Source organism: Corvus hawaiiensis, chromosome 26 (genome assembly GCF_020740725.1).
Source record: "Corvus hawaiiensis isolate bCorHaw1 chromosome 26, bCorHaw1.pri.cur, whole genome shotgun sequence".
Classification (NCBI taxonomy): Eukaryota; Metazoa; Chordata; class Aves; order Passeriformes; family Corvidae; genus Corvus; species Corvus hawaiiensis.
The window spans coordinates 4,573,149-4,695,675 of NC_063238.1; the positions used below are offsets into that span (position 1 = coordinate 4,573,149).

General features: G+C 41.5%; 2 protein-coding genes across 6 annotated transcripts; one reads left to right on the forward strand and one right to left on the reverse strand.

Annotated features, from left to right (window-relative positions):
- Nucleotides 1-15,035: 15,035 nt before the first annotated feature.
- Nucleotides 15,036-73,808, reverse strand: ATP6V1H (ATPase H+ transporting V1 subunit H). 2 transcript variants are annotated; one of them, XM_048286414.1, is made up of 14 exons: nucleotides 73,663-73,808; nucleotides 72,178-72,286; nucleotides 63,688-63,790; nucleotides 62,182-62,271; nucleotides 56,963-57,076; nucleotides 54,113-54,217; nucleotides 53,001-53,054; nucleotides 50,761-50,858; nucleotides 49,127-49,319; nucleotides 45,911-46,089; nucleotides 45,009-45,134; nucleotides 42,755-42,856; nucleotides 36,608-36,721; nucleotides 15,036-17,258 (listed from the first exon to the last, which is right to left on the reverse strand). In XM_048286414.1, the coding sequence occupies exons 1-14, from the start codon at nucleotides 73,787-73,789 to the stop codon at nucleotides 17,198-17,200; spliced, it is 1,575 nt and encodes a 524-aa protein (XP_048142371.1). In that variant the 5' UTR covers nucleotides 73,790-73,808; the 3' UTR covers nucleotides 15,036-17,197. The 2 variants fall into 2 exon arrangements, with proteins under 2 accessions (XP_048142371.1, XP_048142372.1); XM_048286415.1 differs by having other exon boundaries at nucleotides 72,178-72,304; nucleotides 73,663-73,799.
- Nucleotides 73,809-80,901: 7,093 nt separating this feature from the next.
- RGS20 (regulator of G protein signaling 20) lies at nucleotides 80,902-119,000 on the forward strand. 4 transcript variants are annotated; one of them, XM_048329096.1, is made up of 5 exons: nucleotides 80,902-81,241; nucleotides 111,049-111,197; nucleotides 115,218-115,304; nucleotides 116,156-116,390; nucleotides 117,629-119,000. In XM_048329096.1, the coding sequence occupies exons 1-5, from the start codon at nucleotides 81,119-81,121 to the stop codon at nucleotides 117,815-117,817; spliced, it is 783 nt and encodes a 260-aa protein (XP_048185053.1). In that variant the 5' UTR covers nucleotides 80,902-81,118; the 3' UTR covers nucleotides 117,818-119,000. The 4 variants fall into 4 exon arrangements, with proteins under 4 accessions (XP_048185053.1, XP_048185055.1, XP_048185056.1 ...); XM_048329098.1 differs by lacking the exon at nucleotides 80,902-81,241 and adding an exon at nucleotides 101,030-101,122; XM_048329099.1 differs by lacking the exon at nucleotides 80,902-81,241 and adding an exon at nucleotides 101,447-101,601.
- The last annotated feature ends 3,527 nt before the right edge of the window (nucleotides 119,001-122,527 follow it).

Sequence of the window (122,527 nt, forward strand, 5' to 3'; positions counted from 1 at the left end):
AAGCAAAAGAATCGTGATCCTGTTACTGTTGTCACCTTACAAAGCCCAACCAACCATTATTGAACAGAGAAACCCAAAATCTCTTTAAATCTCAATTCCCCTGTTGTCTTTTTTTCAAGTTTCAATTTTATTAATATGCCTACTTTTCATCTTTTAAATAATTGGCAGTTGCTCAATTGCAAACACACCTTCCATCATTTAAAAAGCCCACAAATCTCATTATGCCCTCTCCTCCTGCATCCATGGAGAGCAGCCCAGTAGGCATTTGTTAAACCTCTCCTTTGAAGTACTATTGTTCAGATGTCATGGATGTTTCTTCCAACCTGAGCTTATGAAAGAGACAATACGTTTTCGTGCTCTCATTTCCACACAATTTAGAGACCATGTAAAGCAAGGAAATGAGAAATGATGCCTCTGTAAATTTGAAAAAAAACATGAATCTGGATTGTCATCCTATCTGTGATACCAGTTTCTGCTGCTTCTGCTTCTCACAGTGCTCTGGGAACCCTGGAGTTCAGACTCCAGGCAGAGAAGAGCCGAGGGAACCTGTTTTTATCCCCTCAGAGACACTGACCCGCAGCAAGAGACAGGCACAGGCAGCACAGAGCTGTAACCCTCTTGTGCTGCTGCCTAGCACCCGGCATCTGCTCTGCTGCAGCTGGAAGCAAACACTCACCTTCCAGCACTCTTTTGCCACAGCCTCCCTCCAAGCACACAGGCAACAAGCACAGCACTCACAGGCTTCAGTGCAGAAGCCAAAAAAGACATGAACAGCTGATGTGGCATGAAAGGATACGATGCAAACTCAGCACATTATGTGTCTAACACCAGCCCTGTGCACACACAGCTGTGTCAGGTGCATCTCCTGGAGAGGAACCACACCCTCCTGTTCTACTGGGAAGGGCTGTTCCACAAGCAGGTGGGGATGTGCTCTGCAAATGCTTTTGGCACCTTCATCAGTTCAGTCACCAAGCCCACCCCCACACGTCCCCAGCAGGCTCCCCTTGGCCATGGCTCAAGGGTTAAAGCCCTGCCACGCCACCAGCCACCACTTCCTACGCTTGCACAGGAAGAGCTCAGTTTGGAAACAGAGCATCTCCCAGGCATTACTGCCACCACTATATAAAATAGTTGCAGCTTCCTACAGCATCTTGTCTCTACCCTTTTGGAGTTCTCCTGTGACACTGTACCGTGCCATAAATCAAGTCTCTCCTGATGGGAGAGAATTTGCTGAAAGTCCTTGCAAGGAGTTTCAAAGATAAACCGAGACTTTTCCTTGAGTTTCAGTGCTTCCAGACAGTTGTTTATTAAGTCTTATCAGAGGAACAGAGCCACTAGCATGACCCAGGTACAGCACAGAAGGAAGAAAAGTAGGAATGAGACGAATTATCAAGATTTACACAGCCTTTTAAAGATATTTTAACCAATAGTTACTAAAAACGTACATTATTTTCACTTTCCTACCAATTATTCAGTAACACGGCCAGGAACTGCGGAATATTCTATCCAATCATTCCAAACTACTTTTACTGCAGAATATGGAGTAGTAGAAGAAGGAGAAGAAGGTTTAGAGAACAACGACAATCCTCCATTTTGATATTTTTTACTCTTATCTATTTACTACAAAGAGAAGCCCAAAACCTCTAAATTTTTCACCCTGTGACAATCTTACATAGTAGTCTATCACCTAATTCACACCACTGTATTTTCTAGTTCTTGTCTCATCGTTGGTAATTTTTTCCAAGGTTTGAGGCTAAAACAGTGTTGTTCAGGGGGGTAAGAACCCTTAAAAACAGGCAGAGAAATATTCTCAGCACTCTGGGTTCCTACATCCTGTATTCCTGGATTTTTGCTATGCCTTCGTTGTTACAGCCTTTATGTTAATGTCTCATTTGTTTGGTTTTATACCAACAAAATTCTTTTGTTTACTTCAGTCCAATTCAGTCTCTGTGGTCTTTTGTGTAGTGCCATATTACATCTGAATATATATATTTATATACACAAACGTATAAATGTGTATATATCAAGAACACATGAGCCTTTCATACAGAGCAGTGCTAGCTAGAAACTGAAGAATATCTTCTCTCAGGTATTTGGAGCAGATAAACTGTTAGGAGAACATTAGAGACCTGTTTTGGGTAACTGCATTTTGAAGAGGAGTTTGAAGACAGAAATTAAGACATAGCAGAGAAGTGGTGACCCTTGCTCTAGTGTTAAATAAGATATAAACCATGCTGGAAAAGTATGGCATAAAACAGAGAAAATAATATTTTTATTTTCCAAATAATGATCAAACATAACAAGATTCTTTAGCTTGAAGTTCATGGTGGTCTTCACATGCTTGCTTACTTCACTCTGAAATTTAGATCATAAATTATCTTTCAAAATGCATATAGTGAGCATATCTTTAAATTTCCCATTAAATAGTTCTTTCAGGTTTTTTCTCTCCCTTTTTTCTACCATTTAACAGGAAACAAACAAAAAAAAAAAACCAAACTAACTTCTTTGCATAAACCTAGTATTCTAAATTTTCAGGTGGTTCATTAATCACTGTTCTGCATTTTCAGCAGAATTTAACTAAGAAAAAATAAATTACTTGTTATTCTTATTCTCTCATTGAACTAAACACAATATTTGAGACCTGACCAGGTAAAATTCATGTGCCAGCATGTTTTTCCTCTGTACTTCAAAACAAGTAACAAAGTGGTAGTGTTTCAGCAAACTTCTGCCAGCTAGCATTTCCAGAGCACTTCCAGCTTTCAGAGAACAAAGTTCAAGCTTTAGAGTGTTCATTTGTAATAGAAAATGATAAAAAACCACAAAACATAAATCACTGGTTTCAAAAGCACTGGAAACACAGCAAAATAAACATTATTCTGTAACACTGGACTTCCCATCATACAGAGCATAAAAAATGTAATTCTGTGAAGAGTTATAGGGAACTTTGTAATTCTGAATTTTTTTTATTATAAACATCTCATTTTAATAAGCAAATGAATAAACTGAAGAACCAGAACTTTCTAAAACAGAAAACCAGGGATGACTTTTGGAGACTAAATAAGAATTATATTGCTCAGACTCCATGGAAAGTCATTGATTTTACCTTTGCTATTAGTGATTTTCTACATGTCAAGAGACATTCAGACAGAATATGGCTTCAGCCTTAAAAAGAAAATGTTAAAAATTACCCAAACCAAAACCATCCCCCAGTACATAGCAGATTATCCAGCTCATTGTACAGACACAAATGAAGCCACCACTAAAGAGCTGTTCAGAGGATTCAGTTCTCCTTTTGACCTTAGCTCTTGCATGCAATTACCTGCCTTGTTTTAAATAGTTGTTCCTCAGCCAGTGAAAAACAGCTGCTGTTTCCATAGATGTTAGTCTCTCTGCAGCCAAACCAGAGCTCTGCTGCAACAGCCCTTTCAGAGAACATGAGGATTTAGGATGCTGCAGACACCCATTTTCTTGGGCAGCCAGAGCTTTCTCCCTTTACAAACCATACATTATATCATATCATGCCAATATGCCCCCAGAAAGATGGGATAAGCAAGACATGGAAAAGACACTGCAGACCCCTGGCAAAACCCTTATTCCCCTATTTGTACATTTCAGGCCACTAAATACCACAGAAATTCTGAAATCAAAAATGCCAAAGGCTCCAGGGAGACTTTATTGACACCTTGTAAATAGTTGTGGACATTTTACAGACATTTTAAGGGGGTTTTCCATATAGTAAGGGAATTATATCTGTGTCCTGTAGCAAGGATGGGAAGGAGTGGGGTGGTTAATGCAGATGTATTGGTTAGTGGGGCACCTGAGTGGGATGTTTCCCAGAGAAGCTGTGGATGCTCCATACCTGGAAGTTTTCACAGAGTTTTCAGTAACCTGATCTAGTGGAAAATGTCCCTGCCAGCCATAGCAGGGAGCTTGAACCAGATGATCTTTAGAAGTCCCTTCCAACCCAAGTCATTCTGTGATTCGCTCTGTTGGCTTTGCTCAGTTCATGAACTCTCACAAAAAAACTCAGGAGCTGAGCATCCAAGTCCATCTGTTAGGACTCAATCACAGTAAAGTACCACAAAATAAAGGAGAAGCTGCTGTTTTGCAATCTAAAAGGTGAAACACCTTGCAAATTTGCAAGAAAGTATAGTAAGGATTTCTGCTTATGGATTACTGTAACCTCATGGCCACAAATGCAGACCTGATGCCTTTTCCACAAAGAGCCAGACAGCTACTCACACGGAAAAGTGTGCAGTAACCAAAAATTATCTGAATGGGTCTTCTTCTCTTCTTATGCTGAGATTTGTCCCCCACCAAACTAATTTGACAAATTAACACCTGTCACTGTCCATGACTGCTGGTAATTCATCCTCTGCAGTATTCTACACACCCAAAGAAAGAGGCTGAGTAGTAAACAACTGTCTTGAATGAGACCACAATTTTTTTTGTGGCTAAACAGCCCACTGCACATGCTCAAGTTCTAATTATAAATAATAGTGCTCAACTTCTAAACACCAAGGCTCTGCAGCTAATGCAGCACATGAGGGATGAGGGGCCCTCTTCCAGGCAGACACAGGAGATGCTGTCAGTGTGCTCAATGCCAAGCAAAAAGGGCAACAGCCCCATCAGGGGAGGCAGAAACTGCTGCAATATAAGTCATTTTCAAAAGAAGATTTCATTTCACACCTGAACTCAGAACAGATATAGAAATAGGTTATTGTGTCTGGGATTGGCATTTTAGATACCACTTAGGTCAAGAAAAATTTCCTGATCCTGTTCATTTACTGTTGCTTCCCAAGCATCAAATTCTTCTCCCTATCCCATGGCCTCCACTTTTTGTCTTAATAAAAAAGCTGTTTTCCTCCAGTCAAGATACATCAAGTGATAGGTTTTGACTTACGTAATTACAGCTGCTTACCTAGATCAAACTGATTGCATCAGTTAATCACATAACTGCTGGAAACAATAACAAAATCCAGTTCTAAACAGAAAATTATGTCAAATAAATTAAAGAACAAATCACCCTGATGGAATCACAACCTGCTCATAAGGCATTTTATGAGCAAACTTCATCTCAATAAATCCAACAAATTCTGCAGTTGCCCACTCAACACTGCTTTTATCCAAGTGGATTATATTTTACATTGAATTTTAGAGAGAAACAATAAACTGCTACATTAAAAATCAAGACAATATTGTATCATCTCCTCTGTGTGCATGAAAGCCATCTCCAATCCAGGTGTTAAGTGGATTAATTTATATTGGCATATAAGAAGAAATCAAGTTTGTCTGGCTTGATTTAATTTCCATTCTATTTAGGGAGACTTCCCATTAAGTCTGCAAAGCATTTAAGCTTTTTATGAAGTCTAAATGAAAAAATCTCCAGGCCTCAAAGTAGTGGTTTGACTACTCGTTCTGGTTGCAAATACCCACAAATACCTCATCTACCTAATTTGAGCTATCAGTTTGAAACCAGGTAGCTCTCCCCAGCTGGGTGTTGTGACCACTAGCACAGAGTTCTTGGGAAGTATCTCCATTTGCTCTGCTGGAGTAGATCCATCCTGTGTAGCTAATTCGCTGGATCAGGTTTGACCTGTTTTCTGTGTCTGTAACAAGTGCTCAGACTATTTTGTCCCATTCTCTGCCTCAGTATTTAATTTCCAATGTAAGACAATGTCATGCATCAAGAGACAGTTGTTTCCAGCATCAGCTCCACTGTCCACTTGGAGCTGGATACAAACTACAACCACCCAAAGATACTGATTTAGAAATGGGGACCCTCCAACCCCAAATTCAGAGCCTTGCATTTGCATCATTAATTCAACAGATAATAATTATCTCTTTTTAAGGCAAATGTGCAGGAGAGATTATAACATGCTCAGAGTAGTTACCAATACCATTATTAAACAATTTATTTAAGGAAAACAAATCACTAACAGCTCATCACCTAAACAAATATTTTAAAAGTACAAAAATAAGGAAAAATCCCACTGCAGTAACAATCACCATGTTAAACTTTGGAAACACCTCAAAGCAAATCAGCTCAGGAAGAAGACTGCAAATCCTCTTAAGTAGAGCTAGCTATGTAGCTACACACATGCAAAAACAGTCCTGCATTTCAGGAAAAGATATTAGAAGACTTCTAAGTCTTGCAAGCAAAACCAGAAGTTATCCTCTCCTTAGCTCCAGAACTAGAGAAAGCGGGAAAGCTTCATCCTCTCTGCTAACAAAATCAGGAAAACATACCTACACAGATACTTTTTTTAAAAAGAACATTACCCTTACATACAAAGATTTTCCAAAGCCTTAAAAGCTTTTATAGAATCATACTAGTTATATTCCTCAGGAATGCAGATGGGGTCACTCACAGCAGCCAAGATTTAGATTATGTTGGCCCATATTTTGAGTTATCAGCCAGTGAAGGACAAAGAGAATGAATGATAGAAATGGGGCAGGACAGGTAGAACCCAAATACTGATGTGAAATGGGTCAGCACAGGAAAGGCAGTGACTCTTTCCTCAAGGACCATCAGATTAATAGGATAGCACAAAGTTATGTCTGATTGAACACCTACTTAATGCTACAGATCTTCCCTTCATATCTTCATCTTGCTATGCACGACATACATTATGGGGTCACTGCGATGGCACCGATGAAAGAAGAATACCTGTGTGATGTGAACAGAACATCCTTGCACTTAGATCAAAAAGAAACTACTCAAAGAGGGAAAACAGCTTTGTGGGAATGGAATTTGAACAACAGAAGTGGCTTCCCCTATTATCTTCTGAAGAACATTGCCATGGGAATGGACTAAAGAATAGTAAATAATACCTGAATGACTCAGGATGGTTAAGAGGGAAGTGAAGATTGACATATTTGACCACTGAGTTCTGCAGATGCAAGAAAAAAACCAAATTCAGATAATAGTACTCAAGTGTATTGTTGTATCACAGGATGGTTCTTTCTGTGTGAAATAAAGACAAGCCAGCAGATTCAGTCACAAGATAATGATGAAACACCACATTAACAAAAGCTGTTTTGCTCTCCTACAGAAGCAAACAAAAAATAGTTGTGTGAGTAAACAATTAAGGCATTTTTAAATGTAGATCTAATATTGCAACCTTTCCCAGCCAGCCAGGGGTCTGACCTGGCAAAGGCAATAAACACTTAGCATATCTGTGTGGTAATAGAGGCGGCAGCTTCACACCACCTCATGACTCCTGCCTTCATGCTTAAGAATTTTCTTTCTGGGAGGAGGCATCAGCTCCATTATAAATAACAGACATAGAGTCATGTCTCATAAACCAGTTCTTTCTAACATGGATGTGAGGTTCATGTCAGGACGTTCTGACACCTCTAACACACCAAGTCGGGGGCTCTTAATTTTTGCATTCTGACTCAAGGAGGAAAGCAGAGTTTGCAATATTGTCAGAATCTATTAGAAACAGAGAGAACAGTGTTTCTAAGCAATTTCTCTGTAAATTACTACAGGAGGTGTCTGGGAGGGAGTTGCTGTCACCAAAGTTTCAGCAGCTGTAGGAAAATACCAGCACAATAATAAGTTATAATACCCAGGATGAGGACACAAACTGAAATGCAGGAAGTTTCATCTGAATATGAGGAAAAGCTTCCTTATTTGGAGTAAGACAGCACTGGAACAAGCTGCCCAGAGAAGTTGTGGAGATTCCTCTGGTGATATTCAAAACCCACTTGGATGTGTTCCTGTGTAACCTGCTCTAAATGAACCTGCTTTAGCAGGGGACTTGGACTTGGTCTTCAGATGTCACTTCAAACCCCAGCTGTCCTGTGATTCTGTGATCCTTACCATAGCTTCAGTGGATCTGGAAGCAGGAAGGTTTAAAGCCACCAGAGGAGTGGGTTTCTGGCCCAGTCTCTCAACAGGAAGAACAGGAGAAAGAATTGACACTAAGACAAAGGCAGATGATATTTCATTCTCGGAGAATGGGCACCCAGAAGCAACAAGCCAGGCCTTTGCTGATCTTTCATGAACCTCTCTTACCTTCACAAGACAATGCTCTGCTTCCACAAATTCCAGCATTCACAGTCCTTCAGGGTTACTGGTTAAGCCCTAGGAAAAATGAATGGAGAAAGGGGGGAGTAGCTTTGCTACAGAGCCCTCCCATCCTCCATTCCTTGCTGCACCATCACCTCGTGCACAGACACTTGCACTGGGATCCTCCAGTTCAGGAGAGGCCTCTGCAAGGATCTGCCCAGGGAAACCAGATTACTGCAGTAGTCTTTCAAAGGGATGAAATCAGGAATCACTTTTATGGTAGAGCAATGCAGCAGAGCAGCTAAACACAGCAGATCCCTCTCTGGCGCGCTGCTCAAGCTGCCATAGCAGTCTGGGGAGCACGGGGTGACCAAGAGATGCCCTGCACTGCTTATGGTGTCTGCTAAATGAGCTGGGCTCTTCTCATGAAAACCTTCTTGTTCAGGATAAACCAGTTACCTCCTGATGCCATCCCTTGGGAGGGAGGCTGCACAGCAAGTTAGCTGTGGAGCCTGCTCATTTCCCCTGCCGTAAACCCAGCTGTTTCCATGACAAATTGTATCAGAACACAGATTGCTTTTGTTTAACCTCCTTGGCTTATTACACATCCCGGGCTAAAACAGTGATGATTAAACAGCATTCCCAAGCACTGCTTTAATTAAGCAGCATCACTAAGTTATTTTTGCTATGCAGGAGCTCCTGATAATGTTGCAATCTTTAGTTTTAACTCCTTTACTGCAAAGTTGTGCTGAGAAAAAGCACTCTCCTCTACTTTGGTCACCATTTACTACTCACCAGACACTCATTTTCTAAAACGCTAGGCGAAGGGCATGCATTTCAGCTAAAGTAATGTTTATTAGAAGCAAATTCCCAAACATTTAGAGAAGCTTTATGCAGACCCCATTGTAAGGGCCTTTCATGACAATTGTCGTATTTAAAATACAACAGCTAAAAGGTACTTTCAATGGACAGATGAGGTACTACCTGACCTGGCAGCAAAGGTTCTTACAGCTCAGAAAAGTCAACAAAACCGTTAAAGGTTTTAGCCTTTGGTCATCCATGAGGAGGCCCTCTGAAAGCAAAACAAAAATGACTACATACTTCAGGTATATAAGGCATCACTTTAATTTGTCAAAGACCAATGCCAGGAACAAAACCAGAATGATGGGGCTTAGGAAAGCTGAACTTACCAAAACAGGAATCCAGATAGAAGCTAGAGGCAGCTGCCCATTTCCCCCTAGTACCCCCTCACACTGCCCAAACCTCTCCATCACCTGGACCTGGGTTATTACCAAGGATCCTCCAGGCCGTGTCTCCCTGCTGCAGTTCCCCAGCCAGGCTACAGGAACAGAGCAGAATCCTTTAGCTGCACAGATTTTTTGCTGCCAAGTATTTTTAGCTGCACAACCCACCCAGCTCTTCCTGCCCCACTTTGGTGAATGATGCCCTCTAGGGCACGGCACACATGTCAGCCTAAAGGTAGAATGCCACAAGACCATTACTGGCCCTTTGAGTAAGTCTCAGAAGTATCATTTGATCAGGTCTGACTATTTACCTCACTTCACAGGCACTTCAGTTGGTAATAGCTTACCTACCACTTCACAAAATGACAAGTGTTATCTGCAATTTCTAACAGCTTCACATAATAGAAAAAAATATAATCAAGACTGAAAAATAGTAGCTTTGAAGGAAGCACAAATAATATTCTCACCCCTGGAAAAGCTGCATGGAGCTTTTTAGCCATAATTGCACGAGCAGAAAATACTACCTCCCTTGGCTTGCTTGGTGTTTATGCCTCAGGGGGACTAGGTTTTCCTGCAGACATGGTGAAAGAGAGAAAAATGAAGCTGCAGGTCTGCTTAGAGAAGGGAGCAATTGGCAGCAATGAAATACATTCAGCACAAGCCATGAGACTCCTTTTGGTGCTTTGCCAGGCATCCAGAGAGCCAGAAGGTTAAGTGCTTCCTCCCTGTCCTTGGAGCTGGCACTTGTATCCAGACACTGCACTGAACCAGCCAGTTAACCCAGCCATGTTCAGGGGGACAGTGAAACAGCAACGTGTGCGCTGCACAGAAGCCTCAGCACATGTCCTCGAGGGGCTGGGTTTGTTCGATTGTTTTCCTAAGGCAAGCCAGGTGGTAGCTATCTGTCCACAGAGAGAGGGAAAAGTCAACAGCATTAATTATTGTACACCTCTTACAAGGCCATACCAGCTTTTGACAGCTGAAGGACAGCTTGAGATCCTCCACTTGCCGAGCTCTTTTGACACCCCTTTACCTGACGAGCATCCTCAGCTGGAGACAAGGGAAAAGCAAACAGGTAGAGATGTTGCATCACAGATATTTCAAATTAAATATGGCTTGAGACACTTACCAGTGGGAGAGTTAGATGACACAGAGCAGTCTACTTTGACAAAGACTAACATTTAACTTCCTTTTGTGTAAGTCATTAGCATACCTAAACAAGCTGCAGTGGAGTTCCTTCAGTGTTTCTCAAAAAGTGTTTTACACTTCACTGTCACTAATTTATGGTAAATAGGAAACTGATGAGAAAAAAGTTACCTTTTTATTATTTTTGTTGCTATTTATTTCAGAATTTTATTTTAAATTGATAATAATTATCTAACTCTGTCAGGCTACTGAATTCAGGGCATACAGATTAAATTTCAAGTATCATGCTGCTGATACTGCAGAGCCTGGATCTTGTGAGATGTGACCAGAGTGAAAGCAAAATACATCTATTACAAGCAGTGCATGAAAAAGGTCTTTATGAACTGGCTTTTTTAACCTTTTCTAAAACTGTGACTAGACATATCTACCTACAACAAAAGTTTAGGCTGTAGTCTCACAGCCAGCAACAGATATGTGTTTGCATCCCCATTGTTCCAGAAAAAAAACATCTCTGTCTCCTCAAAATACAAACTCAGAAACCCAAATGTTCATAAAACACGCCAGAGATTATGTAACAGAAAGGAAGGCCAGAGTAGACCAGAGGTCATCCCAGTACGGGAGATGAAAGTCCTCAGTTGTATACAGTTGTTTTGCATGCAATGAACCAGCTAATGGGAAATTCAGACTGCGTTGAGAGCAGCGACACAGGAGGGAGAACAGAAGATGAAAAAATATGTCAGTGGTTTGATGGAATGATCCACCACTTGTCCCCCATGCTGACTTGCAACATCACAAGAGTTCATGAAAGTTATCAATTACTACAGCAGATTAGAAAATGAAGACCATAAAAGGAAGACTCCAGAAATCAACAGAATTCCTTTCATATGCAGAAAGGGCACAGAGGCATGACAGGATAAACAGACTAACACAAAGAAATTACAGTGCCTAGTCCCTGTAGGACAGTCAAAGTCATGATGCTTGCCCCAGGTTAGAGGCTATTTGGATAAGAAAGCTGGAACTTCCATAGACACAAAATCTAGGAAGCTTAATGCATTCTCTTTAAGGAAAGACTTCATCCCATTCCAGATTTCTTAGAAGAAAAGAAATCAGCACAGTGCATATGAAGCAGGGGTGATAAAATTCAGGACATTTAATGTATCTAAGTGGGGGGGGGGGGAAGGGGGAAAGAAAAAGAAAACAGATAAAGAGCAATAGGATAAAAATCTCGACTCTTTCTTTAGAAACAGTATTTGACAGAATTTGAACTGGAATGTATAAGAAAAACAGGTAAAATACAACAAGATAGAAGAGGCATAAATAGCCCTTTCTTAACAAAGGAAAGTAACTATTTTTTTTCTAAAACATTTCCCTTATTCTCGGTATCATCCATCATCTGCTTGACATAGCAACAAAATATTTTTAAATTGTGAAATTCTACCAATTCTAAGAGAATTTAGGATATAATATAGAAAGAACTAGATGACACCTAAGGACTGAAATTTTGAGGTGTGACATTCAGACACACAACAGAAGGTACAATTTATGCACTTCCCGTAAAAGGACTTCACCAAAGACATCCCAGATGATTTTAGTATTTCACCAGTGGTCTCCTGCCCAGACACTTGCATAGGAAAGGACCAGCTCCTTTCAAGTGCACCAGCTGGGGAAGCCAGATAAAGTGATTCTTTGTAAATGCATTGTAATCTTTGCAAATCTCAAAAGATTAAGATAGCCTGTGATATTCTAGCAGGAAAAAAAAAAGCTGTTGCCATGATCCCCACATTGACACACTCATAATCCAAAGCTGCATTTTAGCCACCTACACCTGAAAGAATAGGCTTGTTTTGCACCTTTCCTTACCACATGAAAATTGCCTAGAGAATGATGACCTTTAAGTCCACAATTTGTTACGTTTTCTTCCTATAAAATAGTCTGATATTGTAGCAGTTCTGTGATTTCCAGATCGATAGGTTTTAACCGAAATCAGTTGTCCAATTTCTTTGCCCTTTCCTGGCAGAGCTGGATACATGCAGCCTTTTAAAAATAGTTAATGAATGACACTGAGTTATTTTCAACTTGACAGTTTGTCTCTGCACAGAATGCAGATGTGGCAAACTGAAGAGCCTTGAAAAAATTATATTATGAATATGCCCAGAAGGGCACCAAAGCTGACTCCCGAAAAATTTAACTTTTCCCTTTTGCAGATTTAGTTTTCACACGGAGGGGGAAAATGTGCACTTCTGGGAAAATCTGTGATATTATCAAGTCTATATATATATATAAATATATATATATATGTATATAGCCTTTCTGTCCACTTTTATATGAAGACAGATTTTTTCTTTTCTTTTCCCAGTCTTGCCTCAAATTAAAATTACTTTCCCGTAGTAGAGAAATTATCTTGGATATAACCAAGAAACAGAAACAAAACACTGCAAAACAATCAGTCATTATTCCTTCTATTTTTTTTTTTTTATTTATTAGGCTCCTTCCTACACAGTAATTTAGGTTAAAAGCATCAGTAAGGCCATGGGGCAGGTCATGAAAAACATTCTGAAACAAAGGATACTGGCACATTGTTTTTAGCACAATTTGTGTTTAGCAGTGTCTCATGCATCTCAGAACCAGCTGCCAATGAAATACACACACGTCAAGGCAAAGACTTCTGAAGTAACTCCCTAAATGCAGTACCTAATATTTGCAAGACAGGTTGCTGCTGCTTTCTGTGCTATTTGAATGATGATACCCTTGGCCATTTGAAAATCTTAACAGCAGTTCAGATTTTTTAATAATAATTTTGGAGTCTATGAGAAAACAAATACAATTAATAACATACCTGGTCATAATGAGAGCACGAGCTCTCCTCTCAGCTCTGACAACATGTGGTTCAAAGACAACTCCCAACTATTCTGCAGAAGCTGACAAAGGGAAAACCAAAAGCTTTTGTACAGAGATGGGTCAACCAATTTCCTTCTGAGTCCTTGTCACTTACTGGACTAAAACCAGCATGTCATATTCTTGAGAAAATATTGACCCAGCAGTAAGTATTAGAAATTACTGATCATCTTCATTTGTTCATGCAGGTGCCCAAAGGTATTTTTGAAGCTCAGATGAGATAATGAAGAGAGGTGTGAGGCAGTGTGGTACACCCAGGGCCTGGGCAGCCCATCTCCTGCTCAGCCCCAGTTTGTTTCCAGCGGAGTATCTCACACTGGCCAAGAGCAAAATCTGGCCTCCTCTTCATCTGACTGCAGGCCTTAAGATCTCAAACAGCTTATGGGAATAATAAACATCCAGTAAGCACATGATTAAAGGCATTTTCCTGCCTTCTAAGTGTCAGTACTTCATCATGCATCCCTCCTACACAGAATTGTTACAGGTTTAAATTCTTTTCACAGTTGCTGTATCTTAAAAACGTACTCAAATTCATTTCCCCTTCAGATTTCAGACCAAAGTTCAAAGAAAATAATTTAACCGGGAAAGTGAAAGGAATCTCAAAGGCAAAACTTAAAATTGTCAGTTTATATAAAGATTTCAAAGGCTCTGTTACCTTAATTACAGGAAAATTAAACTCCATTTATTGTTGGGTGAAACTTAAGAGTGAAATCAAAAGTTAGGGAAATGGTGAATTTCATAAAGAGAAGACTGATTACCCTAATTTGGAAGATGGTGGCTGTATCTCCTCACTTTAGGAGCAAGTTAGTCATTTGGTCCATGGCAGGTCATCTCCAGCCATCTCTAAATCTTCATGTCACCAGAGGGAACAAAGGAAGCTGCTGGCACACACTTCTCTTCCTAACACTGAGCTCTGCCCACACTGTCATCACACAGCCTTGAAGCACCCAATCTGCCACCATGGCATCTGCCTGCCTGTACCATGCTAGATTTTGGGAGAATGAGGCTGAGTGAGTAAAGCGAGCAATGCGAACAGGGGAATAGTAAAAACAACGCCCGGTAGCAAAAGCTAACGCTAAGCTAAACTTGTGAGACAAAAAACCAGATGTAGTAGAAAGTTCTGTGCATTAGTTAAAATTCAACAAAAACTTTTGGTTGATTTTCCTGATTCCAAAGGTTAAGAGCTCAACAGCTCTGTCCTCTTTTCTCTGCTGGGACTGTGGATTAAGGCCTTTCACTACCAACAAGTATAGGCCAGCCACGGGGTGGGAGATGAAGAACCTACATCTGGAAACTGCTCTGCAGCTCCCTGCTATGCCAAGATTCCCCAGCACCTCTAGGACACCATGAGCACTCCAACCCCTGCAGAAATCTCAGCTCTGGCAACTTCAGTCCAAATTACTGGCTGCACAGCAATGTTCACCGTAACACCCGCCCCTGCAGGTTTCCAGGCTTCTTTAGATACAATTGTTGGCAGGAACTCACTCAGATCCAACCTGTGAGCCACCCGAATGTTACCATTGGCAGCTGGAAAGCTCAGGGCTTTCAGGCTTTCAGGTATCAAGGGCACCAGGGCATCAACAACATACAGGGATATAAGTAAAAAATCAGGACCATTCCTTTAATTAGAAAGCTGTTGGACAGAAGGAGGTAACTAAATGTCAGAGAATGCCAGGTATCACACAGCTTAGAAACAGACCACATGATGAAGAATTAAATTATGCATAGGCTAATACTAGCAAAGCAGGAGAGGAGAATTTATTTGTATAATCCATGGAAATAATACTCAGATGTTTCAGGACAACACCTGTAAGCAATTTTGTTTCACAATACAAACTGTGGTTATTTCTAGCTCCTCCAGAAATTGAAGCAGTTGCCAGTGGTAGCATTCATTGTGTTTACTCCTACACTTCAACCCCAGATCTCCTTACCAAGGAGTACTTTAGTGTTCCCATTGGAAAAGGAAACAACACACTTGGTTTTGAAGCTGGGATCCTTCCCCATTAATGCCACATCACAGTTCTTGGACCCAACAATACAGCTGTAACCAAAGGACCAATCATTTACAGCAGTCTTAGGCCCTGCTTACATCGACAAGTGTGACATGAAAAGCTGACTTGTAGAGCAAGACACTTGGTGCTAAGAATCCAGCTTGCACTCTGCATGCATTTCTAAAGGCCATACTTCAAAGAAAATCTTAAATGGTCCAGTAGATGGAACACTTGCCACGTAGCCTAGACACGCAGGATGTACATCCTGAGCTTTAGCTTTGTTGGAGAAGAACCCCATGCATGCATGGACACCACCATGCAATGTAAATTGAAGTGTAAAATGCAGTGAGGACTCAGATGCATTTCAAGAACTTTCAACTGACCCAAGATAAGAAGGGCAATGTAGGTGCACCCTTGTTCTTCCAGCTGCTTCCCACACCACCAGTATCCTCCATCACTGTGGGAATATGCAGCGCTGAGTTAAGATCTACTCAGATAAACTGACTTTAGTTGGAGTGAGGGTTAATTCTTTTCAGGCTTCAGCATCTCTCCTCGTGATACTGACTGCAGTATCAAAGCCTTTGCCTTCTATATGCAAAAGTAAGCAAAAGTCATTAAGCTACACAATCCAATTTTAATTAAGCAGACCAAGAAATCATCAACCTGTAGTCGTCTAACTCTCTTCTCTCTCCATTGCAACAGTGGTCAAATTTTAATTACATATGATGAAAATTCAGGCTGGATAAGGAAAGTTTTCCCAATTTGTCTTTTCACTTGATGACAAAGTACTCTAAGTTTCCTCAGAGACTTGCACCTCAAATGACTGCTGACAAGATTAAGGATTGAGTTATGTTCACTCTTTTTTTTTTTTTTAATTCTAATAATGAATCACAAGAATATTAACTGCTTGGTGTTGTAAGTGCCTGGAGCCAGGCTTCTATCTATGCAACAAAACTGCTTTCATATGCTGAACCAAGATCATCTTAGATTTATTGATGATTACATATCTTATACTGTCAGAAGCTACAAAACACAGAAAATATTGATAGCCAAATTATCTGGCTTAATGTAAAAGAAATACAATCGATTTTAGAATGAAACCAGAACCCTAACATTTACAAGTATTTTCAATAACCAAAACCTCCATGAAATTCCAAGTTCAGCAGTTAGTGCACATTTAAAAAAAAAAACCTGCACTCAACTTGATCTCTGATCTACAGCCTTAACACTGGTGTTATACAGCTGGACTAATAATCTTGAGTGTATGTTTTCACTGATGGAGGAGCGTTCATTTTCTTTTCCTCTTCTCATTTCCAGATCTTTTTAATGTAGTTTCTAACAAGACAATTACCCTACCCCTGCAAAAACCCACCCATACATTTGTTTTTATATACAATTTTAACACTATTTTGAGACTTGGTATATATTTTACTGCTGATAATCAGTATTTCTTAGGCTATTGCACTTCTTATGAAACACTAAGTCAAAGCTTTATTAATTTGTCTGAGACATAAGGGGACTACTTGCTTTCCTTGGAAAGTGACAACACCGATAACCCACTAAAAGAAGAGAACAATTTTTCTAGGCTAATTATAATATCCATTATGGAAGGGATATCCTTTAATAATATTCTTTATTATGAGAATAAATACATAAAACAAATGCAATATATTAGCCACATTTCTTCATATACATTCAGAACAGAACAAGAAGCTAATAGGCATAATCAGCAGAACTAGTTCAACAAACAAATTTTTAGTAAGCCAACAACACTAGAGGAAAGTTGAAATGTTCATGCACTCATAGCAGACAAAGAACAAGTGATTTCAGGATTTCCTCTGTATTAATTTTAAGACAAACATACTGTAGTTGTAAGCATGAACTGCATGAACGGACAGAAGTGTTTAGCTCCGTGCGGTGGCCGTTTGAGGTTGTTCTGACTGCAACTGCTTCCCAAGGTATTCCCTGGAACACAACAAAAAATTAGATTGAGAAATGTTCTGGAGAGTGGGGAACAGGATAATGGTGGGAATTACCAAGTTGACAAAGAAGAGGAAAGCTTTAAGTTCAGAATTAATCCTTCAAATAATGTCTACAGTCAATAGTCAACTGGAGTGACAATGACAGTAGCTGAGCTTTAGATATCCATCATCTGCCCTATGAAAATAAAGTACAAATCAAACATCAACAAAGCTGTCTAGAAAAAGGGAAGAGCCCAATGGGAACATTTAGGTGCCCTCACAATGGATACAGAACAGCCATGAAGCACACAGATTTTGCTTGTTGAATACATATTTTAGAAGCTGCGGCAAAACATTTAAAAGCATCCCTTCCCATAACCCAGCTGCAGGAGCACAAGTAACACGTATGACATACTGGCAATACAACCCATAGGCAAGCAAAACCAACGCTGACTAAATAACTACATACTCAAGTTGAGAAAATGAAGAGATAATCAATCCAGGCTCACTGTACACCAATATTTTCTTTAGTGTTTTCCTCACCTGCACTTTGAAGTGCACTTAGTTTCTCTGTCTCCTCTCAACACTGGAACACTCCCCAGATTACTAGCACTTGCCCTGAGCAACGGTAACATAAATTCCATGGAAAAATACAGCATGGTTCCTCTGCATGTTTCAATCCTTCAGTCTCTCTTGTGAAAGAAGATCAACACTTCACAGAACCACAAAAAAAAGCTGAAAGAGGTCTTTAATAATAGTACCTGGGTTGCTGCTTGTCACAGAAAATACAGTAATTGTACCACTGTATCAAGTGAAAGAGGTTTCAGGACTCATGAAATGTAGGCCTTTTTTTTCTACTGCTGATCATACACTTAGTACTGTGCTTTTTCACTACATAGATATTTCAACCTACATAGGTTAAGCAATAGAAGCATCTCAGAGGGATGATGTGCACAAAGAAGTCTCAAAAAACCCCCACCTAACTCAAGACTATGTGCTTTTGCTTTATTAAAAAAATAAATTTAAAAGATCAGGTTTTTTGCACATTTCAAAACCTAGTTTTCAGCTTCGTGTCCTGTTGAACAGTTATTCCTTACACATTGCAATTCCTATTGCACAATGAAGTTTAGCACCACCCAACACCACTTTTCTCAGTTTTAACATTAAGCATCCAGAAAAGCTAAAATTCCTATAAAACATTAATTTCAAACACCACTAGCAAAGAAAATAACACATAATTTGTATACTGAACTATATGTTATGATTTAGCACCTTCATTTACAGCTTCATCAGGTGTTGCTGTAAAATCACAGTATTTTAATGCTTGGGCTCCACTTAATAGATACAACTCTTGCTCATAACAGGCAGTTTACCACTCAAAGCAGAGACTCCTGATGGCAAAGAAGGAAATGAGCTGCTCTCTTGTGGTTTGGCAGGACTCAAAACTGTACCACCAAAACAAAATTTGACAGTCATCCAAAAACACAGCCAGCAATTACGGAAGAGCTTCCATGCTCACCAAGCCTCTTTCTGCTCCCTCAATGTTTTTGGCTGTCTTTTTTTTTCATTTGTTTCATGCCTATGTGCATGTACTGACTCTAGTATTTCTTCTCTGACATCCAGCCTTGAAAGTAATTGACACTTGTTGCATTAATGGCTCTGCTCATCGTATCACAAACCCACAACATCATCTATTCTTAAAGCACAGATGAACCATACTGAATATGAAATTCCCACACCACTACTTTGAAGAAGGAAAATCAATCAAGCTCATAACCCATAACACTACAACTATTGCAAAGCTTACACTGTTTCAGATGCATAACCAAGGCTTTCTAAAAATCCCACCAGAGTGTAGTGTAGTCAGCAAAAATCTCCAAGAAGGCAGAGCAGTACCACATTTTGTAGGTACTTAGTGCCTTCATAGACATATTCAACTTCTACAGTAGGTAGAACAGTATCTTCCCTACAAAACCTTTTGTATGTGTGAGGTTTAAGTCCGTGGTCAAGGAAAAGTTCTTATCCCATTTCCCTATATTGAATGAGTACCTGCAGTTACATCTCTACATTCTCATGCTGCAAACCCAAGTGAAAATCCCATAGTGTTCCTACCCCATCACCTCTTTAGCCACCACCAAGGAACACTGAAATGCAAAAACCTTGCATTACAAGCTGTTAGAAGGATCAGTTACTTTTCTGTTTGCTTATCACTTCCATTTGAATGTCACTGGTTAACCCAGGACAAGTTCTTGCACGGTCCAGATCAGATGAACATGGAGTCATAGAATGGTTTGGGTTGGAAGGGACCTTAGAAATCATCTGGTTCCGAACCCTCTGCCATGGGCAGGGACACCTTCAGCTAGACCAGGTTGCTCAGAGCCCCATCCAACCTGGCCTTGAACACTCCCAAGGATGGGGCATCCACAGCTTGTCCAGGAAACCTCTTCCAGCATCTCACCACCCTCACAGGAAATAATTTCTTTCTGGTATCTAATATAAACCAGCCCTGTTTTATTTTACAGACATCATCCCCTGGCCTTGTGAGAAGTCCCTCTCCAGCTTTCCTGTAGGTCTCCTTTAGGTACTGTAAGGTGCTCTAACACCTCCCCAGAGCCTTCTCTTGTCCAGGCTTAACAACTCCAACTCAGATCTTTTCCTCACAGAATAGATGTTCCATCCCTCTAAGTCATCTTCATAGTTCTCCTCTGGACCTGCTTCAAAATGTTAAGTAGGACCCTGTTCTCCCTCTGCTAAAACACATACTAAAAGAATGACAAGATTCAAATATATTTTATAAATATTGGTATTTCATCACATTAGGAGGTTAAGAAGCACTGTAAGCTCCAAACTTCACTCCTAAGTTGGACATAAGTGTCCATCCCCATGCTGTTACAAATTAAGGGTCTAAGACTTTTCATTTATGCTGACTGGTACTTAGTTAAATCTGAAGTGAAAACTGGGATTTTAAAATTACTATTTACCTCACAAAATTAAAGTCACCTGTAAGAATGCAAGCATTCAACACATTGCACTATATGAGCATGTAAGATGAAAGGATGGTTCTCATCACCAAGATAATAAATAATTTAATAAAATATTCAAAATAGCATCTGAGAGGTTTGTGATGCACGCTACAATGGAAAGTAATGAGGTATTAGACTTACTTTTTTTTAACTGCAAGCTATAAGCCCATGAATTGGACAACTACAAGATATTTTAAACCATTTTCCTCACACTGTTAACAGAAAGGCCTTTATAAAAAGGTCAGGTTTAGCCATCCTCTCACTTCCTTCAACATAAAACCATCCTTATTAAAAGCAGATGAAGCTAGCGCAAACAATTTTGCATTTACAGATAACAGCATTCGAACATGAAACAATTGATACAGTATAAATCTACAAGAGCAAAAAAAATTACCTCTGCACTACAGAAAAGCTTCAAACATGCAACTGCAGTACATCACTTTTGAGACTAACTGTAAAATCTTCCATTTCTCAATTAAAGCTCAGATCAACAAGACTTGAAACACCACACATTTTCACCTTCCTGGTCACTCCAAAGTCTGATGGTGAAGCATAAGTAATTTCCATTTGTAAATTAATCTTTTCATTCTTATTGAAATAACCAAGTGAGATTCCTTTCACACTAGAAATTTCCCCTTTTTTTGGGTCTCTTTTTAAACACACATTTTCTGCTGTTTCCAAAGCACTTTTTCCAAGAAGAAAAGAAAGCTTAGAGGTGAATACATGAATTCATTTGTTCTCAAATTCTTATTCCAATTTGTTTCTTCATTTTGTTTAATTTAATTGGTTCTCTTTCTCACGAGAGACACTGACACCTTGAAGCCGCGATACACTTAAATGTCATAATTGCAGTAAATGCTTAAAGTTTATTTAGGAAAAGGCACACAGAACTGATCCAACACGGAAGCCCCTAAACTCAGCGAGCATGGAATAAGGAGATAATTGCAAACTGGCACAAGACACTATCTACAAATTTTATACTAATATATACCATATATTAAAAGATCATTGTCAACAAGTCTGTGATAGAAGGGAAGGTTATCAGATACATACAACAGATCCCCAGAGGCCATGTGTTAAAAGAAACAAGCTTTGAAGCTTAAATGGTACTACTTCCAGTGTTATACTCCCAATTCCAGTGCAGTCAGATTTGCCTGTCCTTTAAAGAACACTGAAAATTACTTTTTTAACAGGCAAAGGAAGAAAAGTAGATGAAGCATAGAAGAAAGGAAGTGAAAATTTTTCATATTTTTTTTCTTTTCTAACATTTAACTCTTGTATCCTATTTCTTGAAGAACCAAGTTATCAAAAAATATTTTATAGTCTTGAATATCTGCAATTTCTAGCTTGTTTCAGCAGACTGAGGTACCCAAGAGACAGAATGCTTTTCTTTGGCAAAAACCAAAATAAAAACATTGATTTTATTTTCTCTATCTAAACATAAGCCAAGAGTCCCATTCCTTTGAAAATGAAATTGAAAAGTCAGTTCTAAAGAAATCCTTCCCATTATGAAAGAAGTATAATAAAGGTATGGCAAAAAGTCTGCCACTTACTTCAACACACTCAAAAGACATTGCCAACATACACTGTTTACAGAAAAATCATAAAGATATGATAAATAGTTAAACAAGTTCACAGGACAGGCAGCAGAGAGAATAGTTTGAACAAGTTGATCAGTTTTGCCAGCTTTATGTTGAATTTCTGCAAGAGGTCTAGTAACCTGCCGAGAAGTTATTAGACTGTAGAGAGAGAGAGGGACCCATTTTAGTAATTTATTGTGGCTTTACAAATGGTATTTGAATTACACAACTGATGTATTCCCAATTCTAAGCAGGCTAAACTAACCCTTGAAAACATTGTCTCATAAGTGTAACACGCCACAGATTAACCATCCCTGGAACCTTTGTGCTGTACACATGAAGTGGCAACACCAAGACTTGGTTGCAACCATCTGTGTAGTCTCCATCTAATCCAGTGGGAGAGACAAAGCTGGGACACCCACCCTTTAGCCCATTCCAGCTGTGTATGCCTGCCTTTCTCATGAGGCACTCAAGGTATTCTGGTGAGACAGTACTTTTTGTTCATTTAACTCTCAAGTAAATTGCAGTGCATTGCTTTCTACAAATAAGCTCCCTTGAACATGGTTATTTCAGTGTCACATTAACATCAGTGGTGGCTGTGAGAAAGGCAGGTGGAGCTCTACAGGGGCCACCACAGCTGCATTTGCCTCACCACAGAGCCACAGTCACAGAAGCCAGGAAAGAAAATAAGCCAGGCTCAAATCAAACCCACAGTGGTGTTAAAATTTGGTTCCTGAAATGTAATATTAGCATGTCTTACTGCTGTATCCAAAGTTATACCACTGCATATTTTATATAACTTTTATATATATAATATATATTAAAATATATACATACACATTACATGCTCCTCATTATCATGTTCTTCACAGAAATAAGCAGAAATAGAACAGTTATGAAAGTAGTAAAGTAAAAAACAAAGAGACATCTTCCTAGAGAGCTGGGCTGGGAAGACTGCCAAAGCTGGAGTGCTACCACTAGAGAACTGCTGCTCTCTTTTGTCATTAGTTTCCTGAACACAATTTTCTTCTTTGACTCAGTGGATTAATGCACTATTAAGTATTTCAACTAAAAAAAAAGGTATTAGAGATTATAAAATATGTGTCTATTATACCAATGCCTACCATAAGTAGTTTTGAAGGTAAGTCATCACAAACCACCAACAAAAACAAAGAAACAAATGTACACAGCAGAATCAAAGCCACTTCAACCAAACAGTTTGGGTCTCTAATGCATCAAAATGAAGATTTTAATTGTGGTGGCTGGTGAACATACATTACAAGGGTGTCTCGGTTTTGAAAGACAGGTGTCTGCTAAGGAAGGCAGAAGCCCCCCCTTGAAGTGGCAGATATAACCCCTTTTCCCTCTAAGTTATTATATTTTGAAATCAAGGGCCTTTAGGCGAAGATGTGGGAAATAGGAATAACAGTTCTTTACTATATATATATATATATATAACCAGTCAAACAAAACAACAACAACTATGGCAGTAACAGCAATCACAAACCCAGTCCCAGCCTTCTCGGCTGTCAGGCCCTTTCCCCTCGGGTGCAGTTCCGCTCGCAGCCGGCAGGGGCGCTGGCGGCTCCCGGTGAGCAGGGCAGGTGCGATGGTTCCCCCGCGGCTGCAGGGGGCGCTCCGGAGCGAGCTCGGGGAGCACGCGGCTCTGGTGCCCTGGGATCCCGGGGAAGGATGGAACAAAGGCTTCACAAACCGCTGGGCAGCCGATCCCAGACTCTCAGGAACAGCAGGCTGGAACGGCAGGGACGAACGCAAATCCCGGGTGGCAGGCGAGATGTATCCAGATGGGAGAACCCCACGGAGGCCCAGGCAGGCAGGGCGAGCAGGGCTACAGCGTAGCGAAAGCTCGAAGCAGCAGCGGGGCAGGGCAGCCACAGCTCGGCCTCCAGCAGGGCAGAGAAAGCGGCTTTTGCAGTCCCGGCGTTGTTTCCAGCAGGAAGAAAGAACAGCCAAAAAGAAAGAAGCAGCAGCTCCTTTCTCTGCAGCTTCTCTCTCCAGACGCTCAGAGCGAACTGACTCCACACCCAGGTGTAGACAAAGGAGTAGCCAGGCCCGCCCCACCCCCCTTTTTGTCTTTCTTAAGTACAGCTATTTGTCCCCTAGCAACATGCATATGGGAGAAAATTCCTTTAACAGAAAAAAAACTAAGACTAAACTGAAACCCCAACATTATCCACCCCAAATTTTTTCCCATACTAACATGTTACATGAAACTTAATTTTTTTTATCCATATAAATCTATGCATCACCCAGATTATATACAAATATACATGCTGATACTGATACAAGTACAGAGCCATGGGTAGTTCACCCTAAAACAAGGTCCCCTTGAGGTATGCATCGGGTCTCTCTATCCTTTTGCATCACTCACCAGGTGCAACCTGGTCCCTGAGCAAAAACAACCCCACGGATGGGTTTGTCTTTGCTCAAGGCAGACTTTACCCAAACAGTTTTTCCAAGCATACCTCTTATGTGCCCCACTGGAACCTTATCTCCATCTGTTGTTTGTAGGGGTTCGGATTGGGCAGGGCCTGCTCGGCTGGTGGAGCCTCGAGTGTTAACTAACCAGGTGGCTCTTGCTAAATGCATCTCCCAGTTTTTGAAAGTCCCCCCACCCAGTGTCTTCAAGGTGGTTTTAAGCAGTCCATTACACCGCTCAACCTTCCCAGCTGCTGGTGCATGGTAAGGGATGTGGTACACCCACTCAATGCCATGTTCTCTAGCCCAGGTGTTTATAAGGCTGTTCTTGAAATGAGTCCCATTGTCAGACTCGATTCTCTCAGGGGTGCCATGCCTCCAAAGGACTTGCTTTTCCAGGCCCAGGATGGTGTTCCGGGCAGTAGCATGAGGCACAGGGTAGGTCTCCAGCCACCCAGTGGTGGCTTCTACCATTGTGAGCACATAGCGCTTGCCTTGGCGGGTTTGAGGCAGTGTGATGTAATCAATCTGCCAGGCCTCCCCATACTTGTATTTGGACCATCGCCCACCATACCACAGAGGCTTCACCCGCTTGGCCTGCTTGATCGCAGCGCATGTCTCACAGTCATGGATAACCTGGGAGATACTGTCCATGGTTAGATCCACCCCTCGGTCTCGTGCCCACTTATAGGTGGCATCTCTGCCCTGATGGCCTGAGGCATCATGGGCCCATCGAGCTAGGAACAGTTCTCCTTTATGTTGCCAATCCAAGTCTATCTGGGACACCTCTATTTTCGCAGCCTGATCTACCTGTTTGTTGTTACGATGTTCTTCATTAGCCCGGCTCTTGGGGATGTGAGCATCTACATGACGGACCTTCACGGATAGCTTCTCTACCCGAGTGGCAATGTCTTTCCACTCTTCAGCAGCCCAGATTGCTTTTCCTCTGCGCTGCCAGTTTGCCTTATTCCACCTTTCCAGCCAACCCCACAGAGCATTGGCTACCATCCATGAATCAGTGTAGAGGTAGAGCTTTGGCCACTTCTCTCTTTCAGCTATGTCCAGAGCTAATTGGACAGCTTTGAGCTCAGCAAATTGGCTCGATCCACCTTCTCCTTCAGTGGCCTGTGCAACTTGTCGTGTGGGGCTCCATACAGCGGCTTTCCATTTCCGGCTAGCGCCTACAATTCGGCAGGAACCATCAGTGAAGAGGGCGTATTGTCTTTCACTCTCTGGTAGCTCGTTATATGGTGGGGCTTCTTCGGCACGTGTCACCTGCTCCTCTTCTTCTTCAGAAGATAACCCAAAAGTCTCACCTTCCGGCCAGTTCGTAATTATTTCCAAGATCCCAGGGCGACTTGGGTTTCCAATTCGGGCGCGCTGCGTGATGAGGGCAATCCATTTGCTCCAAGTAGCGTCGGTGGCGTGATGCGTGGAGGGAACCTTTCCTTTGAACATCCACCCCAGCACCGGTAGTCGGGGTGCCAGGAGGAGTTGTGCCTCTGTGCCGATTACTTCTGAGGCAGCCTGGACTCCTTCATAAGCTGCCAGGATTTCCTTCTCTGTGGGAGTGTAGTTGGCTTCAGATCCTCTGTAGCTTCGGCTCCAGAATCCCAGTGGTCGGCCACGAGTCTCACCAGGCACCTTCTGCCAGAGGCTCCAGGACAGACCATTGTTCCCGGCTGCAGAGTAGAGCACGTTCTTCACCTCTGGTCCTGGCCTGACTGGGCCAAGGGCTACGGCGTGAGCAATTTCCTGTTTGATCTGGGCGAAGGCTTGCTGCTGTTCAGGGCCCCAGTGGAAATCATTCTTCTTGCGGGTAACCAGGTAGAGAGGACTCACGATCTGGCTGTACTCGGGAATGTGCATCCTCCAGAAACCTATAGCACCTAGGAAAGCTTGTGTTTCCTTCTTGTTGGTCGGCGGAGACATTGCTGTGATCTTATTGATGACCTCAATGGGAATCTGACGTCGTCCATCTTGCCACTTTACTCCCAGGAACTGGATCTCTTGGGCAGGTCCCTTGACCTTGCTCTTCTTGATGGCAAAACCAGCTTGCAGGAGAATTTGAATTATTCTCTCTCCTTTCTCAAACACTTCGGTTGCGGTGTTCCCCCACACAATGATGTCATCAATGTACTGCAGATGTTCTGGAGCCTCACTCTTTTCTAGTGCAGTCTGGATCAGTCCATGACAGATGGTGGGACTGTGCTTCCACCCCTGGGGCAGTCGGTTCCAGGTGTACTGCACGCCCCTCCAGGTGAAGGCAAACTGAGGCCTGCACTCTGCTGCCAGAGGAATGGAGAAGAATGCATTAGCAATGTCAATAGTGGCGTACCACTTTGCTGCTTTGGACTCCAGCTCGTACTGGAGCTCTAACATGTCTGGCATGGCAGCGCTCAACGGTGGAGTCACTTCATTCAGGGCACAGTAGTCCACAGTCAATCTCCACTCCCCGTCAGACTTGCGCACGGGCCAGATGGGGCTGTTGAAGGGTGAGTGGGTCTTGCTGACCACCCCTTGACTCTCCAGCTCGCGGATCATCTTGTGGATGGGGATCACAGCATCTCGATTTGTCCGATACTGCCGGCGGTGCACTGTCGAGGTGGCAATTGGCACTCGTTGCTCTTCCACTTTCAGGAGCCCAACTGCAGAAGGATTCTCTGATAGTCCAGGCAGGGTGTTCAATTGCCTAATGCCCTCTGCCTCCACAGCAGCAATCCCAAATGCCCACCTGAGTCCTTTTGGGTCTCTGTAATAGCCATTCCGGAGGAAGTCTATGCCCAGAATACACGGGGCCTCTGGGCTGGTCACAATCGGATGCTTTTGCCACTCCTTCCCAGTCAGGCTCACCTCAGCTTCCAACAGGGTCAACTGCTGTGATCCCCTGGTCACCCCAGCGATGGATACAGGTTCTGCCCCCACATGTCCCGATGGCATTAAAGTACACTGTGCCCCAGTATCAACCAATGCATCATATTTTTGTGGCTCTGATGTGCCAGGCCATCGGATCCACACCGTCCAGAAAACTCGGTTCTCTCGTGCCTCTTCCTGGCTAGAGGCAGGGCCCCTCTAGCCCTGGTTATCATTCTTTCCCTGGGCGTACATGCTCGAGGTACCTTCAAGGGGATCTGACATATCATCCTCCCTTCTGTAATACCTGGCAGCTCGGTCACGGGAGGCTGAGGCTAACTTCACCTTAGCGGAACCCCCTCGGTTAGTGCCTCCCTCCTTGAGTTCACGCACCCGCGCTGCCAGGGCAGAAGTGGGTTTCCCATCCCACCTTCTCATGTCTTCCCCATGCTCACACAGGAAAAACCACAGCTCAGCTTGTGGGGTGTCCCCTCTCTCTCTAGCAGGGGGACGACGGGCTCTGACTTGGGGGCCTGTGACTCGCACTGGTGCCACACTGACCCTCCTCATCTCCTCCCTCATCTCCTCCCTCATCTCCTCCCTCATCTCCTCCCTCATCTCCTTCATCTCCTCTTTGAGGTCCTGGACCACAGCAGAGACATGAGCTTTCAGCGGGCCATTGATCATGCTGTCATAATGCCTGAGCCTGTTGGCAACAGAGCCCACTGTTTCTCGGGTATTGTCAGCATCAATCGTTGCAATGAAGGTGGTGTATTGCGATGGCCCTAGCCTTGCCAGGTTCCACATCATCTGTCCTGTGCACCTGACCTTATCGGGGTCATTATCATGCTGTCCATCCTTCCCAAAGAGTACCTCTAATATTGCCACCTCTCTTAGCTGTTGGATCCCTTGCTCGAGTGTCTTCTACTGCATTCTATGATGATACTCCTGCATTCTTTCTTTGTGAATGAACCTTTCTCTCACGCTCGTTAAGAGCCGCTCCCAGAGAGAGAGAGGCCCTGGCTCCCTCACAAATATCTGGTCCACACCTGGGTCCTGGGTCAACGATCCCAGATACCTTGCCTCACCACTATCCAGTTGCACGTTTGTGCCCATAAGGTCCCAAACTCGAAGCAGCCAGGTGGTATAAGGCTCACGCCCCCTTCGCACAATGTCGTTTCGCATAGCACGGAGACTGTCGTGCGACAGGGACTCAGTGATGATTTCTGGCTCTGGCTCTCCTGCTGGTTGTGAGGGCCCTGGTTGCCCATCATCATTAACTGGTCGTACTGATTTGGTCTTACACTTCCTCCTTCGCACAGGGGCGACTGCTGCTGGCTGTGGTTGTCCTTGTGGTTCAGCTGAAGCCTGGACGGTTGTAACATCCGTGGGTTCCACTGCTGCACCATCGGACTCACCCTCTTTGGGGCAGGGAGAGGGTTTTTCACTAGCTGAGGAGGTGTATTCCCTTAGCAATTGGCATATCTCCTGGCGCACCTGGCCCATCTCCTGGCACATCTCTTTGCGCACCTGGCCCATCTCCTGGCATATCTCCTGGCGCACCTGACCCATCTCCTGGCATATCCCCTGGCGCACCTGACCCATCTCTTGGCACATCTCCTGCATCCCTTTTGCCAGTACCCCCACCCAGTTTGGGTAGTCCATTTCTGAGGTGGACTGTTGGGCAGTATCAGTCTGTGGGGCGGGATCTCTAGTGTCTGGGGCTGTGGCGGGCTCTGGCTCTGGGGTAGGATCTCTAGTGTCTGGGGCCGTGTCAGGCTCTGGGGCAGGATCAGGCTCTGGGGTAGGAACTCTACTCTCTGGGGCCATGTCAGGTTCTGGGGCAGGATCTTTAGTCTCTGGGGCTGGTGTCCGGGTAGATATCCAAGCCAATCTCAACTTATCCTTGAGTGCTAAATAGAGTAGGCCTATCAGCAGCAGATGGTTAGTATTCAGAGGGAATTTAAACCCTTCGAAAATTGATGGGGTGGGCCCAAAGAACTGGTTGAGGGGTTGGGGGAAAACTTCCCCTGGTGTCATTTCCTCACAGAAGGTACCATTGTTAACATAACCCCAAAAACATGTGCTCAGTGTGTGATAGCCGTTTATCCATGTGCCCACATTCCGGAGGAAGTTAAAAACCCATGAATTCCTCACCTTCTCAACCCATAACGCAAGCTGGATAACAGCAATGGTAGCCTTAGTCAGAGGACCCATATTCAAGTAAGGAGCTGCAAAGGGGAAGAATATAGCCACGGCCACATGCCACCCGAACCAGGGTAAACTAGACCACATAGTGCTGCCTAACAAGGTTCCAATATCCAGCACACAAAATAAAGTTATCCAGGAACTGTTATTCCTTTTTCACCTCTCTCTCTAAATGCCCTCAGGCCCCACGTTGGGCGCCAAGATCTGTCTCGGTTTTGAAAGACAGGTGTCTGCTAAGGAAGGCAGAAGCCCCCCCTTGAAGTGGCAGATATAACCCCTTTTCCCTCTAAGTTATTATATTCTGAAATCAAGGGCCTTTAGGCGAAGATGTGGGAAATAGGAATAACAGTTCTTTACTATATATATATATATATATATATGTATATAACCAGTCAAACAAAACAACAACAACTATGGCAGTAACAGCAATCACAAACCCAGTGCCAGCCTTCTCGGCTGTCAGGCCCTTTCCCCTCGGGTGCAGTTCCGCTCGCAGCCGGCAGGGGCGCTGGCGGCTCCCGGTGAGCAGGGCAGGTGCGATGGTTCCCCCGCGGCTGCAGGGGGCGCTCCGGAGCGAGCTCGGGAAACACGCGGCACCAGTGCCCTGGGATCCCGGGGAAGGATGGAACAAAGGCTTCACAAACCGCTGGGCAGCCGATCCCGGACTCTCAGGAACAGCAGGCTGGAGCGGCAGGCTGGAGCGGCAGGGACGAACGCAAATCCCGGGTGGCAGGCAAGATGTATCCAGATGGGAGAACCCCACAGAGGCCCAGGCAGGCAGGGCGAGCAGGGCTACAGAGTAGCGAAAGCTCGAAGCAGCAGCGGGGCAGGGCAGCCACAGCTCAGCCTCCAGCAGGGCAGGGAAAGCGGCTTTTGCAGTCCCGGCGTTGTTTCCAGCAGGAAGAAAGAACAGCCAAAAAGAAAGAAGCAGCAGCTCCTTTCTCTGCAGCTTCTCTCTCCAGACGCTCAGAGGGAACTGACCCCACACCCAGGTGTAGACAAAGGAGTAGCCAGGCCCACCCCACCCCCCTTTTTGTCTTTCTTAAGTACAGCTATTTGTCCCCTAGCAACATGCATATGGGAGAAAATTCCTTTAACAGAAAAAAAACTAAGACTAAACTGAAACTCCAACAAAGGGACAGAGAGTTCTCAGTAAGACAAGTCCCTAGTACCACAAGAACCACTTTATATTAGGGTGACCAAAAAGGCTTCTCCCAGGATGCTTGTTCTGTTATGTGAATCTATCCCAGTTTGGATTCCCTGGCTGGCTGTCAGCCTCTACCCCCTCGTCCCTCCCCCAGAGTTCCTCATTGGCCCCCGTTCCCTAGTCCCGCCTTTTCCCCACCCCCAGATAAAACTCTGAGCTTCGGGGTCATGTTCCTATTTGCCTCTGCACCCTTTGACGGTGTAGCCGCAATGAATGCTCCTGCTGGAACGCAGGCAAAGGCCCTTCTCGACTCCCTGCTACCGACTGTAACACTGAACCCACCCGTGCGTCTGTGGGGGCATGCGGGACCCCACAGAGCTGGGCAGGGACAGTACTATTTTTGTAAATTATCTTTTTCAGTGGAACAATGGTGATTTTCACCATGTATCTCCTTGACCTATAAACGTGTCTGTGAATCTCAAGACAGAAGAGATACTGCAAAGATCTCTGCAATTCTCAATATTTAGTTTAACAGATTCCACTTCATACAAACAAATAGAATGAAAGCCAACTGTTAAGAGAAACAAAATCTAGGACATTGTTTCCACTTAATTATTCACAGTAAAGAGATGCTCAGCATTCTGATGTGCACATTAAAACTAAACAGTCTGAATGGTTGTACAGAAGGATTATGAACATTACATGAAAAGTGCTTTGTGTTTCCAAAGGGAGTCTTGTCTTCAGCTGAATGCAATAATATTAATAGACAATCTACAGATTATCTCCTGATTACTGAAAGCATTACTCATAGCATGGTTTAAAGCCCTCCTTATGACATGAAATGCAGCATTTACATGAGTCTTCAAACTGAGACACTGCAAGAACCTCCTTTCCCCTCAGCAGTTTCCCCGGTTTTGTTCAATTTCTTTTGAAAGGGTTATTCTAGACTCCCAGTTCACAACTTCACATACAAGCTATGAAGAAACAGCAGATCAATGAGCTCTTATAACACAGCTGTTACTTAAGCATTTGATTTTAAAAGAAAATAGACTGTGAAATCCAATTCAATATGTGCCTTTCTATTAGGGAGACAAAGCACAAGCCATTTTTCCACATATAAGATGCACTATGAGCTAACATTTACGCAGAGCCATTCCTTGAATTTAAAAAACCCATTTGACTAAACCATGCAATGTGGTTTGAAAATGGTTTTATATTTAATCAGAAGATTTAGTTACCACAAAGAATTTTGTTGCTTACAACACTTAAGAATTTTATATGTAAGAATGACCAATATAAATAGTGTCAAACTGAATTTTCCTATCAGGAAATCAAATTTTTAAAGAACACTAATCAGAAGTAAATCATCAAATAGTTACTTCTTTGGTGACATGTTTTTCAGCATAGTTCATGAAAATGAGCAATTTCTTTGAGAAAAGAAAATGCAAACTGAGCAGAATGTCTGATATTTTCCATGCTAATACAAGCTCTAGAAATATTTTGCAAAGAGTACAGATCTCATGACAGAAAACATGAGCACAGTGTGAATCCCAGAGAGCACATGCCCAATAAAAACCACAGCCCCTACACCTATATGGAATGAAGCTTTTCAAGAATACATATTTATGTGCAAATAAAAAGATGGAACACTCCACTAGGTATAAACTATGCCTGCAACTAATTGGATTTTTGCCTAACTTGTCTCATTCTAGCTAGGAAGTGTTCTCTTAAAAAATATTGACTTTTATCAGAGACAGTATCTTCTGAAACTTTTCACTTTGTTAATTTCTGTTAACTACTGCAATGGAATTGTATCGATGATGAAGGCTAAGAACCAGGATAAATAAGTATAATGGAGGTCACTGTCCTGTAGGTATTGTTCCCTAGATTTAAGCCTACTACTCTATTAAGCACACACTTCAGTGTTGGGATGGGGGAAAAAATAAGGGGTGGGAGTGGGTGCAAACTTCGTGGCTGCCAAGTAACTATCACTACACCTTTCACTTCTCAGTCCCAAATGCAGGCATTGTACAGAAGCTACAGAATAACAGTTTCTAAATATAGCATATTGCATATCGTGGGCAGTTTCAGATTTTTTACTCTCTCTCTGCAGAACTCCTCATTTTAAAAGATGGAAAGCAAGTAATTTTGTCTGGGATGTGCATTTAGAAAATCATGTATGAACCTGTTGCATATTCAAAGCTTGTCCCATTTGTTGCTTCATTCAGTATGCTGTTTATGAATTCCACTTCCATACTACACTTGATCATGCTTAAGTGATACATCCTAACTCCCACTGTTTAGCACCTGCCAACACACTCATACTCTTCCTGTTGGTATCAAGGAGGAGGTCAGGAGCCCCATGCCTGAGCAGGTGCATGTCTGAGAAGAGGTTGTGACCCCACGGGAAGCCTGTGCTGGAGCTGGGTCCTGACAGGGACCTGCAGACCCATGGAGAGAGGAACCCACACCGTTGCAGGTTTCCTGGCAGGACTTGTGACTCTGTGGAGGGACCCACGCTGGAGCAGCCTGTCCTTGAAGGACTGCACCCCTCAGAAGAGCGACTCACACTGCAGTAGTTTCAGGAGAGCTGTTGCCTGTGGGATGGACTCACGTTGGAGAAGTTAATGGAGAACTATCTCCCATGGTAGGGACCCCATCATGGAGCAGGGGAAGGACTCCTCTCCCTAACCAGTGGGAGAAAACAATGTCTGATGAACTGGCCATAACCCCCATTCTGTCTCCCTGTGCCCCTGGGGGAGGAGGTAGAGCTGGGAAGGAGGGAGAGGTGGAGAGAAGGTGTTTTTAAGCTCTTAATTACTTCTCATTATCCTGCCCTGGTTTTGTTAGTAATAAGTTCAGTTAATATCTCTAACTGGAGCCTGTTTTGCCTGTGACAGTATTTGGTGAGTGGTATCTCCTGGTCCTTATCTCAGCTCAGGAATCCTTCGTTGGGTTTTCTCTCCCCTGTCCAGCCATGGAGGGGAGCAATAGAGCTGCTTTGGTGGGTGTGTCGACCCAGGGTCAACCCACTACACAAGTTCTTACTATCAGCAGGGGATGCCATGACTAACACAGTTAAAGTCAGATTGAAACTCAGGATTAATTCCCATGTATAGGCAGTAAGTGATGCTAAAAAGATAATTTTGCTCCTCGCTTCATCAAGTGCATGATCATTTAACATGCAAATGTATCTGGAATATTTCATTTGAACTTATCTCATCTGAAAAGCTGACAGCAGTTACTGCTTTTGCCAACACAGCTTCACCATTTACGAGAATGCCTGTCAATCTGATTTCCCCCCATTTACCCCTGACTTTAAAACCCCTAAGGGAAAGCCAGTTGAGCAGCCTGTAATGAACTGCTCAAATTACTTAGGAGTTCATTGTCTCTAAGTTGAGTTAACAGTCGAATGATACAGCTGTGTTTTAGGCAGAATGCCACTTCAGCTGCCTCATGGCACTCCCTCAACTCAAGGACCACAAGTTTTGCTTACTGTGCTGGCTCCAGGCACAGCACTTGCACCAAGCCTCAGTGTGGCAGAGCAAAGCTTTATTTTCTAATCCCTCTCTCAGTCGGCCTTCAGGGAAAGCCTGACTACCTGTCACACGTGTCACAGACAGTAATGCTGAGCTGTTCTGTGCCAATTAAATTCAAGGAAAAAAACACAATTGCTTTGAGTGAAGTAACTCTAATACCAGAATAAGTGGAAGCAAGAGGAAAAACGTTTATTGTTTCCCCAGCTTTGAAGAGCAAGGTAAGCAAAACCTCCAAGTTGCACCTTATAACAAAGCAAAGCTTAGTAAGTGGGCACTTAAACCACAGTGTGCAGCCATCAGGGGACTCAACTTGTGTGATGAGAAGAGACAGCAATGAAACAGAAGAGCTCCTGACACTCATCAAAAGCCAGATCTACACAAAGACAGATCTAGCATCCCACATACAGTGTGTCATTTCCTTAGCTTAAGCTGTAAGTCCATGCCAGGGGGAACACTACTTTGGCAAATAGAAGCCAAGGACAACATGGTCCAGAAGCTTGTTCCACTATGAATTAAACAAGAAAACACTCCCTACAGAGATGATAGTATGAATTTGGAAGTGGCATTAACTTACACAGATCCTTTTTACTGACACCTCTGAAGAGCTGAAACTAGGCACTTTTGCCATCTCCCTCTCAGGCTCAAGCCTAAAGGTTCACAAACTGTGAAAAGCAGGCACAGAAACGTTCATACCATTAAAAAACCAAAGCAAACCTAGAAGACCAGATGTTTTTGCAAGTAGGATTCTCACACTGAAAGTGAGAAAAAGCCAGGTTTGGCATTCAGGAAAACTTTTAGTACCAGTGAGGTTTGTGCTGGAGAAAGACCAAAGGTCTTACTAGCAGATTTTGAAGACATCAGAACACACATGAAATAAAACCTGTCCCTACTGCAGAAGGCACTATCAGTAACTAAACTTTCCATGCTGTAATCTCTATTTAGTTACAGCTGGTTTGTGATACTCAATGTTTCAAATATATCAGAACAGCATAGTGAGAAAAGAAATGTATTAAACTGAGAAGCAGGGTAGAGCATAATATACAATAATGACCAAAAATTAGATTGCACATGACCGTGCATTTAGTCTCCACACACTCAGAAATTCCATGTTATTTATCAAAGTGCTCCTTACAGGTTGAGAGTATTAGCTGGATTTTTCATAGTAAGGTATTTAAACATGTGTTTCTCTGTTATAGAAGGTTCCCACAGTATGTGAGAGGGAGAGAGTATGATAAAATTAATGTAACATGCATGAGAGTTAAAACCTTAAAACCCATATTCTTCAGAAGGAAAGGGAGAAAATTAGCTTTGTGTTACCTAAGACACACTGCAGAGAGAGACAGTGGGAGCTTTTTGTCAACTCAACCAGCCTGTTGAGTTGACAAGCAAGGAGGTGACTTAACCTTTCAGAAGGTGCTTGGTAGACCTTGTTCCCCTACCACTTGCACACTGCTGGCATCATCCGTACTCAGCCTTTCAAAAAGATCACATTCTGTCATAGGAGAGAAAACTGACAGAAGTTATAGATATGTCCAAGCACTAAGCTTGTCAGAAATAAAAGGTTGTTTAAATTCAAAATTAAATTAGTTTTTTGTATCCCAACACTTACGTTCCAATATTCTCAGATGTATTGCTGTATTTTATCTTCCTTTAAGGCAATGCCAAAATGAAAATATGAGCTCTGGTGCACTCATAATTAATAATCAGATTAAAAGCTCCTAATTAGTTTTCTTAACTCTCCATGCTTCATGCTTAGCATTCCTAATTAGTTTGGCAACTTATACAACGTGGCTCCATGAAAGCTGAAGTTTATCAGAGCTTCAGCCCTTCAATGCTTCCCTATAGGGTTGTGTGTTCTGTTGGAAAGGCAGCATCACCCACCAGCAAGTTCTGTGGCAGAACTTGCCAAGACTTCAGGGTTATTACAGAACTACTCAACAAACAATGAAAGAAACACCTCAATTCAAATCCTATTCTCAGTGATTGATGAAAGAGGTACCAGCATGTGACTCGCAACTTCATCTAACCAATTGGCACATGGACTTCTGCTATTCCACAAGCAGTTCCAATAAATTCATAGAATCATTATAGAATATCCTGAGTTGGATAAGGAGCCACAAGAATCATTGAGTCCAGCTCCTGGCCCTGCACAGGGCAAGCCCAAGAGCCACACCATTTGTCTGAGAGCATCGTCCAAACACTTCTTGAACTCTGTCAGGCTGGTGCTGTGACCACTCTCCTGGGGAGCCTGTTCCAGTGCTCAACCACCCTCTGGGTGAAAAACCTTTTCCTAATACCCATCCTAAGCTAAAATACATTGTTCAAGTGAATTACTTGTAAAACATTCAACCATGTAAGGTAAAGCTACTCAATTCAACTGCTTCCAAAATACACAGAACTACTAAGTTCTTACCATCAGCATAATACTGATCTGTTGTTTAAAAACTGCTGTCTTACCACATAAAAATGTTATTTTTCCCCTAAAAGAAATCTACGGTCTTGAATCCTCTCTCCACACCAAAGATTTCACACTGTTAGCAGCAAGTTAAATAATCTTCACATACCAATTGTGAACCATCAGCTTCTGCACAGCCAGTAGTGCATTATAACGAACTTGCTGGTCTTCGTGATGCATGTGGTTCATGACCAGCTGCTTACCACCAAGTTGTTCAATCACTCTGAAAAACAGGAGAGGAGCAAGTTTTTTAACGTTTTGGACTACTTTAAATTCTGGGTAGCTATCCTATCCAACCTCTTCACAGTCAAGGCAAGTTTAAATTATATTCATATTTATTTTATTAAAGTATTTATTTCCCAAGATACACATCTCATCTGACATAATCTATATTTGTAACATCTCCTATTAACTACTGATTTTTTAAAAAAATTTTTTTTTAAGAATTAGCAACATCAGAAAGTGTTTCTACTGGACTCCTGTTTGCGACTTTGAAATAAATAATCAAGAAAAGAACCCTTTTCAGAGAGGATTGTTTACTTTATCCATCTCTCTAAGAGGGTTGGCAGGGTATAGCATTAACAATTATTAGGTAGGAGAGGTAGTGCCCTCCCCCCCATAAATGGATCATAACCAGGTCACTCCATTCTTTGCAAGAATAAAACCCCAATCTCTTCTGGCACTGTCTAATAAAGAAAAATGCTTGTAATCACACCAACACCTATTAAATCACCCACCTCATACATATAGTGTTTTTTGACATTCAAACTGTACTAGAGCTATAGCTATTCCTGCACAAGATGCAGAACTGGCTGTTAAGGTACAATTCCCAGAACAGTATATGCTTCAGCTGCATCCTTCACTACAAACTTCACCACCAGAGTCAGCCATAGCTTTTTAACAGCTATACCAAATCCCCTATGAAATACTGATGAAACCCTGTATTGCATGTCATGAATATATTATTTCTTAATAAAAACAGTGGAAGGCAACACACTTAAAACCTGAAAAAATACCACCATCCAGATGACTTCACACGCAGCATTTCAGCCTATCATAACAGTAAGTTTGGAGAGAATTTGCAAGGAATATATAAGCTGATTTACTCACTGACTTACATGTTTGTTTCATATCAGTTCTCTCACAGGTCACTTAGTAGTTAAACATAGAATTCTGTGAAGACACTATCACTTGCTTTAGGCTTAACTTAATGTTGTCCTGCCATTCTAAGCTTGCATGAGCTATCTGCATGTAGTACTGCTCTTTTCATAGCCAGATTAATGCATTGCTGCTGCACAACATAATGGATTTTTGCAGAACAGGTATAAAGACAGCATGGAGATGAAAAAAAGAATTTTCAATTTCACTTTATAACTCAGTTAAAACCATCCTTAAGACCACAGGGAATATTATTTCCCAATAATATTAAAACATTTGTTTCATAAAGCAGGAATGGATTCAGAAAAATGCAATTGTTTCAAGCTGGAAAATCCTTGCCAAGAATTCAAGACGTTATTAGTAATGTAACAGATTCAAAAAACCTTTATGCCTGCCTTATACTGCCTCACATTTTTAATGAGTTAAATATAAAACCACTGCACACAAAGGCAAGAGTATGAAATACTGTATTTTTGTCTTTATTATAGGACTGACTTAAAACAATGGATTTTCAGGAATTGAAAGGATGTGAAAAAGGCATTAAACTCAAAAGTTTCCTTATGCTGGAAGAATGCAAGAACCAAAATGAAAAGCTAAAAGCCTATAATCACAAATGGTAATAGGCTCTTTTAGATGACAATACATCACTGAAATTATGGCTGAGAACATGAAGAGTCAAAGAACAGCATTATCATTCTTGCATAATGCTGCCTACAGGTACAAATCACTTCCCAGCCATGGGTTTTCAACCCAAAGGTCTAAACAGTGAAGAAGGTTCGCAGTGAATCCTATTCCTGCAAGTTCCAAATTTGTCCAAAACACTACATTTAGTTTCCCCTCTCCTCAACTGCTGCTTACTTTACAGCAGTAATAGAGCCCAGTGGAACAGTTATGTGTGCACATCATCTGCAGTGACTGTTCCCCATTACACCACTGCACTAAGCCAGGAGAGTGGCATTTCAAAAAAGTTTCTGGATGCTTAAGATCCACGTTTTAACACGACCCATTTAAAGGGAGAAAGAAGACACAAGATAAAGGAGTACAATTTAGACTGTCATAGCAGAAAACAAATATAAAATCCACACTACATATCTGAAAGCAGGCCAGGGTGAAAAAGGGAATGCAAGTTTTTTTTCTAAATCATAAGCTAGGGAAGAGAATGGCTCTAGGTCTCCATCTTTTCTACATGTCAAACACAAAGCCCACGTTCCTAGCATTCAAGAAATTCAAAGTGTTGGTAGTACATAGAAATAAGCCTTGGGCCACATGGAAGGTGTGCTGGAGGCCTGCCTTTATTTTCAGTGACAGGAAGCACCAGCACTGATGCCTTAGGTTTTAACTTATATTTTTCATATTCTGTACTGCTTGGTGTGTAACTCTGAAGTTTCTTGTAGCCTGTTAATTTCTGCTCTCTTGTGCTAGGTAAACATAACAAAGCCTCTCTGGGCCTGCTCTTCAAGGACACCCAGACTGTCCTAGGCTCAAAAAGTATAAACCAAAAGCCTTTGAGAGGGGGGATAAGCTGATGGGAATTACATCATTAAACTGAAGCTTTAATTGGAGAATTAACCCTGATATGCAAATGAACCAAACTTATAAAAGTGTGAAGAACTCGTGACCTGTCATCCATCTTGGGGTTCATCTTGGCAAAAGCCTCTGGCTCCCCAGGGTGTACCTTTGAAGGCCCTTCAAGTACATACCTACTTTTATTCCCTTACTCCTGTCTAGTCTCTGTTTCTAGGAGGCCTCTTCAGGCATCAGTTCTTTGGCACCCCAGATAGGACAACGAGGCTTCTGAAAATCCTCTGGGACTCAGAAAGATCCAGCTCAGCTCCCCCTCCTTGCCAGCACCGGGGGGGCAGTTGCAGCAGTCCAGGAGGCAGAGAAGCCCCAAGAGTCCAGAAGACTCTCCAGATCCAGCACAGAGGCACGTGAGTAAATGAATAAAGGTGGTATTCTGTTGGCACCTGGGTTGGGTGTTAAGAGATCTCTTACAGTTTGTTTAGGGACTCGGAAGAGTCCGGGGGGGGAGGGGGGATTTCATTTGGTGTTTCCCCTTTTTGTTAGCTTGGCAGCTCGTGAGAGCTTGTCAGGGAACTTGTGTGAGAGTTCCAAGGAATTTAATTTTCCCTCTGTTGGTTTGTTGCTAGCTTGTATCCAGCCAACACCCTTTGGCACACAGGCAGGTGGCACTGCGGCTGGGAGGCTTGAAACCTATTTCCAGCCACAGTTTATAAACCCTGGGGTCTTGAGATCGAATCCTATCTTCTCTAGTTTTCTCTCTTTGCTTAATAGTGTTTTTAGATCGCTTTGCTTTATTTTTGTGAATTTTCTGTTTATAAGCATAAAACCATGGGCTGTAATATTTCTCGTATGGGGAATGAAATACCACAGAACTTGCCTTTAAGTTTAAGTATTAGAAAACTGGGAAAAATTGACTAGCAAAGATAAAACCCTTACAAAAGCGGAATTAATTCGGCTTTCCACAGTGATCTGGCTAGCCATACTTTATTTCTGCAGTTACACTTTCAGAAAATGCATCTTGGTGAGCCTCACGAGAAGCTCACAGTGCTATTGTCTTGACAATTTGGTCCACAATGTGTAATAAAAGCAACTTATAATTACTTAAGCGTTAGAGAACAGCCATGCAAAAACGCAGTCGTAGTTTAACAAACATTTTCTTTTGTCAGACAGAGGGAAAGATTAGCCAGAGGTGTAACTCTAGGTCTCTGCTGTGTGCAGCAAGTAAAGTCAAGTAGTTTTAGGTTCCACTTCATCTCCACAACCTTCAAAGGCTAAACGATGATCCAGTTAAGAGTTGACAATAAATGCTTAATGGAAACAAAAGTATTCTTTTGACACCTGAATTCTTCTACTCTTCTAAACCAAGAAACAGTATCCATTCTTAAAGTGAGTCATACAATGAGAGTGTGAAATACCAACCACGCATGGGAGAAGTACACGACTCTGTATCAAAAAACATAAGAAATGGACTATTATGCTGGAACTGACACATAATCCATAGGTATTTTAAGGTTTTAGTTAGTTCCAAAATTGCTGAAGTCATATTTGGTAAGAATACACTGGATTACAAAAGAAATTCTTTAGAAGAAAGAGATTGAGGCATTTCAGTTTGTTCATTGGAACAGAAAGCTAAATAAGCCAAGTCTGCAAGCAGCAGCTAAAGTGTAAGAATTTGAGGTAAGAATTTGAGGTAAGAACGTGGGTTAGAACAGTATCGAGGACACTTCTTATTTGCTGATGACCACTCCTTTTGAAGTCTGGCACATTGCTGAATGGGCTTAACAGCCTGGGAGCTGAGTGGAGCTGTGGTCCTAAGAGCTATACATTTTCCAGCTACAGGTCCTGTTTTCCACCAATAGCTTTGGTCCAGCAACTGCATGGCCATACTAGCCTAAACATTCAGGTAGATGCATGCAAGCTGTTTAAAGATTAAAGCAAACACATAATAAAATGATTCCATACAAAGAGCAGCTTAAAGCAAGAACAACCAGTATTAGTCAGTCCTCCAGCTTTGCCATTTGCAGGCAGCACTATTAGTTTCCACCTTACTGAAGGATATCTTGCCTCTCTTCCAAATACCATTTCAGTTCAAGCAGCTGACAAGACTATAAGGGCTGTGAGTATTTCTGGAATCAACAAGTCTTCCTAGCATATGTACAGCCTGAAGTTTCAGTGTGTTGTCCATGATTCTACTGCTGTCAAGACAGCAGTCTACACAAGAAGTGTTCATGAAATTCCCAGCAAGGCTAGAAGGCCATTCTCATCTATTGAGCTGGTTTTAGCTGAGGTAGTTAATTTTCCTCTTTGTACTAAAACCACTGTTGATTTCATCATTGCTGAGCAGCATTTGCACTGCATCATGGCCTTTTCTGCTCCTCACCCCACCAGCAAGGGGACTGGGGCTGCACGAAGACTTGGGACAGGACACAGCCATTGCAGCTCACCCCAGTTGACCAAAGGGATATTCTATACCACATGGCATCATGCTCAGCATATAAAACTGGAAGAAGAAGAAGGAAGGGGGGATCATTGAAAGCCATGGTGTTTATCTTTCCAAGTACCCATTATGCATGATGGAGCCCTGCTTTCCCTGGGATGGCTGAACACCTGCCTGCTCGTGGGAAGCAGTGAATTAATTCCCTGTTTTGCTTTACCTATTAAATTGTCTTTATCTCAAACCACAAATTTTCTCACTTTTCTTCTATTTCTCCCCCATTCTGCTGTGGGGAGAGAGCAAGTGGCTGTATGGACCTGAATTGCCAGCTGGGGTTAAACCATGACATCCATTAAACCCTGACCAGAAACCAGGAACAGACCTCTTCTTTGCTACAAAAATTAAGTCACATGTCCCCCAGTGTGAGTGATGAGCCAGATTCCTGCAAAAACCAAAGGCTTCTTTCTGCTTCAGTGGTCTCTGCCTCAGAGGTGCAATTATTCAGTAAACATCTTTGCTAGCAGGTTTTAAAAGCAGGAAAATATAGCAACGTCTGTGTGGATTTCAACAGGATTTGGGTTTATAATGAACATGAACACTTTCACCAAAATGTGTATCTGTGTAGCTAAAACATGCTTAAATGGCAGAGTGACAACCGAATCTGTGCATCACTGAAATGACAATAGCAACTGTTTGTGGAAAAAACTTCTCTGTAGTCTTAAGTCACGAAAGAGTCTTTATCATCGTTGGAATAGTCCATGTCTACCCTAAGTCCAATAATTACAGTCCAGTTAGTCACAACAGAGAGGCAAAATTGTATGTTGATTAAACTCTTGGTAGTTCTTTCAATTTCTTCTGGTGCCTGGCTTCTGCTTTAGTCTAAACATTGTATTCAATACTTGCTCTAAACACTGGTTCCCTTCAAAGTTAAGAGACACTGAAATACATTAAGTCAAAGATCCAGTTTGCATTTTCTCATCTGATCTAGTTTGTGCTTTCTCACCTTCCCAGTGAATAAAATTTAAGCATAACCTGCAGTCCCTTTGTAGCATGTTTTAATATAAATAAGCAAAAAAAGCCACAGGCATAGTACATACTCCAGGTACTCTCTAGAATAACAACATACTGGCATTTTCCTACCGTTTTCCACGGGGATAGTGCCGTACATATTCTCCCACGTCATGAGCAGCTACAGCCAGCACCTGTGGATCATCAGAAACCTCCAGAAGTTTTGTCAGGATTCTAGGAAAGAATTTGAAACAATCAAGTCCCAGGTTTTGGGTTGGTTTTTATTTTTTTGTTTTTGTTTTCTGATCTATGAGGGGGTTTTAATCAGTAATAACTTAAAATAACAAAGCCCATAAGCATAAAAATGCTTTACAAGTCACCCAAAAAGTAAAGCTAGAACTTTTTCCAAACATGCAGTTGTACTTAATGAAACCAACAACCTGCCCTAATTAACAGAATTATTTAAAGTATTCACTAGAGTCAGTTTAGCAAGGTACGTGCACAAATACCTATAACCAAGGATTACAAAATCTCTCCTTTTTTATACTTTGGCTTCAAGACCAACAGTTCTGAGTTCTAGATAAGCTGCATTAAAAAGCAGTTCTGTCTGAACTCAAAGACAAAGAAGATGAAAACTATACTGATTGTAAATTACCTCAGTGCCACATGTTATTTTCTTAGCATGCACAGAAACACAGAGCTGTAAGAAGTAGAAAACCGCTTCTCAACTGTCTGCATTTTAATTAAGTAGTTAAACCACCTTTAGTGGAAAACAGCTGCAAGTAACACTGTTCTCTAGCCAGTAGTGAGACGGGGGGGAAATGACACAGATTATGAAGGTTAGGCACAGTTGAAAAGGTTAAACATACAGATCACTGGAAAATTAGATTCTTCTATACCTAGTGAGATGAAAAATGTGTTCTAATCAGAGAAAGTCAGAAACAAGCTGAAAAATTCAACTGGAATTAAAAAAAGGACATCCTGGTAAAATTAAATTACCACAGCCACTGCCTCCCTAGAAGCCAGAAAGTGACAGAAAAAGCACTTCTCAAATGAAAAGAACCTTTCAACACAAAGAGGAAGCAGGAACTTGAACCATAACACTAATCAGATGACACCAAAGATCTATACAATATTGTTAAACAAAATACAAGTCCACCATCAAAGTAGGCAATAGTAGCAGAAGGCACAAAAACAATTCTGTTTAACAGCAGTGTAAGAGTATTAGATTTAGAAAACTAATAAACAGGCAGATAAGGAAAATAAATTTATATGGCTTAAAGCAAGTGTTGTCTGTCAAATGCCTTACAATGCAAAAAACGAAGTTCTGAGATGCAAGAATCTCCACATCATGTTGTGGCAGAGGGTGGGTGGTTTTTTTGTAGGTTGGTTTGTTTGGTTTGGTGTTGTGGTGTTGAGTTTTTGGGGGGTTTTTTTGAGAGTTCGGGGTGTGTTAAAAGAACTATTGAAGATCACTGTCTCTGGAGCAGCACAAGCACAATAAATTAAGTCCCAGAACAAGAAGAAATAAATACAGCAAAACATTGTAATCCCTACAGGAAATACTAAGCTTCAACATGAACTTCATGCTGCAGTTTCAGCATCTAAAATAGTTAAGTATAATCCTACATATTCAGCAATATGCCCTCAGGGAAGAATTTATCAGACTTTTGGTGAGGTGTCATGGCAGTCGACATGCACATAAAGCTCAGGATCACCTTGCTCTTGCCATTCCTTCTAACATCTCACATGCTCCACTCAACCTCCTGATTTCTGTTAGATCTGGCACTTAGAAGCAAGCACTGAACTGAAAGAACACCATGTATTTATTATCAGTTAATGACAATGAACATGAGACTACTAAGAGCCAGGCATCATTTCAGAACAGTTTCATATGCCACTCCTTGACTGCAAAAGAAAATATGAGCTTCAGATTCACTTCATCTAACAATCTATGTACTCCAAACCTAGTCCCAACACAAAAGAGACAGATTGCAACATAACGCACTGAGTCAAATTTTCAGTGGAATAGTACCACAACTTTCAACTCCCAAATATCCAAGACAGGAGTTCATTACTCAAATCAACACCACCACACAATACCAAACTAAGATTAAGATATAGTAAAAACACTTCTAATCAAATCAAACCTGCATGCAAGTTAACCTGGAGATATTCCCTCTATCATCAATACATTCTGACCAGCAAATAAACAATTCTGCTTTTGAACAGAAAAAACTAGGCATTCTAAAATAAGCAGGATGTTTTGACTTGCTTTCATTCTTGACACTACGTTGTGTTAAAATGTAAAACCTACAATAGATTCAGCTTCATGTAAACACAGAAAGTATTAAAAAATCATGTGATTCAAGACTTGAAGACTCACTTCAGTAGTTCATAATTCTTCTCATTTAGTCTTACAGCATTCTCCCGCCAAAACTTCTCAGACTTGTGCACAGGACTCCACTCCAGTCTTCCTGACTTGAGCTCAGAACTGTATTCATCAAAGGAGCTGCAACATAAGACCTAAATGAGATATTGGCCAAGCTTCTATGAACACATTGAACCATATGCCCAAGCCTGTCCCTAATAAAGATGGAGCTCAAATTGCTATGATATATTTGGAAGTCAGTGCTCTGCAGAGTATGAGAATTGTTTCCTGTCTCAACATTTTATAAGTAAGAAAATGCATGCGAGGGAAGAAGAAAAAATTGTTTCCAGCCATACCCCTCTATCCAGCCCAAAACACTATTCCCAGAAAAAAAAAAAAAAAAGGAAAAACCTAAGCCACACAAATGCAACATTTTGGAATTTAATTTGCTTTTTTGCTGGGTTTTTATGTTTTGCCTTCCTCAACCATGAATTCCAGTCTTTACCTTCCATCCACTTAAACCTTTGACACTACCTACAATATGCACTTTAATTTAGGCACAAGAGCAAGAACTAGGTAAACACTAGCAAAAACTTGAGTTAATCTGGACAGTAGAACTTATTCTGATCAGGTAGTCTTCAGTTTTGACTGGAAATCCTTTAAGTCAAAGCCTTTACAAGTCCTTTAACAAATTATCAGTTACAAAGATCACATACATAAGTGAAGATTTATTTTCTATTTAGCCTCTAAATACTGACAGACAATAGGAAACTAACAACCAGGACATCTCGGTATGCTTTATCTTACTAAATAGCATTTACATATCACAATTCTGTAAGTATTTTAGCCTTAAAAAATAAAAAAGTTCTACCAACATTCATATAACTGCATTTTTAAGTGCAGACTGCAAAGCATACCTAAGGTCCTGCACACTCTCACCAAGCTTGTCCAGTAGAAATTTGATATCTTCACTGATGTCTTCATCATCATATTTCTGCTGATCCAAATTCTCTAGCTGCTTTAAAACTTTACACTGAATCATGGCAAGAGCATATTCTTGGCGAGTTTCTCTCTCAGTAGATTTCTCTAACAAATTCTAGGGAAGTAAAGATGTATGTATTTTGTTTAAGAACAGACTACTTAGAAACAAAGCAGTATTTTTAAGAAATTCTTACTGGAACTTTTAAATTTAGTACATGGCAAAATTGACCATTTCCTGAAATAATCTCTCTCTTCAATACTACAAAGTACTAATCCACCTGTTTAGAATATTTTCCACATGAAATTGAGGTGACTACAAAGACTATTCAAAGAAAAAGGGCAGGTTTATATCCCAAATACCAGAATCTCCACCATAAACAACTACTTTTATCTTGGATTATCATGTTAGCCTTCTGTGCAGCAATAGCATAAAGCAAAGAGCCTTAACAAAAAATAACCTGAAATCTTATTTCCAATTCAAAGTTACCATCTGGATTAGATCAGCTCTTTTCAAGTTTGGGAATATTCCAACTAGACATTTTTATTCAAACAGAAGCTTGTTGGTAAGATTGGAATTACAAGCACAGAATGCAATAGTCAAGTTCCAATGTCATTTATTCATTACATTTCTACCCAATTTAATCAGCTTTCTATTATGTTTTTCAATCAGAGCTGGCCGCCTGCACTTTTTGATAAAGCTGGAAACATGAATCTCATATAAAAAACAAAGTCCTTAACAAACAGAACATGTGTTCATGTAAATAAGACTTAACATCTACCAGAAATAAGCAGTGAAACTATACAGAAGGAATTTGACTGCATCACTCTTGTCACACAGCTATTACACTTAAGGTTTCTTAGATATCAGACATCCTATTAGTTACTGAGGCAGAATACTGCAAATCAATTTTAAAACTTGCAAACTAAAAATAAGTCATATTACTGGTTTTAATGCCCATATACAATTAGCTTTAACATGCAAAAAAAAGCCACCCCCAGTTCCTATTTCAGTAAGAGAACTAAAAGGTAATTCACAGAAAGTAATGCTAATTTACTTAGAGTTAAAACAGCTAATGACAGTAAATGAACAAATAATGAATCTTAAATAAGAAAATTCAACAGGTTCAAGGAGCAGGTAGATAAAGCTTCCGAAGAACTCCTAGTTAAGATCATTGCAAGCAGATGTGGAAGTTACTCCAAATATTATTATCTATCTCATACAGCAGTGAGATACTCAAGCTTTTCATAGTAAATTTGAAAGGATATGTTAACAAAGTAAAAACACAAACACATGACTATACAGAATGGATCAGTAAACTGTTCAGTAATAAAAACTGAAGTCTTAAGGTATAAAACTAGTTCTAGGTAGGAAACAGACGTAGAAGGCAATAAAAGCGTGAAAATGAGGGGATAAAATATTAGGTAGAGAAAGTAGTAGATTCAAAGAGACAGGAGTGCCCAATACTTGTTGCTTGATAGAAAAAATTATTTTGCAGTTATATACCTCAGGCAATTAAATTGACAAAAAGGTGAAATACGTAAAATTAGGAGAGATCAAGTAGTAGAGAAGACATCCAAGTTGCCAAGACTCACGGAGCACCTTCAGTAATGCACAGACAGATTTGGGGAATCATCAAGCCTAGTCTTTCATGCAATTCCCTCCCCCCCCATAAACTGACACTGTGGCATCACACACAAGAAAAGGACTATTTTGCCTCTGCTACCTATTTTAATTTTGCTTCAGAACTCACAACTCTGATGTCTAATTTCTAATCTGTTATGTTCCTGGCTGCCAGTTAACAACTCATCTTCATGCCAACATAAGTCCTTAACGTTGGAGAAAGGAAACAGCTAAGTTACACTCCCCATAGCCTGTAACAGAAACACCTTATTCTTTCTTAGCCTTTATTTAAAAATCTTAGCTTCATTTTTGCTTCCTCTTTTGCCTACTGCAAAACACAGTAAATCTAAGAACTAGCAATTATTTCTCCTACTTTTTATGACCTCAGAATAGAAAGAAATTGGATATAGACTGCTGAGCTTCTCAGCTTTTTCTCTTTTTAATTTTTTTTTCCAGTCTGTCTTGCTGTATGTCCCTGCTTAATCCTAACATTAAGATCTTTAAGAACACAACATCTACAGAGTAAGAGTAGTAAGAATATATTGTAAGAATAGCTCCTACTGAACATCTCATACCACTGTACTCCTTCAACAAGACAAACAGCAGATTCTTATGATCTGCCTTATCCAGAAATCTTTCAGTGGCAGATGTTTTCAGATAGAGACACAGAGTAAGCACCTTCACACAGCTTATCATTGCTAATCAGTAAGTCAGTAAGCAACAATTTCCCTCTCCCCATTCTGATTTGCTTGAAACATTTACTATTGGAGCACAGTCCACATCCAGGAAAACCAACAGCTTCCAAGACCTACATTTCCTTCTCAGGATACCAAATGTTGCTTTAAAACAGGACTACAAGTCGTTATAGCATGCTGTATTATTCACAAGACTTGACAAGCAAGCACATAAAACTAGTAGCATCCATGAACACAAAATGGTACTGTCACAGTGAAAACATCAAGCCTAGGTACTCCGTTATTCCTAATTATCTTAAATAGGACCAGTGATTTGCAGGTAATGCAGACACAGTAAGTCAGTTAATCACTCCTATATGGGTATTCTCATCTGTGTTTACAGATCCACCAAGAAAAGATTTTTGGACTTGTAGATAAAAATAATTTCTCAGTGGGACAAACATATGTATTCAAAATAATATTTTGTTAATTAAAGCTTCATAAGGTAAGATTTATCAGCTCTCAGTAGCTCCAGGGTTTTACAGTAGTACCAGTAGGAAAAAGAATCTTGAATTAAGAAAGAGAAACCATTAGTGCCTGTGTTAACATTGTTTTTTTTAGGCAACCTTATTTTAAGAAGGCATTGAATAACAGATATCTATTACTAGTAATAGCACGTCTATTACCTGTAGCAAAACTCAAGTTTACAAAAAGAAAAACCAAAAAAACCCCAGAGAATTAAGCTTCCAATCAGCTTATTGATATGGTCCACCAGAAACAGCTGTGCATCAGCAACATTTTGAGACCTAGGAATATGTGAGAGAAGCACAGCATGACTGCAGTCAACAGATACATACCCGAAATGCTGCAAGGATGATTCTGGTTACTTTCTCTTTGACAGATTCCTGAAGAATATCTGACAGCACGGGAACAATATTGTACCGACGAAGATATTCACACATTTGAGGGCTAAATGCCAGCAGCCACACAGAGAAAATCATCTGATACTGGAGCTGAAAACCGCATTTGTTGCTCAAGACGCCCATGATGCTAAGAAAATTGACATAGCGCACATTTAATTTTTAAATAATGATTATACTGGTTGCATTGCTCCAATCTGAAACACTAAAAGAAATGGTAACAGGAACTCATTGGAAAGAGCTGCTGAGGATGAGCATACACAACACACACTTCACAGTAATCTGCATGACTATTTATCACTGTACAAGCAGCTTGTTCAGAAAGCCATCTTTTAAAGATATGGTTTTTTTCTCCTTAGCCTTAGAGCCATAAGGCAGCTTTTCCCATGTGAACTGATGTGGTACAGTATCCATCTTCTGGTGCACCAAGACAGTTTTTCTACTGGCGTGTTTAAAGCATTATTTGTCCTTCTAGAAGAAACAGAGAAACACACAGCTGCTCCTTCAGAGTTAAGAAGGAATAAACGGAACAAATCTACACAAATTGAACTTCTTTCCTTAATTGTACTTGTCCAAGGAGTGTCTGAAATGAGCTGAAGTATTCATTATTTAACAGTGAGTACTCAGAAAATCATCACAGATACGAATATACAAAGTACTGTAGAAAAAAAATAGCATCACAAGATCTCCAAGAAGACATCATGCAGAAGGTTTGCTAAGCTGAAGTTTTGAAAATTTAGTAAGCAATTTACAGGTCCATTCTGAAATAGCTAGCTCAATTTAAAATTTTAAACAGAATCTACATTCAAAAATCATTCTTACCAAGTTTAAGACCAGTTCAAACATGGTGAAACACAGGCTTATTGTAATGCTTTAATACTTGATTTAAAAGCTTCCTTGGTTTCAGTAGTATCATCTTGACACATATGAACATCACTTGAAATTTTACTTCACTAGTAATTCTGACTTTTCTCCATTTCAGTGTAAAGGGGTATCTGCCATTAAAGTGCAAATCATGTACCAACCATCCCCAATAGAGGCATGGATGGCAGAAATATTATTTATAGGCAAGCATTTTTTAAATAAGATTAGTGCCAAGATCTTAGCCTAACGCAAATGTATTTATTAGGAGAATTGGATAAAAGAATGACCTACTTGAAGCCAGACGTGGGAAAAAATTGGTCTTAGCTCTAGAAAATGTTTCTCCTTTCACTAATGTTTTCAGACAGAGAAATTCCAAACTCAAAAGACTAGGATGATTAGCAGAAACTCATTTCATTAGTCTTTTTCTATTAAATAATAAACAGAACATCTTCAGCTGAACACAAATTGTTATATAACTGTTCAGATACATACTTAAACAGTTCTTCTTGAACAGGAAAGTTGCATTAAAGCCTCAACAGTGCAAGTTTCATTTGTCTATTTGACTGTGTTAATGTTTGAAAACAAATCTCTTTTGTACTCACAGAACACCTCCCTACCACAAGAGAGTTCCATTCAAAAAAATGGTCACTGGGGTATGCACTACTGTAAGTGCAAGTATATCCATATAAATGGAAATAGATGCTCACCAATTGACTCCATCTGCTTCTACCCATGCAAAGCGGTATTCATTGACCCGGAGCATCAGCTGCAGACATCCAGCAACACACTGCACATACTGGGAACTCTGGGTGAAAAGAACAACACATCACTTCTTGCAAGAAGAGTCAGGTAGTAAGTGCTGAAGTACAGTTTTCCAAATTAGGCTTTACTGGCATAAAAGGAGAAGAGTTCTGAATATTAAAGAAGTGTTATGCAAGTGATACCACTTTACATCAGAACATTTGAACATGCCTTCCTTCAGTATCTATGAATGAAAGCTGTCTTCTGTTTGAATATATTTGCCAGAACCTGTTTTTCTCTCTTCTTAGTCAATTGTCAGCATTACCTTCACTAATACTAATCATACATTAATCAGATGTGCTGCTGATAAAATGCTGTTTGCTTTCTTCCTCCCTATAAGCCTTTTCCTTGAAAGTCTCATGGTAGCTCTCTCACATAATACAAGATCAACCTTTCAAACATTTAATGAAGTAAAGAAGTTAGGCAATCCCATATGAAAAGAGAGGAGGCAATAAACAGAACTGAAAATAAAGAGTAACTCATTCTTTGTTTCTCATGAGAGATTTAAGTCCTTTATGTAAAAACTATGTCTGTGCATCTGGGCTCAAATCATCTAGAACATCAATTTCCCTGAGAAAGTATTCATTTGCACACCCCGTGCAAATAAAACAGCTATAAACACACAGACAGCTCTCCCACCCCAAATAATGCATTCATTTATCTGCATCAGCAATCCATGTACTATTGAACTTGGAGTTTTCTTTTTAAAGAGTCTGTCATAAAAGCATTGTCTTCCAACACTATTATAATTGAAATTTCGTAATAGATTCCAGCTCTCATTTCCTGTATAAAATGCTACAACTGCATCTCTAATTTATTCTGAAATTAGCCAGGGCCTGCTTGAAAATCCTGCATAAGCTAGATCTGAAATCTGAACACTAATGAAGTTAAGACAATACTTACCCAGTTTAATTATCCTAGAACATATCTGCACTCTCAGTTCTGCTGCTCTGGGACCCTGCCGTGGCACAGCACATTTGTGCAATGCCACAGTGCAATGAATACAGATTTCTGAGCAAGCCAGAGGAGCTCACAGCTCCACAGTAAGTGGTGGTGTGTACTGTACAACTATTTACTCTTTTATGGCTGTAAGAGGGCTGCCAGTCTAACAAAACCTAACACAGTGGCACACAGATCTGCACATGAAATACTGAAATACTTCAACTTCCATGCTCAGCCCATTGTTTTACACCCACAGTTGTGCACAAGAGTCTTGCCTCTTTTCTACTTTAATCCCCAGACAGGGTAATTTAAGAGGCTCTCCTCTAAAGGAAGCTAACACTTTGAAGCCATGACTACATTTACAAGAACAACAAATCCCAAGTTAAGTCTTCTGAGAAACTGTGACCACTTTCAGGCTGCAAAAGGAACAAAACACCAAACTGAATTCCACTCCAGATTCAAGAACTATGATAAACTTCCTCATCATGCCACACCACCACAGAAAATCCAGTTAGGATGATCATTTGCATTTCTTATACTGCCACAGTTCATCTCGAAGCTCGGCAGCTATTATAGCTACATGAAATTCAATACTAAAAAAAAATATTGATGCAAAAAGGACACTATTTTCCTGTGAATTCAAGCTATTCAAATATGAAAAGCTTACAGCTTTGAAAGCACTCTTGCGATTTCATGCTACAGTGGTTTAGGGGCAACATCAGCTTTAGTATCTGATGTGCCCTTTTCTAAGTCCTGCACAGCACAACAGCCAAAAGCTTCTCAGTTTCAGGTTTCTTCTACAAGTCCAACACCTCAGTGGTAAACAGACAGTACTGAATCATAAAATCATTTGGGCTGGAAAAGACTTCTAAGATCACCAAGTCAGGGGCTCAGAACTGTTGAATATTAAATTAATTTTGTATGATTTGTTCAAGTGTCAACAAAGAGAATCTTAGTTGATATCTACAGCTTCAACAAGACAAACTACCTTGTAAAATATACACTTCCACTGCCAACGTTCTATGTGAAATCAGTGTTTAAAAATACTTTTGTTTCTTGGCGCCATCACCTGGCACTCTGTTGTACAGTTCTGATTCCAAGTACTTCTTATCACCGGCACCAGAAGAGATCTGCACCTTAATCCGAGGAGTGGATATCACCTGCCCAAAAATAGCAGATTGACAGATTTCAAAGATAAACTCACATCACTTGTGGAGACTGCTCCTGTATCCACAGAACCTCCTGTACCACGTAGTTTCTAGGAAAAGATAAAATAAAAGTTTAAAATCAGAGTTGTTTTTCACCCTTAAGGAACAGTTGTTACCAAGTTTCTTTCAGTTCTCCAACCCTTCTAATCATAAGAAAAAAAAATTTAGAATCCATTAGATATTTTTCCTGCTTAATATATTATTGCAATATATTGTATTTATTTCACACACACACTTCTTGTCTAGAACAAGATGCTTGGAGCTGATTCTGGTATATCAACACTTAATTTTTAATTATTTAAGTGTGGATTAACTCAAGGTATTTATTTATCTTAGCATCTGCAACCTGTACTCTTGCATCTTTCTGAAGGAAATTCCAACTTTAAGATTCTCCTTCCAAAGGGAAAAAATAAAACTCCTTTTTAATAAGCCCAGTTTAGAAAACTATGAAAAATATACCATTACTAAACGTACTGAATGTTTCTCGGCTCTCCAGAATCCACTTCTACTACAACACTAAGAGAATGAGTGACAAATCACTGTGTTTTGAAGGAAAAATGTCCAAAAATGAATACAAGGGAGAATGATTCATCTTCGAAGGACAAGCCAGAAGTGGTTCATACTGAGCTAATGCCATAAAAACATTGTCCAAATAAGTCAGAATTTATTCAGTTTCAAGAGACAGGACTAAAAGCAAAAGCTTTGTACTACAGTAAACTGGGAAAAGGTTTTGAAATTCAATTTCTGCTGCCATGTGATTTTTCTTGCAGCAAAAAGCTCTGATAACCAAAACAATAGAAGCAAGACAAGAAAAACCTTATCTCGTTATTTTCTCAGTGTCCAAAAGAAAAAAAACTGTTAACTAACAGAAAAAGCAAAAAGCTTTATCATTAATTTACATTTCAAGGACTAGAGTAAAACATTAAACTACCAAGTTAAAAACTAAGTGTTTGAATAAAGAACACTTAGCTTTAAAAATGACAAAATAAAATTTCCTTTTAAAAAAACAAAACCAAAAATATACCTCTTGTTTGCACATTTATACATTCATATTCTTGAAAAAAGTTTCCAAAGTTACTGTAAAGTTTAAACAAAAGCAGCTTTTTACCTGTGAACTAAGCTGAGTTTTAATCCAGTTGAAATAGTAATTCAAGTCACTGCCTTCCATAAGCTCCCTCCCCCAAGCAGCCAGTTTGGCAATAATTCTTGCTGCCTGAAAGAGAATACAATAAACAGATGTTTTTAAACACAGCAATTTCAGAACTCAGTGAGAAGTCCTGTAAACTTTGGAAACCAAGTTTAGATGAAAGACAGTCCCTTGCAGAAATCTACCTGTTTTCTATGTAGGGGACTCTTCATGCCCAGTAATGTTTTTTCTGTTCAGCTTTCTGCTGCTTCTACTTCCAGTAACTCATTTATTTTCATGATGTTATCAGTTACCTGTAGCTGTTGAAGCTCACAAGGCACCAGTAAAGAACTCAGAAGGAGTTGGAGGGAAGCCGTCGATGGGCTACTGCTGTATGACACCGCTACAGTCAGAAATCAATCAAAAGCAAGACACTTGATGGCCTAACACATGCAGGCTTGATTTAAGCAATTGTGCCAATACAAATGATAACAGAGTATTGAAGGTTTTTTGTACTTAAACTGAAGGAAGTCATCTACAAGAAGGGAGAAGCTTCAAGCCCAGAAAAAGAAGAGCAGGAAAACAAAATGGAAGGTAGAATTTAAGAATGAAGTTGGGGAATAAAAACGTGGTCAGGTTAAGAGTTTTCATGATGCCTATGACCCAAGAATACTTAAAACAAGTTTATTTCTACGTCAGTCTTTCCAAATTATAATTGAAGTAAATTTATGTTGCAGCCTGAAGCTTATATCCAAAAGCATTTGAGTCAGCTTATATACAAAGAGGCAGTGTAACCAAGATTTTACTGAAGCAGGGATTCACTTGCGTGCACACAGTTCCATGATGCAGTGAGGACACTATTCCAGCCACCCTTCCACCTTACTGCATTCACATGTGCAGCACCACCACCACTGATTTCTTGAGGGATTACTAGTGTGAGCCTGGAACAACAATCTCTACACAAAAATGTGTCCAATCCCCTTCTGAATTAAACAAGCCCATAAAATCCCTCAAGCTTTAAAACACGAGATACTAGCTCTCTAGTCAACCGTGCTTCTGAGTTAAAACTGCTACCTGGCCCCTGAATGAGAGACCATTTATGATCAGCAGAATTTGAGCCTACACAGAGGATGAGTACTTGTATCTGCTTAAGCAGATGTAATGATGGGGTACCAAAAGCCTTCCAGTGTGCATAGTAAAGAGGAAAATAAAATAAACCCAACAAAAATAAGACAATCCTAAAACTTGGTTTTGAAAACATTCAAGTGCTTTTAAAAAACATGCACAGTACTAAAAGGTGTAATAAGGCAGCAAACCTAGTGGATCCACTCAAGGTGGATTCACTTCACATGAGATTCTCCGTGACTTGTTAAATTATTTGTATATTTTTGCAGTACGTAAATAAAACAATATCTGAATAACACAAATCTGAGTAGAGAAATGCTGACCATCAAAATTTCTATACCATACATTTAAAAGCCACCATTCCACAGAGATTAAATAGTTTGTACTGCAAGGGTCTAAAAGTTATGCTTTACCTGCATATTTGGGCAGTCACAATATTTGACTGCTCAAACTGCAGTTTTGCAGGATGGGTCTTCAGTAGTATTACCACCAAAAAAACCACAAAATAAACCACACTGACCAAAAAAAACCCCTAGCCACCTCCTCCCTCAGCTACACCAAGAAACAGGATTCACATCCATGCAGTCAACCAATTAGATTAAAAAATTAATTAATTAAATAAATAAATAAATCAAGCCTGACATTTTTCTTGAGAACATGTCAGCACACTGTTCAAATTGCAGTACAGCCCCAAACACAGTTGCACTGGCCACATCCCAGGGCAAACAGCATGGCTTGCTCAGTGTCCTGGAATCCTTGCACCCCTTCTGCCACTGCAGCCTAATGCAGGCCAGGTGTGTGGGTTTGTAGTTTGAGCCTCTGATTTGGCTCTACCGTATCATGCCAGCACAAACATATGCAGTGAAGAATAATCCATAGCGGCGTGGTTTTCTCTTCCTCAAGCCATAATGTAACTTTCATTGTTGGAAACTGTGGTCTCCACTAGGAATTTACAGTAATAAAATCACATTTTTGCCCCACAAGAAAAAAAACCTGCTGAGATGAAATGGCCAGTTCTCACCACTGATGACAGAAGAATATTAGGATTCCAGAAAAGTTACTCCATATACAGGAGCAGCAAACACTAGTAAAGCATAGCAGAAACCGCAAACTGCACATGGGTGTATTGGGTTTGGCTGGAATGGACTTAGTTTTCTTCAGAGCATTCCATATGATGCTGTGGTTTAGACTGGTGTCCAAAACAGTGCTAGTAACATACCAATGTTCTAGCTGCTGCTGAGCAGCACCTGCACAACATCAAGCACTTCTCTGTTTCTCACTCTACACTTTCAGTGAGTCAGCTGGTAATCTGAGCACATGAGAAAATAAGGTTCATCGAGGCAGACATTTCCATTGCACAAGATGAGAACTTAAATTCTAGTATTTGTACAGCGTTGACTGGCAGCTGTGATAAACGTTTTTCCAGTATGTTTTACTGTACTTATTAATTCTAAAATCCCTGCTTTTCTGAATTTTTTAAATCTGCCCTAATCTCCCAGAAATAAACCAATGTCAATAAACAATGTAACTTTGCTTTTTAAAATGTGGTTAGGCAAAGCTTGTATTAAGAATGACCCGTCTAACCTATAAGAGGAAAACTTTCCAGTCCAGGCAGAAGTTTAGCTTCAAATTCCAAAATCTCCTGAAGAAAAATAGAACCAGCATTTTTCTCTACCATCTTCAGGGACAGGTTCATTCAGAACTTACCATATGCACAGTGAAGAGATCTTGTCGATTCAACATCGGCAGAAAATAGGACCATGCAGTGTTTTTACCACGTTTTGCATAATCAAAGAAGATGCAAACACGCTGATGATTTTCCTGTAAAAATTGAGAGAGAGGAAGAGATGACAGACTTCTAAAAGCATTCAACATAGAGCAGTTATTTGCTCCTTGTTATGTTGGCATAAATTATCAGAGTGTATCCTAGCTTGTGAGAGCCCATGGAAATTTTTCAGTTAGACAATTACTTGTGGATACAGTTCATTTCAGCACTCCAATATTAAGGTTGGAGATTTGGGGTGGAGGAAACAAACCTTGAATCCTCAGTTGTATCTCAGTACTCCAATACCTGCTTGAGCAAAAAGAAATATATTCTTTTGAACATGCAAGTGGAGTAAGGCAAATGAGAAACAAGCTAAATACTGTCATTTTTTAAGAGGAACACTACTTTTCATCCAATCAATTATGCTTGATTGAAGTCCATACAAAGTTTTCAACATATTTCTACTTTCATGCAAGAGCCTGTTGTTCAACTTCTGCTACAAGTGAAATCTTGGGGGTGTAAATTAGCCTTTCCATTCCTCTCATCTTCTCTCCCAGATGAGGCTGCAACTGATTCAGCAGTTATCTCAGGCAACCTGCATATCTAAAAGAGCACACACTCACCAGAGGTCTGTTCTCCAGGGCTCCTACCCTGAGCCACAAGAGACCACAACTACCTGAGCCTTTTTAAGTACTTCCCCTAATAATCACTATATAAAGCAGCTATTACAGTTCTCCTTATAGCAGGCCAGAGAATAGGCCATACAATCATAAAGGCAAAAGAAAAGCTCTGCTGTTTCCTAATAGGCTAGAATATAGACGGACAGTCTCCCAGAAAAATCTAGCATTTGAATTCTTGCTTTTCCTCAAGGATTTCCATATGCTTTCCAATCTGGTGGATTGGAAGCTTTCCTTCTGAAGAGATCTCCCCATTGAGGTTAAACTACTGCGACCAAGTACACAACTCGTTTCAAGGAAGGCAAATGAGAAACAAAAGGGTAGTATCTCAGTCTCCACTATCCAGACATTTTAATTTTCAAACTCCCCTAGACAGAAAGGCTTTTCTCCATCAGTTCTGCACCCTATTATTAACTCTAGGGACCAAGAACCAGCTAGGCAAGCCTCCTTGTTGGAATATGATCCATTAAGCACAAGATGACCTGAATGCATCCATGATCCAAACAGTGGCATCTTACTAAACCTTAGAACTTCAACCAACCCTTCCTTGAAAGTAACGGTCTTTACCTCAAAACACAAGTTTTCTCACTTTTACTCTTCCAATTCTCTTCCGCATCCCACTGCTGGATGAGTGAGTGAGTGGCTGTGCAGTGCTTAGCCGCCAGCTGGGGTTAAACCACAACAGTACTGTACCACATGGGATGCAAACTGCTGCCCTGATCACTGACTGGGGAAGCTCAGACGTCACCAGTAATCTGCCAGTTATAACCCTTACAGTGACCCATTCTCTACATGGCATGTATAAAAAAGCACCCAGAAATGTTTTCAAAGTTTGTTGTTCAAACTATGAAATAAATAAAAAAGTAAGATCTCAGGAACACATAGCCTTTGGTGGAAAGCTTTTACTCTGTGAGGGCCTGTTTGATGAGAAACGGCAGTTCGATCAAATAAATCAGTTAGCATCTGCTTGTGCTAAACAGTCTCGCTAAAATAGATCAAAACTTAGCAGATCTATGAGTTCAATTTACAACATAACTAAGGAGACAGACATGTCTGGAAGCAGAAATGCTGAAATAACTTTAGCATGCTGTCAGTCAGAAGACTCATCTGGTTTGCTGTTAAGGTACAGGATCAAGACAGACGAGAAGGAGTGGAAAACTCCCCACAGCCCTGGAATATGTAGTGTTGCACCTTCCTAGGAAGCTACTGACTACACTGACAAAAAGAAAATTCTGAAGCTCTCTCACATCAACAGTTGAATAATTTAGCAGCTGTCATTTCTGAAGAAGCATAATGAAGGTCACTCGGGTGGTACTGCTACCTGCACCAGCTACAGTGTAGATTCTTAAAGATTTCATAAGTAACAGACTGTGCAGTGTGACAAGGTCACTAATCCCAAGAAATTGTTCCAAGAATTTATCAGATGAAGAGAATAAGAAATGTTTCCTCAAGGATGCTAACACTCTCCACCTTCAGAAGTAAGCAGAATGGCAATAATCTTAGACGGTAAACACCACGCTAATTTCACATTTGCCAGCATTCAAAAGAAATCTCTTAGAAAGGTCATAAAACCAGTAAGTACAACTGCTGGAACAATCCTACACACCCAAGTGGGCTTTTGGTGAGCTCAAAACACAGTTGACATAATTTTTACCACCTCACAAGAGAAGCACAGAAAGATGATAGAATAACCACAGTCAGTCATAATCAGACAAAAGCTGGATACTGCTACCTGTGATAGTTTCTCGAAGTTTCAGCTATCAAACTCAGCTATTCTTTCTCTCATGAAACTGCAGCAAACATACTTTCTCAAGGCAAATTTTACACAGAGTCAATGGCACTATGACAGGCCATGTCCTTGAATAATTTCTCGCTTAAAATCTTTGCACGTACTGAATTAAGATGAGTCAAAGACTGGAGACTTCATATTCACTACAGGAAAAATGGGGCAAGACTATTTACATGAGCATGTATTGACAGGACAAGGGGGAATGGCTTCAAACTGGGAATAGGTTTGGATATTAGGAAAAGATTGTGAGGCACTGGAACAGGTTGCACAGGGAAGTTGGGGATGCCCCATCCCTGGAGCTCTTCAAGAACAGGTTGGATGGGGCTTTGAGCAACCTGATCTAGCCGAAGGTGTCCCTGCCCACAGCAGGGGGGCTGGAACCAGATGACCTTCAAGGTCCCCTTCCAACTCAAACCATTCTACAATTCTATGATACTGTTCTTGTGCCCAGGCAGTCTGCAGAGACCCTGCCCTAAACTCACAGTCTCACCTTTATTGACCACTGTGCTGCTCTCTGACAAAAATCTTACACCTTAAAAACGTGCAGCCAGGGTTCATAAGGTACCACTGGCAGTATGTTCCATGCCCAGATCATGACCAAAACAAAACAGAAGTCCCGTTTCAGCCTTGTTGAGTAGAGATGTCACAGGTTAGGAAACTGAGATAATGCCATGTGGATGCCTGCACACAAGCCCTCTATGCCAGCAGCAAGACATCCCTGAATCATGCACACACACAGAGCATTGCAAAAGTCAGTGCAGCCTTTTGGATACTGAAGCAGAATTTCTAAAGTGAAACATGCATTCAACTTCAAACAAAAGCAAATATATAGTGTCCACCAACATCTCTATTCTCCTGTGTCACTATAAAGCCTGAATAATTTAAAGCCATTATGTTTAACATTAAGAATTCCATACATGCCACTTCTGGGGCAGGGTAAGGCCCAAAATACAGCCATGTCATAAAGTCAAGAAAACACATACATCTAACCACTTATGACAGAAACAACACAGCAAAAGAGAGGTTTCTGTGACTACCAAGAACTATTCCATCTGTTCAAGAGTGGGCCAGTGAAAGCATTACCTGTGGGGTACTAATTCCACAGCACAGGAGATTATATCAGCTGTCATACTGTAACTGCAGACTATGTGCTAATCCCAAAGCACATTAGCAAAACAAGACCTACGAACACTCACAAGAAGTCCTGAAAAAGGGGAAGTGAAATGATGACTTTGCTGGCCGCTGATGCACAGAAAGCAAGACCCATTCCTCACAAAAGTAGCTGTAATAAACAGAGTTCTCACACACTGAGCCAAAGTTTGTCATCCAATGTGTCAACCAATACAAGGTATTCCCAACTGAGTGTCCTAATCAAGGAATGACTCTGAGGCTCATTTTCATCTTCTCTGCTTCTTGATGTTTGTGTCACACTTGAAAAAAAGTAAAGCTAGAAGAGAAAAAGTGACCAAGCTACAGATGAATGAATTGGTGCCGCCACCACTAGCTATTATCCTGTTATCCTACATGTCAGGGCACTCACTTAAGGCTCCTAATGCGCAGACAGGCACCTTAAAGAACACCATGGTCCCCATGTTATACAAACATATATATATGTTTGCATGGAGAGGTTCAGAGTTTTCAACTTGCCTGTTGAAATACTGAATAGTCAGAGCTGGAATTAGAACTCACATTGTTCACCTCCTATGGCAATATCCTAAACCAATAGCACTAGACACATTTCAGTGTAACCTTGCACCAATATAACATAAAATAGGAGAAGAGAAACTATCAAACACAGATAGTTTATGTGAACACTAAGAAAAAGCCTCACACAACTCAACCCATCTTGTTACATCACTCCAAATGCCTTCTCTCAGCCTACTTCAGAGCAAGGAAACATAAAAGTGGGATTATCTGATTCAGTAAAGCCTCCTCTTGAATTGTCCCAGTCAGCTCAGCAGTCCTGAGACCAAGTTTAATAGCCTACTCTTATAAGCCACTGTTGTCCACAGCTACAAAGAGCTCTATGTTACATTGAATAAGAAGTTCCTGGTTTATAATTAAACCATGCAGAATTTCAGAACATGTTGTCCTAAACAACCTAACCTATGATGGAAACCTAAAGCTGCAGAAACGACACCTTCTTGCTGAGGGTGGCCAAATTAACACCTTCATAAGAAAAGCTTCAACAACCTCAAGTGTGAAGTCATATCCTCCCTACACCACAGGAAAAGGCTGAGGTCACAAGTCACAGAATCTTAGAATCATTTAGATTGGGAAAGACCTTTAAGATCACCAAACCCAACCATTAATCTAGCACTGACAAGTCTACCACAACATAAGCCAATATATCAAATATAAAAAGTATTTAGAAAAAAATTCTGCAAATTAAGATCACATAAAATGAAACCACTATGCAACACTAGCCTTAACATCCAAGTTTTGCATTAAACATGGTTGAGAACCAACAGACAAGCATACAATTTCGTTTTATTACCAGAATTTGAACATACTACAAGACGAAGTTACCCTTACAACTTTAGGTCTAACATTTAATCTCTGAAGACAAGATCTGAAAATTTAATAGAATATTTTTAACACAGTATGACAAACACCTGAAGATACGTGAATTACACTAAGGAAACATTCAAGCATGCATTTAAAGACTTAAAAATAATACAGATTATTGACCTACTTGCAGCATATCATCAACCATAGTCAGAATGTACTGAACAGTCTGTTCCTTGGAGATGTGAGTCATCAAGTTTATAAATGTTTTAGCACACTAGAAAAATAAGAGAGACATTAAAATGAATATTAGCAATTGTCTTAATTCCTTCTGATAATATAAAACAGGACCTTATTAATTCACAGTTGTCTTACATAAGCATTGAGCATCCCAACATCTTATTCATTTACAGTAAGAGATGAATAAATTTGACATTATCTTACAAAGATAATTTTCTGTCACACTGGTTGTTACCCTTTACAAATTCTTTTATGGCTTTCAAATTAAATACGTACTTGCTAGGGAAAGCCACCAACCTGCTTTGTTGAAAGTCAGATTAGAAAAGTCTCCCTCAGCATCATTTTTTTTTTATGGTAGTGACAAGATCAAGTAAATTGACAGAACAGCAACTAAGTCAGACATAGTACAAAAAAAGTTTCAGCAACTTGAATGGGAGGGAGGAAGACAGGTTACTCCTCTGTTCACTTACTATATACCTTGTAGAGAAATCTTTGTTCATCTTTGAAGAATATCACCATTTCAGCAACAGGCTGAAATAGTTACATTACTTTTTACACTTCCTCCTTCTCCTTCACCACATTCAACTAAAACTGAGAGAAAATGGAACTCTGAACTGCTACATCGTAATTATATAGTGACATGTAAGGCATACCACATATGTTTCTGTTACTATGGAAACTCTGAACCGGTACATAACAGTAACACAGTACAATTTGGAGAGAAAAGAAATACAAAACCAAAACAGAGAACAGCCTAAAATTGAAGTAGAAAAAACTGATAGAAATTTTTGTGTGTTGAATGCATCTACTCGTCCCCTTCCTCCCTGCCTCCCCCCAATCCTCTGGATGTCTGATACTCTGTGCTAGAACCTCAGGGTGAGATTCTACTGACTCAAATATCATTAAAGTGTCTTTGGGCATCCTGCCTGTACTCCTTTAAGGGCAAAAGCCTGATTCAGTCCTGAATCAGCTCTGTCCAATGCAGAGGTCTCATATCTTACCATGCCTAAAATGACACAAGACACCCATGTCTAACTGAATCCACCTTAGCAGACAGTGGATTCAATGCTGTAACTAAATTAGAATTGCTTAGCTAATAAGCAGCAATCTTACTGGTAGCAGCTGTCATCAATAAACTATAAAGAAAAAAGCTCAAAAAAAAAAAGTGACTCAAGTACAAGTGTGCATGATTAAGCAAACTGGGATGAGGAAAGACTTGAGCTAGCTTGTCTCACAACAGAGTCGAAGTCAGATGACATTTAACAATTATTTAGTAGGTTTTAAAAATAACAAAATAACTTCCAACCTATATCTAAGGAAAAATAAAAGAATCACAATAGAAAGCTTTATACTTATTTCACAACACCTTAACTGTATACAGCCAACAATAAAGTAAGAGTTGGTACGAAAATTTCCATCCTCCCCAAAAGAAACTTCATTAAAAGAAAGTTACTTGGTTGCCTTCTGTTTGCAACAACTCCTGTTTTTCTTCTGGATTTCTTTTCTGTTCAAATCTTTGAATAAATTCACAGTCTTCACCTGAAATCATCTGACCTCTGAAAAACAAAACATGAAACCGTAAGTAACTTGAACAGTAAATTGGAAATAACTGTACTGAGTTTACATGGCAAGGCTTTGTTAGAAGGGGACTGCTTGGGTGGCTCCTATGAGAAGACCCCAGAAGTGGCCCCCATGCCAGACAGAGCCAGTTCCAGCCAGCTCCAGGACAGACCCACTGCTGGCCAAACCTGAGCCACTCAGTAATGACAGCAGCACCTCTGTGATAACATATTTAAGGAATAAGAACTGCCGTGCAACAGCAGCCATGAGAGAGGACTGAGAATATGTGGAAGAAACAATTCTGCAGACTGCCAGACCAGCGCACAAGGAGGGAGATGAGGTTATTCACGTGCTAGAGCAAAGATTTCCCTGCAGCCTGTGGTGAAGACCACGGTGAGGCAGCTGTCCCCCTGCAGCCCATGGAGGTCCTAGGCGGAGCAGAGATCCACCCACAGTACACAGAAGACCTCCATGCCAGAGCAGGAAGATGTGCCTTACAGGAAACCTGCATGGACTGCAGTTTTCTTGCAGGACCTGTGACCTCAAGGGTGATGTATGCTGGAGCAGGCCATCCCTGAAAGACTGGAATCTGCAGAAAGGATCCATGCTGCATGAGTTTGTGAATGAGCATAACTCATGGATTAGACACCTCAGGATGAAGCAGGGGAAGAGAGGAACAGCAGAGACTGTTATGAACTGACCACAGCCTCCACACCTCATTCCCCTACACCAACTCAAAACAAGGAGGCAGAGAAGTTGGAATGAAGTTGAGCCTGGGAAGAAGGGAGAGGGTGAGGGGTGGTTTTTAGATTTTTTCCTATTTTTCATTAACCTACTCAATTTATCAGCAATAAATTAATTTCATTTCACCAAGTAGAGCGAGCCTGTTTTGCCCATGATGGTAAGCAGTCAGTGATCTCCCTATCCTTACACCTCAGCCCCAGAGCTTCTTCTCATGTATTTTCCCCTGTTCTTTTGATGGAACAAGTGTGTCCTGTCCTGATGGGCACCTGGTGACCAGTGAATGTCAACCCACCATACAAACCTTGTTTTCTTCATCTTGAGCTATCATAGAATCATAAAATGGTTTGGTTTGGAAGCAACCTTGAAGGTCATCTGACTCCAACCCCTCAGCCATGGGCAGGGATGTCACTTACAAGATCAGATTGCTCAGGGCCCAATCCAACGTGGCCTTGAACACCTCAAAGGATAAAGCAGCCACAACTCTCTGGGCAACCTGTTCCACTGCGTCACCAACCTTACAATGCAGAATTTCTTCTTAACATCTAATCTAAACCTGTTGTTTCAGTTTAAAACCACTGCCCTTCGTTCTGTCACTATATGCTCGTACAAAAAGTCTCTCTCCCTCCTTTTCGTAAGTGCTGTTAAAGTGTTGGAAGGTCTCCCCAAAGCCTTCGCTTCTCCAGGCTGAACAGCCCCAGCTCTCTCAGCCTGTTTTTGCAAGAGAGGTGCTCCAGTCCTCTGACCATGTTTGTGGCCCTCCTCTGGACCTGCTCCAACAGTTTCATGTCTTTCTTGTGCTGAGGACCCCAGAGCTGAATGCAACATTTCAGGTGGGGTCTTGCAAGGGCAGAGTAGAGGGGATACAGTATCAACCATATCACTTTACCAATGCTGTATCCCACAACAAATGTAAAGGGCTCCTTTCCACAAAGGGTCTCATGTAAAAGAATTTAAAACTAATGGTGGAATAATCTCTCAAAAGTCTTCCCTATGCATCGCCTCTGAACAACATTCTCTAAACAGTTTTTAAACTTCCAGGGGCTGAATGCAATGTCAATGGTAAGAACTGAAATACGTACAGCTATCATGTTATGCCAAAATTGTAATACATAACATGAGTAACAGTCTAATCCAACCAAGAAATAAGTGCTGAAAACCAAAATTAATTGTTACTTTAAGTTTGCCATAAGCACTGAAGAAAATTGTAGGGAGAACAGAGATCATGGTTCCTAATTTATTTTTAGCTTTCACTAATTACATTTTGAGTTTTTCCTGGCAGTTTAAAAACTGATATGCATGCAAGTTCATCCAAACACATAGCAAGGGGGCTTGATATAGTGAACTGCTGTGGACATCTATAAGCCACCATATGTCTACTCAATGTTCTCTTCAACTTAATATTCAAGTAGTTACTGCCATCATCAGTGCTATTTCAGAAAGCTGTTGATGCAGCTGAAGAGTCAGACTTGCAGAAAACTTGCAGAAAACTACTGGGGTTTTTTTATAATACAAAACTTCACATCACAAGAAATAAAAAACTTGTCCAAATAGTATAGTCAGGTACTCTTCAGGTAAGAAAAGTAATTTTAAATCAAGTAGTCCTAAACATATCCAAGATTTTAATAGGTGACTAGCTTTACTAGGTAATACCAGGAGGGCTTCATCTATACAAAAGTCACAGGGGATGAAAGCACTAGATATTCCTGCTTCAGTTACTTCCAAGATTAATCTCCTCTTAACATTTCCACGGAATGAAATGCCTCTTCCACTTTGCAAAGCTATGTAGCATGGACTCTTCACCCACCTCCTCCACATTCAAGGTCAGTTTTCAGATGTTCCATGACTAGAGATTACATTAAAATCATTGTAAATTTTACAGGAAGTGTTCACTTATTTTTTTAACTGGATCACCTGGATTCTTGAAATAGAGAAATAAGACCTACAGTGTGCTCTTTTCTTTCCTCTTATTTAAATGATTATGTCTTGAGTTTGGCCTCATCACAGAGCCATCTTTTACCTATTTACTATGCAAGCAAAGAACAGAAGTAGTCCAGTGCCAGGTGTGCTATTCCAGTATTCCCACTGCTTAGTTAGAGATATCTTCATATGCACTGAGGAAAGGCAATCAAGATTTATTAGATTCAAGATTCATAAAGCCAGTGGTAGGGTAGTCTTTGCCCAACTTCTGCTAAAACTTAACTAATTATAAATGAATGATATGTGATTAGCCAATGATGACCATGCTGCTACCATGCCTTTTAGACTGACCTAGGTTCTTTCTTGCCTATTAAGGATGAATTTGAATAGTTATAGAAAGATGTGGACAATTCATCTGCCACAAATACCACATTTAAAGACTCAAAACGGGAGGTCTCTTTTGTTTCAAATAATGCTGACCAAGCCAGGGACTAATGGGTCATACTGATGCCATGAAGATTTTTGCCTTTTCTTTTTTTACCCCTGTTATACCTTTTTACAGCTTCTGTATTCCTAGTGCTTTTTGCCTACATTCTTGGACTTGTTTGTTAAGCTAAGAGACTAAACATTTTAGAAGCTTCGTAGCTGGGGATCAGTGTGCCCCAGACCCCAAGGTCCTCTCCAGAACATATTCTGTAAACCAAGATAGAACCATCCAGGGGAAGGTTCCTTGGGGAGGGGGGGCTCACTTGAGCCTCTCATTGGAGAATCTTTGATAGATATGCTAATTAGCAAAGCCTATAATGTTATACCCAATGTTGGGAGGACAAGGAGAGGAGGCGAGACACAGAGACACAGGGAAAGACTCGGCGGAGTGCATCTCGATGCATATGACCTGGACGTGTACACCTAAGGATCCTTAAAAATAAATACCAAGGTAAAATCCCTTCTCCACTTCTAACCGTGTATGCCTCTTGATTTTAAGACCAGGAAAAGGCATCAATACTGATACAAAAGTAACCAGATAAGCTGCTTGTTTATAAGAATATTGCCATTTATGAAACACTTCAAAGATGACATAAGATGAACCCTTAATTTTCAGCTTTAATGTTGGAGAAAGCCTCAGCCCATGAAGACAGATGCTTCTTTACAGTCAAGCTATTAGAAGAGGTCTGCCAGCTGAAAAGGCAAAAAGCTTTCAAGCTTTCGCTTTCATCCTACATTAGGCCACAGGAAAAAAAGAAAAAAAGATGTGGGGATTGATATTGCTATGAGAAAAAAAAGACATTAAGATTTACTCTTTATTGCTTTGTTATCACCATTCAAAAAGACATCTTCCAACCCATACAAAACATTACAAGGGATCTGACAGCTTTTTCAACAAGCTTTTAATATTTTATGAAGGAACTCATACATCTGATTAATAGTTTTTAGTAATTTCAAATGCATCTATTTCCATTCACCTCATTTTAAAATTGAAATAACTGATTATACAGTAAACCTTAACCAGTGGCACAGAGAGAAGAAAAACCAACCAAAAAACATGAGAAAGTGCAGAGCAGCCTCAGACAGTTGATACTGTGTCCCATGATGCTATTACACATTTTCCTCATCCCCTGTTGAAAGCAACAGAAATTTCCCTGCACTCTCTAGCAAACAAGTAACCAAAGCCTCCCTCCATCCCTCTTCCTAGCAGCCATTTAATTTGTTATTTTCCAGGATGTGTCTACAGTCTTTTGCCAAGACAGAAGTCACTTTGAGCTTCAGCTGTGTCTTGGTTTCAGCTGGGATGGTTAATATTCTTCCCAATAGCTGGTACAATTCTGTGTTCTAGATCTAGTATGAATTCTTTATTCTTTTTTTCCCCTTCCTTTTCTGTCCTATTAAAGTATCTTTATCTCAACATATGAATTTCCCCTTTTTTTTTTTTGTCCTGTCTGAGCATATCAGGTTTAGGCCAAGAACCCTGTAAGTGCCTTTCAAAGCTCTATGCCTGAGATACCAGGACCTGCCTTTGAGAGCACTCGCTAGAGGAGACAAAACTGAAACTCAAAGATTTAGAAAGCATGAATTTGCAAGACCACAATTTTTAAATCCTCCTGACCTCTCAATATGATTCAGAAGCTTGTGATTCCTTCTTTAATTATGCATTTCCTCCAGCAATTCCTGTTCCTTTTTTGTTTGTTTTTTTGAATGATTTAACAAAAGACACTCTGGAGGTTAGGGTATTTTTGTTTGGTTTTTACCTTGTTTTGGGTTTTTAATATAAAAAAATGACTACATCTGCAGCAAATACGAAGCTCATATGAAGCCATCATGTCAAGGCATAATTTCTTTTATCCAGATATCTACGGTACTTTGCATGTACCTAGAGACACTAAATTTATCTAACTGCTCAACAGTTTTAGCACTACAAAATTAAAACAGTAAAACGGACTGAACGTACTCTACAAAACTCAACCAGATTAAAAAAAAAAACAAACAAACAACAAAAAACCCAGAAAACCACCCCCCCACATGCTACAAATTAAGAAACTTCTAAATTTCCTCTAAGACAAGACTGACTTTTAAAGTCTGAGATATTTAACCTGCTTTAGAAGGTTTTTCCACCCCAGGAAAATAGAATGTATATTTTAGCATCAGAATTCACAACATGCATGTGAAGTATTTGAAAACACACAGGAAACTGTGTACAAATCATCCACCAGATATCTCACCTGATTAAATAAAAAGTATTGTCAAATGCTGTGTATCTAGAAAACCTACAGTGCAGTAAGATGCAAGTTAAACTCTGAAACTAGTTCATTTTTTCATAGAACTCATTTATTACCCTAAGAAAGACAACCCAAACAAAATCTGCTTCAAGCAAGCCAACACACCTGGCATTCCAACACCCTGAGGCAAATGCTGAAAGTAATCACACAGTGTACAACAGCAACTGCATTTTCAACTCACAGAGGGCATCAGCACCTCTAAACTGCTGCAAGTCTCAAGATCCAAAGGCAGCGAAGTCCATACAGAACTAATGACCTCAACTACATTTAGTTTCCAGAACACAGGCAGACCTACACGTCACCTTCCACTGTTGCAAGCTTTGTTACTTTCTTCTCCCTCAGACACAGACCCTAGCTGGAATCCAATACAAAGAAAGGATAAATTTTAGCACCAGAAAACAAATTATCTTTTTCTACAGCCGAGTTTTGTAAGGAGCAGTGAACACACTGGCAAGCTGATAATATATACAATTGTCATATCTAAGTATTTCCCTTTTACACCAACAGTATACAGAAAAAACATCAGAAGTCAGCAGTTGTGTGTTAGTGTAGTTTGATATTTAGTTTACAGTGACAACCTTCAGAGGTGGAATAAACACTATGTCAGTTAATCTTCAGCTTGAATTGCCTCTACAAGAAAAGTCAGGCTAGTGAAGTCTGACCAACTACTAGTAAGCCATTTTGCTTTTTCACTGAAGGACAGAGAAAGCAGGAAAAAACTTCAGAATGCCCTTCTGTGTGACCCGAACTCCAATGCCATAGCAAGTGATGCAATCTTTAAAGCACCATTATACACATGCAACTGCCACAGCCAGAGGGGAAAGAAATTTCATCAGAATTTCTTGTGAAGTTCTTTAACTTCAACTACATAGGTACTATCTATAGTTTCTTCAACTATATAAATACTATCTCTAGTTGAAGGAGCATAAATTATGTCACACCTGAGTTGCTGTGTTAACTTAGGGAAAACAAAAATATTTCCTCTAATTTAAAAACATCTGATGACTTGAAGTAATGCCTTCATATATTTATATGCAAATTTACCACAATAAGTGCACAGACTGCCAGAATAAGGAGCTCAAAAGAGAACTGTCCTTCCAAGCACTTGATTTTCTTTCTGCTCTACAAACCAGACCAAACCAAACCACTCTGAGGCTGAGCTTTAAGGGATTTCTTGGAAAGTCGGTCAGTGCAGCTATATTGATTCATTTCTGGAATGAAACACATTATTAAATGAGTAGAATCTACTTTCTTTGATGCACCTGTTAGAGGCAGGTCAAAGACACCATCACATCCAAACCTGTCCATTGTAAAAAGGACATGTCCTAAACAAGGTATGAGTTTACTTCCTTTGGAAGCACCAAAAGTTCTGTTGATGTTTTCCAATCATTAATTATAAGGAACCTCATCAGCCAAAGAACTAGTTATCTTCAAGATGTTTCACAATCCCTCTGGAACCATTTAAGTCAATCCTTGAAACCAACTTAGCCAGACAGCCAGGCTGTTACCAGTAAATACAAGACAAAAAGATGACATTTATTTCAGAGCAGTAAAGAGAGCACACTGTTATTGACATACAAAGGGCACCAAGCATCAAAAAGTCTCACTCCTCCTCTCACAGGATCACAAGCAACAAGCCAGGTGCACTACAGTAGCCTCCAAATCCTAGCTAATTCAAGGAGAGGAAATATTCCGCTTTCATAGATTCCAGAACAAAACAAAGTCAAATTCTACAGGTAAAATCTGAAAAAGAACCCTGCCTTCTGGTCAAAAGAAGTTATATAAAAAATTTGCTGCCAGATTTACAAACAAAACTCCCTGTTTCTTATATTCCACCAGAGAAAGATAATCCCAAGAATGAATGACATTTTTTAACAGCAGACCACATAGTCAAACAAATAATACTACATAAATGCAACTCCTTTTCAAATAGAACCATCCCCTATATTAACAAAAGCAACAGATTTTTCTCACCAGCCCTACAGAACCACTAGAGAAGCAGTGAAAGACTCTCATATTCGCTTCCATGAACAGTGAACAACTGTACTCCCACTTTCATCCTGAGTAAGTGCAAACAAGCTGTTCACTGTCACTAGGACAGCACAGGAACAGCTGTTCAGGTACCCTTGGGACACACTTCCTATCAGATAAGAGGGCACAAAGTAACAGCAAAAGCCCCTTATATTGTTTGAAAAGTGCTTGGGAGCTGCCACTGTCAGGTTACCACCCCAGCCTTTCTCTTTTGCTTGCAAAGCCACTGAGAACCACACTATACACTGACTAGTGAAAGTCTGCTTCTTGTTCCCTTTACCTACCTCGCCCATAAACCTTTTCCTTAGCTTGTCCCTATGTCCTCTTAGGACAATATTTCTCTTGCTTCTCCTAGTGCCATCATATCCATGCCAAAGGAAACTCTAAACTTGCCTGGAACAGCAGCACAGCTTTCCCCAGACTGAAGTATTTGTTTCAGCCTGCTCCCCAATTTACTTGTTTCAGCTGTCCTCCAGAATTATTTTTCCTTTACTTAACATACAGCTTATTTTCCTGGACTACTACTCCAGTTTTGCTAGCACAATTTGTATTCCCACAAAAAGCACTTCAGCAATAGACATATCATACCTACACTTAAGACAACGATTACTTTAAACGCTTCTTAATTCAGCAGTCCTCTAATAAGGCTAAAACTGAGACTGGTGTTTGAATTATGAGGAAAAAACCCAGACAGTTTTACCACACATTTGTGCAAACCTATACTATTTGCTATTACAGCATTCAGTTGACAAAAGTAGAGTTCCCCTTCTGGTAAAAAGACTGCAGAAAATTTTCCACATTTAACATAGACATTTCCCAACTACTTCCACACAGACAGAACATCCTCCACTGCAACGTAATGCTCCACTCTGTCTAACATTTAAGAGGGGAAAAGAATGTGGAAAGTTTTTACTTACTGGAGATACGACTGCCAGTTTACTTTGTTTGCCCGAACTTCAGCAGCTTTGGCAGCAATGATGTTTGTTGGGACAGCAGCATCTACAGCACCTCGGATATCCATCTTGACTGATAATTAAAATGTACCTAGAAATGCAAGTCAGACTTGAGACCTCTTATTAAACAGCAGAGTATTTGTTCAACAGTTTAAAGAAATAAAAAGAAAAATCTGTTTCCAGGTGTCCCATTTATTAACACTGTACTAGGCAGTTTCTGAAAAATCAAAGTTTTATAAAGCATTTAAAATGTGGCTTATTGGAAACAAACAAAAATAAGCCATACCTACACACTCAACTGTAACCAATCACAAGTTCACTAAAATAAAAGACATAAACCGTTACTAAATAATTCCCAGTCTTGTGAATCCTTAAACAATGAAATTAAGTTATTTGAATTCAAGTGGCTCTTCTGCAACATCCAAGTAGCCGTACAGATAAGAGAAGCTGTCTTCTTTCCAAATCATGTTTCCAGGGTTAAAATTCAGGGCATATCCTCCCTACCCCCCCCCCCCCCCCCCATTAGGACTGATTTACTTCAGGAATTTGTCTAAGAATATTAGAAACATGCGAACTACAACTTCAGGAGAAAAACCCAGATGTATATAAATTAAAACCATGCTACACAGACTAACAAGAAAACCAAGATCATTAGTGTACAGAAAGCAAACTGAAAAATAAATATGAACAGCTGCTCTTCATCAGGATATATCACACAACCAGTCAGTGACCTTCACCACTTCTTTCCCCTTCCTTTACGGTTTTAATCTCCACCCGACTTTGATGCCAAAACAAGAAGTGTGTTTGCAGAGACTTCAGACCCAGCTAGAGCTGGAGTTCCTTACAACCTAAACTGCACCCAGCCTCTCCATGCAGCCTATTTCTGGACTGTTCTGGCCCTCCTTACAGAGAAAGCAAGAGCAAACTGGCACATTCAGGCCCATGCCTGGCAAGCACACCTCGCCTGTATGACTAAAGGAAAACACAGCTCTAACAAAAGGAAGAAAAAAAATGAGGAACTATCCTGGGCAAACAGAGCAGGAAAAATGTCCTCACTTTGAAACCACTTCTATGAGCAGACACGCACACAGACGGCATCACTATGTCTTTCAATGACCACTGAAGGTTTCCAGGCTCTTACTGACCCACCCAGAGCCCTTTAAACACTGCCCGAGGGCAGAGTAGGTAACAGCGGTTTCAGGAGCTGCAGTTACGCCGAAGGCGACAGGCGCCTGGGACAGGGGTAGACCAGGCACGGTCCTGCCGCTCCCTGCACAGGCTCACCGGCACGGCCGCCTCCCGAGGGGCCCGGCAGAGCCCAGACCCTCGGGGAAGCAGCGGAGCCGTCTGCACCCCCCGGGCCCGCCAAAGCCCCCGTGAGACCCCGTGCGGCAGCACATCCCGACCCCAGGACCCACCCCGCCAGGGCCCGGGGCAGCTCCCACTCACCGCAGGGGCGCGCAGGCGGTGGGGGCCGCGCAGAGAGGGAGTGAGAGGAGGAAAAAGAGCGAGAGGAGGCCGCGGGCACCCCCGGACAGCACCGCGCACCCGACGGCCCCGGCGCTGCCGCTGTCATGTGACGCCGTTCACGTGAGCGCGACGGCGGCCTGCGCGGGACAGCCCGCCCCGCCCGCGCCTGCCCGCCTCCCGCCGTGGGACTGCGGGGCTGTGCCGGCGTAGCCGTATACGCGTATTTAGAGCGCATAAATATACACGTTTATATACCTATACATATCATAGAGCTGTAGGATAGGTTGGGTTGGAAGAGACCTTTAAGAGCGTTTGATTCCAGCCCCCCGTAGGTGCAGCCCAGGACAGGGTTGGCTTTCTGGGCTGTGAGTGCACACTGCTGGGTCATGTTGATCTTCTTGTCAACCAACACCCCCAAGTCCTTCGCCTCAGAGCTGCCCTCAACCCATTCTCTGCCCAGCCTATATTTGTTCTTGGGGTTGCCCTGATCCACATGGAAGACCCGTGTATAAGTATATGATTTTATACAGGGGATCTAATCCCGCCCTGGGAAGACAGGCTAAAGCATGTGCCCACAGGTGCCCACCTGTGCTATTGGCTACAAGAAGTGGCACAGCGTTTCCAAAGAGACGGCGCGAGTCTGGCTGGGAAGGGCTGAGAGGGTCCCCTCGGCGCTGCCCCCCAGGACGAGCTCCTCCTGGTTCCCGGGAAGATCCCTGGGCCTCTGCCCTGCACCCCACACGGGTGAGGGGCCGCCGAGCTCGGGGGGGAGCCATGGGAGGTCAAAGGGCTGGGGAGATAGCGGGCAGTGGGCCTGGCGCTGAAATGCCTCCTTGAGCTCTGCATTGTTTTTCCCGGACCCAGCATTTTCTTGCTTTCTGCCTCCCATGCTGCAGTGGAAATGCAGAGGTTGCTCTTTCCTGCAACTGTGAAGCAGGCAGGCGTTCCTGGGCCCCTGTGCCTGGCTGCCTGTGGTGGCTGTGCTGTGCTGTGCCAGCCCTCAGTCTGCTGTGTCACAGCTCCAGGGTGGGCATCAGGGTCACACCATTTACTTCCTCCCTAGTCGTATCTCAATGGAAAATACACCCTGCACAACTCCTTTGTTTTTTAGAAAGTATCTTATATACGTTGCGCTTTGCCTCTGCAGGCAAAAGGTGCAGGAAGCTTTAGACTAAAAGCCCAAGTGTTTCAGAACCTACGGGCTTAAACTTCCATGTTTCTGATAAAAAAATACCTCATTGCATTCAGTTGCTGAGTGAGGTTTTCCAGTCATGCTGTGCTGAAGTGCCAGAAATGATCCTGATAAGTCATTCTGCTAACATATAAGAAGAAAACAAAAATAATCAGGGTTTTGTGTGAGCAGATCAAGACAGCCAATGTAGAGCTGGCTTAGAGCTGGTCTACTGCTAACTTAATTTTTCTAGACTCTGTATTTTCCATTTAGAGGGTACACTGTTCTTTAAATTATGCCTAGCCAGTATCTCAATGGGAGGAGGTTTTTTAAATCACGGACAGTTGTCGTTACTGTGCCACCGATTTATATTTCCTCCATGGAATTTTTCTCTTAAAATGGGTCTTCCTTCATACCACAAAAAAACTGTTGATTTCTTCGTAACACAAGCAAAAATCCCAGGTACAGTTCAAGTAACAGCATTTGCATTTCTTTATGCTTCATCAGAAGAAAGCTCCCTAAGCCTTGTGCACACTCTGTGTCATCTAGTCTGTAATAAATACATCCATTAATGTGATTCTGTGGATTACCAAACATGTGAGATTTGAAGATTTAATCTAACAAATGTTTGTTCTTGCACATTGCTTACTTACAGTGATAAGAAATGCTGGCACAACTCCTGATCTCTAGCATAGAAATCTCCACACAATTTTGAATAAAAATCTGTTACTTTGAAAGTTTATTTGAATATGATTTTTGCTTCATAGCTGAGAGTTAGAATTTGGCCTTATGTTAACCAGTTCCTCTTTTAAAAAAGTGTTTGTAATTTCTGTCCTCTGGCATTCAGTATTTCCTGCTTCTGCTCTGCCTGTCTATGGCATGCCTCACTTGCCACTCCCTTTGAATCCAGCATCAGGCATCTGGAATAAACATATTCACCTTTTCCACAGTCGTTTCAAATCACATTACTGATGATGATACATATGGCTCTACCCATTTTATAAAGAAACCAAAGCCAAAGATCTTGCAAGATGAACAGAACAAGGTTTGAAGCTTTTAAAATGCAATTTGCATAATGAAGGTATGTGCTGGTTTTGGCTGGGATTTAATTAGTTTTCTTTAAGGTGGCTAATGTGAGTTTTGATATGTTTTGATTTGTGCTGGAAACAGGGATGTTTTCATTACGGCTGAGCAGGACTTGCACAGTGCCAAGGCCTCTTCTGCTTCTCACTCCACTCCACCAGTGAGCAGGCTGAGGGTGCACAAGGAGTTTGGGCAAGACACAGCCAGGACAGGTGACCCCAACTGACCAAGGGGATATCCCACACCATATGGCATCATGCTCAGCATATAGAGCCGGAGGAAGAAGAAAGAAAGGGAGATACTTGGAGTGATAGTGTTTGTTTTCCCAAGTACCTGTTGTGCATGATGGAGCCCGACTTTCCTGGGGATGGCTGAACACCTTCATGCCAAAGGGAAGTGGTGACTTAATTCCTTGTTTTGCTTTGCTTGCATGAGCAGCTTTTGCTTTCCCTATGAAACTGTCTTTACCTCAAACCATGAGTTTTCTCACTTTTACTCTTCCATTTCTGTCTATTCCATGGGGGGAAGTGAGCAAGCAGCAGCTTGGTGCTTAGTTGCCAGCTGGGGTTAAGTCACAAGAAGGCTTCAAAGGCCTGTACAGTGATCCTACAAGCTACCATTCAGCCCTCGTCTAGCTAGAGGCACATCAGGCTTTGCTTCCGTGAAACTTCCTCAGTTGTCCCCAGTGGTACTTCTGCTCCAACCTCAAACTGTCCCAGCACTGAAAACACTTATGACTTCGTGTGTTCTCTTACCTAGGCCAGGTATGGTATTCTTCCATCTTCACCCTTCCAAGCTCAGTTCAATAGTTTAGGTAAACCCTTGGAAATTGGATCAGCACCTCTTAATGTGCATTTCCAGCTGCCAGTTTTAAGACACAGAGTTGCTCCCTACCATGTGCTCCTATGTCTAGCAGGGTAATGTCCTGAATTCTTTCTTAGGCATGCAAAGCCATTTCTTCTGCCACAAAACACCTATTTCATGGAAATCATCCAAAAAGCTGTAGTCTACTTTGCCCAGCATATTTCTCCCAGCCCTTTAGCACACTTCTGGCTTAACTGAAGAGTACCACAGTACTCTGTCTGAACCTGAGCACAGGTATGCACAGGACTGTGGTTCTCTCACTTGTAGCTCCTGCTTCCAATATTATTTCAGTGCCTTGCTGTAAGCAGGGAATAATAAGTTCATGGGTTCAATTTGGTGCCCAATGTGATCTCTTGTTTGGAATATGCATTAGGTTGTCAGTGGTCTTTTTTTTTATAGCAGACTTTTTTTGCCTAATTCCACTACCTGCAAGAGTCTAGCACCATCCATTCAGCCTGGAGTTTGGCTAAAAGAAGATGGATTGCTATTTGCAGTCAAAATTTTGATACTACAGCGGGATAGTCATTTGTCTATAGAAAAGAAATTTTGAAAGGTATGATTTGGCACGTTGAGTTCATCATAAATTGCAGACTCTGGCTTTACTATTCATTTCCCAGACTACAGTAAAAAATATTTCCCTATAACTTTATGTAACCTTGGAGTGAGGCACAATCGTTGAAAGTATGCAACTACTGAATTAGCAGAAAGGCAAAGAGGGGAGAAATAATTGTAATAGGAATTACTTTTTGTTGTTTTTTTTTTTTTAACATGAATTCCAGGGGGTATTTAAGGAACTATGAAAGCACAACATCTGTGCCAAGCAAGGTAATAGAACCTCTAGCAGAGGAATCAAATTAGTAAACCCAATGTACCATGTTAAAGATTGCAAATAAGACATTGTTCCTGAATATACCTATATAAAGATCTATTTTATTTACATACTCTTCTATGCCATGAAATGGAATAAATGCAAAACATTAACAAAGAGTCCCTATAGCTCAGTAAGGGACAGTCATGTCTCACCTCTGCAGGGTTCTTCATGTGTATACACAAGGTGTGTAAGGTGTGGTGAACAACTTTCCTGGGCTTTAAAAGGGAGACCTGTGCACTGATTCACAGCTCATGAATGAGATACATACAGCAGAGGGTAGAAAGAAATTAGCAGCTTTCACAGTACAGAAGAGTCTTCAACAGAGTGCAAAAAGCGTCTGGTTGGAGTCTGTTCTGTTCAGCACACTCAGAAATGTTTGAGAAAGGAGGTAAATGGTGTAGTGAAAACTTTACTGGTGACAGTGTTACTCCTTTGACAAGTGCACAGTGGAATTGTGAACCACCTTGTCAGAGGATGGTGGGTAAGCTACCAAGACTCACATGTGCTCTTGTCCCCCATCTTCAAACACTTGGGCACAGCTGAAAATTTGCACCAGTGCGAGTGCCATGAGGCACTCTCTGTGTGAAGGAACTTCATTGCATTGCAAGGGAAAGCTTTGAGAAAGGAAAACATTGTATAGTCATTACAGGAGCCTGTCTTGTGTGCCACCACAACAGCAAGAGGCAATTCTCAGCAACTAATTACAAACTAAATACAAACCCATCCTGTGTCATCAGTTTGGAGCATCCCATGGTGCCTTATTCATGCTGGTTGGTTCTCTGGATCTAGCTAAAGGTAATGACTGTAAAAGTGCTGTGTGCCTATTTTTTGGAAAGCATCTATCCTTTAGGAGTCAGGTGCGCTAAGCTGTTCTTATTTAGCTATTTTTGGTCATCGGTGCGCATCAGTGCTTGCCCATTAACTTCTGGCAATGCAACTTCACTTGAAGTTGCTATGTTTAGATGACTTTATTGATGTGTGAAACAGAGTGAAAAGTGAAAAGCACATCAGCATGCAGGAATAAAAGTCATCAGTTTCCTGGATCACAAAGAATAAGAATGCTCAATAGTTTAATACTAGAAAATTAATGCAGATGAGTCACCCTCACACTAAAACTACAGACAGCTGGATCGTGAGAGTGTTTTTCTGTTCTCCTTTCTTTTTTGTAATAAGAACAATGTATCATTGTCTATCACATATTCTCCAAATTACAGAAGTGTTTTGCACACCTGCTATTTAACCTTTCAGCATTCTGTACATCACCTAGCTCCTGCCTGTCTGCACAAGTATTTAACATGTGTAGAAGAAAATGCTTTGAAAGTTTATCCAAGCAAAACATGCTTAGAAGGTTAGGAAAATGAACACACTTCTCTAATTCAAAAAATGTTAAAGAGTAAATTTTTTTTCTCTCCTGTTTAATTGTGGAGGGTTATGGAAGATGCCTTCTTGCATGGAAACAGAAGTGATTTTTCAATATGAGGAGATGTGGAGCACTTCACTAGATGTTTTTCCTGAGTAATTATAGCAAGATTGGCCCATTGTGAACTGGATTTTTACTGCTTCATCTGTCTTTGTTTTCTCCTCTTATTTTATCTTTGTTTTATTGTGTGTGTCATGATGGGAGAACATTATTTTGTGAGTGTCTTTTTTAACAAGTAACTCCTGCTTCCTGCAGCCAGTATGGACTTACGTGACTTCTAGGTCATTGAACTTGGATCATTTTTTCTTTTAAATTAATCATATTCTGGCCCAAAGGATCTGGCAAAGCTAATATGCCATAGTTGTGCATATGTTATAACAGGCAACCTTCTGATTGCTCCACCACCTCTTTGAAATTAGGTTTTACATGCTCAGGGAAGGAACAACACACAACTTATCTGCAATAGGAGTGGTCTTTTTGAAAGAAAAATAAACTAACATTTTATTGTAATAAATACATATTCTATTTTTTCCCCTAGTATAATAGAAAAATGCTGTAATGCCAGAAAATTGGAAGTCAAGGACTGAGCAAAAAGAGAAACAGAAAGGCCAGTGCAATACTGTTTGTAGCCTTGATAAATAATGCATCTGGGGTTAAAATAGTAGAGTGTATTACTTTAGGGAGGAGGGACAAGTGTCTCATGAACATGCACTTCTGTATTGAAAGCTGAAGAGTCTCCGAGTCTCCAGCCACTCTTTGAGCCTACAGCATCTCCTTCTCTCACCATCAGTCTCTTTTGCTTTGTGCCAACAGCTTTTATCTGTACAAGGGAGTCCACGTGCAGAAGGAAATGTAGAAGGAGTGCTCTTCTCTCAGAAATCACAACAGTACCAGGTGAAGAAAAGCTCATCTCTGGGTTAAAATAAAAAATGTTTAAAAAAAATAAGAAATAAAAAAAAAAGGAAATGCTGAGCTGCCCAGTGCTGCTGATGGTAAGCAACTCTGCCAAAGTCAACTTATTGCTGGAGCTTATGCTACAGCTTTCTGTGCCGGAGCTTACTGTACAATGACTTCTAGTGCAATCCACCTCATCAAGCCTCATTGTTCATAGTTTTTCTCCTCAGCATTTACTGGATTTCTCTGAAAAAAGGACAGAAATGTGACCAACACAGCTCTTCTCACAAGAGGTACTGTGTGGGCAGATGTGTTAGATCTACCTTGTATCTACAATGCTGAGTTGTCAAAACTTTGGACTCTTGGTAGAAAAAAAATTGTTGGGTTAGACGTATTTTTCAACTTGAAAAAAGATGTAAACATTAGCAAGTGAATGTTGGCAAAAACCTGGCAGCCCTCTATATAGCTAGGAGAAATAATCTATTAATAATCTACCTGGAGCCTTAGTCTTTATAGTTCATGTGTCTCTATCCTGAGGCATGGCTGCGGCTTGTCTGCTGTTTTCACTGGCACTGCAAGGATTACCAGCAGGCCATCTGTTCAGCCAGTGAGGAAAAGCATGTGATTGACAGGTACCACTGACCTAAGACAGACATCTCCATTTGCTGCTGCCTGCAGAGTATAACTGCATGCTGAGTTCCTTCTTCTTTCAAGTTGTAAATGAAATACATTCACTCTGAGATGATAACAAGTATCTCAATGGTTGCTACAGCTTGTTTCTCTGACATGTTCAACCACTATGTGCTTGTCTTTCTCCCTTGCAATTTACTAAAACCTACAAAGTTGTAAATCTAATCTCTAAGCTGGCACATGCTGAGGGGATGAGACACTGCAGTTATCTGAGGGCAGATAATCTTGTTTGTCTCCAGAACTGTGGAGGCTGCAGGAAGAACTGGCAAGCTGCAAGAGGCCCGGACATTTGTCCATTGGTGTAAGGACAAGCAATCTTTATGTTGTTATCATTCAGCCCAATGTCTGGGATTTGGTTTAGTTTCATCATTAAGTATAAGTGGTGCTTTTCCAAGAAAGTTCATCGTAAAATTTGATTCAGGAACAGCCTTTTTATTTCTCAATGTGGAGGCAAGTTGTGCTCTACTTCAGGACTCACAGCTACCATGCAGACAACTGTCAAGCAAAGGAGAACCTCCAGAATGAAGATGAAGCAGATATTAAAGCTGCACAGTGGATTTTCAAGGTAAGAAAAAAAATGCAGGATTGGTTATTCAAATGTCCTGTAGGAGGGGGTGAAAGGGTGTATATGGAAAGGAGGAGAAACAAAACATTAATGTCATGAATAATATCCATAAGTTTATCACCAAGATATCACTATTCACTTAGTTTTCATTTATTTCTGAGCCTCATCCCCTGCCCTCTGTTCCTCAGTGTGCTGCAACCACAGTGACAAAGGAGGTGGTGATCTGCCTTCCCACTGTCTTTTGCTTTCAAAGAACGTATTAAACACATCCATCTAACTCACAAAAATTATTCATGTTTTGTGAAGCTAATCCATTACTAAAAGGGTGAGGGAAAATATGTTGCTTCATGGTGTTTAGACACTGAAGAAGTCTGCAGTTTTTACTGATACTATGTCAGATGGTTTTTATTGATAGTTGACAAAAGAAGATATGCCAAAGAAATCAAACACAGCATAATACTGAAGTTCATTAGGAAGTTACAGTAAATCTGCTTTAGTGAACCTGTAGGGTATTCCTCAATTAAAAACAACAGCCTTGTATCTTGTAGATTTTTTCGAAAGCCTGAAAACTGCCTGAGGGGTGAACTGATATTATTTATGGGGAGAAGCACACTCCTATGCAGCACAGCAAGAGAGACAAATGCAAGAAACTGTATCTTATTAAAGCTTTGGGGCAAAAGTGGTGCACCCTGGTGCATGATAGGGAAAACAATGTCATAGCAAAGTCCTGCACTCTTGGAACCACAAAAGTTGTCTTTTTTCAACTTAGAACCAGTGTAGAGAGGGGCTGCAGGCATGCAGTTGAGTTCATTGGCAGGGTTGGTGAAAGCCAAGACAGGGGAAGAAGCCATTCCCAATTCCACATCTGCCTTACAAAGATTCAAGTTAAAGCTAGAATTGACCTCTCAATTTCCTTAGCCAAAGCATATCCATTTCCAAGAGGGCATTTCATCTGAATTATAGGAATACACTCATCAGAAATCCTAAATGACTTTCATTGGTTTTGCTGAGAGGAAATGCTCAGCCTGCTTTGATACTATCAGAAAACTGTTTCTGATAATGAACAAAGTACACTCTATTCAGAATTTCGTGTCGTTCTGTCTTGTTATCTAGCTTGTTATGGCACATGAGCCTGGGGACTTTCTGACCCTCTTGAAGGCAAAAGGGTTTTTTTCACAGGCCCAGTGGCTCCTGAAGTTAACCATTGACAGTCATAGTTTCTGAAACCCAGATACTGAATTCTTCATAACTCATGTCCCCAGTTATTTCTCATTTAGCCATCCTTTAATTCACTCCAGGTGAATTGTTCCCTTCAGCTTGCTAATTGCTCTTGCAGTCATCACCTAAATTTGTAGTTTGTTGCTGAGTCTCTGAGAACATGGTGCACAGGACTGAGTCAGCAACCTCACAGAGGACAGCTTCTCTCTCTATACTGCAAAGGTTTTATCTACAGAGGGACATAAATGCTACTGGAAGGTTCAGAGCCAGCTACTGCCACAGTTCCTTTAACAGCAACTTCCCTTCTCCTGCTTGCTATCTGTCCCATGTACTTTGTTTAGTGTGGGAGCTTGGGTGGCTTGGACGGTCGGGACGGACGGAGACGAGAGATCTCTGAAGTCAGATCTTGGAACATGCGGTTTATTGCAAAGGGCGTGGGTACAGGGGCACTGCTTAGAGCTGCCAGACTCAGCTCGGAGCAGGCCCAGGAGAGCAAGAGAGTAAGCGGGTAAGTAAAGAGAGAGAGAGAGAGAGAGGAATGAGAGTGAAGAAGAAGTAGAAGTGATGAAGTCCTGGTTACAATACAATAAATCATCTTCTGTACTGAATATTCTAATTGTCACTAACCAATCTAATACAAGATACAAATCCTATAGCATTTACATACAGCCTATAAGAGTTCTTATATTACCATAGAGTGTTACATCTTAACTTCTAAAAACTACTCTTTGGACCCCTTCTGCTGAGCTAGTAGGGTCTGCTCTGACCCTTGGACCTGCCTGCAAGCAGAGGGTATTGTTCCATCAAGAGGGGATTACTTCAGTTGGCCATACCATTGTTTTCCAGTTGTTCAGTAACTAAGACTTGGTATTTCAAAAGCGGCTTTCATTTCGATGTTGCCTGTAGTTTTCATATTCCCAAAATCTTTTGTCAGGCAATCATATTTATAAGGCTTTCCTGTTTCATCTTCCCCAACAGTTTAGTGCTTTTATTTCTAAATGCTGCAGCTCTGCTGGTGTGGCTCTCATCTCTGGTACCAGAGACAGCCTGCAGGGACTGCCCAGGAGATGCTCTGTAGCCACTTCCGGAGCTCAGCTGAGCTGAAATTGCTGTGATATGGAAGCTCAGGTATGAGGCTGCATTCTCTGGGGGAACATGTCTCCAAAACTTCCTAAACCGTATCAGCAAATGATCCTTTCATATATGTAATGTAAGCAATGTTACTGTAGTTAATGAGTCTACAAGGATTGTGTTAGTGATAGAAAGTTAGAAAACTTACCCACCTAGAAGTGTCTACAGCCCTAAGGCTGGGGAACCAAAATAAATTGCAGCCTTTACTTTACATGGGAGGGAAATGCCTTTCCCTTTTATTGATAGGGAACCATGGCACAGAGGGTTTACATGATTTCCTAGTAGTATTTAGGAAAATAACTTGGAGTTCACAAGGTTCAAGACCAGGTTATCACTTACATGTCCAGAATGGAGGAGATCACATTAAAACTTTTTTTTTTTTTTTAAATAATTCCTGGTGGCACTGAAGTGTACAGAAAGTTCATGTTCTTTTGGTAAAACATTTCTATATGTGGCACTGGTTGCTATAGGGAGATTATGTTCTTAGACCTGTAATTTGTGTGACTGACAGGGTCCTTGATCAGACTGATTCCGCAGTTCTCATTAATTCCCATGTTCCCTTCCACTTTAGATGAGATTTTGAATTTGGTATTTCACAATGTGATCAGTGGCTGCTTCTGAGAGCAAGTTGACATCTAATTCAACATGCCAAAGAGTAAAAAAGCCAAAATATCAAATAAATTTTTCAATAAAAAAACCCAACCAACCAAAACCAAAAAACAAAAACAAAACAAACAAACAAAAAAAACCCCAACAAAACAAAACACCTAAATATTTTAACAAATGAATATTTAGGCTTATTTTTTCTTGAATGTTCTTTCAAAGAGAAACCGAATTACAGGAGAAATGTTTTTGAAAAGTGGTAGGCAGAGCTTAAGGGCCTCTTAAATTCTCTTCATGACATTTAAATTAACTCAACAAGTTGTTTGTTTCCAATATCCATTTACATTGCTTAAAAAGCTTTTCCCTCTGGCATATATGCATCTTGATTTATAAAAGTGTTAAAAAGCAAAAGTGAATAAACTGCTTTTTACCAGTATCAACACAAAGATACAAGGACTTTCTTAACCCAGAGCTAACACAGACACACTCATGTGTGCTTCCAAGGAGCTTTTTGCAAGTAAACAAAATAAAATACCCCAGAAACATTACACTACATAGGGAGATAGTGCAAGGTTTCAAATATATCACAGTTTTTTTCCTATGGACAAAATTTAGCCAAAAGTCCTGTTCCACAGAGTTCATTGCTATCCCTTCCTCAGAAGAGGGTGAGAATGTTCTCCGCAGAGCTGCCATATTTAATTCATGTCCAGATTACACCTGGATAGAACCTGTTTCACTTCTATAACATAATTATGATTCCTAAGCATATAGTTCGCAGATTTGGGTTTACATGAATAATATGCCTACAGACAGTGACTGGGGAAGTGCAGATAGGAGAGCAGTGTTAGGGCTCTGAGGGCACTAATAAGTCTTGGTGGCCCTAACCAGCCTCAGCTGGGGCCTCCACCCTCACCCATGGACCCAGCAGCCCTATTTAAGTTTATCCCCAAGGGCCTGCTCTCTTGACCTGAGCCTGAAGGAGTGATGGTCTCCAGTCAAGTGACAGACATGTGGTGGAGCCTCCCACCCTGGGCTGACTTCCTGGCTTGACCTTGGCTGTTCCCTGTCAGTGTGGGCTTGCAGGGTGGTTGTGGGAGCTGATCTTAAATCTGATCTGAGGAGCTGACCTCCACCTTGCTGTGATTCTGTTTTATGATCTGGATCTTTCTTGAATTTGTCTCTATGTTCAGCTTGCCTTGCTCAAGTAGTGGGGGTGGGATGGGGGATCCCTTTGCTTCCAGCTCACCTTCTCTGAGGGAGCAGAAGGTTGTTGAATCCCTGTTGTTCCTAGGATTCAAGCAGAATCCTTTACAGCTTCTGCTGACCTTTGCCTCACCTGTAAGAGCTTTCTTTCTACCACAGGGCATGGAGCAGAGAGGCAAAGAAAAGCATAGTGTTAAATGAGAAGGTATGTGCCAAGGAGAGGCAGAGAGCAAGTATTAATACTCCTTTAACAATAACCTGTAGGCTAAGGCACTGTGATACGCTGGTTATACCAGCATGGATTTTCTGCTTGCCAAGTCCTATCCATTTGAATTCTCTGTAGGGGACCAGGCAAAAATGGAAATGGCCTCAAGCATACTGTCTGAAGGAGCAGCCCCAGGGAAGTGTGGCATCCTTTATCCTTCATCTAGCTGATCTCAGCTCTGCCTGGAGATGTCCAACATTATTCTGTGAACTGCTTGTAATGTGAAAGTCACTCATGACCATGCATAGCTCACCTAAATTATTTGGCAACTGCTTTGAATCATAATTTCTTTGATAAAATAGGAATCCATTCACAAACAACTCCAGAAAGGTCAAAAATCATAAAAGTTGTGATTTGCAAAGACATGCCAGTTAAATAATTGCACTGCTTTTATCCAAGTACTCCAGTGTCTTCAGCTGATGAGTGCTGTCAGTCATTAATTGCTATTACTCTTAACAGTCCCTCTGAAGTCAGATGTTGTCTTCATCTTTCATAAGAGTAGGAAAAGTCCTGATATTAGTAAACATACTCACTCTTTTCAGTCGATATAATCCCTACCAAGCACATTTTCACGTCAAGAGTGTTTATTTGGTGCAGTATGTTTTTCATACTTAGTCATGGTAGCATTTGTATGTCTGAAAGCTTGTGACTGTCAGAGGGTGTTGAGAACAAACCAAGCAGTAGCTTATACCAAGAGCACACTCCTTCTGTTCTTCTGAACAGGTGTGCGTAGTTAAACAGGCTGAAACATAATTTTACAGTCACATTTTATCTAACTCTTAGGTTTGAGATGGGCAGAGGATGCAAACTGTATGGCTGTGGGTTGAACCACTTTCAGATGGAGCCAGCATTCTTTGTCTATGCCAAAATAGTTATTCTTACATGACAGATGTAAAATTTGAGACATGTTTCATGCTCTGTTTTATTCAGGAGCAAAGGGAGACAGAATTCTGGGAGAGATACAGGAGTGTTATGGGGCATTTAGGACCACTGAATTATGAGCAACTAGTCATAGTGACAACACTTTGATGATACAGTATACTGTTTGATAGGGAAAAGAGTGGGTTTTTTGCCAAATAGTTATAGATTAAGATAATAGGTAAAATCATATGCACTTAGTTTTAAACATAAGGAAAATTATTTCTAGGACAAGCTGGAGAACATTATCTCTCTGTGATGTTCTCTCGTGGTTAATTTTGTTTTCTGGACATGTATCCTTTATAACAGTAGTATATCCTGTCCCTGAAGTGCTTTCACTAGTTAAGAAAGGGCTACTCCTGTACATTTTTACAGACTGTATCAGACCTTATGAGACCTGCACTGTTGTCTTGGTTTTGGCTGTAATAAACTTAATTTTCTTCCTAGTAGCTGGTACAGAGCTGTGTTTTGGATTCAATACGAGACTAACATTACTAACAAACTGAAGTTTTAGATGTTGCTAAGCGCTGTTTGCCCTAAGTCAAGGACTTTTCCATTTGCCATGTTCTGTCTGTGAGCAGGTGCACAAAAAGCTGGGAGGGAGCAGGGCCAGGAGAACTGACCCAAACTGGCCAAAGGGACATTCCATACCATAGGGTGTCATGCCCTGTTGGGGTCCCTCCCCCGCCGTGTAGCCCTGGGAGAGGGGCCCTGAGGGCACAGACACGGGGCTTCCCTGTCCCTGCTCAGCCTCGTTCCCATTGGTTGGTTTGTGTTCCCTGCGCGGGCAGAAGGACCCTTGGTCCCGTGACTGGGACAGTTCCTCGGCAGAGCTCCGGCCATGCGGCTGGAGAAATAAACATCTCTGAAACAGCTAGCAAGAATCTGTCTGTCCGTATATATTTCCTTTCCACGGGACTCCTGGTTTGATATATGCGTGTTGCAGGATCCCCACTGCAACAAATGGTGGAGATTTGTGAGCAGAACGATCCCCGATCCCTAAGCGACTGATTTGTGTGAGTAAACCCTGGAAACTTTGGATTCCTCTTCTTGGTTTTGCTTTGCTATTCCATATCTAAACTATGGAGGAACCGTGGGAAGACTCTTGGCTCTCAGAGCCGCATATGGACATTTATCTTAAACTTAAAATGATTCTTGAACAACGATTTGTGAATTTTAGCTTGATTCAAGCTCAAAAAGAACTGAAACACTTCCTGGCATGGTTGTTTAAGAACTTTTTCTATGTTTCTTGGGATTTAATTCTTACCAAGGGCTTTTGGAAAACCGTTTGGACACAGTTAATACTGGAGTCAAAATATATGCCGATGGAAGAATATTTTCGTGAATATTATTTAGTTACCGAGACTGTTGAGCAATGTCGGCTGTGTCCTGGTGAAGGGAAGCGTGGCGCAGGGACCGTGCGGCCCAGGCCACGTGCACCGAGCGCTCTGAGAGCAGCAGCGAGGCAGTTCCCGCGCGCGGGCGGAGCCACGCGAGCCGCAGTGTCGGTGGCGGAGCGAGGAGCGGCGGGACCCGGCGGTGCCCGCCCGGTCCTGTGCAGCGCGTGGTGGAGCGAGCCCCGTGAACGCCCGACCGAGAGGGGCGGCACGCGGGCGGCGGCTGGCGGCGATGGCGGTGGAACGGAGCCGCGCCCGGCCGAGACGCGCGCTGGAGCGGGGCGCGGGGGAGTCGTCGCTCGGGGGCCCGGCCGAGACGTGTGTGCAGCGCCCGGCAGCGGCAGCGAAGCTGCGACCAGAGGAGGCAACGCACGGAGAACTGAGCGGCGTGGCCCGGCCCGGCCCGCGCAGCCCCGAACGCGACCCCGGGAAGAGCGCGCAGGCACGAGCAGCTCCGACAATTCCAACACGGGAGCGACCGAAGGAGAGAGCAAAGACGCAGCGAGACAGAAAACAGCAGCCACTCGGAAAAAGGAAAAGATCATAGTAACTAAGATCTTAGGGATAGTAAAATGGTATAATGTTAAGCAAAATTATGGTTTTATAACAAGGTATGACAACCAGCAAGACATATTTGTGCATAGAACTGCTATTAAAAAGAATAACCCTGAAAAATGGATCCCAAGCTTGGGAGATGGAGAAGTGGTGGAATTTAATATTGTACTAGGGAGAAAAGGGTTACAAGCATCGCAGGTCACTGGGCCTGATGGTGTTCCTGTAAAAGGCAGTATATATGCAAAAAATCGTAGTCATGTTAGACAGTATCTCCATTGTAAGCCCCCCCTACAGTTTCCCTTTCCTAATCCCACCTTTCCCTTTTACCCTATGTCCTATTACCCCCAGTGTATTCCCAATCCGTTTTTTCATCCATGGTTTCCCTCACAAAACCATGCTTTTGCCAATTGTTTCCCCAAAAATCCCTTTCCAATGCCGAGTGGGGGATGAAAAGGGGGAGGGAAGAAGTTAAACCCTCTCCTGCCTCAGTTTCCCCACAAAGCATGCTCAGAGTTCTGTCTCCCTTCTGTCAGCCCTAAGATGTTCCACAGAATCTGTTTGGACATTTAAAGACTCAGGAGGGTGGCTTGTTTTGTTTTGAATCTGTTCTTGTTATGTTTATCCAGTTGTTTTCATTCTCCTTTTATTAAAATAAAACGGGTGAGGTGTTGGGGTCCCTCCCCCGCCGTGTAGCCCTGGGAGAGGGGCCCTGAGGGCACAGACACGGGGCTTCCCTGTCCCTGCTCAGCCTCGTTCCCATTGGTTGGTTTGTGTTCCCTGCGCGGGCAGAAGGACCCTTGGTCCCGTGACTGGGACAGTTCCTCGGCAGAGCTCCGGCCATGCGGCTGGAGAAATAAACATCTCTGAAACAGCTATCAAGAATCTGTCTGTCCGTATATATTTCCTTTCCACGGGACTCCTGGTTTGATATATGCGTGTTGCAGGATCCCCACTGCAACAATGCCCAGTATATAAACTGGGAACAGGTGGCCAGGAGAGGCCGATTCAGCTCTGTGGGTCCTGCTGGGAGCAGTGGAGGAGCACAGTGTGCTGTGATGGGGCACCCTTCAGCAGACCTAGCCTTGAAAGACATGCAGTGAGCCACTGGCTTGGCTTTTGTCAGTGGATGGGACTCATTTTCACCACTTGCTGGCTACGCCTGGGCAGCCTTGCAGAGACCTTTCATGTTGGGTTTGGGGTTTTCTTCCCATATTTCCTCCAGATGTCCACAGTAAACTAGTCTGCTCCGAGCAGCTCAAACTATTAAATATAACTCCTTTTAAAACATTATCTTTTAATCCTTAGTATTATGCGTGAAAGTAAGAACAGATGAATGTGGCTTAAGCAAGAACTATTCTATCAGACAGAAAAAGTTGTGGGTTTTTACTGTGGGGGTGGTGGGACAGGTTGCCTAGAGAGATTTTGAAGTGTCCATCCTCAGAGGAATCCAAATCCTGCTCAGCACAGATCTAGGAAGCCTGAGGAGCAGGAGGCAGAACTAGACAATATGCAGAGGACCCCTTCCAATCTCAACTCTTCTTTGAAACAAAGAGCTCTTCAAAGAGTCTTTCTTTTTAAACCGTTGTGTACTTATATGGCATAATAATATTTTTAATTCATAAATTCTTTTTTTTTTTTTTGCATCCAGAAACACTTTTCAGAGAATAGTTGGCTGTATTGCTCAGCATTGTCTATGAGCCATTAATAGCTGCATAGACAGTAATCAGAGGGCATTCTTTTGTAAAAGTGGTGAAAATAATAATGCACTACACATTAATGGGTGCGCTACTTGCATATTAATAGTGTGCAAATTTTCTAGTCCTCATAGATAATTTTTACTAATTTGCAATAATGTTTTTCTAATTTAGTGATTTACGTGTTTTACTATCGAAATAGTCCTAAAGCTTTCTTTTCACCTGTGCACCTTTGAAACGGGAAAAATGCAGATTCCTGGGATGATTAAGATATTACTGTCAGAAAGAATTTAATGAATATGAAAACCAAAAGGCAAAGTGCTTTTACACTAGTTCTGGAAATTTTTCGGCAAAACAATCCTAGACTGACCTGAATTACAGGGATTGTTTTTATTAATATACAATAACCTTCTTTAAGTGGAACAAAATGTCATGCTGATTGATAAATAACCTACTCAGCCTAAATCTAAATCAACTCATTTAAGATATGGGTAACTGCAGATTTACAAATAAATTAATTTACTATATCCTTTCACCAGTAAGAATTAACAATTTGGATAAAGGACATTGGGAAAAGCAACATTTCTCTGAAAGACCTTTTTAAAAGATCATCTAGTTTGGGTGTCTGGGAGTCAGAAGGAATTTACCTTAACTCCATGATATATCTCTCACTCCATGATATAACTCGCACACCTAAACTGATGAAAGTAAATTACCTCCAGTAAAAGACAAAATAAAACTCACATACCTTTCTGCATCACCAGCCCAGCATAATGCAATTGGCGTTGCTCTGCCTTACAGTTCAGCCTAGGTGCCATGGTGTGTTAGAGATCACCTGAGCACAGCATTCCCATAGTACTCTGATTTATTTCCAATACACCTCATGTCTAATTTAAAGAGGAATTGGTGTATGGGGTTTTTTCAGCTCATATTTCTCAGGGATTTCTGAGAGCTAGAGGATTCCTGAAGTACCAGATTAGCAAATCTTTCCAGTGACCAGGAGAATGATTTGGGGTGCAGTATCATGGTAATCAGAGGGCTGGAATAGCTCTCCTATAAAGACAGGCTAAGAGATTTGGGGTTGTTCTGCCTGGAGAAAAAAGGTTCCAGGGAGATCTTAGTGCTGACTTCCAGTACCTAAAAGGGGCCCACAAAAAGTCTGGAGAGGGACTTTTTACAAGGGCATGGAGTGACGGGACAAGGGGAAATGGCCTGAAACTGAAAGAGAGTAGGGTTTAGACCAGATACAAAGATGTGAGGGTGGTGAAGCACTGGAACAGGTTGCCTGGAGAGGCTGTGGATGCCCCATCCCTGGAAGCGTTCAAGGCCAGGCTGGATGGAGCTCTAAGAAACTTGGTCTAGTGGCAGGTGTCCCTGTTCATAGGGTGTGGGGGGTTGGAAATAGATGATTTTTAAGGTCTCTTCCAACCCAAATCATTCTATGATCTAAGATTATCAAAGGTGGTTCTGGGTGGGATTTTGAAAGTGTCATCTGACATCTGCTGCAAGGATCAGCCTAAATATCCCTGCCTGCTCTTTAAGTTCATTACTCCTTGCTGTATGTACTGTGAGCATGAAGAGTAATTTACTCCTTCTCCTTGCCCGTTTGTATGCAGTGCATCCTACCCGAGATGCATTTCCCATGAGTGGTGCAAAGACACAAAACTCATGATTTCCACACATGCTTTTCCATGGGAATTTCTTTCCACAAAAATTTCTAAGACTCTACAGGAAAATAAATATTTATTTCAAGCCTTTTAATACTTACTCAGTCCTACATTTGCTGGCCCCTTCTGTGCAATAACAGGACAGTTTTCTACTCCCATCTATTTGCTTATTTTCATAAAGCAGCTTCAACCAGTCAAGACAGAATGCAAAAAGAGATCAGAATCCTATCACAAATATCTTAATTTCAAAGCCCAGCTCCATGTTGCTAGCTGACAGCTAGGTGCATCCTTCTGAGAGGAGATCAAAGCCAAAGCCCTTGCAAGCCAGGAAATGCAAGGGAGAGACCATCACTCTTCTCCCAGAGATCACATGGGGGATGAAAACACCTTGTTTATGTACAATATAAGTAATTGTATGTTTCTTCACAAGCATTAAAATTTAAAATTGAGACAGGCAGAACATTATTTTTCTATCAGACTCATCCAAAACATGGGCTGAGGGGTAACACTTGGGAAATGGCAAGGATCTGTGAGCAGGTGAACTGGTGAAGCCTGGCTTGCAGCAGGTCTATGCCTGCTTACTGGCAGTTCTGGATGTCTCAGAAGGCTTGGCCTTTCCCAAAGCCCCTCCCTGTCCTAATGCTGATTCCAAAACTTTCCGGAAATTAGATGTTGAGATCTTTAACCTAACAGATATTTATTCTACCACCTTACATGGTTAGAAACAGCTCAGGAGTCTTATTGCCTTCAATATTATACTTTTAGTGTCATTCTCAAAATAAAGCTGATCTAAAATACCATATCAACTGTTAAAGGTAAGAACAGGCTACAGTAAATCAGGATACCTGCCGAGCAGCAGCTGATTGTTTCACAAAATGTCACATCATTTTTTCTGGATCACTGTAGCAAGCCCTTAATTACTCTCACAAGAAGGAAGAAATTATTTTCAGGAGCCTAGAGATGTCAGGTCTATGCTGAGGAACTCATACAAAAAAAGGGGAAAGGCTCAACTTTGTTTTCTTATGCATTTGGTTCCAGTTGTGAACACAGCTTAATTTCAGGAAGTAGCTGTGACATTTTGCGCAATTTACTTTAGGACTAAATAAAGAAGAAAACCGTTCTTACTGTTCTATTGACTTCACTGATTCCTTTGAGAGTAATCAAGTTAAGAGCAAAAACAGTGGGTCAGGCTTAAACCGAAATAGGATGAATTATTTGTTCTTGAATTTTGTAACAATTTATTATTAGAGACAGGCAGATTATAATATTTTAAAGTATTAATTTTCTTGCATTGCAGTGCTTCATTTCGTAAAATCCATGCTCTTTTTATTACCAAATTAATTTGTTCAAACACAAGGATTCTTAAGAGAGAGATGTCTTTGGGGAAGAAAATCTCCTTTTAGGGATTCCTTGCTAATCCTATAGTTTAATATCCCAGGTAAGCTTTGGCACTCACACCCTTTGTGCCTTTTGGTACCTGGAACTTGTGCTCAGATTTGCAGAGGTGCTCAGACTGTGCTGGAGAAGCTGCTCAGTTACTCCTCTCTGACCTTTTGTGCTGTTTTTTCATTTGCAAATTCTTGCTCCATTTGCTGATTTACATTACCCAGAATTCTGCATAGTAATACGTGGGTGATCTATAACATTTATCTTGAATATGGGCTCTAAATAAGAGGGTTAAAGGCTGTTTCTCAGTTTACATCCAGATCTTCTGAATGGTTTGTCATGGAATAGTTTTCCAGTCATAAGAATGACAAAGTGAGTCACAGCCCTTAAAAGCCAAGGACGTTTCTTCCAACTAGCATAACCTAGTGTTCACTGAAATGTTTGATTCTGAAAGGTGGTAGCTATTTTGATGACAGACTAGTCTTCCTCACTTCACTGCATTTATTCTGTTTATACAGACTCTGTGCAGATAAATGCATGTGCTTCATTTCAGTACAAGAATGGCATCTTCTTGAATGATTTTCCTGGAAAACAGTAGCATGCTCTGGTTATAATATTGTTTCAGACTGATAAAAAAGCTATGCTCTCTTTTATCCCACTGGGTTCTAAGGAGGCACACTTTAAACAGGTTCTTACCAGTCTTTCCAAATTATCAGGAGTAGTAAGTTAGAAGTGTTACAGATCAGAGGAAGAGGTTAGGCACAGAACCATTTCCATCCCACTTTGTCTTTTCTGTATTTAGTCAGGAGATATGTTTGAAATGAACTGCAGAAAGGAGGTTGGAAGGGACATTTTTTTGTGCCTAGGGGGAGAACATGGTCTTTCAAGCAGTAGTGTAACAGAGGGAAACAAGCCTCAAGTATGGCCTTGTCAGTGAGTTGATTTGAACAATGATGGAATACGAAAATAGGTATGTCCAAAATTCTTTGCATCTGGAGTGCTGTTCTCCCTCTCTCAGGACAGTTCTAGGATCCACAGTGAAGTGCAGTGGAAACATGATAGACAGCCCTGGAGCGGCCAGAGGAAAAGCCCAGCCTGCAGAATGGAGTGTCAGTCTGTCTGTACATCAAACAGGAGAAACGTGGTTTCACGGGAACACATCAAGTGCCTCCCACAGAAGCTCAGTAACTCTGAGTTGGTTTTTTGTTGGGGTTTTTTTTGTTGTTGTTTTTATTGACTTGTTTGGTTGGTTGTTGTTTGTTTGGGGGTTTTTTGTTTGTTTCTTTATTTCTTTGTCTACTTCAGATCCTCTGTCTTTAACTTGTAACTTGGTATCTGTGGTGTCAAGGGAGACCTGGGAACTGATACCATTTGTAATGCTGCTTCTAAGCCTAAAGCAAGCAGGACATTCAGCCAGTGACTTGGGCTGTCTGTAATTAGTGTTTCTAATCTAGGCAGATACTTCTACAGGGGCAAAATCACATAAGGCACCTCTGAAATAAAAGTTCGTAACAGATTCTTCAAGGAGACTCCAGGCCTTTCTACTCACTTCCACAGGGGTACTCACTTCTACATAACAGAGATAACCTGACCTCTTTAAAAGAGTATTTGTTTGGTACCACTGATAAATCAGTACATTGAGAGATATAACACCTGAAGCTTTCCCTTTTGCAAAGTATGTTCACACCTTCTCCTCACTGTCATTCTTATCAAATCAGCTCCTTTTCCTCTCATCATCATTCATATGTCTTTTTAAGGGTGCTGGATAAATATTCCTGGTCACCAGTGCAATCTAGTTTGCAATGGGACAAATACAGAGTTTTCTCTTCATGGCAGCACCAGCCTGCAACATTCTCATTGATACTGCCCTTTAACCTCATACTCTTCAGCAGTCTCTCATTGCCTGCTCTTTATTCTTTTGTTCTTCTTTTTCAAAGGAATTATAATGCATTTCTCCTTTCATGTTCTCCACCACATCCTATAAATGAGTTGTATTTTCTCCCATCAGGCTTTTAACATGGCTGCATAATTTTCCAATTGATCCATAATTTATAAGGTCCAAAACCTGATGAAAATTAATGGCAGAAATCACAGTGTCTTCCTCAGGAGTCTTGTCAAGCTGGAATGTTACTGTGCAGCCACGTTGTGCAACCAGGCTTTCAGACTCACTTTGAACTACTCAACTGCTCTGAAAGCTCAATCTGCTCAGGAACATTGGTTCCAAATTGCCCTGTTAATCTTCCTGTCTGAATCAGCTCTGGAATGTAACTACAAACTGCTCTATAAGACCTAAAAATTGCAGTCACGGCAGTTTTGATTCCTTCTTTAATTTAACTGTATTTATTACCTAGCAAGCACGTGTGGTAAGGATCCTGTGTAATAATTAGATTATGTGTGACCCAGAATATCAGGAATACTTCTGCAGGTCATGGTTGGACAGGTACCTCTTGAGTGACAGTGATACTATGAAGATATTTTTACTTTTCCTATCATGAAAAAAGATAAATCTTTTTCTCCAGTCGATCATTTAATTTCCATATGGGCAGAGAAGAGGAGGCCTAATAGCGCAAGGAAGACTAGTGCTTTGGCACTTACCTTTAGATGTTGAGGTTCACAATTCAAATTGTAGGTGCACAGTGACACCTTCTGGAAGCTTGTAATGAGCGTTCCTGAGCTGCTTCCTCCATCGTCGGGAAACTCACGATTTTTGTATGTAGAAGCGAATCTTTTTCTGGTCAGCCTTTTGACCAGACATTTGCTATAGGGTCTGTCATGTTGCTGGCACATACACTAACAGAACATGGTCGTGATGGAAGAGATTTTTCTTTTTAAGTCAAGCCTGACCTGTAAGGATTTTTAATGATTCCAAATAATTCAAAGGTTTATGGGAAAAAAAAAAAAAAAACCAACCAGGATAGAATTAGAGATGGATGCTAGCCTCATGGTTTAAAACAAAATGTAGCTGGCATTATATTTTTAATTATTTAATGTCATACATCAGGTGAGAGGGTTAGAGAATATAGTGAAGATTCAATATGCCAAACATGACAAATTAAATGAATGACAGTTTCTTAGTGCATTTGCACTTCAGCAAAGATTTCATTTTTTGTATGTGTCACATTGCAGACCTTCTCTGCACAAGCCACCAGCTTTTCTGGGTAGTCTGCCAATCTGCCAGAAACTCTGTATCATCAAGGATTTGAAGCACATGAGTTGGGCCACAGAGCACTGTCTGAGGGCTCACAAACTCCACAGAACCTGCACCCATCAGCTGGACTGGGCCAGAATGGGGAGTAGAACCATCACTGAGCTGACTCTGATGCTCTGAAACCCAGCATTCAGTGCTATTACTGGAGAACATATCTTTATTTCTAATATTGAATTCCATCTCAAATGTTACTTCCCCAAGTTTCCTCTGCCTTAGAAGTAACAAAGATGTGATATGTAGGAGTGGAAAAGAAACAGAGTTGTGAGTGGAGACAGCAGAGGCTTCCTGCAGCTTTGGAGCAGACACTAACTGATATAAATACTGAAGCTAAGGGTTTTGTCAAAACATACATATGGAACTGGACAACCCTGAGAAAATACATCACCCTAGAAAATGACCTTACAGTGGTGAAATAATTATCAAAGCACTATGCAGAGCCACCAACTGCAAAAAATTGTGCCTTCACTGAGATCTAAATCATCTAAGTCTAACCATTCTGATAACGTTTCAAGCCCTGATGTAATGCAATCACAGATTTTAGCATCAGATCCTGAGGAAACCAAATCCTCCAGCAGAAAGCTGAGAGACACCCTGTGACTGCATGAATGACATGACAGTGGGACTTTCACACTTTGGCCTGCACAAAATAATTTCTACTGGTTAATTAACGCACCACTGCCAGTGTTGATGATGACTCCATTTTATTCTTCCTCCCATCAACATTGAACCTATATTTCCTATTTGAAACCAACTACTAATAGATCCATGAAGAAAAGTGACTTATGCCTGTAAGGAATTGATGTTGAGAAAATACAAATATATTTAAAAGCTCAGCAAAGCTCTTTCCCATAATATCACTGGTATTATGTTCACTTCAGAACATGGGTATTTAAATGCATTTTTTATTTTGTTTTTCTTTTTACATTTTTAGTTTTTATTAAGGGATAAGAGAAAGCAAATACTAGAATGCTGCTAGAATACTGACATATAAAGAAAATTGAAGTTCAGCTGAAGTCCCTGGAAACTCATTCTCCTTCTGAAAATATCTCCTTTCCCAGAAAAGTCTATCAGTCTTCAAAATGATTTGTAACAAGTGCACTTTAATGTCAACGAAAAAGGTAAAATGTGGCTTCTTACTCTCTGTTTGAATTGCTCCCTAATTTGCTATGAATCAGCTCCATTCAATGGTCTAGAAACTCTCTTTGTAACAATTTAAGGGAGCAGGAAACACTGAAATAGACTAGCACACAAAAGCTGCCATACAAATGTGTATGACCTCTCCTTGGGCAGGGAGCAGAAGTTCAGGTATGAGACCAGCATTCAGCCTTCACACCTTAAAGCCAAACAGGCCCCAAAAGAGCTGATAATGTGCATTATGTCACTCACTGACATGTGACTGCAGGAATGATGGAATACAATGTTATTGTAATGCAGATACATGTTCTGTATTATCTTTCTTATCACCTGTTCTGAACAGTGAGAACAAATTTAAAAGAAAAAAAAAAGGTGCCATACAAGTTTTCACTAAAAAATAAAATAAATAAAAACAATAACCGATTTCTTCATTTCCACAAAGGCAAAATTAGGAAAACATGTTAACTGGACAAGTTTGCAGAAAGGAGAGTGGAGTCTAAGAAACATATAAAGGGCCAATATTAAGTAGCAACCCTCATATAAAGCCATCCCGTTCTGATCTAGAATAAAAGAAAACTACTGCATGCTGGATAGAATTTCCTTCTAAAAGTTTATCAAGAGCTTATGTAGTCGAATGACAAATCTTCAGGAAAGTCCAGTAAAGGGTGGAGGTTGGTTTTCTACTGCCTGATATACTGGTAGATAATATCAATATGGAAACCGGGTCCTGATTTATTATTTACCTTGTATGTTACAAAAAAAAAGGTGTCACTATATGGGATAATTATATTAAATACACAGTTCATGTGTAAGCTCTCAATTTTCCATAATGTATTTTTTGAAAGAGAAACAAGAGCAAGATGAAACACTCCCATGCCTTGCTAGATTGACATTTTGCTTTCTCTCTGTCCCAGTGAAGCTGACTTAACCTGAACAAAGTAGAGCAGTAGAGGGGACCAAGAGTAAGGTCACAGAGACACATGCAGAGCAAGCTGCTCTGATGATTGAGGGAATTTCTTTCATGCATGAGAACTGTATGCTCACATTCCTTTAGAGACAGAAAGGGTTTCAGTCTGTGTCTCTCAGCTGTCTCAACTCTAAACCCCATTTTGTCAAAGTCCAAGCCCTTGCTTATGCAGTTCTGTGTTATGCAGCTGAACATCAGCCTGCATCCATCATTCAGGGAGGAAGGAGAAGAAGATGACTATGTTAACAGTTTTGAGAGGACTTTATGCCTCCACACCATTCAGCTGTTTCAGGATGTGGTTGTGTACACATGCAGTGATGCAGAGGTACCTGCCTGCAGAGCGAGACACAGTTGCCTACAACACCAGTCACCGGAAGATAGTTAGCTATGGTGGCTTTGTTTATCCAACAGCATTTATGCTAGGGAGCATAAATACCATATTTTTATACAATACTACCCGCCATCACTATGCATCATGGATTTTGAAAAAAAGATAGCCTTCTTTAATAAGGTGTTAGTTAGAACCATAGAATGGTTTGCGTTGGAAGGGACCTTAAAGATCATCTCATTCCAAACCCCCTGCCATGGGCAGGAACAACAGATCATGACTCTCCTGAGACAAATGGAAAGGATGATGGAGCAAGAACATACCTTCCAAAGGGGTTACACTCTGCCAGCATTTTAAACCTGAACTTGATCAAGCATTCCTGCTAAGATTTAGAAAGCCACCTGGGACTGTAGTCTAGAGAGGTCTTAGGGGAGTCACACTTACTCACCAGTCTGAGAAGTGACTGCCTCTCCTGGTAGAGTGACCAAGAGCTGAATTCAAAGGCCAGTGGTGTTAACAGATGTTTTGGGCTTGGTCTTAAGCCACATAAACAACCACCTCAGTACACTTACTGAGACTTTGTTCCCTTTTCTCTGCCAGGGAGTGAGGCAGTGTCATTTAATCCTACTTGTCAAACCTGTAACACCATAGGTCCTGTCTGGGCCTTGGCAATTGTAGTTTGGCACGGAAATCTGTTCAGCATCAGTTCTATGCTTTCTGCCACAACCAAAAGGGCAGAGATTTGCAGAAGGCTCCTTGCCACCGGGCAGGAGCAATACTCAGAGTGGGGTTGTGGGGTGAGAATCAACCTTTCTGGTTTTTCTGCTCTCCTGGGAACATTGTCCAGTTTCTGCGGTAGTTCACCTCTCCAAACAGACCTAGGGGAACTCTCTGCTGCTAAGCAACAGCAAGCTCTCCTTCTGTGTAGGAATGGCAGCTTTCCCCGCTGGTTTCAGCTCTAACGAGCACCTTCCCCTGGCATCAATGGTACCACAGCTGTGTTCTCCCATTGCTGTAGCAGTGCCTTTGGCCTTCAGGGGCAGTGCCATCACTGTGGGAAGGGCTTTCTTCACACTGTGTAGGCTCCTCTCTGTCTCTTTGATATCTGGTTGTAGGCCAGAAATAGGGACAGTGTTTTGGGGTGGGCTGAACCTTGATGAAATAGTGAAGCCCCAAACAAAAACAGGTAGAAATCATTGCTAGAGAAAAGGGAAGCAGAGCGGTGATTTTTTCCGCTCCTGCTCGGGGTCCATGCTCCATCAAGGTGGCTCCTTCTTTGCAGGACAATGGCATTCAGCAAGGAAGGGCAATGTCACACTTCCCTGACGCCCGCAGACCGCGGCCGGCTCGCCGAGCTTCCAGGCCACGGCGGGGGGCGGCGGGCCAGGTTCAGGACCCTGGACAGGTCCGGGCGGCAGTGGCTCTGCTCTCCGCTCCTCGCCGCCGCTGCAGCTCCGTCCGTCGTCTGCGGCTGGCTTTTCGGGTGGGGATTTTCTGGGGGTGCTCTTCGGTGTAGGTTGTAAGTGGCTAAATTCGTCCCCGTGCTCCTCTGTCACTATGGCCAGCCCCGAACCCCAATGGGCACTGGCGGGGTACGAGAGGCGTCCTCCAGCCCTCACCTAAAGGACCGGCTCGGAAAAGTTAAAGACAGAGCGTACATGGGGGCAAGAGGTGGTGCGAGGGCAGCCGGTATGGGTTCACGGCTGCCGCCACTCCAATCCTCATCTTAGCACTGCTGGGCTGTGCGGGGTCCCCGCCTGCCCCCTCGGTGATGCTCACTTTGTGTTTCTCTCTCTCTCTTTCTCTCTTCCCGCCCCGTCCCTCCGCTCCCACACCTCCCCCGCTCGCCGCAGACTCCGAGGCCTGCCAGGCTCCTCGCCTCGCTGTCAGCTCTGCTCTCCAGCCCCTTCCTGCGACCGCAGCTCCCTGCCCGCCGGCCTTGCCCGCGCTTCGTCTCGGCGCCCCGTCGAGACGCCCCGGAGCCCCGCTTCTGTCCCGCGGGCTTGGCGGCATTGCTGGCCGGGAGCGGGGCGCCCGCCTGCTGCCCGCTCGCCGCCCTGCTGCGGGGCCGCTGGGCTGAGCCGCCTCCGGCCCCCGCCCCGGCCCCGCCGCCGCCCAGCCGCCTCCCCCCGGAGCGCCGGAGATGCCCGGCGTGCCACGGAGCCGCGCCGCCGCAGCCCCGCGCTGCCCCCGAGCCTCCCAGCACCGTGAGTACCGCTCGTGGGGCCGCGTCCACCTCCTTCTCCTCCTCCTACTCCCCGCACAGAAGTCCGCCCACGTGCCCTCAGCCGGCACCGGCGTGGGAATCTCGGGGGCGCAGGGCGAGCTCCCGCGGCAAAGCTCCCGGGTGCCACGGGCGAAGCCCGCCCGTCCCCACCTGCCATCCCCAGCGCTCCCGGGTCCGCTGGCTCCAGCAAGGCGGCTCCTGCAGCCGCCCTGCTCCGCACCCGGTGCGCGGGCGGGAAGGGAACAGCCCCGACGGCAACCGCGTGCCCAGCTCCGGGAACCGGGAACCGGGAACGCCCAGAGCGTTCACGCACCCGTTCAGTCTGGATTTCACGGGAAGACAGGGTCAGTCTGCTCGGGAACGGCGGAGGCACTAGCCAGCCGCAGTTGTCCCGTTAACCCTTGCCCCGGCAGACGACGTCTGGGACTGCCGGGGGGTGGAGGCGGCAGATCATTATCGGTGAGAGAATCCCTTAAACGTGGCGGTGTTTCTAAGGGCGCCGCTGCTGAGGGTCAGCCCGGAGGAGCGGGGTGAGCGCCCAGCCCGGCGGCCCCCGGCACACGCCTTGCCCGGAGCCGCGCTGAGCGGCTGCCGCAGCCGTGTCACACCTGCCCCGCTGAACGGGAGAGCGAGCCCGAGAGAGCCGGGCGGCGGCGAGCCCTGCGCCGCTGGAAGGCAGGAGGCGGCTAGGGGAGGGAAGACGTGTATCCCTGCAGTTGCTAAAAATGCGAACGTGTTCCAGAGCTGCGTTGCCAAGCCCGGCTCTCCTCTAAGGCGTCCGTGAACACTGAAGCACCAGTACGGAGCCCCGCGGCGGCACCGCCGCCTCTCCAAGCCCTTCCCACTCCCTCCCATCAGCGCACACACACACACACACACACGCACGCACTTCTCACACACGCTCCACTCACACGCTCTCACGCCGGTCTCTCCGGCATTTCTCCCTGCGGCGCCGGTCCCATGGCTCCCCCCGCGCCTTCCCCGGTCCGCCGCCGCGGTGCGGGCGCTGCCGCATTTAATCCCTTTGCGAACCGGCCCTGAGCCGTAGCGGCCCCCGGTGTTCCCCTCGCCAGGGGCGGCCCGGCGCCAGCCCACCCCGTCGGGCCGTGCGGGGGCGGGGAGCGCGGGCTGCCGGCCTCGCTCCCTCCGGCTCCGGCCACGGCGAGCGAACCCACCCGCGGCCGCACCGTGAGACGAGCCCGCGGGGGTCGGGCGCATGCGTGGGGCTGGCGAGCCACCGTTCCCGGTCGCCCAGCCCGCCGGGACCGGAGGGGAAGCGTGCGAGGACGCCCAGGGGGGCGCCGCTGCCGACACCGTAAGTAGCGCTCGGTCCCGCTCGGCAGCAGCCGGGCACCACAGCCCGCGCTCCGGGCAGGCGCGGACTCGTCGCCGGCAACCACGACCCTCGTGCCGCAGCTGGAGCCGCCCCGGGTGCAGCGGGACGGGACGGGACGGGACGGGACGGGACGGGACGGGACGGGCGGCGCTGCCGGCGGTGTCCCCCGCGGCCGGGGCGGGACAGCGGCTGTGGCCGCCCTCCCCAGGAGGAATGGGAGGGACTGGGCGAAAAAGGCGCTTCCTCGGTCTCCCGGAGGGTCGGGAGATGCAAGCCGGGAGCGCCCGGCGCTCGGGCTCGCACCGCCACGTCCCTCCCCAGGGGCTCCCAGCGCAGAGCCCGGGTAGCACCCGGCTGACCTCGGCTAGGCGAGCGGGGTCAGGGTCCCTCTCTGGGGCGGGATCGCACCCCGGGCCGCGCCACTTCTCCGGCCTCAGCGCAGGTAACACCTCGCCATGCGCTCAGGGGCCCTTCTGCCTCGTCTCACGAGTGCGACCGAAGATAAGGCAGCATCCGTGTCCCCGCCCCACCGTGAAGGGGATCCCGCGGTGCGCCTGTTCTCGGAGCCCGGGGCTTCCCTGCCAGGTTAGGGAGATAAGCAGCAACAGGCGAGCGCTTCCATAGAGAGTCTTCCAGTATCAGCCTGCCTCATCAAGCATCCTGAGAGGAGATGCTTCCTGAGCTTCCTGAGCTCTGTCATTAGGTAATGTCAGTGGGTAAGGAAAAACAGGTAACGAAAGTCTGACATAAATGCAGAAAGTGAAATAAGATTATCCTTGTACACTCCAGTAAGAACCTACAGTAATTTAATACCGGTGTAATTTACTTGATGCAAGCGTTCGATTATTTCATTTTTGCTGTTGAAAAATGTAAAATGACAACTTTTCCTAGGGCACTTGTCGCTATGACGTAATAGCAAGGAGTCTCCTTGTACCTCTGTTGCACACACAGAATGTCAGCACCCGGGCCAGCACTCTGCAGAGCTATGGTCTGTGGAGGTAGCTACTACCACTGCTGTATTACAGGACCAGAAGCAGTAAACACTACCACTGCTGTATTACAGAACACCAGAATCAGTATCTGCTAGGAGATTCCTAGTTGTGGTTCCTAAAATTAGGAACGTCGTGTTAAAATTAGGAGTGTCTCTCTAAACTCAGAGCCAACTGAATGTAAAACTAGCACTACGTTTTATAAAATGTTCAAAGGTAAGAGAACTGTTACTTTATTTCCCCTTCAATTTTTTTCTACTCCTCACACCAATACCTACTTTGGTATCTTTACTCTGGGTCCCAAATACTTAATCATGGAAGCGTCACCTCAGCTGTTACACACCTGCTACCCCTTGCTTAGAACAGTGAGCATATTTCAGAGTGAGTAGTGATGTCTGAGGACTGAGCTTGAAATACCAGGGAGGAGTTTTCAGACTATAGGGTGCCTGTGTCTCTTGGAGCTCAGGTCAGACGTTGATGAATTCGAAGCGTTTAAGCAACTATCAGTACTCAGTCACTTAGAGAAATTCATCCCATCTTTTTGTCACTAAGAAAAGTGACAAAGTCTTGGAAATACTCTGGAGATCTGGCATTCAGAAGGAAGAGGATTCTTAGCTAGAGGTTCATTACTCCTCACTTGCTGTTTTCAAAACTTGTCAGAGCCAGGTGAAGCAAGGAAGCCCAGGAGATGTCATGGCCAACGTGAATGTGTGCTGAGCCAAACTCTGACCCTCCTTCAGCCTTAAATTCACTTTGGTACTACTCCTCCTGGCTGACACTGCCGGTTGGCACTACAGCCGAGCTCCCCAGGCAGAGGGTTGCTATCACAGTGCCTGCCCTGCAGAGCAGCCAGATGCCAGTGTAATACAATCCGAAGTGAAGCGCGACAATCGGAATCAATAGGAAACAGTGTGTGAATCACCGCGTAACGCACTCCAGGGTGAGTCATCCCGATTCAAACCAGCTTTCAGACCAGGGCAATGTCAGTCAGCTTCTCGCACAGTTCAATATGAGTCAGATCTCAGCACCGAGTACAATGTGAAATGAGTCACTGACTAATACAGCGCCATGTGCCTCCAGTACCCAGTGCGAGTTGTCAGAGCTTCTGTGTGATATGAGTCACTTCATAGTACAGTAAAATGGGCTTTTTGGAGGCCATTCATAATTAAGCACAATGCAACCAAGCGCTCAGGAGGAGATAATGGGAGTGAGCAGAGTAAACTGCTACAGGCACCAGTTTCACTGCATAGTAGAGAGGTTTGTAAAATATTAGGATGAATGGTTTTTTAAAATTTTATTGTTTCTCAAAACAAGCTGCATAAAAATAACTAGAAGCAGGTACTTCCTCTGACATCAGAGCCAGCAAAAGCAGGGTTGAAGCAGTGGTAAAAATCCCAAGGTTGGAGAAGACTGTGAGTTTTTTTGCTTCCAAGAGAGCTGATCAGTCAGTGTGACTGACATACCTCCACCCAGACCGACCCCAGCTGCCACAGAAGACAAGGCAAGGGATGCTGACAGCTTGTGCTGGGCAGAGGACAAGATCTTGACACTGATTTAACTTAATTGCAGTTTGCAGTGACCTAGTTTGTGAAGGACTCAGCATGGGATGAAGTTATATCCATACTTATATTCATACTTATATTCATACTGCTCCACTGTCACAGCATCCACATAATCAGCTGGACGGAAACAACAGGTTGCTTTTTCTATGAAAGTGGTAAAGAATTCTCTCATGTCTTTCCCTTATTACAGGAGAAATAATGACAGTGACCCTGCTAATTACAAATTAGAGTAACATTTTCAATGAAGTCTCTTGTGATAAAATCCAAACTAAAAATTCTTTCTCCAGAGGATATAGGGCATCTCTCTAAAAACAAAACAAAACAAAACAAAAAAACAAACAAAAAACCAAACAAACAAAAAAAACCCCACAAAAATCCCGCTGAAGCCCCAAGTAACTAGGTTTTTAACAAGAAAGCCAGATTTTTCTCAGAGAAAGACTTTAGTGCAGGAAGTTTTTTGCAGTGGCCAACTGGGCAGAACTGAACACCAAAGGAAAAGGAGCAGAAGACATCGAAGGCATTGGTAGAAAAATACCTGTTACAGGTGACACGATCAAGGCACCATTACCAGTTACTATGTGGGTGTGATACACTTCCAGCCATTCCTTTTGAAATGTAAAACAATGCTTTAAGGTGGATAGATGAACTTGGCTCTTCTGAGCTGCTGCTCCTCTGGAAAAAAAAAAAATTAAGCAAAACAGGCAAAGGCACTCTGTTTCTGGCCATTTGACATAAGTGTCCCAAATTTCTTAGTTATATGATAACACTTTCACTTGCAACTTTATCCACTTTAGCCTTTAACAGACTTGGGCACAGCAGTGACATAAAAAGCTGGCTTATTCCATGTGCTGCCAGCTTCCTTTCTGCTAACCTCTGTCTTGCAGTCACGAACTCTCAACCATTTCAGCCACCCTACTACAATATGCCAAATCTCCCAATAATAGAAAATAACTTTCGAGGACGTACTAAGTGGGCAATCTGACAACTATGCCTAAAGCATGTGCATATGTGTGGGCGAGTTCATTAACATATATTAGAATTCTTCTCTGTCTAAAATAGCACACTGCTTGATGCAGAAAGCCTGCTTGTCACATTTGTCAATGAAAAGGAAGAAGCACGAGCATCAAATTTCCTGTTCATCTTTCAGTTGTCAATGAACTGCCACAGGCTTCAGTGGGAGTTTGTTGCAGCCCCAAATATATCTGAATTCTTAAAATATAGATTTAGAGATTTATTTGGAATTTGACCCCAGTTTCAAGCCTCTTATGACATTAGTAGATAAGAACAGAATCTCTTCCAACTCACTGGTTATCACTGCTGGGAGGAACCAAAGATAAAGCAGCAATTGTGAGACTTACATAACCTCACCTAAAGCTCGCTGACACCAAGGGGTGGCTTTCATTGCTTTAGTGGAGTTTGGATCAGGCCTGAAGTATTTACTGTAAAATAACTGGACTATATGATCCACATCTGTGCACTCAGTCCAAGTGGCTGTCAGCCAGTGTTACAGCACAACGCTTCTCAGGCTGTGGAGTTACTGGGAAAGCTTCATGCTGTGGCCATGCAAATCGGCCCCAAGGAGAAGCTGAAGGCTTGCACACCTGCCTGATTGTAATGTGTACAAGGAGGAAACATTATGTCTAAGTAATTAAGTAATAGAATCTTTGCACTTTGAGCTGAGAAAATGTCACTGTGTTTTAGCATAAAGTGGGGATAAAAGTACAAAGTTTTGTCTACAATCTTCTGCATATTCCTGGGTTTGGGGTTTTTTTAAAATTTGGTTGGGGTTTTGTTTTGTTTTTTAAATTGACATTTGTGGCTTAGATTTTAAATATTCCTCCTTTGGGAATGCTTTTTTCTTGGTAGCCCACCTTTCTGCTGAGAAATTAGCAAATACTATAAATGTTACAACTAAGCCAAATATCACCTGAAGTGTTTCTAACCAGGGAAATAATTTTCACTCCTGACCTTTACACTCCTTTGTGTTTATAAGGTTACATAGAGAAATGGTTCATAATCTGAATGTCAGATAGGTATGCTTTGGAGTGGAAAAGGTATGGCAGACATTCTTATTTCACCACCTCAACATTACTCTTAAGGCATACAGTGGTTTTGCCACTATTGCCAAAACTAGCATCTCAGATGCTTGCTTAAATCCTTGGACCTTTTTTTTAATTACTTATTAGCATTCAATAATATGAACACATACTTTTTTATATGATTCATAGATGCTATCTTGCGGAATAAGAAGCAAGAACATGTGCCATTAATTTTCCTCTGTTTTTGTTTCATTGCTATTTCAGGACAATTTTATAATGGACTAAATTTCTTGTTACCATTACATAGAGAAGGACATCTCTTTTCCTTGGGAGATCCAGAAACTATGCACCTAGGCATCTGCAGAGATGCTATGTTAGATTGACTTGAAACAGTGAACCAGCTGGAGACAAGCTGATCACCTCAACTCCTACTCCCCTTTCTCATTTAAGCATTTGACTAATTGGCACTCTCCATGCAGAACTTGGATGGTTCTGTGCATTCCTCCAGGCAGGACCCACTGTGCCTAGACAAGTTTCTTTATGTTCCAATGTGCTGATTAACATCCAGGGTGGAGAATATCCAGAGACTCCAAAGCTACAAAATCAACCCAATTCTGCATAGACTGCAGATAGTCAGAGGAGACTTGTAAGTGGCCAGCCACTTGTCTGTAGTCAGAAGAAACTTTCTGCAGATGCAGAAATGATCATGCAGGGCAGACTCATGTACACAATTTAGGGAGGCAGAAGATGTTTTGCAGCTCCAGACAATCACCAGGGATGGATCATGCATGTGCTGGAGCAGTCCCAAGGCACATGAGAGAGCTACGTGTAGGATCTGAGCAGTAACGTGCAACCCAGAGCCTCCTGTGGTCCAGCCAACACCACCACTACGAGGACCTGTGCAACAGAAACCCCTCTTGACATCTAGACATTGACTGACTGACCTGTTCAAGGATTTGATTCCTCACAGTGACTCAGTATTAGCAACATTAGACCCTATTGACTATTCATGTTATACCCAGCAATTGGCTAAAACTGTACCCAGTCTGAGTTTAAACAGAGCATGAGATGGTAGGGGTTGAAGTCCTTTGGTTAAAGGTATCTTACATAATTCCATTAGTAGTCTAAAAGTACTTTTGGATTCCTCAGGAAATATGTAAAAGATAGCAGTCCATCTCCAGTTTTCTAATCCTCTGTGTTTCCTTCTCTAACCCATTTTCAAACAAGGCACATCACTGTTCCAGATGGTGGGGACAAAGAAGGCAAACCCCAGTTCTCAAAGTGCAGAGAACATCCAGTACAGAGGGTTCTCATGCAATTTTTTCATTCTCATAGCACCTTCAGAGAGGTCTGGAAATCTCATGTTCCAAATTAACAACTGCAAAATTATATGAATAGAAGACCTTTTTACTACAAGGTCTAAAAACACCCTCTCTTTTTTGCCCTGAAGGAGCCTGAAGTCTCTTGAAGGCAAAAAAATAACCACCTCAATTCCCACAGATCCACACATCAATCAAGCAATTGCTTACATTGCTAATGTGGGCTGTACTATAACTGAGCAAGGAATTTTGTTAATTCCTACAAATAAAATTCACTGGAGTAATTGATAAATCTACTACCCATTCCTGCACACAGCACAACTCAAACCAGCAACTGCCTGGCAAGGCTCATTACACAGCTCTGGTGGTTGCAGCAAGAGGCCACAAAGTGTGATGGAAAACTTCCACGCCCGACAGTGAAGTTCTGGATTTACTAGAAGTAGCAGAAAGATACCAACATACATCAAACAAGGCTCTTCTGAAGTTAGATAAACAGTGCTAGGATAGATCACTGACTCACTGCTTGTTCTGTGAAGCTGACTAGCCTGACACAGTTTTGTCCTACGGGTCTTAATACTGTGTGCACCAAAGGAGTTCCTACAGCTCTGGAATAACCTGCACCACTGCTCAGCTCTCTACCTTGCCATCCTATAACATGGACCCTGGATTGTATTCAGCCCAGGCTAACTCATTATTAATATGAATTAGAGATATGAATATGTGAACATAAAATATCTCAGAAGTAAGAGTGGATGTATTATGATATATAAACAGCACATGTCTGAATCCAAGTTACATTTTTCTAATCTATAATAACTGTTTACTGTCCAAAGCAGCCTGAAATACTGTTAGATATATGAAATGTGAAAATGCTTCATTTAAGAAAGTATAGGTATCTGGAAGGAAATTAATACTTATTCATTCCATTAATGTGAAGCTGAAGGTGACAAAAATAAATCTGAATCTACAAATGCATTCTACATTTCAGTTATCCTTCCACATTTTGAAACAAGAAAGGGGGGGGGGGGGGGGGGGGGCTGGAAACTAAGTTATTTTTCTGATTTTCTATTTCTTGTCATTTAGGCATTGCTTGTCCGATTGAGTCTTCAGAGTTTCAAACTGGGTTACAGTTTTTATCTGTATTGTTGTTCTTGTATTTGATTCCTCCTGCTACACAGGTGCATCTTCTGCTACCATGTCATACATTTGTCTCTTGGGAGAGTGGGTGGTTCTCACAAAAACAAAAACTATTAAGCTCTATAAGACAGAAAGAAATTCAACATTAAAAAAACCACAGTAGCCAAAGTGCAGCGAAATGTAATGCTGCACTCTGCTAAAATAACCTTCTTTCTTCTCCTGACACTTCTGTCGAGTCCATGATGCCATCTGTACATTCCACCTCAAGTTAAAACAACAGCATTTCCTAAACCTGGATGAACATTTTAGAAAGTAAAGCAACTTTTAACCCCCAAGTATTTATCTCATTAGGTTTAAGTCTGATATTAAATTATAGATTTAAAAAAAGGAACTCAAAATTGGTAGCAGCTAATTTTAATTCCCCTACAATTGTCATGGTAAACCTCTCAAAAGGTTTAAGAACCTGAAACAAACCCACACACAAAGGGATCTCGTGACACAGAATGACTAGCTATGTATCCAAAAATCAAATACAAATAAAATGAAGAAAGACATACTCATCTTTGTACAAGCTAGCATTTCATCTCTAAAAGACATCTGTCACTTACATATGGCACAACTTTCAGCATAAGAGGGAGAGCATTATTAAGTGCTGTAGAGCAAATGTGAAGCTCAGACACAGATCAGAAAGGAACAGGGACTTCAAGGGGACTTTGCATTTTGCAGATTGTGCAGATAAGTGGTGTTGATGAATTGACATCTCCAAAAAGGCTTCCTACAGCTGTACAAAAATACCAACCAGTTTTTTTACAAGCCACCAAAAATTGTTTCCTGCTGTCTTCAGTTGGCAGACTCAGTGAAAACCATGTAATTATTGTCATCTAGTAGTGTGTTTCCTCCTCATCTACACAGAACCACAAAGAAAAATGTTTTTAAAAACTGTGGCAGTCAGACCTTCAATGGAGAAATGAGCATTGGCCCTTCCCCTTTTGCTACAAGGGGAACCAGCAGGTTTGAGACATCCTCAATACTCCAGATTTTCAGGAGAGCTCAGGTGTCTCCCTCAAGCATCATGAAGCCTGTGCATTGGCTAATCAAGTTAAAGAAAAGAAAAAAAAGGGGGCCCTAACAACTTTTATTCTGTATAATTTTCTTTAGGAATGGCCTTGAAGTCAAAACCTCAGGAAACCCTTTTCAACTCCTAGGCTTATATACCTCTGTGCCAAGAGCTCTAGCTCTCCAAGACCCCTCACTTTTGTTCTCTGCATCACCATTCCCTTCTCATTGTATTCCCACCCATGTGAGGAATTCATTAGCCCTTTGCCTTCCATCACAGCACTTAAATGAGTGAATCTTCCAAAGGATTCAACACCTAAGAACTTCTATGGGGGAAAATCAGGCATCTAGCTTTTCAGTTCCTTTGAGGCTGTGGCCTTCAGCACTTCTGGGTAAGACTTTTAAAGCAAACAAAAGGGAAAAAAGAGAGAGATGTTTCTTACTTCCCCCTTCCTTTGTTGCTTGCAGCCCATGGGATCAGAGAGGACAGAGATACGCAAACGGCAGATGGCTACAACCCCGGAGACCCCAGGTGCTGCACAAGCTCAGCTCAGCACAGGAAATCGAGGGTCCAATGCCTGCTGCTTTTGTTGGTGCTGTTGCTGCAGCTGCTCATGGTAACCCCTCTCATTCAAGCCTCTGGGGAACAGAATAGCAAGGAAGAAACGCATAGCTCGTGTACAGGACAACATAAGCCAAAGAAAACACTTGTATAATTCTGTGAATCTGGGACACAAATAGATAGCTATGCTCTACTACCAGACACAACCCTCTACTCCAGTGTACTCTTTGTTTCCCCTGCCATTGAAATAACAGATTTAAAAAGAAATATCTGTACAGTATCTCTATTGCACTTTTTTTGTCAATACTGTGTAAAGTCTGTTTTGTGCTGGACAGGGTTTCCTCAGCACTGAGCTTCACCAAGGCTCCCACTAAAACCTGAAAGCAATACCAGAATATGTCACAGCTTTAGATTTAGATTTGGGACTTGACAAGCAGGACCGAAGGTGTTAAATGGAGTTAGGAGAAGGTGGAAGAATTTGTAGGTCAGAAAATGAATAACCAGGTGCTCAGCATTGTTCTTTACCCCTGAAGGTAACTGGATCTGTTGTCATTAATTAGTACTGCCAACTCATGGCACCTGCAACTTGTATGAAGATAATCATTGGGACCAGAAACTCTAAACACTGCCGGTATTTGCAAAGATGAGGAGCTAAGCAGAAAAAATTTGGAAGAACTCCCATTACAAAAGTCCCATTCCTGTTAGGAGAGAAAATTTATCAATCAAAGCAAAAGAGAAGTAATCACTTGATTCCTTAAATTAACAATGTGTTTGCCTTCACTTTCTTACCAGGTCTTCCAGATCCAAATGATTTCATTCTAAACTGAAGTAAATCTTCCCATACTCAAAAGCCCTGTACCTGTTTGGGGCAAAGTGTTACTTAATGGGTGAGAGTAGAACCTGCATTCAAATAAACAAAAAGTCTTAATCAGCCATAGCAGTTCAGCCAAAACACTGACAACAAGTGGAATGCTTCTTGGAAGTTCACTATCTACCACATTAACACTTCAGAGCAAGCGAACCTGCCACTGAGGTGACAGGAAGTAGTCATTATAGCCTTACAGCCTGGGCTAGGAATCTATTCCACCAATGTTGTTTTCCAACAGCACCTTGCGGCAAATGCTTTGGAGAGCACCATCAGAAGGCAAGGGAAGAGCAGACTGATCATTCCTTGCTATTGGTACTCAGTTCATCAGAAGCCAAGACACACAAAACTCTGCCCTCCCTAATGCAAATAGTGAATATTTTGCAAGGACAAAATGTTGCTTGGAGGTTTGGGTTTTTCTGTGAGATGCCAAGAACTCTGGCTCTGATCCTACCAAGCTTTTCAGCAGGTGCTTAGAGGTAAACTAAGGAAGACTTTAGAGAGACATTAATACTCTGCCTGTTCAGGATCAGTTTGCCACCTATTGCATCTAAAGCATCCCATACAAATTCCAAAGCCATTTCAGCAGCTGTCCAGTGCAATTGCAAGTGGCTCAGTCCAGAGCTGTATTACACAAACACAGTTTTCCATAAAAGGAAAAAATAAGATACATTTATCTACTGAGTCATGGTACATAAAATTTGCATTTTACCTTTTAAATTGTTGATAAAGTGCTTTTTTTTTTTTTGCCATTTTACCTGATATTTTCCAGGATGCTTGTTTTCTGTGCATCTCACTATTCAAACAATGCAAAGAAACCAATTTACCCAATAGGGTTTGTGAAACTACCCAAATTTCACGATGCTTAAAATTCCTATTTGCATTTCAGAATCATCTGGGAAACCAATACAGGCTCAGAAACAGAGCAGCTTGTTTCAGCTTTAAAATAATTTCTGATTTTTTTTTTTAAACAATTGTTTTCTAGTAGCAAGAAATGCAAAAAAACCCATAATTAAGCTATTTATATTCCCCATTCATAGACCATTTCCTCAAAATAGCCCAAGCACTTGGAACAGAAAAATTATGAATAGGAATAAAAATAACAGTCTCTGTGAGTCATGCAGCTGAGCTGCTGAACATCCAATATTCAGCATACTCTTAATAGTAGATTTAGAATGAACTGAAATGAGTCTCTCAGCTGGATGCTCAGAGCCTGTGTTCATTCCTACAGTCAAACCCAAGCCTCCAGCCTGTTACTCTTCCAGATCCTGAGAGGATACAGTATTGCACTAGTCTCTTTACTGTTTACTTGTACATTTCTAGGGAAAGAGCCTGCCTGTAAGCCATTTTCTGAGGCATGGCATGTTCTATTAGGGAAGTTTTTATTTCTTTGGTCTTTTTCCTTTTCTGTGCATTATCCTATGAAGACTGTATTCCTTTCTATTGGATCTGTTGGTTCTCTTCAATCCAAAAATAGCTCAGACGCTTCCTGTCTGTGTGTGAGGAATACATATCATTTACATATTCAATAGAGGCCAGAACCACTGGTAAAAAGGGTAGTAAAGGCTTAAGACCTATTTAACCCAAACGAATAATGAACTAACATTACTAGTTACTTTTTTCTTTTTTTCTGAAAAGGTAAATTGAGATAGCTCATTGGTTTGAACATATGGTTCAGATGTTGCTGAAAAAAAGTGTTTGCAATGTCTGCTCTCCATCTTAGCAATACGAAAGCTTTCCTTTGTCTTCAACACATGCACTGCCATGGCAAAGAGAAAAGCAGGTCCCTGCAGATTATGGACTAACAGTAGACAAAGAGGGAGAAGGAGATGCCCAGTAAATAGTAAGACTGCAAATAAGACTTTATTTGCAGTTTTAACAAAACTGCAGGTTTAACAAAAAACCTTCCTGGAGATAAATGAGATTCTTAGGGATTAAGGCAGCAAAGCTTAGAACGTTAGCAGGAAAGAAAGGTAAGATAGAAATGAAGAAATTAAGTTTGGTATTACCCTAGAAGTTACAGCGACTGTATTGCTTTTTTTCAGCTGGAGGGCCCATTTCATATAAATAACAGGTTATTCACTGGGACCTTTTCTTCCTGACATATTTTAAGTATCTTGACAGATTATATGAATGCATGCATGTATGCACATGCATTTCTCACTAAGCTACAATAGCCTGGATGAACTGGAATGTTCATTTTCCCTAAAAAGAAATATTTATATTTTCAAATCCAGTTTCAAATGAAAATGAATCATCTACAACTACAAAAGAAATTTTTAAAAACTAGAGAGATCTTAACTAACATTTGATGAAAGAAGCAGGAGTTAACAGCTACCCTTCCACAGGACATCAAAAGCTGTCAGCAATCACTAGTGATTGCAGCAAACTTTGTTTTTGTAATGCTACAAACAAGTGTTTCCACCCAGACATACTCAAAATGATACTCAGCAATGATAGACCTGCTCTTTGTGCTCCAGACCTCACATTTTGAAGCATGTATTAGCAATTTCCCAAGATGCAATCAATCACCACACAATCTAGCTGTATCTACATCTGACCTCTGAGAGATGCTAACCCTTCCAACATCACATACAGAAGTCTCTAGCTCACTTTAATCTTGTGTCCTGCTTCTGAACTCCAGCCTTCCTGTAACATGGTATCACAGCTCCAAATCACAGTCTTGGCCCTCATCATAGCCAAGGAGAAAAAAAATGCAAACAAACAAATCCAAACCCACCTACCTTGAAATCTAACTCGCATAAAACCAGTGCATCAGGTCCAGCTTAAGTTAAAACACTGCACTGAGCATACATAGTGCAGACATCAATGGAGAATAGATTTGGTATGTCACAAAGGGTATGCATGTATACATTTATATCCCATATACATATATATATATATATATATATATAATTGGACCTGATGATCCTTATGGGTCCCTTCAACTTGAGATAGTCTATGGAACTGTGATCCTTCTGTAGAAAATCTGTATTACAGAATATTAAACAGCATTCAGCTACACTCAAGTTTGCCAGGTTTATACAATTTTAACATTAAGGTCAGAATGTAACTATGGGTAATGTGCCTATCAGTAGCTTCAGTCCTTTTAGAATTTTATTTTTTTTTAGTACTGAAGGAAAAGCATCTGGTGCATGTTCAGACTTTTTCTCTATCAAGTTGACTAAAATTTTGTTTGCTGCTTTGCAGTCTTACTGTTAGAAATCAAGAAGAAGAGAGAGCAAGGAGAACATCTCATGAACTCCAAGCAGAGGGTATTCCAAACTGTGAGGAAAGGTATGGTCTTTATTAAGTGTTCTGTCAAGCTAAAATGAAACAAACCCAACAAAACGTACTAAGTAATTGCAGTGAATTACCTGAAATATGAAAATAACTTTCATCTATTTGTCATTTACGTTCACTTTGCAAATCATCTGGTTTTTTACCTTCTAATGAACCAAATGATCTATAATATTTTACTTTATTTATATGCAGCATGTAAGTACATCCTGACTCTCATAACATGACAAATTAAAACCAGCATTGTAAACTGTTTCCCTTTTTTCTGAAATAATTAGAAAATACATCCTGTTCCCACCCAGCATGTATGCAGTGAGCCTAACTGGCAGTGCTCAGCCTTACAAAAATAATACAAAGTGGAGCTTAGATCCTCCCAAGAGTCAGGCAACAGTTTTTTCAGAAATGCTCAAACAGGCACCTGTAAAAGCACCTGTAAAATGGTAATATACAGGTGGGTACCTTTCAGAGTGTTTGAATCATTGCTTCTTTATATGTATTTTCATTCAATTTTTAGCCATAATTTAATAAGGAATATTAGGGATAGAAAAAATTACTAGCTTTTGCAGAGGTACTTCTTTGTTGCAATTACTTTGAGCAGTAAACTGCAATTTCTGCATCAAAGCAGAGGCAATCACCTGCATCAGAGCTTTTGATAAGCACACTTTCAAAAAACATCTTATAAATGTGTTTACAAGAGTCTGCACTTGCGTAGTTCCAGTGAGGAATCAGAACCCCATGAACCTTATAATTCTGTACCATTGTGATGGCGGATGCCTCCTGCCAGCTGCAAACAGCTTCAGTAACAATCACTCATTCCTCTCTTCTTTTGCTCTTCTTCCTCCTTTAAGCCCTGCTCCTACTCTCGAGGAAGTGAATGCCTGGGCTCAATCATTTGACAAGTTGATGCTTACTCCAGCTGGCAGAAATGCTTTCCGTGAATTTCTACGAACAGAATTCAGCGAGGAAAACATGCTTTTCTGGATGGCCTGTGAGGAACTAAAACAAGAATCCAACAAAAGCGTCATTGAAGAAAAAGCAAGACTAATTTATGAAGATTACATTTCTATCCTTTCTCCAAAAGAGGTATATTGCTTTCCCTAGTACATTCTTGGATGTTGCTTTGCACAGTTAGCTCTAGCACGTGTTTAAAGCTACAGCAATACTCAGGGAGAACTTCTCCCACACGCACATTCCACTGCGATGAAGTAGACATTTGGGGGAAGAAGGCACTCATCATTGAGGTGAGATGGTCAAAACTGCTTTCACTGGTTGTAAGGAAGCTCTTCCTATGCTACCCTGGCATGCTGATGTGGAATTTTTAGTTTGAGGCACAAATACATGGCTGGTCACGTTATCCTTGCTCAACTTAAATTTTATTTGTTGAACAAATCGGTTCCTTTTTTCCTTACACTCAGAAGTGGGTGTATGCATCTCTCCAAAAGCACAGTAACCACAAATAAAGTGTTATTTTTAAAGCACAAATTGCTCAAAGAGCAGCTGACAAAATACGGCATAGAACAAACACAATGACTTCCCCAAAATTTTTAAAACTACTTGTCACTTTGCTGTTAGCAAATATGCCAGGTTTCAAAGACACCTCAGTTCAGTTTGAATGTAATCCTGCCAAGCAGGCTGGAATTTTAAACCTTCCAACCCCCTTGCAAAACTGCAATTTAATTTTTTGTAGTGCCAGCTATACTTATGTACTTATAAAAATGCTGTTTAAATCTACCCAGTCTGTTCCTGCAATACTAACATCTCTCTACAGACACTAGAGAGTTGCAGGAAAAAAAAAAAGACATTCCTGTATGTTGTATGGAATCATTATATAGCCCTACCTGTGGCTCACATCAATTCACCCTGCTTTTTAACAGAAATTTGATTAAGCAACAGCTTCCCAGGTTACATTTTCAGCCTGCGTCATACTCTTACTCCAAATTCAGTGTCTCTACAACAGCACTAACTCTCCAGGAAATGAACTGTCACAAAAAATTATAAATGTTCTCTACTACAGAGCAGGAGGTTGGTCTGGAAATAACCCATTGGTCTCTCAGGCCTCAGTAATAATGGGATTGCAGACAGTGTTGTTCAAATAAGGTACCTCAGTGAGGACATTTCTCTACCCATACTCAAGACATTACTCCATTCAAATTCTAACAGAATCATTTTTTGCCTAAGTATATTTAGCAATTTTTACAGTCCTGGAGGACACCAGCTGAAATGGTTAAGAGGACAGCTTTTTCAACCAATAAAGCAAAACTAAGACTCCACCTGTACTATTCACCACTATTATTTACATGACTTTCTATTTTAATACGCAGGTCAGTCTGGACTCCAGAGTAAGAGAAGTTATAAACCGAAATATGCTGGAACCCTCACAACACACCTTTGATGACGCACAGCTTCAAATTTATACCCTAATGCACAGAGACTCTTACCCACGGTTTATGAACTCTGCTATTTATAAGGACTTGCTTCAGTCCTTGTCTGAAAAATCCACCGAAGCATAGAATTTTTTCTTAAATGTATTTATTTTAAAACAGACGGGACTCTGGGCTACAGAAATCCACAGGGAATTTAGAATTAATCAGATATTTACCTGAAAATAACTCAGGCAAGTTTTACTACAGACTGAATAATTTAAATCCGCACAAAGCTCTGACACATTCAGCTGAGTACAGTTTCTGATCAAATTCAGTGTTATTTTGCAAAAGGAAACTAAGAGAATGAAGAAGAAATGTTGTTCAAAAAATGCAGTCTTTTTTCAAACACAGCAGACAATTCAGACACAAAACTATTACAACCTGTGTCTGAGGTACAAATACCAACTGAGAATGAAAACTAAAATTGATTTTTAAGTGGAGTTAGAATTTTCTTGAAAACCAAACCAGTTGCCCCACCCACACTGTGACCAAAGTAAAAATTTTACTGTCAATACTGGGTTACTCTAGGCAGTGCCATCATACCTGGCATAGGTACACTCCACTTGTTTTGGTATATTTATTGCATATATAGTGCACTAATGGAAATTAGGATGGCAATCTTATGAAAGTTACTGGTTGAAATAATGCTGCCTACAAAAGATCTTTTGGTAAAGAATTGTTATTTTAGTACTAGAATCTGCTGAAAGCATTAAGTTCCCTTTACTGATGTTCATAAAATTAAATTATTTACTTCAGAGGAAGACAAGTCTGGGCATTCAAATTCCAAAATAAAGCACAAGAATTCTCACATATTCTTCTCTTCCCTTAGTAGGTGTATGTAAAACCCTTCACTGCTTGCTCCGAAGAGGACAGCAGTTTTAGCCACCTTGGGTTTGTAAATACTAAATTCTCCCATTCCCTGACAGATCTTGTAGGGTTTCCATTACAGATACACACACAATTTACTTAATAAAAGCAGGAGATCAAACTTGTGTTCTGGTACAGCACTATTTCAGACTGTCCAACAGCACCAGCTCTATCCAGTAATAAACCACGTTCATTTACAGTATACCCAAACCATTACACTTAATTCCTGGTCATATCTCAAAATCAGTAATCACAGGAAAAACTAGGACGAAAGTAAGTTGAATCCACATAAACTATCTGTAGATCTGTTACTCTAATGTCTTCTTTCTTTTAAATTACAAGATTCACTACAATTCCACTATATTAAACTCTGGAGTTTATAGTGGATTTCCACTGAACTGTACTTTTTTCCTGTGTATTTATTTAAATGAGCCAAATGACACATATAGTTTGGAAAAAGAAAAACAGGACAAAAAAAATACCCGTAGAAGGGAGAACCAGACAGGCATAGTTCAGTGATGTGTACTGTAGCCTTTCCAAAACCTACTCTTTGCCTAATTACAGCACTATGAAAAGTACAAAATGGGGACTTTCTCTAAAAAAAGGAAATGGGAATAACAACACAGAATTTCAGGGATCAGTGTAATTGTTTCCTCAATGCACTTGGCAGGAGACATGTTGTCCCCTTACTGCATTCACATTTTGAAGCACATAATGATTAGATTTTTTTCATTACACAGCACCACAGGAGAAGATCCAGTACATGGTAAGTTACCAATGCTATGGGCTGCTTCAAGGCCAAGTTGGATGGTCTAGTGGCATGTGTCTCTGCTAGTGGGGTTGGTACTAGGTTAAGGTACCTTCCAACCCAAATCATTCTATGACCAGTTTTCATCATCTCCTTCTAACAACAAAACACTATTCAACATGTCAGCACAAAAAAGTAAGCCAAAAAAACTAGAGAGAACAAATCCAAGTGCTTTTGCCCCCTGTAGCACAGTGCTGGATGACTGAGTTAAGAGCAAATCTTTCCATATGTCACTAAAGGCACAGTTCAGTTAGTGTTTGCCACTGCTAAACCTATCAATGCTGGTTACCTCAGCTGAATTTCTATTTAACACACCCAAAGCACTACCAATACAATTTCAGTTTACATGAAGTATTACAAGGTAAGTAGTAATTTCAACAAAACAAACCAGGTATCTTCAAAAGGCAGCACTCATGGGAGCTTGCAGTCAAACACACGATGCTGTACTTGTTATAACTGGGGTGGGTGAGAGTGCCCTAAACCTCTAAGTTGACAAATTAAGTTTAACTAGGTCAAATTCAGCTTGTAGAAAGATCATATGCACACATCAAAAAAAAAATTTGAAGCATGTCATCTCACAAAATGGAGGATTTAATTTATCTCTCTTCCCTGCAAAGATATTTCATTAAAAGCTGGAAGACAGACCAAACACTCATAGTTTATATCAAACAATATATTCTATTATTCTACAAGAAAAAGAAACAAAAAAATATGAAGTTAGAGGGGAGAGAAAATTATATTGGTTTGGGCGGTTTTATGGTTAACATTATTAGAAGAAGAAAGTAATAATTTCTAAGCTTATTTTCCATGTGCCACAACTTCTAAGCAATTAGCATTCTCTAGGCAATTTTTATTTTACTTCTGCATTACAATATGTTGACACTTGCAATGTGCATTCTTTCCTGAAATATCTTAACAAATCTTAATACTATGCTTCACACCTAAGCTTATACCCACCACCAATGGCAGAATGCTGATCCCTAGATATCCTGAGAGTTAACTCCTAAAAACCCAAACAACCCACTCCCCTAAGTATCTTGCTATTTTGAGGCTGGTTAATGCTGAATTTAATTGATGGCATGGAGATGGGGGGGAGGGGTGGTGGAAAGAAGAAAACAAAAACCCACCTATACAGATGACTAATTTTTAATTACATTTCATTACTGTATACTTGCTCATGGTGCATAAACTTCTCAGGGCAAAAGCAAATTGCACTGAAAAGGAAAAGTTTCCATAGACAAGCTGTTACACGAATAGCAGGAGAAAATAATCATACTGACATAAGATATTATTTAATCATGTAAGAAATTATCACAAAATCAATTTATCCTAGGTTGCAAATGAGCACGGTTGGTTTGCCTTGGCATTTATCGAACTGCAGGATATCATTAAGCTCTAACAACTTTCCAGTCCACTGGCATTCTTCCTTCAATGTCTGCACATCATAAAGCAGTAACTCCCACAGAACATGCATACTGTTAAAGACTGCTCTTTTCACCAGCCTGCTAAGCACTATTAAAATTGCATGGGCTCCTTCAGCCAACATATTGTGCTTTACAGTGACCTTTAAATTCCAAAGTCATTAGCACAGTACAAATGGAGAAAAAAGTCATATATCTATATTCTGAAGGGTGGTATCATATAAAGTTAGACTAAAATTCATCACACAACCATCATGTACTTAGGCAGTTTCTGATTACAAAGGATATCAGAAAAAAGTTAAAGTGATGAGAAAGGCTATTATATCACAATGTTAAGTAATTTTTAAACAACTTTGCTGTAAGCAGTACTTAAGAACGTGTCTTCTGCCATAAAAGGTATGAGTATCATTTCAATGACATTATGAAAGATTTTCTATACTAATATTGTAACTCAATTAATCCCAAACCCTTTGAAATGGTAAAACAATTCAAGAGTAGTGATGATCTAGTGAAACAGAAGCTAATATACAGTTGTATAAAATCGTGCTTAAAAGAAGTGAAACTCCTCAGGTTTGTTTATATGAATGACTACTATTTCAAGATCTATTTCCAGAGGCATGTGTTTGAAAGGTAATACAACCACATTTTACAGAATGAAGACTTCATGTTGACGAATTAAGTTCTGTCTAGTCTGGTAAGGGTCGTGAGTTTCAATTTAAAATTCATGTATGTGATCACAAGCAGAATCCTGAACTCTGGATAAAAACTAGGCACTTCCTTGGATTCACAAAAGCCAAGATCACTAGGCACATATTTCCCTTCTGCTTAGTGACAGTAAAAAAGAACCATTCAGTACAAGGTATTTTAAAAACTCGTACTTTCTCCTGAACGAGATAACAGAATATATGAGGAAATGTATTATATATGAGAAAATGTCTTCTAATGAAGGATCCAGAAGTTGTGTTTTCTGAGCAGCAAAATCCTCTAGCCTTGCTTAGAGAAGACTGGATCCTTAAAGAACTAAACACACACACACTTTAAAAGGCATGTGGCCTCCCCTTTCTATTAGAATAGTGTACAAACTACCTTAAATTGTAGGACAACGCTGTTCCATCTGAGAGAATTCAAGTGTCCATAAAGGTAATAACCAAACCTGCTATTCTTAAATGGGAGGGATTCATCACCAGTTCTGCTGACACGTTTCAGTACATAAAACATCCCAAGGTACTAGGTCAGTCATAGCACAACTGCAGACCAGTAGACAAACCAGCCAGCTGGAGAAATAAGAGACAGTCGCAGCCCCACCTTTGCATCCTCTCCGACAGAGGAGGGCAATTTCAGAGAGCTGTGAAACCCACAGCAACTGTTGAACAGAGGTGCATCCAAAGAACAGCACTGGAAAGTTTTATTTTTGGATTTGGGTAACCAACATAAAGCAAGAATAGAATAGATGCATTTTTGGATCTAGTTCTTGCACTCCATCTTTCACTGGGCAAAAGAAACCATTCTTTTTACCATGGGGGCAGAACAGAGAAGGATGAAAGCTGCTACTCAGCCATAAGGTGAGTGAAAGCACATTTTATTTCAACTCTTTCTTGGATACACCTGCATCACAGAAAGTGCTACCACAGTTCTGGTACTTTATTAATAAAGTCCAGATATAATCTGGTGACTACAGAAAGACAATTACTACATTTTCTC

What these genes read in the sequence shown, in the direction of transcription:
- RGS20 (XM_048329096.1), top strand. Translation starts at nt 81,119, where the DNA reads ATGTGGAGGCAAGTTGTGCTCTACTTCAGGACTCACAGCTACCATGCA. An exon ending in TGTTGCTGCAGCTGCTCATG is followed by an intron (nt 111,198 to 115,217) that starts GTAACCCCTCTC and finishes GCTGCTTTGCAG; the next exon opens with TCTTACTGTTAGAAATCAAG. An exon ending in ATTCCAAACTGTGAGGAAAG is followed by an intron (nt 115,305 to 116,155) that starts GTATGGTCTTTA and finishes TCCTCCTTTAAG; the next exon opens with CCCTGCTCCTACTCTCGAGG.
- ATP6V1H (XM_048286414.1), bottom strand. Translation starts at nt 73,789, where the DNA reads ATGACAGCGGCAGCGCCGGGGCCGTCGGGTGCGCGGTGCTGTCCGGGG. An exon ending in AAACTCAGCTTAGTTCACAG is followed by an intron (nt 53,055 to 54,112) that starts GTAAAAAGCTGC and finishes ATCTTTTCCTAG; the next exon opens with AAACTACGTGGTACAGGAGG. An exon ending in GAGCAGTCTCCACAAGTGAT is followed by an intron (nt 50,859 to 53,000) that starts GTGAGTTTATCT and finishes CTTTTCACCCAG; the next exon opens with AGTTCCCAGTATGTGCAGTG.